The following is a 144,179-nucleotide window of genomic DNA, read 5'->3' on the forward strand; positions in this document are numbered from 1 at the left end:
AATAAATAATTATTAAGTAAAAAGGTTCGGCAGATTAAAAACAAACTGTGCAAGGCTATGTATTACCTACTTCTTCAGCAGTAGCTTTAGCTTTAGCAGTTGTAGCTCAACTTAGCTACCAAATAAGTAGCTTGATCTTTTTTTTTTTTTTTTGGTGTTGCATCCTCAACTGCTTCATACGTTGGTTTCACCTCCAGTGTGGATACCATAACCACTGACCTCAAATATAACAATATATAAAAAAGTGTTCACATTAAGCTAAGAATAACTTTACATTTAGAGTTTAAGTTTAACTTGTTGTTTTTGATTCTACGTACTAAGTCAGTTTACACTACTCGAGACTTATTGCTGCTAGCTCAAGGTTAGTTAAGCTCAGTTATAAAAATTTCTTGGCACAGACTATTTATCATATCAGTTTTACTTAAGCTAAACCAAATGATCAGTTTTATAAATTGGTAGCGAGAAAAAAGTCTTTATATGCATAAAACCCATCATAACTTAGTTGTTTGTTGGTAACATGATTTTGTTATATTCGTGTTTCTGTGTGTGTGTGTCATCACGAATGGCTTAATTGTTGCTAATTCATGTTGGCTCTGCTTCACATGGAAGTCATCACTGATATTGCACATTACAGTTTTCTTCTGCTTCCTTTATAGCCACATAATATGCTGAATAATGTAGGAGCCCATTTGCTTTTTAGAGCACAGAACATTACATATGAAGCTTTAAACTGAGTTAGCTCAGAGACTGCCTTTGCTTTAATCCACTCAAAACACTGCATGTTAAAGATTTACTGTACTATGACAAGAGCAGCTTTATAAAACAATCGGAGGTAAGTACAGCTTTTTATTGTTGCTTTGCAATAGTCTTCAGTAGAAAGACCGATAGTGATGGGTCACATTTTAATTTCAAAAATATAATGCACATAAAACATGCTGGGACCGTACAAAATAGTCAGAATGCCAGAGCTGTAAGCTGAGGTGGTAGAGTTGCTCTCAGCGGCAGGCTTCAGCACTGTGTGGTGCCCAAGGTGTGGTGACATGATGTGAGCTGACAGCTGGCACCATGGGTAATAGGTCTAAAACTCCCATCATGTACCCTGCTGAGGCCCCGTCCTGCCATTCTAACCCACCAGAAGTACGCACCTACTTGGCCATTACTTGTTTATTACTAAATCATAATTAAAAGCTACAGGAAGGTCAGAGTATGATATAGCTTTGAGGTTTGGGGTGTGTGAAATTTGCGTGTCTGAAATGACTCACTGTCTCAGAGATCTTAGACTTGGAGATATATTTTTATTTAATTGCTTTAAGAAATAAATTCAAAAATCTGAAAAATAAACAACCACAATGTAAACACGAACATTTCTTGCATCAATTTCTTTATTTTTTTTCCATCAAAAGAAATGCACAGATCAGCAAAGCTATTACATACAAATGGCCATACAATAGCAATTCATTTTTTTTCTGTTCTTGTTTGAAAGTCTTCAGTAAATTCTGTTGTGTCATTTATACACTGTGTATCTTGAACATTTGCAGTTACGCTGCATTCAGCAACAAAAGAAATCGTCCCAATGCTCTTCTTCCACGTTCAAATGAAAGTGTTCAGCCACAAACTACATATCTGGACAGCTACTTGTTACTGCTCCAGGAAAACTACTGTACTTACATACAATAAAGAAAAAAAACAAAAGTTTTGCATAGCTTCATTGTAATGTAGATACAGTACTGTAAGGCACTTCATGAAGAACTTTAGGCATTTTTTAAAAAAAAATCCTACACAATAAACCTTTTGTCACGTCATCCTACAGATTCCATCTCGATAGATAAATGTTACAACATCTGACGAAAAAAATCTTTTCTTAAATCACATTTTTGCGCACTATGTATATCTACTATACTCCACTGCTTCTTTTGGCATTAAGTCTCAAGTTCAACATTCATATATTGTGCATAATATGACTCACACATTGTCCCATAACCCCACACAACCCAATATTTCTCAAAAAGACCCCCAAAAAACAAAAATTGTGCAATGATTTGGGGTTATGTGGAGTAAAAGGCAACACGCTGTCAAAAACGAGTCCACCAAACCAAAAGAAAATGTCTGGGCAAGTTATAGGTCATTTCCTCATAGACGGGTGCTGTACTGACAGTTACAGGGTACATCATTTTCATTTGCCTCTCCTCACACCAGTCCAAACCAGTAGTGGGAGTGGGTGTCGTATTCCAGCAGTTGTAGGTGGGACTACATGCTCCAGCAGGCCATGTAGATAGAGGTAAGGAGGATGCATCTGCTCTATCCAAGCTGATCTTCGTACTGTTTGCGGAAGCAATCTCCAGCTGGGAAAAAGTCCCAGCAGCGCTCCTGATACATCTTCCACACGTAGGACTCCTGGACACAAGCCAACATCAGAGTTTAGCTCGAAATCTTTAACTGGTCTGAAATAAGGCTGAATGTTTTTAATTTAAATATCCAGAATTTAAACATTACATAATTACAGGTGTGTTAACGAGCTGTGTGAAAATATTCACACTGAAAAAAGATTCACCTCAAATATAATTACTTTTTGAGTAATTTAATTACATGTAAATTTTTCATGGAATTTTTTTTACGTAATCACAGAGTAAAATGTTAAATTTAATGGTCAAATGAAATTTACATTCAGTTAATACCAAGTATATTCATGTTTATGGTGCCCAAAAATACTTGGTTTTTTTGAGTGTATTAACAGGAAGATCATTGAAAAATCTTCGGTATTTAATGAGTATACTAGCTGTGTCCCAAAACCTACGCCGCATCCTTCTGAGGCTGCATTTGAAGGCCGATTACGTCACAGCAACGCTACGCAGGCTGCCCTAATTCGAAGGCTGCTCCAAATGCGGCCGACAAATGCGTCCTTCATTTCTCCGAATTTCAAGGATGGGTCGGGTGTATCCTTCGTGGCCCAACCTATCCCAGAATTCATAGCATGGCCCAGCCAATTCCAGTTTCCAACAATGGCGGCAGCTACTTAATTTTAATATTACTCTAATTACTTTTTCTGGGTCACAAAATAAACTTTTAACATATTTTCAGGCAAGAATGTAGCTGTGTAAACTTCAAATATCTGCTCAGTTTATTAAGACATCACATATTTGCAAAAGTGCCCCGACGTTTTCGGAGACGTCTGTTACCCACCAGATCGATAGCGAGCCGGTGAGAACAGCGGACTCCCAGCACATCGTTTTCAGACCCCGCGGTCTTTCACTACTCAGGTTAAACACGATATATGAGTCACTTAGATAACTTAAAAATGTTATTGTTCGGCTTTTTTCAGTGTTTTATTTGTTCCTGAGTAAATCGGTTCAGCTGAGATTACAGCTAAATAAACGTCAAACAGAAAACTGATTAAACAGAAGTGTGAGATGGTCGAGAATTTACTCTAGTGTCCTGTTATATATTAGCGAGTGAGGAGCAGAGGGCTGAGTTTATTAAACTCGGTCTTCGAAGGATGCGGCCTATGAATTGGGACATAGTTACTGTCTTATCTAAGTGAAGCAAAAGACTTAGCTAGTAGATGAGTACAGACTTGAAATGTTATTAAGCAGTATTAATTTTACCACTTTATCCACACAAATATTACCTAAAATTAAAATTTCATCTCTTTGTGCTTAGTACAACGACCTTAATTAATATTATGTAAACCACAGATTATTAAACAACACTTTAATTCCACCACAATATGGGTAGATATGAAAAAACTAATAAACCAAAATAGGTACCGACAGTAAGAGGAGGAATATTGGCTGGGTTTAGCTAATCAGGGTAAAATAGTATTCTACCTGTCCAGTGTGCTCTGTCTCATCCTTGTTGATGAGGTACATCAGGAAAAACCTTTACAAGAAAAACAAGAACAAAGAAAAAAATATTAAAGGGGAATCGCAGTCTTGTATCTAAGCCCATCACCACAGCTGAAGCACAGAGCGGGGACGTGAGAAGCTTTTCTGTGACACATTTGATTTCTGCAACACTAATCACGTAAATGTCAAACTCTCCGTCACTAGGTGTCACAATTCCCGACGCTAGTGTCTAAATAAAGTTACACCACCTCGTCTCTATCGCCGAATCACCTGTTGCTCCCCAAATCAAGCGTAAATGGCACCGAGCCGCTGTATCTCTATGGGCATCGCGGCATGCCAAATCATAATGAATACTGAATGAGAGCATGCTATCACAAACCTATTTTCCAATAAAGTTCATGGCATTAAATAGTAATGAAGCAACATAATGAGGTCGCTCTCATATCCTCCGGCCAGCTGACTGTGAGAGCAAATGGACTGAGACTTTCTATTGTTACTGGTATTATTCAGAAACACCGGCTAAGCGGTGCGTGCGAGGGAAACACAGACAGATGGAAAGGATACCTGAAGGGATCTAGTGTTCTGGATCAATGCTGCTACTAGTGACTTTGGTATTTATGCTGCGGTAACGTGCTAAAGCCATCAATCATGTGGTTAAATTACAGAAAAGCATTGACACGAATGGTAAAAGATTACTGCGATGATTACAAAACAAAAAAACCATTAAAAACACTGCTGATCAAAAAGGATACTCACAGATAGTTGGCCAAATTGTGCTCTTGTAAGGTGTGGGTCTCAAAGCCGTGGGGGGTTGTGTCGAAGTAATCGTTCCCGATCCCACAGATGAAACATTTGGTCTGAGGACAGAAAATGAAAATTAGAAGGCACGCTTCCTTCTTCTTTTTCTGTGCTTCATTGATGAACTACAGTAAACAAGAGTTTGCCTAAAGCAACACCAGATTGGACATATTTTACAATATTAAGGTCAAGTTACTCATCACACTCAGTCCCACTCAGCCTATGAACAACAGTGGCTCTGCAGGGACCTTTTAGTCTGAGAAAATAATCTCGACAGTGTCATTAAGGGTTATCTGCCCTCTCTTAGACCACAAGGTTATGCATCAACAAGTATGCTTCCAAAATTCAGCTTAATATTTATATTCCCACGTGCACGTTGATCTTCACTTGGCTGTCACAGTGACTGTTTAAATACTCAAGAGAGATGGGGAGCTCACAAAAATGTGTCACATCTCCAAAACTCAACACGTGATCAAAAAGGGGGGTTAGGGGGTACAATTTCCATAAAGTAGCCCAGACTAAGTAAAATATTAATGAAAAAAAAGAGACAAGTACACGAGACGAGACGCAAGAGTCCACTAATAAGGCCGTAATCTCTAGAAGATCTTCATTAAATCTATTCGTATATGAAAGGTGGACGTGAGCGCGATTATGCCGTCTAATGGTTAGGGAGGTGCTGTTATGAAGGGTCAAGCTGAGTGTTCAACTGTCTCACTGTTTGGAAGCAACTTTTCAAATATGGGGTCGGCCCATCATAAACTATACCCGGTTTCAGATGGTAAAGAGTGTAATCATTTGCAAAAATGAACATCATGTTGTTTTCAGCAGTCTGTGAAACAAACAGTTGCTCACCAAGAAAGTATTAACTGAGGTCATAGAACAAGAGAGCCGAGCGCTGTTACACCGTGGAGTCTCATCCAGTCTTCTTTTTTAACAGTCGCCCCCTGATGGCCCTTAAGCCAGATGGGGAGCAGCCAGGCTGCGGTGAGTTCCTCCCTAACTACTTTTTACAAGCTTGTAGCGAGACATGCATAAATATTTCTTCGAGTGATGGATATTACCTGTCGCTACATCGAATGAAGGTAAACTTTAGCGCTGCCCTTCTGTGATAAATATGAGTTCTCATGTTATTTGTCCTGGACTGTACAGAGCCACAAAACTGTGGAATGACGTGGTTTGTTTGTTTCGAGCTTGCATGCCCCTCAGGAAGCATCGATACAACTTCAGGCACTATGCTTCCTGATTCACCACTTCTGCTGCTGTTGATTGGCTGCACCAGCTGCTCTGTAACAGTAGCTTTGGCCCCGACGTTACCAGGCAACAGACAGTTCACCTCCTAAAGAGGTTTCTGAAGAACCATGTGACTGAAGATGTAAAGGGATGCTGGGGAACAGAGGACTTGGAGGACGACAATGTGTTGTACGGGTTTCCCTCCACTTTCCCATCCCCTGACCCTCGGACTCCAGATCCATAAAAAAGAGACCTTCAAAGAGGACAAAGAAGGTTTCTTCAAGTTTAGAAGGAGGAGGCAGGAGACGGAGAACCAGGAAAATGTGGAATTTGGACTCCAAACAAACAAAGCAGGAAGGCAACAATCAGCCAACAGAAGTGCAGCAGAAACAGAGACAAGAGCTAACAGCGGGGGATGAACAGGAGATCTGGAAGGACATCACGCTGACCCACCTTCAGAGGATTCTGGATGTTCCGTCTCTTGACGAGGTTTTAGACCATCATTACGTGAATCCACAGAACATCATCCACAACATGACCAAAGTCAACAAACACGGAGTGGCCACACTGGACGACTTCTACAATGGCTTCACTTCACAAACCTATAAGCTAAGTCCATCTTTTATATGCAGCCTATGATTTACACTCCTGCCACCTCTCACCTCCATGTCCTCTTTGACCTGCTCCTGTTGGTCTCTTAACTCTCCAAAGGCATCAATGATCAAACCTGCAACCATAAAGGAACTGCTGTGAGCATGACATACATACTGTAGCTAACTATATCCTAAGCATAAAGACTGTAATATTTAAATATATATATAAGTTGTGGGTTCATCTAATTATTGATAAATAAGGTTGGAATTGGGTTGTTTTTTTTAACATACCCTGGATGATGGCCAAGAGGATGACAATAACAAAGAAGAAGAACGTGATGTCAAACAGGATGCGGTAGAGCTCATAGGGGTCGCCAGCTGGGTCCTCGATCTCATCCCCTATCCCGCCTCCTGCTCTTACCCCAACATACATGTGGAATAGGTAGCACTGAGGGAACACAGATGGAGGTCTAATTGAAATCTGAGGCTGAGCATTAAGTCATGGGTTATTTTAAGCAGCGAGCCCAAATCTGTTCCTCAAAAAAGAAAGTGTAACTCCAGTTTACCGTCATCATGTCGTCGCACTTCATGTCCGGCTCATCCTCATCCTCACTCTTGTTGTAAAACTTCCTGAAGAAGTTGAAGGCCACCACAGTGTAGAGATAGACCACAACAGCTAGCAGGCCCACTGTCAGCACCAGCTACAGAGACACATGAAATCTGCATTTACAGACTCGCTCTTTTTTTTGTGCTATTTATGTATTTCCATTAAACGCACAATGGACGCAGCAGGGGCAGAGCTGCTGGCTTCCATTTGTTTTCTATAAAAAATTGCAACAAAATTAGATCGCCATTGGCAAGAGAGGAGTGAGTAGAGAGAAGGGGAAAAGTTCAAACGCGTGGAAAAGATGAGAACATTTAGTGCAATAAGAAAACTCAAATATGAGTTATTTATTTATAGTAAATACAAAAACGAGTCTATTATTTCACAAATAATAAAAAATGGATTCAGCTGCAGCTCAGCCGGTTGTAAACCTGAAAGGCAACAACGGCGTAAAGCGCATTTAGATTGACAGCGTGATTGATCAGCCCACAGACGGCTGAGTCTGGGAGATGTCGCTGATTCCTTGTGGCCTTGCCATTTTGGTGCATTTCCACCCTTGGAGACTGAGGTGACATTAAATTCTGACTTGTCCCTCTGGTCAGTTAACATGGGAATATTGGAAGAACTGGCAATCCAAAGTGGGATTTAAATTAAGCCATGTGAGCCATTTGAACTCAAATGTCAAAGGATACTGAGAACATTCCAATTATCTCACACGACACATACAGTATCTGCTAGATGACACATTTGTGATTCATGTCACCTGCATATTAGCCGCCAACAAGCGAGATACTTTTTCTCAGAACCTGATGAATGAAATTAGACCTAAATGCTCAATTAGATCAGTTAATTGACAAGACAAACTGCCTAATAAAAAGATAATATTTGTTAATATTTTGGCTTTAACCTATTATAAAACCAACCTAGGGTCTTTTAGTACTTAAAGTAGCTTTTTAAGGACATACATACATAATAATGTAATAACTGTGCTAACATTTAAAGCAAAATTAAAATTATTTCAACTGAAAACCATTTTAGGCATGCAGAAAAGCATAAATTAGCACATTTTGAATGGCATACCTCAAATGCCATCACTGCAAACTGTGATCAAAAATGTGTTTCACCACCAGCTCTGCAGTGACCCCTGCTGTTCGAAAGAAGAGCTGCATGTGTTTCCTCCTCACCTGTTTGCCGTTGTGCGTGACAGACGAAAGGATGGTGCGGAGGGTCTTGAAGCCCATGGCGATGTCCAGCAGATGGGCGGCAAAGAAGAAGTTGTTGTAGTGACCCAGGATGGACATGGTGGTGTACCAAACTAGATACAAGAATGACTGGTGGAGAAACAAAATGGATCAGAAGCCGTTCGCCCTGCTATAAAAATCATTCATCAACCTGTTCAGCTGTCAAATAATGTAAACCACCATCAATAAAACTACAAAACAAAGCAATTAATCATCCAAACTTATTTTTAAACTTACATTATCTGTAAACACAACTCCCATTTTCCAGACGTGGTACTTCGTATCGATTGAGCTCAACCTGGCAACAGAGAAAAGTTGATATGAAGGGCTCGTATTTTCTGTTTGACCTCTATTTTTACTCCAAGCAGCCCTGGGCTGTCTGCTTTTTATCAGCCCAATCTCTCACCATGACACCAGTGAAGCCTCCTTGGCAACAGTTTCCTCTGTAGGGTTGAAATCCAGGGCACTCTTGTCCAACCCCAGCAGCTCTGCTATCCTCTCTGCTCCGTAAAGGTCTCCATACTTTTTTATCACCTATAAACAGCAGCCACGCGGAAATATATAAGAGACACAGCAGCTGACGTTTAGTAAGTGTAACCAGATTTCATTTACAGCTTGTGTGCACAGCAGATTCAACTTAAATTACATGAGCTACTTACTTTGCGCTTGACAAATTTATCCCAGTAGTTGTTGGGAAAGGAGCTGATAAAAAAAGAGCAAAGAAAAACAAAAACAGAATTAAACCTCTGTTTGCACAAGATTATGATTCGTCATTTGATAAGAGGCTGACTCACGGAGTGTTGATGACCAGTCTGTCCCACTGTCCTTTAATGTCGTCATCAGACGGCTGCTCGGTGATGTAGAGGCCCGCAAACTCCAACTTCCTTGCTATCTCCTTCTCCCGCTTGAACACTACCAAAGGCACCTTGAACACAGGAGAAATCTGGCTGCATCAGTGGGACAGACGAACAGTGTGTGTGTGTGTGTGTGTGTGCACGTAAGTGCATGTGTTAACAACGAACAAGTGTACTGAAATATAAAATGTACATATACCCAAACCAGATGTATGTAGTTGTTTTATTTTTTCACCTAAAATGCTTAACAAATTCATTAGACCACCTTAAAAAAAACTGTGGATGTCACTGTACCTTCAGGTAGTAGTATCCCACTACACACAGGAAAGATATGATGGTGTGTAGTATTGCCAGACAGCGAAGTGTTGGTGCCATGTAACCTGTGCTCTCCTGCAAGACGAAATACTCAAGCGCTCCCTCGTCTTCCTCCTCCCCAACTCTGCCTCGACCGTTCCAGGGGTCTTCATCATCCGAGTAATCACCCGTCACCTGAAAAGTGACGACACCAAATTTGACACCCAGCTGGACCGTAAGGTGAGTATATAAGGTGGTAGTTTAGCTCCAAACTTACTTTGTAGAAGAGAAGAATAAAGTTGATAGCAAAGGCAACAAAAAGTGCCAAGAAGCGGAGATTGTAGAAATTTCTTGCCAGGTAGTTCTGTGAAAAGGTAATCGTGATCATCATCTTTGTTTTTATGTGTAACAAGTATTTGTGCTTAATTTAACAGTTGTGATCTCAAAACTGCAGTGAGGAAAACATCTGACCAGCATCTTAGTCTGGTAGACTTCCAAGCCAGCGAAGAAGCTCGCCATGAAAGCCTCCGGTGCCTCCTTCTTCAAGCCGAGCCTTTTCTTCGGGGCTTTCTTCTCCTCCACAGACAACTCTGGAGGAGCTTCGTCTCTAGTCTTGTCGTGGTCCTTCTTCTCACCATCTTCTGAACTGCAAGCATAAATTATACATTAGAGACAAAATAGCAAATTGTGTTCATAGACACGGATGTATACCTAATATGGAGAAACAAAATCTGGATACTAAGCAAAGGGACAAGCACAGGAGTAGGATAAAGGCATTTTTTAACTGTCATTTATGTAAAGCTAATCTAACACAATCGCCGAATAAACATATGCAAGTGGTAATGTAGGTAACAATGAACAAGTTACACTCACTCTCCCTTCTCTGTATCAGATCTGTAGTCTCCGTTCACAGCCCTCGTCTTTGCAGCCATCTAGAATCAGCAGATTACTTTACCATTCAGGTTCTACTAATAAGGGTTTGTTCTTCTTCTATTTTCTGAACAAAATCACTAACCTGTGCCTTCTTCTGCTTGACCGCACTGGCTATTGATGGGGCATCTCCCACCACCACCTCAGACACATCCCCCAAACCTGGCTCGGCCCCATGCTTGCCCTCCTTCTTCGGCTGTATGTTGAGTAGCTCAGCCATCAGATCCGCCTCTGCTGCTTCCCCTTGAGCCATCTGACCCATCTCCGCCAACGCTGACGCTTCGCTTGCCTCCATCTTTTCCGTTTCTAACACATCTCCGTGGATCCCGAACTGAGTGGGGTCAGGCATGTTTCCCAAAATATCTGTAACCTTCATGTTCTTAGCCCCTTCAACGAGGCCACCCCCAAACATAGTTGTCCACAAGATGTGGAAGAATCCCCAAATTAGGCTGTAAACAAAGTGAAAGAGGCCCGTGATGATCATCCAGAAGAAGGAGAAGAAGCCCCGCACCATCTCCTTCACGCTCATCTTCCTGAATTTCCTGAATTGCCGCCGCATGCTTTTAAGAGTAAGCAGCTGGCGGAAGTGACACAAGCTCTTCCTCATGGAGATGCATGCGATTGTAAATGCCGAGGAAGACTCCATCATTGCACTCTCCTCGTCTTCCTGTTCCTGGTTCTCCATCATGGTCTGGATGTCATCCTCTTCTTCCTCCGGGCGCTCAACGGGGTCTGGCTCTGAAATCTGAGAGGCCAGCTGCATCTCGAAGATCGTGTCCTCGCAGAAATTTACAAACAGCTCCATCTTCTCGCTCTCTCCGCCCTCGTTGACCACGTCAAAGATGAACTGCCGCTTCGACTCTTTCACCTGAGGCTTCTCCCACTGCGTGCGACTCGACTCGCTGATCTCGAAGTACACTCTCTCGATGCGCTTGGCTCCGCCCATGATCTCAATGCGACCCAAGTAAGGCTCGAAGTAGCTGAGGACGCTTTCGGCCAGGTCCAGGAAAGTTGAGAGGCGGGCATCGTGAGGCATGTGCTCTGAAAGATTGGTTAGCAACACGGCGACGTTAAAGCCGATGTCTTTTGCCGGTTCGTGAAACCTCTCAACAAACTGCTCGTAGTTGAACATGTCGTTCTCGTCAGCCTCAGCGCAGGAGAGAAGAAACTCAATCTCAGACTGAGAATACTGCTTCTGGTTCTCCATGGACTTCTGGAAATCCTTCTTTGAGATGACGCCTTTGCTCTCGGGGTCGTACTCCTTGAAGCTGTCCGAAGTGGTCAAGTCCTTCAACTTGAGGAACATGTCGAAAAATTTCAGGATCATCTCCACGTTACTGGAAGATTCCACCAAGGTGTCCACCATCTGTTTGCCGATAGTTCCATTCACAACATTACCTGTGAGACAATAAAGCGGTAAATTTTACCAGTAAACTCATTAAAAAAACACTTCCCCATGCAGATTAGGCAAATGTGCTCTGCTACACATTTGATTATATCAGGCAAATAAATCCGATTTATCAAAGTACCAGCATACAAAGCTTATATAATGTTATCAAAAACAAAAAAACCACCTTCAAGTAGCGAGAGCATCATGACGACCATGTCCTTCTGCAGGTCCAGCAGCTCCTTTAGTAATTCAATCTGACTGGAGTCCTGTTAGAAAAAAAGACAGAAAGGGGAAACGCGGTGAGTCATAGTACAATATGTCACACAGACCACTGATGGTCTAACTGTAAGGGTACAGCCAGGCTCTTTAATATCCCTGTGATGCAGAGAGAGTTGGAGAGATCAAGGCTTTAATATTGCAGGGACCTCAAATGGCCCCTGCTGTGGCTCAGAAGGTCCTTCTAGGTAACATCGATCCATCACGACCAGGGTTTATGTTATTTTGCTGTCTAGGAACAGATGTCGAGGTCAGGCTGACTCGTTTAAGGTCTCTATGGGCTTTGTATTCAATGTGCCATAAATCTGACGCGTACTTTGATGCACCTGTGCTCTTCTTCATCCTGGCTGCTGCTGTCAGACCCAGCCCCTTTGTGATGACCACGAGATAAGATTAGGTGGGTGGATTTCATCCCACTCCTGGCTTATTGGACATATCAATGATGGAGTCATATATCATGTAGCTGAGGTGAACAACATGTGTAATTGTGCTGGAGTTGCTTCTGATTATCAATGAGCCTGGAGAGACCTCTAGTGGCAATGAATAAAACACCAGGGGCTGTTCACATTTTCACATCTGTACAAGCCGTTATTTAAAATTTTTACTTAAGTAACGACTATTAACTATAGCTAAGCAGGCATGTATTAAAACAAGCAGGCCATGTTCTTTTAAAAATCTGTTACTAGACTTAAAGTAGTTGCACAAGCAGGTGGTTGACCTTATATGTACTCTAGTTTATTTACACTGCCATGCCTTTGGTTCCTATTATTTCTAGAGCTACACTTCTGTGCAAAAGTCTTGAGCTACGCTTCCTTTCATAATTTTTTTAGGGAAATGGGAAACAGGTACAGTAATTTCCTGAAACATGCATGAAAAACATTAAGCATTAACATTAAAAAAACATTGAAAATGGTTAGGTATAAGAACGCGACAGGAAATGAGTAAAAAAGAGAAATTTTCAAACAAACAAAAAAAATCCTCTCAGTTAAAGATAAAAAGGCCATTACACCATACATTTTGTTAAGTGGAGTCAATATAAGGCAAATCATTTATAATAGGATTAAATCTTAATCAGCAAAGTACCAGCTTTCCAATGTAAGGCGAAAGTAATGATGAGCAAAACACAAGTAAACAGTTTAGTCAACACAGAATGTAACAACTCAAGCAAGTGTTTTAGTTTTCACCAGCGGAGAAATACATAAAGGCACATCTGCGTCACTGCAGATAAAACACATACCTGAGATAACTTCATCTGCATATTGGCAAAAACATGCAAGAAGCCCACCACTGCATCCCACAGCCTGCTGTGAGCCAGACTCTGCTGATTCCCTATACACGGACCCTGGAGCACATAAAACAGGTGCAGAGACAAAAGGAGACGCTCACACGATGACAAACAGCCTTTCTCGTCACTAAAGCGCTGAAAGAACATTCAGATATTGTAATGAAGACTTTAAGCAGCTTTTACTGTGGAGAGTTGTGATTATGTACCTGTATATACTCTGTTAAAGAGTTGAACACCTGTTTGGCCACTGCTAGTGCTTTGGAGAAGTTCCTCTGACCGGCCTCATCAATGACATCCTTGCCAGAGTAGTACCAGTAGAAATCACTAATGGATTCCTAAAAGGGAAAGCACTTAAATTAATAGCATATCTACTTTATTGAAATTTAAAGCTCTGGATGTAACAATGTGATACCTGCAGTCTTAGCAGGTAGTCCACAGTACTAATGATTATATTGACTGTAGTTGTGTTCCCTGTCTGCGTCCTTAGGAAGTTTTGAAAATCTAAAACAGAAGATAAAAGAGATTAAACAACAATTTCCTGCAGATAGATACTATAGGAATTTATTTTTTAATCATTTCTATGCAGCTTGAGGCAGCATGGCTTTAATACTGGCGTATGGGAAAGCATCCACCTACCATTGTTATGTCCCTCGCAGAGAAGCTGCAGAAACCTAAAAAGATCCTTAGTGAATTCATCATTCTGCAGTACCTTGGAACCTGAGGACGGGAAATAAGATTAGCTGTCCTCCTCAGTGACAGGAAGGTCAAGCACCCATCATTTTAACGTCTGCACAGGCATCAGAGCTTGTTGCACATCCTCATAAAGCTGCTGTTTAGTTGTCAGACGGCATCAAATTATGTGCACTATATTGACGGTTCGGAACACACACGCATACGAGGTATAGTGCATCATCTCACAAGTCAAAATAAGGCTTATAGTAGGAACCAAACTGAGCCTTGTTGTTTAATACCAGCAAATCTTTGTTGTTTAGCACAAACAAAGCTTTGGGAGATTTATTGCTTAATACACGCTGGTTAGTATGATCAAAATTAAACAAAAAGAAAAAAGGAAAAAAAAGGAGGGGTGGGGTCCAAAAATAACAAGCATTAATTTTGCGTAAAAGAAGAAGTGGAAAGATCTGAGTCAGTTTGGGGCAGCTGACTGTAAACAATCTATCCAGATGTCAAAGGATGCATGCATGCGTTCCTTCAAGTCCAGATTAAAGAAGGTGGTTATATTGCATTCAGAATGAGGGAAGGGGAGGGAAGTGGGGGAGGACTGGTAGAGGATGAGTAGAGGGATGAGGGAGTTGAACTGGAGGCAATCAACATGTCAGCATTTCATAGAATGAGTAGAATCTAAACCGTGTATTTACCCCGCTCACTCACGTTGACTGCGACCGATGACATAAAAACATGATCAGAAGAAAACAAACAAACAAACAAACAAAACAGAAGCAGACATAAGCAAAGGAGAAGACATTTAGAGTCAATCAGAAGAAGTAGGAACAGGAGAGAGTGATAGGGCTATAGATATATCTTTACATACTCACACTGGATTGCGACACTGACATGCGGTAAGTCTCAAAAAGAGTCTGCTTATTGGGCAGGTGTTTAGTACTAGCAGTTACCATCACTTATGCCTGAGCTTATGAGGTGAAAATGAGCTGGGATATGTATGGTTAAAGCATATTTATATACTGTATGCAACCCATCGGTTTAAATAAAGACCTCTGATTATAAAAAGTGAGCTTTTATGCAAACTGAGTGTTCTTAAGTTGCAGACGAGGCTCAGACAGGACTTAGACATACAGTAGCACATGTTTGCCTGCATGATGATGTGACAACGTAACACAAAGGACCCACGTGATATGGAGATGTACAACAACAAACTAAAGAGCAGATTTTTTTTTCCAAGCTAACCTTGTGGCTGTAATTTTAAGAAAAACAGCAAAATGAGACTAAGTAGGACACGACACGTTACAATACCGGTTGTTTGCTAAGTGACATCGTCCACGATGGAGTGGGGAAGAAGATAAAGGTCAATCTGCTGCACACATAAAGCTGCAAATTTGTACATTTCTGCACATTGCCAGTTTGCAAATATGCTGTCTGTTGCTTTTCCTATTAAGGTGATTAAAAGTCTCCATGAAAAGGGGACGAGAAACAGTTGGAACACTAAAACTGTGTTTTAGTCACACTTACTTGATCCCTCTTCAGTTACCATACCCAGACCTTCAGCTTTGTTTTGCCTTTCAAAAGCGTTCAAGTCCAGAACGCTGCCAAAAGAGAAAGACGGTGACATTTAAGTAATCTGAATTTCTGGAAAATAAACCGATCAGGCATAACTTTATGACCACTTGTATAATATTGTTTGACAGCCCCGACCCATTGAGGCATGGACTCCTCTGGACCCCTGAAGTTGTGTTGTGGTATTGAACAACAAGTTGTTAGCAACAGATCCTTTAAGGCCTGTAAGGTGCAAGGTGGGACCTCTATGGATTGGACTTGTTTGTCCAGAACATCCCACAGATGCTGCATAGCAGTGAGGAGATCAGAGGTGAAGTCAACACTTCAAACTCGTTGTTGTTCCCCTCAAACTATTCCTGAACCATTTTTGCATTATTATCCTGTGAAAGAGGCCACAGCCTTCAAGGAATATCATTTCAATGAGTGTATATGGTCTGAAACAATGCTTAGGTAGGTGGTGCATGTCAAAGTAACATCCACATGGATGGCAGGACCTAAGGTTTCCCAGCAGAAATGATCCCAAAGGTTTGGCATCTTCACATAGTGCATCCTGATGTCAGGTGTTCCCCAGTTGATCACGCGCATGCATCCGGCCCATCCACGTGTCCTGGTCATAGGAGCAAGCCACCTTCTTCCATTGCCTCATGGTCCATTTCTGACACTCACATGTCCATTGTTGGCACTTTTCGCAGTGGGCATCCTGACTGGTCTGTAGCTATACCAAACCACAGGAAACAAACTGTGATGCTCTGTGTATTCTGACACCTTTATTTCAGAATTATCGTTAACTTTTCTGGCAATTTGATCTATAGTAGCACATCCTGACCACACAAGCCAGCCATAGCTTCCCACATGCATCAGTGACCCTTGGCCACCAATGACCCTGTTGCTAGTTCACCACTGTTCCCTTCTTGTATCACTTTTGATAGATACTGACCACTGCAGACTGGGAACACCCCACAAGGGCTGCAATTTTGGAGATTCTCAGTTGTCAAAGCATCACAGTTTGGCCTTTATCAAACTTGCACAAATCCTTACACTCGCCCATTTTTCCTGCTTCTAACACATCCTCTCAGGACAAAATGTTCACTCGCTCCCTAATATATCTCCCCCATTAACAGGTACCATGATAAAGAGAATCAGTGTTATTCACGTCACCTGTCAGTGGTCATAATGTTATAGCTGATTGATAACAATGTACCGCTGTGGGAAAGTAAAGCAGAATAGTCAAAATGGAAGTTAAAAAATGGCTAGTTCTGAGGCAGGAAAACTAGGTAACTGTTTGAACTGCAATTGCAATAAAAAATAAGTTTACTGTGTATTAATCACTCATCGCTCCAGTACCTGCATGACATCATGAGCCCGGACAAGCTTTTAAAGAAGCCAACATCTCTTTTTTCCTTGAGATAATCCAGCATTTTCTGCATGAAAGGAAAAGTACAGTTAAGATAAAAGATGAAGCTGTTAACTGCATAGACTAGACGTGAAGAGTACTGTGTTACCTGTTGAACCAGGATGTTCCCTCCATTGAGAATGGAGATGCCCAGCTTGAGCGTGACAGTTACCGTAGCACCCAGTCGACCTGATGATCATGGATGACAGTTGATCTAAATACATAGACTGCAGGAAGGCAGACAGGTCAGGCATTTGATTTCTTACCTTTGCTGGCGCTGATCATTTGAAGCACCATCTCTGCAGCCCCTCGGTCATGAAGTCTGGCCTGCTGATACAGCATCTTTTGCTTCTCCATTTCCTTTTCCTGTAGGACATTATGACATGCACCACCTCTGAATATGATTGAAAACAGAAAAAAAAAGGTGAATCTTGAACAACATTCCCTCAAAAACTTAGAGCACCTCAAATGTTTTCTCTTTTCCTTCCTCTTCTTCACCTTCAGCACAACTCTGGGAAGAAAAAAAAGACTATCAGAGCTGCATGTTTCTGCCGAGAAGCATACAAGAGCAATTTAATGAGATTCAATGAGATACCTTTGCCATCATATCTGCATAGGCAATATACAAGGGATCCTCTTCCAGAGAACTAACAAAGAAGGGAGATAAATATCTGTTTATTGAACCTTGTACCTTGTTTATTTCACATCTCTACTGTAAATCTGTACATAATAAGTGGCAGTGATCGCATTTATAGCCACTGCAGCAAATAAACCAGAGAAACACTGAAAAGCTGCTTCCGTTTTCTTCATAGTGTAAAATATGACGATGGTTTAGCTTATTGCTCTCTGTAATAGCTGAGAAGCATGCCAAAACAATTATGTAGCACAGATGGAGCAACTTGTGTTAGTGCCAGGTGGCCAGGTGTGTGAGAGTGAGCGTATATTTACCTGCATTCAGTCAGAGCGTTATGGCTGAAATGCAGAATGAGCTGGTGAAGAGGGTCTGGCTGCTTTCTCACCTCCTCCTCCTCCTCTTCCTCCACTTTAGGCTGTATTTTCTGGACACAGCCACATGAGTCAGGCTAACGTTTAACCCAACAAATGTGTATCACAACACTTTTTTACAAGTTCATGTCAAAGGGGACCTATTATGCTCATTCCCAGCATCACATGATTAGCATAACATCCTATTATCTCTGGATCTTGGTGGATCCCTTCAGTTCATCGTCTTGCTGCTCCTGACAAACTAAAGTTTTGAACAGCAGGTGGGTGAGAGAAGTCTAGAGAAGTCTTAGAAGAATTTAAGGCCTAAGCTTTTGGCTCACATGGATTACCTGCACATCTCCAGAGCTGATTATTTGAAACGTTGGCGACGTTTAATATGAGAAATCTCTATTGTAACGACATACATACATATGATGGAAAAACATAATAGGTCCAACTGTTAACTCCTATGGGAGAAAAAGACATGCACAAAACATGCATGCAAATGCAACAACCACACACGCGCTGGTACAAGCGCACACACACACACACGATTGATGGTGTTTAGCAGCGTTAAAGGTGAGTGGAGTTAAGCATGACTCTCCACAAGCCCAGTTTACCCTCGTATATAACCACTTCATGATTCTTTTACTTACTGGAACAATTGGTTTTTAATGTTTTTATAAATACGTGTGTCTGATTGGCTGAATCTTGACATTCTTCATCTATCGCACTGTAACTTCATCAGTAATATAAAGATACAGTAAGACATTGATACGAATATGCTAAGAAGAAAGTTTATAGTTCAAATCTTTATAAATTGAAAAAGTTTCTTTTTCAATAAACAAACACAGCCTAGTTTGTTCCAATATGCCGCATGTAATATATCGCATGTCGAACAGTAAGCTGCTGTCCTGATTGTGGAGCTTAATGGAAATGAAAATCCAGGAAAGAATCTGAACTTTCATCAACTTTAAATGGAAGTCAAAGCATCCTGACAGGATGCTTTCTTGCCTCTGCTTGGATGGGCCACAGTGATCAAACTACTTTGCTGGCTCTGACATCAGCAGTGATGTCATGCTTACCACAAATGGGCCTAGCTGTAAACCACTTTGCGGATGACTGAAGAGAGTGGTGTGAGCTACGCGCTGCTTCCCGCAGCACATGGGTGCCGACATAAGGGCACCGAAGGGACAGCACAAGTACTTACTGCAAGGTCCTGCACTAGTTTCTCTTCAAAAGAGTACTCTTCTGTTTCTATCCATATTCTCTGATAGGCCAGGAGGAAGAGGTTAATAGAGCGATGCCTAGGGAGGGGTAAGAATAGAGAAGCCTGGGTTAAAGATGAGCAGAGCAAAGGACGGTAGAAGTTGGAGAGAAGGATGGTAGAAGTCCCTTCAGGAGAGGTTAATATCAGTTAGTTTGGAGCACTGATCTAACAGGCCACCTGTGAGCAAATCTTTTTATTTTTATTAGTTGTTGTTTTTTTTTTCTTTTTGTTTATTTCTGGCCTAAATCTGCAGATAGTGTGTTCCCACATTACATTTTTTTCTTTATACACAGGCAGAGTAATCTGCATTTAAATAAATAAACAAATGTTGATCAAGTGCTCAAATGCCAGAAAACTGATCAACTGCTGCAGCATTACTGCAGGTCTGAAAAAATTAGAGGCCAGCTCATTTTTGATTAGCCTTGAGTCAGACGCCGTCACACAGCTACAAGTGTCGGACGTTAGTTTGTAGCTTCCACTCCGAATGACTTGAAGCCAGTTGCTTCTGCACCGAGTCTGTGAACACAGCAGCGTCTGGAGAGCCTTAACTAAGAGGTGTCGAAAGAGTAGCCTCATTTTTCTCATCTCAGTCAGCCAAGAAATGGCAAAAATTCAAACTACTTGAACCAATTCTTTACAATGTGGCTCGTTAAATTGTTGCACATACATGGACCAGTGGAAAAAGGAAAGCTAAAATGTGACAGAAATCATGCCTCTGGGGGGAGGGGAGAGCGAGGGTTAGCAGGCCACATAGTAACAACATTAGATCAGCGCTACGTTACCGTCAGCATTGAGAGCAGACTGTCACAGTCTGCGTTCTCGTGCATAATCTCCAGCCAAATGTGCCGGTAGGAATTCAGGAAGTAATTGTTATTTTTGTGCCTAAGGGGACGACGTACAATAGAATGTGACACTGAGGAGAGAATAGAGACTAAACAGAGAGACAATAGAGAAAAATGACATCTGAATGTGTCAAACTTTGGAAGAGCTGCCATCACACACTTCCCCCTAACCCAAATCTATTAATCTGAAGAAAAACAATCATTGCTCCCGCACTGCAAATACTAACTAGCAATTATTTGCTATGCTGCAGCATTTTTCACTGTCAATAACTCTAAATAAATGAGTCATGCTGTCAGGCAGGCGGGTGGCATCGTCTGAGAACATATTGAGGACGGCCACCCTGAGGTTGGGCCTCGTAATTGTTTTCCCCCTTACTGTAGCACCCTGCCCGACTTCCTGTGATTGAGTTACAGAGCAGCAGGGCGTGAAATTGCTTGTGTCCCTTTTTTAAAAATGTTTTTATTTACTCTTTGATAACAGCTATAGGCTAGACATTTGTCCTACAAACCGAGGGGAGGCTACGCATTAATGCAGGGTCAGAGAGAGCGAGTCAGACAGAAGAAGGGGAAAGTGTGATGGCAGAGTGCGTGGATGCCCTTTCTGCAGCATTCTCCTATCTGATAGCGCTACTACGGGAAGGTCTGTGCTACCCTCTGCTGGAGCGTCACCTGGTTTCATCATTACAAAGCTGCTTCAAATGTTCGGAGACCTGGAGACAACGATGGGAGGTGTAAACAATGTCGGTTTAATGTTATGGCGCAGTCATACCTCGGCAGATTGTAAAGCGGAGCCATTCGGAAGCAGGCGACAACGGCGCGCTTCCTCTGCTTGGACAGCAACTTCTGCCATACACATTTTTTGGATCTCAGTGGTTGTTCCACCTAATGAGGGGAGAGAAACTGAGGGGTAAGATTTTTCTATAACACACTCAAATGGCATTCTCTACCAAGCGAGCCAGAGGAAAAAACACACACACACACACCAGCTTAGAACTTTTGATCAGACACATAATTGGTTTCTCCTCAGCAGTGTATTCTGCTGACTCATCCTAAACCTGGCTGTTTGTAATGGAAAGGACACGCCACAGCAGAGTGGGAGTCAGAAATGGTAAAGTGGCCAGGTGCAATTTTACTCTCCAGGATTTGTCACCCATGTAAGATTTTTGGGGGGACAACAGAGGGAGAATAATCTCGGCACAAAGAACAAAAGCCATATCTAAAATATATTTCTGTTCCAAGCAGTGTATTTGAAATAAGTGCATATTTTTGTAAGCAGACAGTCGTGCACCTTTAATCCTGCAACTTTACCAACAGGCTATACACGACTAATACTTATAATACTTCTAATAAAATTATACACCTCATATTGTTTCCATATAAATGTTAGAGCCTGACCTGCTCCAAGTTAAAGACGGCAGCAGAGATCCTCTGGATACGATCCACCACCTTCTCGGGGTCTGAAAGCCCCTCAGTCCTCGTCACTATGTCCTTGTACAGGTTGAGCTGCCACCTCACGGCAGGGTCATCAGACTACGAGTATGTTTAAGAAGAGCAAGTCAGATGCAGAGGAATACACTAAAGCTAGCATCTACTCACAGATATGAACCTCATTTCGACCTGCTCACCTTTTCGCGAAGGTGCAGGTTCTGCTGAATGTGGTCTTTAACTTCATCATCTGTATCTTTCTGTTGTTCAACGAGGAAAAGAAAATCTTGGACAATGCCTCATATCAAAGCTCTTCAAATCTTTTCACAGTAATTGTTGCTTCTGCCGAGGAGGTTATGTTTTTGCATGCATGTGTTTCACTCGACAGCTCACCATGAGGTAGCGTGTCTTAGCCAGAGAGATGAGCTCCTGATCTCCCGGGGTGCACATGTTAAGACCGATAGGCAGCATCTTCTTCAGGGCGGCTACAATCAGTGAGGTTTGGATGGAGTAGAACTCACCTCGCCTCTTCTTGTGCTTCCTCTCCTGATCTTGTCCCCCAGACTGTGAATTCACAGTGTTAATCTCAGACAACACACACTAGAAAATAAAAGCTTTCAGCAGTTAATATATTTAGTCTTTAAAAGGTGGAGCACACTATTTTCTTTTTGCTGAGACTAATGCTACACCCAAAACAATTCCCTTCTACATTTACACTGATACCTTAACAGTATTTTGTGCCACAGTGGGAGCATTCACACTGTGCTTGAGCAAAAGCCAGAGGCGACTGAAGCGTTTATTTTTTCAGCCTTGGCAAAAATCTGTGACTGGACTAAATCACGGGTGCTACTGAAGCATTAAGAATGGAGTCTCACACCTCAGTTGAAAAGCAGGAATAGCAGGCTGCTTCTCTGAGCCAAACTGGAGATGCTGGCTCTGAGAAAACGCTAATCTCCATACTAACATAGATATATAGTCTGACACGCACACGCACGGTGTTATCACACATCGACAAAAATATAAATAGCTTCAAGTATGGGCTAAACACACCGGAGAATCACAATCCATCAACAGCAAACACACCACAAGACTTTCTACACACGGGCTGGGCTTCATTACTCTAGATGAGACACGTTTCACCCACACGGCAATGAGGAATGACCAAAGTGTCCACGTCAAACGAGGTGATGAATGGAGGCCACAAATAATTGGGTGACATAATGTATAACTGCACTGCAGACTATATAGCACAGGGGCTCAAGCTATTGGCTTTTCTGCTTGGCGACTAGAGCATGTAAGCCAATAAGCTGGCAGGTAAACAGCTCATGCACTGCATCACTCTACCTTTTCCTTAAAGGACTGTTTGAGACAGAGAGAGAGACAGAGAGGGAAAGACAGATAGAAGAAAAAGGACGAGAGGGCAATTAATGGAAGCGCACGGTCCTCGCGTGGACGTGCACTGCAATGAAAACCATTTGTTTGCCTTTAAACATCTAAAGCAGGCAGACAAGAAATAAAACGCGCTAACCCCTGTAATGCTTACAGGGCCTGAAAATATGAAGAAATATTTATTTAGTGAGGGATGAATGTTAGTTTCTCCAAGTTATTGCAACAAGCAAGTACATTCATACACATGTGCCTAACACGCATACACACAAGTCCATTTTAACATTCAGTTCTATTCAACTTCAATCAGTTTTTATTATATGGCACCAAATCACAACAACAGTCCCCCCAACAATCAGATCCTTGGCACGTGGCGAGGGTGGGGAGGAAAAACTCCCTTTTAACAGGAAGAAACCTCCAGAGGTTCAGGGAGGGGCGGCTGGTTTGGGTCAATATAGTCTTGTTATTCGCAACAAGGTTTTCTGCTGTACTCCTTCCACTTGTGACTTTGAACTGTGTGTTTGTGTATTTACACATGTTGTTCCACTGCATGTAACATGTTAACATATGAGCACATGTACACAAAAATTAATCTGTTAACACGGCTGATGTTAACATGTATCATCCTACTGATACTATTTAAGTCTGGTCTTTTTTACCTGCGTCTCTGAAACACAGACATAATATTTTTTCTTCCGCGTCGTGATTGGTGAACGCACCGATGATTAGTAACAGAGCGTTAATCGACTGAACTGTCAATTCAAGAACAAGTGGATAGAGTTTATTGAAACCTACCTTGGACATCTTTGTTTTATTATCTCCAGTCAAGAATGAAAGGTTGTTGATTTCATTCTGGACCACAAAGTTTTGTTCTTCTCTTTTGAAATTCTGGGTGAAAAAAAAAAGGTTATAAATATGTATTATTGGTCATAAAGATTCTCTGACCTTTCTTAGTATAATTCAATTCAATTTTATTTCTATAGCACTAAATCACAACAACAGTCAAGGTGTTTTAAACTGTAAGGTAAGGACCCTACAATAATAGTGATAAAAGCCCAAGAACTTGCTGCTTCTGATATTTTATTTTGAAAATTCTTTTCTTAATTATTTGTACCTGCTTGGTATTTTTTCTAATTTGTATTTAAGGTGAACTGGTGTTCATAATTTCTCTGAGGGGTCATCCCCATAGGGTTAAATAAAGTTCTATTCTATTCAATGAGACGACCTACTATGAGCAAGCACTTTGGCGACAGTGGGAAGAAAAAACTCCCTTTTAACAGGAAGAAACTTCCAACAGAACCAGCTCAGAGAGGAGCAGCCATCTGCTACAACCGGTTGGGGTGAGGGGTGGGAAACAGGACACATAACATGTAATAAATCAGAACATTTACATGTGACTTGCACCAAAGGATAAATATCTCTGCGACCATCCTGAAGAGGTCATTGGAGTCCGAATCTGGTTCTTTCAGCCACCTTGACCTGCAGTGGCACAGACAGATGATTACACTTTAAACCAACTTCAAAATGCATCTTTAAAATAACTCCATGAGTGAGTGCTCAGCGAGCTGACCTGTTGTTGTCCACATAACGAATGAGCATAGGGTAAAACGCGTACAGGTCCCTGCAGAGTACGGCAAACTCGTCCAGGATGAGCAGCTCGGCCTCCTGAGTGTCTCCTTTACAGTCGGCCTTGAGGAGCTCTTCCTCAGCCACCACTTTCACTGTCTTCTTCTTTAGTTTCTCCAGCGTGGGCAGGAAGTGGCTCTTCAGCAGGTCTGCACGGGCCTTGCTGATGATGGGCTGTACGTACACTGAACAGTGAGAGGCAGAAAAAATTTAATATTTTCTTTTTAATGTAAGCTTTGTAGATATAATGTTTACCACGATCAAATTCGAATTTAGCATGCAAACATTTGCATAGCTAAAAATGATGGTAAATATATTTCCCCGTTTTCTTAATCATTCCTCATGACTCAGTCATTTAGTGTTTAGTGGCAGCATTCACAGATCCACACCTGCAATTCTCTTCATCCACGAAGCCTCATCGATGCCCAGGTTGTTGTTGAGGATCTTGAGGATGTTGCCGAGAATCAGACTGAGGTGCTCCGAGGTGACTGTGGTACAGCAGATGCTTCCCCCGCTGGCCGGTTGGTTTTCAGGACCCCTTTCCCACCAGTAGGACAGATAGTTACACAGCATGGGCAGCACCACCTCAATCACATGGGGCATCTCTGTGTACCGCGCTCCAGACTCTGCCATGTCATTGATGTCCTTCATGAGGCGGTCCAGCCGTGGCATGCCAGGACACATCTCCTCCACTGAGTCTTGTATTCCTAGGGCTAAAACACAACAGGTGCTGATATTTGAAGATTTAATTCACACCAGCACATTTAGGATTTCTTCTTTCGAACATCAGTAATGAACACCCCATAATATCATCACTATCCATCTACTGGGCATCATTCATATCAATAAGATGCTTATTAGACAATAAGAGAAGATGACATAAAAAGAGACAAATAGGGGGTATTTGCAATTTTATAAAATCTTGTGTCGCATGATTGTGATAATTAAGGCGATTCATAAATCCTAATGTTTGAGAGCAAACAGAGGTCATGATGATAAATGCTTGAATTTAGAATCTCTTTTATTTTGAAATAATTACATATGACTCACTGGCTCGTTCTCTGGCGCTCTTCGTATTAAAAACTGAGCAGGGGTTGTACGGGTTGAGTTGCGGCTCTAGGAAGGCAACGGGCAAGGCGCCGGCCAGAGTTGCCAGACACTGACCGAGAGCTGGCAGCTGTCTGAGGGACACAAAGAGAGTTTAATTAAAGGTCAGCATGTTTCTTTATTGGAGCTTTCATCAGTGAATACAACATTTAACCTTATGATACCTTTCTACATAGATGTTTTTCCCAGTGCCCAGAGCATAGAGGCTGGTCAGGATTCGATAGCAGGACACTTGGACGTCATCCACTAGGAAAATAGAACGATTAGAAATCAGCTGGAGGAAGTAAAGTTGGCATCTGTGAATGAATTTGGATTATCTCACATCTACGTTTTGCATGTTCCTGTTCAGTTTCGTGTTCATTTCCCATGTCGTCGTTTTCATAGTTAGTTTAGCTTTTCCCAGTTTAGGTTCTAGTTTAGTCCCGCCCTTGTTTCACCTTGCTGTGTGTTTTCTATTTTTGGTTTTCAGCCTAATAAACAACTTGCTTTTCATTACTCTTCATTTCCTGTTCTCCCGAGTCTGCTTTTGGGTCCACACTGCAAACACACCGGCTGCCCGGCCGTGACAATACCAAGACATGCCAAGTTTTCAGCAATTAGATCTTTGGTGCAAAAAATATAATTTTATGTCTACAAAACTGTGTCTGTTTCTGCATTTTTTGTAGAGTCAGCTAAAAGAAATGTGAAGAAAATGTGTGTGGTAACAAAGTGCCTAAAGATTTGAAATTGGTAAACATTCCTGCAAATGGCCAGGTATAAAGACTGGAGTGATAATAGTGGAAAAATAGCATCCAAAGGAAAACTTTGAATAATCTTCAGAAAAACTGAAACTATCAAGACGACAAAAAATTCTAAGAACGTCCGACTCCTTAAAAGCAAAATATATAGAAATGTGAGGTGGCTTGAGACTTTTGCATAGTACTATATGTTACAAATACTCACTCAAAGGATATAAACTCCCCGGTTCACATGACTGAGCATGTCTCTGGAGCAGAATGAGTGAAATGTGACCTGGGGTACTAACCAGAGTCAGGTCACTCTCTGGGCAAATGTACTTAATTAGATAAAATTTAAAGTGAAGCTAAACTGATATGATATTCTAATGGACTGTGAAAAACCTCTACAAAGATAAAATCATGAATTACAATAAACTTAACACTGACATTTGACTATTTTTTCCTTCCTTTGCAACCTCTCAAACAACACGTTTGATCATTCCTTTGCTGTCAGGACTCACGGAGCAGGTCGACTCCAAAGTGGTGTTGAGTAATGTGTTCAAACAGAGCAGTTAGGATGGGAAGCAGAGCTGCGGTGGTGTAGTTGATATTCTGTGACACTCCTTTCATCTGCGAGCGGGAGTGGGTGAACTTCCCCAGCTTCAGGTTCTCGAACGTTTTCTCCAGATCCTCTGCGGCGTTCTCGAAGAACGTCCTCAGCCCCACCCTCACCTGCTCAGAGCCCGACTTCATCACTGTCCTGTTAGGGTGAACGAGAGCGTGATGAACAACTAAAACCGAATGAGGAGAAACACAAGGGCGGACAGATTGGCATGCAAAGGACGACATTGTTTACCCACAGTGGAGCGCGCTCACAAACGCAATTATTCCAATCTCAGACCACGTGAAGGCTTTAGTCATGAAATATGAGGTGTGAGTATCGACCCGACTGCCCTCACACTCAACATGAATGATTTATTTAATAAACTAAGGAGAATATTTAAGTCCAAGGTGAGTATGCCTGTTATAGACCTAAGAAAAACGGCACAGCACTCGGTGCATTAATATGATTAGTATGTCTGTTTTGAGCATTTCACAGTTTGTAACATTGGCAAATGAATTGCCTATTGTTAAGCTTTAACGTATCCCAGAAGGAAGGAGAAATGAAAGACAGAGTCTGTGGGCATCAGCTGTAGCTCTTCTGCACAAACAAGGCGCAATAATATGTTGCAAATTTAGCCTCATTATGTGTACGCTGCATTAGGAAACAGTGCACTGTCTCTAAAGAACACCGTGAGCCTTGGGCAACATGTGCTGCATGAAATTTGTGTTGCTTATTTAAATGGCAAAGGAGGCTCTTTGTTAATGCCAGTGCCTCCCATAAGACTCCCGAATTAAAACTGTTTAAAAGACAAATATGCGTCTCTCGAGGGCTCAGCAGAGGTTAGATTTGCTTTTCAGTGCCTCTCAAACCAATTATTGTTTAACCACAACTGAGATAACAGTTTGACATTTAAAATCTTCTGTTTTTCAGAGTTTAACAGGTAAATATTTACAATAAATATCACGATGAAACCTTCCTGTGTGAGAGATTTATGTATTTGTTTTTGTGTTTGCAAATTGGCTTTTTTGTATCCAGATGTGCTCTAATCTGAATACATTCCAGAATATGAATATTCAGTGAAGCTGGGTTCAAAAACGTTTGGGGGTTGTTGTTTTTTTTACATTTGGGAATCTACTTTTCCAGAAATAAAACATTCTAGCCAAGAGCCAGGAAAAAAAGAGAAAATATCTCTGTCTTTGGGAATAAAATGCTCTACATATCAGGCTTTTAATTAAAGCAGGGATAAGGTTTGGAGTATGAGGAGGAAAACATCATATCAAATCATAACTTTCCAGTTTCCTATTGGAAACATGTGCTTAACATACTCATTATTATTGTTTTATGTGTCTTGGAGTCAAAATTTTAAAAAAAACAACAACAACTAAATGTGTATTTTGGCATTTCCCATTAGTCTTAAAAGTGCAAGTTATGCTAACAAAGTGACTAGCAAATGAAAAAAACATAAACTTGTAAATGGCTAAACTGATCTCCTTTAATTTTTAAAGTTAGCACGAAAATTTGCACCAACCTGGTATCGAGTGTGTGTGCCAGGATATGCAGACAGCTGACCATGGTGGTGGAGTCACTCCCTACGAAACACCAAGAACACATAAGCCATCATCATGATGTGGATACACGCTCGTTTCTTTCTTTTCTTAGAATGATTCATTCATCTGTATTGAGCCTCTCAGATGAAGCGCTCGTGTGGTGAGACTAGCACACAACATTCAAGAAGCACCCTTAGCTGGATGTGCAGTCAAAGAAATTTCCATTTGATTCATATGACAGCAGTACAGACTCAAAACTATTGAATATTGTCTGATTTTGTTTCTATTAGCTTGTTAAAATGTATCCAGATTCACTTATAGGATAGTAACAAGTACGGCACAGGAGGCATTTATCTGATCACTGCACTAGAAGTAGCAAGACACTGGCTGTTGTCCCCAGAGGACAATTTATCAGATGACAGCTCAGTTTCCAGACTATATGCATTTATAAAATGAATACAATGTTTAACATAAAGAATATTTAAGAGGATAAAAATATAAATATAAATAAACATCAAAGACTTAGAATATGGATAATTACTTAAAGAGTTCCAACATAGAGAAATAAAGACTCGCTTTACTCCCACTCGAGAGCCAGCAGCCAATTAGATTTTCTTGTATTTCAGATCCCTGTGCCATGTCTGATGCATGGCGCCAGGCAGAGAGTCTGGCACCAGCAGCTGCTGAAACAGCTCCTCTTCTTGCATATGTTATGGAATTATAGTAACTTTGGGTCAGCACATAAACTAAGTTAGTGACATAGCTAAAAAAAAAAAAGATGCTAGGCAAAGTCAGGCTGGCTGCTTCTAATATTTATATTGAGCTAAAGTGGTGTCATATTTCATGTTTATCAGTAAAGCATTCAGGTTCTCATCCTACAGGAGCTTTGGACAAGAACTCTTCCCTTGAGGCCTGACTCTTTCTCTCAGATCTGTGTTTACATTTTTAAGCTGAAAATGTTCAAGGTGATGTTAACAAAGCTCATAGGGCAGCACACACACACATACACATACACCTGACCAGATACTAGTAGTCGGCTTACCAAAAAGTGAAATCCTATGTCTGACAAGAGCTGCCAGTTTACAAAAGAGGCTGGAGGCATGAGGAATTAAAGAAATAGCAATGAAATCAGAAAATCAGGGTTAGTAAACGAACAGAAAAGTAGTAATTCAAGTTAAGAGTTCAATTTAATATCAAGCAGAACATGGCAACAAGAAATAGTCATGCAACATGCTGCACTGTTGCATGTACATCAACTAAATGGGTACCTGGTGACCATTTCTTTCTCCTTGTTGGAGGCATAGCCGCTGCTGCTTAGATTCTTATTAGGGGAGGACAGGAAGTAGAGAGAGTGGTTCTTAAAGTACTGGTCAATGAGTGGGAGGAGCACCTGAAGGGCAACAAAGACGATGAGAAGCCAGGTCAGGTTAATCGCATCATGTTTGAATGTGTTCTCCACATGCAGTATTTGTGCCGCTTTCTTACTTTGGCAAAAAACTTGATTTCTTGCTCATGAGGTGACCTGTCTGTCTTGCCGCTGGCAGCCATGGCTTCTGGATTGAGAATATTTATTTAAAAAGAAGCTTATTTGATGTGATTATAGTCTGCTTTAGTCATATCTTGTGTACTATTATTATTAGTAGTAGTATTATTTTTGTCATACCTAAGTGGGTAATGAATTCCTGGGCTGAGTCAACACATTTCAGCAGCTTCTTGAGGAATTTGTAGGCAAACCTTTTCTCCATGGAGGAGGAATCCTGCTCCAAGTCCTTCAAACCTCTGCAACATAAGAAGATGTCTATAAATGAAATGTTGGTAAAACCTTGGTGATGGATTCCACAGCTAGTTAGAAATTCATTCAAATTTTCTGCAAAACCTTAACTCAACATCAGAGAGAGCTTCTGTTTGCATTGACCTTGTGATGCTATATCCATTGATTAGCAGGAAGCGAAAAAGGTCCTGAGCCTTCTCTCGATCGCGGGCCTTCTCCTTGGCCGTCAGCGTGTCGTAGGGCACCAACAGAGGATGTGTTCCCCCTCCTGAAACCACAAGCAGCTTATTGTTCAGACACGATTAGCCACGTCTCTCTCCGCTGAGCGTCTCCGTGAAGGCAGATGGCAAACCGGAGAGGAAGCACCACTCGGCTGAATCGAGTTAGTCAAGACCAGCGAGGCAGACACGTGCATATGCTCCCAAACACATTTAAACGCAACAACGCAGCACTTTAATTCCACCCACCCAACACACACACACACACACACATACTCTTCCTGTCTGCTTTTCATGCGTCTTTAAGCAGTACGCGTTTCTGATCAGCTTCATTAGCAAATCACCTCGACTTCCAAGGTCACTTTTCTTCTTCTTGGCCCAGATGTTATGGTAATTTTCAGCCACCACCTCCACCATCCCCTTGAAAAGAAGACAAAAAGAAGTGAGACGCACATCCCGCCCACATTACTCATTTGCATGCAGGAAGGATTGCTTTTGATCTCGCATTCAGATTGAGGCGTCCTTTGATACATGAAAAAGGGAAGAAGTGCAACAAATCAAACGCGGGGTCACTCACTTGCAGCTCTCTGGATAGAACCACGTTGCTTGTGTCTATTGGGCTCGGATTGAAGCCGTTAGCCTGAAAACAGATGTAAGTTTGCGGTGAGAATCTGAGCTTGATTGTGCTGTTATCTGTAAATCGAACGTTGGATAACAGAAGACTTAATAGCCTGTGTTCTGTGCATTTGGGCTTATTGAAGGAGGTGATTAGTAACATTAGTACTGTGCTGTTGGTGGTCCTGTAGGAAAACTAGAAAATGTAAAGTAAATAAAGCTAACATTGCTAAGATTATTTACAAGTAATGATTAGATAAAAAAAAGATCACGCTTCTGAAATGTAAATAAATTCTTGTTTAGAATTCATACAACGTAACAGTATGATTAACTCATTTTAACCTATAAACCAGCTGAAAAACAGCACTGTAGCACTACCAGGTAGACGTTCAGCATTCAAAGTTCTGTTAGGATCTCAGGGATTCTGCATTTGTGCCTTTAACCTGCTTAAATGTGTATGTGGGATATATTCATCCATTAATGATGAATTCATTCACGTTCATCTATGAAATCCTGGACTAAGAGGCCCAAAGGATGCCACGAAAATATCTCCAACACCGTTACAGCAACAGCACCGGCCTGAACCGTCCATATAAGATCGTGCTGTAGAATCCATGCTTTAAATTATTTATACCATCATCTGATCATATCATCATATAATCAGACAACATCTTTCCAATCTTCTATTATTTACATTTAGTTAGCTTGGGTAAATTGTAGCATCTCTTTCCTGTTAGGTGTCAGGAGTGGTACCTGGTCTTCTGCTGCTGTAACCCATCTTTTTTATGGTTCAATAAGTTCGGACATGCTCTTCTGCATACCATGTTGCTGTCGTTGTAACGAGTGGCTATTTGAGTCACTGCTGCCTGCCAACTAAAAGCAGTCTGACAATTTTCTCTAGCATCACAGAGGCCCAGATAACTGCTTCTCACTGGATACTTTGCCTTTTTAGGACCATTCTTTGTAAACCCTAGAGATGGTTCCTATCCCAGTAGATGCCAGTAAAATCCCAGTAGATCAGCAGTTTCTGAAATACTCGGACCAGACTGTCTAGCAAGTCACTTAAATCCCCTTTGAACTTCAGCAGGTCGTCATGACAATGTGTACAAGCCTAAATTCATTCAGGTGTCCGGCTAAAAAGTGGCTGTTGAGTGTTTTGACTGTAAGGAATCACATACATCTATACTACTTCTCTGACAATCATACTCAAGTCAAGCAAGATTTCCTCAACAGGAAAGCAAATTAGCAACTACAGCTGTGCTGGAGACGAGCAATTTTTCACCTTACAATCTTTGGAAACACTTCTCATCCCTGTATCGTACCTGTGAGGCCTGAGATATCTTTCTCATTTTCTCAGTCTCCCTCTGTTGAGACATGCTCTCTCCATCTTTGGTCCTATCAATACTCCACCCCATTGCCAGCATACTCTTCAGGGACTCTCTAATAGGCCATCTGTAAATATCCTTCTCCTAAAGCAGAGAGACAGAAATGGAGAACAAATAAAAAAACCTCATGAGCCTTAAAAGCCCTAATCTCTTTAAAGTTAATATTATTTACAAATATCACATTCTTCATACTGCACCTTCTCCGTCAGGCCTTTGTAGGTCCTCAGCTGAGGATGAGTCTTCGCCTTCTCATCAACACAGTCTCCATATTTCCACCCCAGCAGCACCTGAGGCGCAAGCAGAGAGTGACAGCAAACCTGATTTACTATTTGACAGACTGAGTACGAGATCAAGTACACATCATATTTTGCCGAGTCATGGTTGTTGCTGCTCTCAGCTTTCGTTAAAAACTTTAACGGATGCGACAACGCAAGCTAAGCAGTTGGCACAAGAGAGCGCATTAGCTCTCTACTATGGCTCTACCAAAGTTATTGTCAGCATGCCAGAGCAATCCCTCCACTCTAACAAAGAAGGAGACATCGCCAAGGGGGAAGCATTACTGTGAAAATATCATGATAACCATCCATCCTCTTTCTTCCACTTATCAGCTTAAGACAGCTGGGCTAGGCTCCACCTACCCCTTCCAGGGACCCTGATTGGATAAGCTGATATCATGATGTACAGTATTGACTTAATTTGGTAACTTTTATTCACTTTCATGTAACTGATTATCATCCTCTGCAGTTCCCTGCTCTTTTCTCACAACACCAGTGGCCTGCTCTAAAACTGCATCATTTAATAGCCATTTGACTCGGCGAAGGCTCTTACCTTCTCTGCAGACCATTTCTCATGGGTATGCTCGGCGTACTTGTTGGCAAAATGCTCAAGTTTCTCTGGAAGAGCGATGCTAGAAAAAAAAGCTGACAGTTAGTCTGCAAGTATGTGCAAAATGCATGTTAATGAAATTACGCAGAGTGTGTAGCTGCATTTTTTTGTGTGCAAGGGTTTCTAATTGGTGTCTGGCTTCAAAATGGCTTACTTAGCCGTATTGATTGGTTTGGGGTCAAAGTTGCCCTGAGCATCCACAGAAACAGGCTTTTCCACAGTGGTACTAATGGAGGCATCCACATAGTCTGGCGGCAAAGCTCCAGCTATGGCACTGAGACAAGGCATGGCCATCTTGAACAGCTCGGGGTCGTACTTCTGCATGAGGAAAGAAGGAAAGCAACATCACTGAATGTGAAATTGCATCTCCTCCTATAGAGCTCTGCAAATAGAAATGTTACTTAACAAATGCAAGTAATGTCTTCCACTGCTAATTTAAGCTGAACTTGAATAAAGTCGTATAGCCACTCCAGTCTTAAAGAAAGAGCAAGAGGCAAGCGGAAGAAACGTTAATGAAGAATTATTCTTAAAATGCTCGAGGCTTTGGATCAATGACGGCTGTCCAGATATTGATGTTTTCAGACCGGCCCTTTGCAAAGCCTTCTTTCGTGAGTGGGCATTTAGAGAGATGTGCTGAGTCCAGCCATCTGCATCACTAATAGACCTAAACCTATTTATACCCAAGTAGTGCCTCGAATACATACATGTTAATCAAGACTGCATGAATTATGGGATTTTTATTAAACGGTTTATCGTGTTTTTAGAGCGTTTGCTGTTTCTTTACACTCTTAGAAAATGCTCTTTAACAAGTAGGTGACAGCTGTTTGTCAAATACGTGTAAATAGAGGGACTTTCCCTCACCCTCTGAGACAAAGAGTCAAACACTCCCCAGAAGATCTTCTTGGTAAGCAGTAGTTCATCTTCAGAGGCTGTTCCAAAGCTGCCCCAGCCTGAAGGGAGGCAGTAGTACTTCCAGTTTTGCTCATAGTGGTTGGTTAGCAGCTAGAGGGCACAGGGAAAGACACACGTGCTTAGCGAGTTCAAAGACAGGTAATAAGCATGCACACTGCCACACATGGCACCGCACAGGGGAGTCGCTTCTTCCAAAATCAGCACAAATGAAACTTAGGAACACTGTTTCGTGGGCCAGTCACAATCTATTACATCTCCAAGGTTTCTTTCCTGTGGCCTGAGAGATGGAGTCGAGACGTAGAGCCAACAAGCCCGTAATCACAGTCCACTCCTTCACCCCCTTGTTTAGCTTTTTCCCCTCCTATAGCTCCCCACTTTGCGCACACCAGATGATTAACACTTCTTACAGGTGTGTTACAGCTGTGGCACCTTGGGAGGGTTTATGTGAGAGTGAAAGAGAGCGAGAGGGGTGAATGCAAACACCATTACATTGATTGGAGTTAGTGGAAATGAGCTGTTGGTAGCTCCCCACCAAGCTGAAAATCTAATAAATGTACGAGAGCAAAGCGTGACCATGCAGCGACCACATGGACCACACAAAAAGAGCATGTAGAAAAGAAAGGGAGAACTTAAAACAAAGGAGAAGACGGCGATTAAGAAGTAATTAATAATTAGGACGATGGGAGGCAGCGAAAACAAAAACACGAGGGCAGGGCGACAGAGGATCTGAAATAAAGGATGACGGAGGAATTTAAATGAATGAAAGAGCGAAGAAACTGTTGCCCACCCTTAGAGGCATCTTGCAGTAATCAGTCAACAAGGGCACATCAAAGACGAGGCGGCGCAGGAGCTGCTGCAGCATGGAGGGACGAAGGTGCCTGCGGGATAGGGCGGGAGAGAGATAAGAGCTCTGCTGCCCCCGGGCTGCCTTTAAACATCTTCAGACTTTGACCAATTTTGTGCGTCACACTGACTCAAAAAGATGGTTAAGATAAGTTGTTAGTCTTTACTACTTCTGGAAAAGTGGCTGGAGAGCTTTTTAACTCCACAGGCTGAGATCTGTTTTCTTACTTGCAAACAGACAGCAAGCACTCCTCTATCGCATCTCTCTGCGCCTTGGTCAGCGAACGGCCCTTGGATAGGCGGTAGATGGTGTGCAGGGTGGAGTCTATGAGGGTGGCGTAGTGCTCGGTGCCAGCGAAGAGAGGGGCGCAGCGGGTGAGGAGGGGCAGCATGGCTGAACCGATGTAGCGGTTCATAGCCAGGGCTGTCTCCGTGGTACACAGACCCTCCTGTAGGGGGAAAAGGTCACACAACATGTTAAAACTCAGATATAAAGTGAAACTATGATTAAAACTTTAAGTAGGCACTTGTGTTTGAAAGAAACAACATATGGATCTGTTCCAGCTATTTTTTTTAATCTATAAGCGTACTGTTGATTAATAAGAGAAAAGAGCAATGACATTAATCAAACAAATTTAAAGCAGAGCTTTGGCTTAATGAGCTGTTTCTTATTGCTATAAAAGAGAGCCCGATATTATCGATCCAGAAACTCCTTGAAGTTCGGTGGTTGGCTACTCATTACTTTTCTCCTACGCTGCTATCAGCTGCACCTACCGTGTCCAGAGAAGTAGCAGCCCTCAGGTCAGGGAGGAAGCCAACTTCAAGCAGGTGAAGTAGAAAGCTCTGGTCTTCCACACCATACACTCTGTCTAAAAACAGCACCATGGGGGCCTTGTGGTCCGGACAGAAGCTCGCCGACATGTCCGGCTCTGTCACTGACCCATCTAGGAGTTTGAAGCAGACATAACAAAGACGAGTTTTGTGATCCACGCAGGCGTGAAGCAGTGAAATACCCAGGGAACAGCAGGCACTTCATAATGGAAAGTCTTTTCTAATTAGGAGAGCCATGCGTATTCATTAGGCCGCACGCACGCAGCAGTTTTTCTGGACCCTTGACTCGTTGTCTTGGTTCTGGGCCTGCTGACAAAGCTTGTGTGGCAGTGCTCACAGCAGCAAATTTAAGAGGCGAGTCTTGCCATGCTTATGCAGATCAATCAATAGAGCAAGACAGCCCGCTATAGAAATGATCTGGCTTACTCAGAGCCACGGGAGCGTGCGGTAAAGCATCGCGCTGATTAAAAAGGCATGAGCAGTGAAATCGATAACTTTCCGCCTTGCACCGAACGTGCATAGTTTGGGAATCGCTGTGTGTGACATGCTGTAACATGCAAATAAAAACGAGGCGTTTGTTAAAACAAAGCACATTCTCACACGTCACGTTGTTAGCCAGTACCTTTGTTGGTAATGGGCATTTTGAGCGGTATGCTAATGATTCCCACGAGGTCCTCGGTAGGCACCAGAGAGCGCAGGATAGCACGAATGCGCAGAGCTTCGCCTTTCCCTTTGTTGATGAGCTTTAGGCGGGAAAAGCAACTGAATCAGAGGAAAATACAACAAAACAATTCCAAGAAAAACAACCCATGAGACTTTCTAAGAAACTTACATGCATCTCAGGGGCACAACGTCCTAACAGGTCGATGAGAGCAGAGTAGAACGACATGATGGCATTGCCCATGTGGACCACTTCCTCTTCATCGTCACCATCACCAGACCTAACAGTGGGAAAAGAGCAGAAACATTTTTAAGGGCATTGAAGCAAAGACACAAATCAACAGGGGCTGGTTAAAGCAGTTAATCTGAAGGCTAAGGCCTTGGCATTGATTTTATAAGATTTGCTTGATATTTATGGCTTACACATCAGAGCTAACTCCCTGGACGGAGCCTGGGAGGTCCAAAGCGGGCGTCTCAGAGATCTTAATAGCTTCCTTCATGGCAGCCAGGAGACCGTTCCCTCCCTCTCCTCTCAGAGCAGGTCCGAAACACTCCGGACGACGGATCAGCAGCTTCACCACAACGCTCGAGTTCTCCTCCACACTCTCGCCTGCAATACGAACATACGTGCATACGTGCAAGAATAGATATGCTCGCAGTTCAGCATGAGTAGACAACATCTGAGTAGACTTTGCCTTAAGCAAGTGACGGCAGTTCTTTTAAATCTCTGCTACTTTCTCTGTGCGTTTAAACTGAGGAGCGGCACAAGAATAAACAGAAAGAATAAGTGAGAGATGAAATCAGGGAGAAACCAATAAATGCAGACACACCGTTCACAAAGACAGCAAACCGCAAGAAGGACAGATAGCGCTCTCCCTCAATGGGGTTCCAGCCGATGTCTGGATAACCTTTAGCCAGAAGCATTGGACAACTCTGAAGACCACAGCCAGCCAAGTAGGTGACCACCTAAAGATACATTACACACATCATGTAGCTCAAATGATCTGTGCATTCCCTCCCCGTTGGTCTTAGCATAGGTATCTCTTCCTTAATATGCATGTATAGGTCCTTAAGTGCAACTGTCTTTCTGTCTGAATCAAGCAGGAAGAGTATACAGTGACTTAAACTCACCTTGTCCAGGTCAGGTTCTTCCAGTGCCAGAGCCAGCCCGTTATTGTCCATCACTGAGGAAGCAGCCACATCTAGAGGAGTGGAGCCCCTCATAGCTGGCGAAGCTGCAACACAATGCACCCACACAGGCTCAGATAGCTAGTGTCATTTTTGTTGTGTCTTACTGTACAGACAGCTACCCTGTGCCCATGTGTGCTTTTTAAAATAATGTGTAAACAGCAGGGGGTGCTATTTCCACTTTTTAAAATGTATCAGGAAGCTAACCTGCCTTAGTTTTAGGGTTCTTACCAGTTTGCACTGAATAATTCAGTCATATTAGGATATAGCATAGCACTGTACATTATTATATTACAGCTTGTTTAATCTCACAAGAGTTGTTTCATTTTTATATTTTTTTCCCCGTAGTACTAAATAACCTGCTGTAACCTATGAGCAATAAGTGAAGTTGTTCATGCGCACACACACACACACACACACACACACACACACACACTTTCTCTGGTTTGTGTAGTTGCAGGTTAAGTTCAGTGAGTTGTTAGTTTCTACAGCTCAGCTTTCACATATGCTCTGGCTGAAATTAAAGAGATCTTTGGCTCCTTTCAGAGATTTCGACAGCCACTCAGCTACTTTAAGCTGTTCCCTTATTCACAAGGGGGTCGTCACAGTGGTCAGGTCTGCATGTTTCTGATTGGCAGATTGTTTTCTTATATCCTTCCTGATGCAACCTGGAAGGGATGTGTGTCTTCTCCTGGTATTTGCCAAAAAGCGATTGCGGGAATTTAAACTGGTATAAATGACTTGATAAAGAATATAAATGAATGATATCAAGTTATTTTGAGCCAGAAAAAATATTCCTGTCACAAAGTAGAAGCTGCAATCGGTTTTTGGCTGCGTGACTGTTATCGATACAAATGTATCAATCTAAATGTCCTTTTCAAGAGATTTGCCCAAGAGGGCAGAAAAATGTAACAAATATGACATCACAGTTCTATAAATATACTTTAAGTGACCAAACAAGACAAGATTGATTATAATGTGGGTACCTTAATGTAGAGTCATAAAGTCATACTAACATAAGACTCACATATTAGATTAGATTATATTTTATATATGACCCCTTCATTAATCCGCTTCACTATAGTGTATTTACCAATATAAATAAAGTTAATCGATATTTAAAAAAACACAGAAATGTCAGAAATGACTTTTTGCCACAACACTGGGATCAAACCGGAGGATTTTTCACTTGTTACACGAATGTGTAAATCACTACACTCCTGTGCTAAACATGGCTGTACCCACCTAGGCCCACGCTGCTGTTCTCCAGTAGGTAACTGAGGTGGTCAAACATGGCCTTCTGATTCTGACGGCTGATCCGGCAGAAGTAGCACAGGAAGCGACAACAGCTGGCCACCATCTTGGGAAAGGCAATTTCCTGAAGGGTAGGATAAAACAGAGCCTAAGTGGCTCAAATATCTTCACTTGGATATTAATAAGAGTAAACTGCATCTTTTTAACTTAAAATGACTCTCAGGCAGCAGTCATGCTTTTATGAGTGGACTTGACTACTTTTATTCCTGGATACGGCTACAAAACTGTCCCTCGAAAAGCAGCTGATAATAAGTGTTGTTGGAGAAACTGTTGCTTCACTCTGGGGAACTGAGTTTACAGTAATGACTTCCTTCATGCGTGTTACTCTAAATTCCCCCCGCGTGTCTCGGTTTCTAATTGATGCGTAAAAGGCCTGACATCGTCACACGCTGCCAGCAAGCCAGCCCGATTCAGTCTGCCCTTTCTGCCCTTCTGCGTTGTCAGGACCACGTCCTCATTAATGCAAACCTGCTCTGCGACCATGCAAGACTGGATTAAAACACTGTTTCTGCTGAGATGGTGCTACAGACTCCATGTGGGTAAAGGCAGAAGATGTTAAACCTGGGACTTGTCTCCTCCGAGGACATTGACCATGACCTCCATGACAGTCTCATGCATGCCCAGTATTCTCATGAGGTTCGGGTGCTGGTAGAAGACCTTGTTGTTCATAATGTCACTAAAAAGCACATGGAAAGAAGCACACTTTGAATATTTAGGTGTTTGCTGAAAAAAAACAACAGTTTTTCTGTCTAAATCATCTAAATCAGTTGCACACGAGTCGAATGACCTACCCCAGTCCATCAATCATGAGCTTTTCCTCCTCCTTTCCCATTCGAACTGACAGCAGAGATCTGATCTGACCCAGGGAGGCCAAGAGGTTGATGGTGTCCTGGACCGAGGCAGCGCTGATGGTGTACGTCTTCCTCATGGCCCGGAGGAGCTCTCCAACGCTGTCGTACTGCCTCCTCAGCAGGCTGAACATTTTGCGAACAAGTTCAGGGTCCTGGATGTGACACTCCTGGGACCAGCTGACCATGGTCTGAGAGATAAGCTCTTTCAGATTGGCTGGAAATAAACATGAGGAAAGGCGACTCAGTTTCCTTTTATTAAACAAGCTGATTGCCTCGTATTAAACAGTAAAGCAGAGAAAGGCTTGCCGTGGCAGAAGTGCTCACTGTATCGTTTCGACATCCTTACTGTACATCACGGGCCTTGAAAGGAACATTGACTTTGACCTTCTTCCCATTAGCTGGGGTCACAACAAGAGGCACTTAACATACAGTAGGCACATATTAATGCACAAATTCCCTCCATTAACCTGCCTACCTGACAGCGTGCTTTCTTTTTCACAACTGACGCTTGAATATTGAATAAAAGAACTTGCTCCATGTGGCAAATAAGACCTTAAGAACAGAATGAAGAAAGAAAGAAGACAGCAACATCAAAGTCTTCACGTGGCTTTAAAAAACAACAACAAAAAACTGTATGCTTGTGTCACATGAGCTAATCTTTGAAAAATATTCATTCATTCCAAAGCCATGCTTTCAGTGGGGCAGAAAGATCCACTGTTATGTAAAGAAGAAAGAAGGAAACAGGATATGGTATTAATAGTTCTGCCTTTGCGGTTAAAAGGAAACATTTGTTTGGACAGCTCATATGTGGGTTACCCTTAAGGCTTCATTAAAACTGGATCAATAGAGTGTGTGGGTGAGGGCTTGTTTTTTTGTTTTTTTATGGTTATGAACACACAAAGGATGAGAAAAAACATCAATTAAACAATCCAGTAGTCAAAAATATGGAGTCATTAAAACACAGTTGATTTCCTTAACACTACTGCAATTAGGTGATTGCGTTTTTAAGACCACGTGTCTGTTTGGTTGATTGGTTCTCTTGGTTTTCAAAAGACTGTTTGACAGCAGACTGTCAGTCTGTGCAAGGGTGTGCGTCTGTGGGTTTTTGTGAGATGGGCGGGAAGCCAGCAGGATGGCACCAGTAACAGATCCTGTTGCCGAGAGCTGCGTGGGTGTCAGAGAAAGGGCAGATGCACATGCTCGAGATTAAGAAGCGACATTTTTTTTCCTCTCTCAGCAAGCACCTGACTCGCACTCTGTCACACTATCAAACACATTCACTCTTCAGTCACTGCCTGCTTTGCTGTTAAATATACTGCTCTCCCACTTTCTCCCTTACTACGCCACAGTAAAGAAAGCTGGACTATCCATAGTCACAGTGATGGAAACACACACACACAGATCTCCTCATGTCTGACCATTAAATGCTCCTACTGGATAAACTAAACCAAACAGCTTCTTTGCTTACTTTTACATTCTTATGAAACAATGGCTACAGTGGAGCCATCTGTATCTTCAGGGGCTCTAGGAGAGAAAGAGAGATGACGTGGTGAAGAGGAGTTACAGCCTGAATCGCAGCACCAAATTTAATAGGTGTCTTCTTCACTTGGTGTCCTACTACCTCCTTGGAGCCTACACCCACTTAAAAGGAAACACACCAACAAATAACAAATCGTAGACACTAAAGCACACTAAACCTTTTTTGTGCCACAGACCGGTTTATTTCTGACAATATTTTCATGGAGCGGCCTTTAAGGTGTCGCAGATAAATACAACAAAATAAAACCAGTACTGGCACCAAAAAAAAAAAGAAGATTTATTCATAACACACGGGCAAAGACACCGGAAAACCGAGTTAATGTTAAAAACCGATAATAAAATAACAATAAAAACAGATAAAAAGCCTGAAAACCATAAATTTCACACCCGAGCCTCAACTCTCGCGGCCCGGTACCAAACAACTCATGGACCGGTAACGGTCCAGGGTTTGGGGACCGCTGCACTAAAGCAAATATCTAGTTTTGAATGTTATCTACAATCCCAGACATATAATATACACAACAACATTAAAACAACTTACAGGTGAGGTGAATAAAATGTATTGTTTCTTTGCAATGCAACGCTCTGCTGAATGTTACTTTGAAAAGCATCAGTAAACTATAGATTGTTTTAAACACTCACACAAGCATCCATGGTCATTTTAATCCCCAACGGATATCACAAAATACCCCAAGAGGTCCCGTGGAAATGCAGCTGATCATCTGGAAGGTTATTGTGGCTCATCAGTGTATGATAAAAGGACAGAACAAAGCACGAGCCAGCTCAGTTTTGTATTAACTGCACGAAGACGGATGATAACAGGGATGAGGACAACAGTCAGTTGGTCCACTACTTTGGTCCACACTAAAATCATTCAGCAACGACGTACACTCTACTGAAATCTGTCATCAGTGGATCAAATCTTTTTTTGTTGTGCCATTTAAATATCCTAACATCTAGGGAAACCGTGCTTGGTATACCATTTAAGAGATCTATTATATTTGCATATGTGATTTGTCTGTGGCACTTTCATGATGAGTAAATAACCTTAAATCAGTAGTTTCGAGACATTTTGAATACAGGATGATTATTTGGGCAGGTTACAGTATGGTCACCATTAGAGAGGTAAAGTGGGGATGCTTTAGGGCTGGCCTAAGTTTGTCTTTAAGCACAAAATATCCGACTCTAAACAGAACTTTGCCCAGTTAAATAGGAACTTGTGGTCATTCACATTCACTGGTGGTCCCAGATCCCTGAGAGAGGCAATTAGACACATGTTGCAGTTGCACTCTTGTGGCACACCCGTTATTTGGACCTGCGACTGAAATGTTTGTGTTGCTATGTTTGTGCTCGATCTCATGCAGTCTGCACGTGTCTGTGAGTTTAATCAGGTTAAGCATTGAGTTTTATCGCTGACGATTTTTGATTTTTTTCCCTTTCGTTTCTCCGCTCTCATCTCCCAGAGCGGCTGACACAGGATGCTCTTCACTCTGAAGCCTCTCTGCTCCACCAGGCTGCATATTTCCATAATGAAATTGAAGGGAAATTGAAATGGAAATGACTGCTACCCAGTGAATCAGTCCACGTGGCAGCGGCAGACAAATAGAGGCAAGACTGAGGGCGCTAGAAGTGCAATACAGAAACATCTCCTGTTAATTCTGCCCTCTCTTTTGTGCCAGGAACACAAAGAGAGACACAGAGGTTGTACAGAAAGAGGTGAACAAGGCCACGAATGAGCAAAATGTAGCAGGGACTAAATGTACAAGGCGTGAGCTCAGCGCTTGTGCTTTTATGGGAAAACAACAACAACAAACCAAACCACTTCCATGTCTTGCTCAAGGACACCTTTTTTTCTTGTTGTTGGACAGCTTGACTATGAAGTAACACATCCTAAGAGTAAACTGCTTCCACTTGTGATTCAGTATGCTTCTGCAGTAATATTGCTCAAATTTGTTGTCCCCTGCTCACTAATTAACTTTTAATCAGCATCATCGTTAGCTATTAACCAGGTTCAGGTGTAACGATACAGTAGGCACTACAGCTCCATCATTCAAGCAGCGCAATGAAAGCAGTGATTTCCTCACAGGGTGCAGCTTGCTCCATCTTCGTGGGCTCCTCTGCTTTGTGCGCCTGGCCTTTGATCCTGTTCACCAGCATAAGGAGGCGACCTTTAATCGATGTATCCTGCTCGTCTTCGTCTTCCTCCATAGGGATCCCTGCATTACACAGAGAGGAAAAAACAACAACAATGTGCAGATGTGCAGGAACTCTATTGCTTCTCCTTATTTCTTAGCAATTTAAAGTTTCTTTGTTTTTTTTGCACGGGTGAGGCCACCATTAGATCGGCAGTACCACGGAAGGGAGGGCGATTCAATTATTTATCAAAACATCAAGATGTCAGAGAAATTGCGGAAGCAGCGAACGTTCAAATGTTCTGCCTTGACAGAAAGCACTGCAGAGAGAGAGGAAGAAACATCTCATGGAGTACAGGCACCATTTTGCTGATGGCGACGCAACGGCAGCTCACAGTGCCAAGAAATATGTGCACGTAAAGCATTTTTCATAAGGATGTTTGTTTTGTTTTATTATTCTTACATTATCAGCCATAATGCCAGTTTGTGCTGCCTCGGTAAAATAACTGTAATGAATTCTAAAAGCAATCAGGGAAATGTAACATTGCTGCATCATGTTACAAAATGATGATATATGTGTTGTAATAAACATAAACAGTTTAGCGTTGCGGTTCATAATGTTTTTTGCAAGAGCTGCATCTCACCACAGTGGAGCTGCAGCTGATTATGAAAATCATAGAGTTCCTCCTGGATGTCTGCAGGGCATGGGCAGTCCTCTCCCATACTGAAGTTCAGCAGCATGTTGATCTAAAATGTGGGAAAATGTTCAAATCAGATGCATAGAGATACAACAAAATGCATTTACAAATTACTGTAGTACATTGTGCAGGACTGGAGACTATCCCAGCTTTGTTATAATGTTGTTTTTATTGCAGGAATCACAGAGAAAGAACGCAGCCCGAGTGGCTAATTCTCTCTCTGCGCTAACAGGCCGAAGGACACCATGACAAGCCATTAAACGAGCTGTGCAGTACTGAATTCTGTCTGCAGCCGTGACCTTAAAGAAATGCTCTATGTATGTGCGCTCTTGTGCAGATGAGTGTGCCCTCCTGGGGAAGCAATGCCATCAAACCAAGACCAAGAGGAATGAATTTGCCTTGAAGCTTTGCTCGCACACTCTCACATACAGACAAAGAAGAGAGCTTTATGGAACATTAGGACCCAGAAGCAGTTCTGGTTCTCTCTGGGCTAAAGGAGGCAGAAAGAACTGAACCAAAATCTACATTAATCTCAAATTAGTCACGTATTTAGACAACAACAGTACTGACCAATCAGTTGAAGCCATGAGCCTGCAGGTTTTCCGTATACTGAGTTATTACAGAGTCACGTATTCTTTTTTTATTCTTTCTCTAAATGATGCACAATTACTGGCATTTACCCTCTGCAGCTATTTTGCACACTTGCGTCACACGAGCGTCACTACGATCACTCGGGAGATATGCGCACTGTCAGAAATCCATTAACAGAGGTACACAACTGCCGGGGTAAAGCTGTCACGAGGGAGCCCCAGCACAGATGAAAAGTGGTGCTGTGGTGGAGAAGCGCAATACATCACCTCTTTTTTAATGCTTTACGTAAAAATGGAATAATCTGGTGAGTGTCGGGTTTTAAAATGAGGTAAACAGAGTCTCAACTGAACAAAACTAATACGACACAAATGAAGGCAAAATGCAGAAATGTGAAAAATTAAACACACCCTTATTGTTTCCTTTGGGATTAGGAGGGTTAGTGGCAGCTAGGTGCTGTTAATCAAACACACTCAACTCATTGATCATCAGTAGGCAGATGTTTACTAGTCTGGAGATTTCAGGTGTGTGTTAACACAATGCCTTAGACCAGCAATGGTCTTAGAGAAGCAACTGTTGCTGCCCATGAGGCTTTTTCCAAACAGTTTGAAGTCAATCACTCTACAGTGAGGAAGATTATTCAGTAGTAGCAAACACTCAATCTTTTCAGGAGATCCAAGAAAATTCAGCCCAATTTCAGATGTGCAATGCTCACAGAAGGCCTTGTGGTAAATGTTCAATTTCACGACACTATCAATACAAAAAGACTGAACAAGTAAGGCTTGTTTGGAAGAGCTGCCAGAAGAAAGCCTTTTCTCTCTACAAAGAACAAATCAGGAGACTACTTTTATGATTTCTATGCACTGTGTATCATTGAGATGTTTGGCCATATTGCACAGTGCCAGACGAAACACAGCATATCAGCACATAACAGCTCTTACCACTTGTCAAGCACGGCAGTGGAGGGAGATGATTTGGCTTTTGTTTTGCAGCTACAGAAATTGTGTAGCTAGAAAAAGTCTATGAACTCTGTACTGAAGTATTTGAAAGTCAAATGTGAGGCCGTCTGTCCAACAGCTAAACCTTGTCCAAATTTATGTCGTACGGCAGGATAACAATCCCAAACACAGCAGTAAATCTACAACAGAATGGCTGCAAAAGATAATAATCTAAACTGGAACAGGCCAGTAAATGTCCGGACCTCAACCCGATCGAAATGCTACCCAGAAACAAGTGCCCACAAACCTCAATGAACTGAAGCAACACTGTAAAGAAGAGTGGGCCGAAAATCACCAACAACAATGTGAGATACACGTTAAAGTCAGTGACTCCCAAAGCTTAGGCCGAGGCCCCCTGGTGGGCTGCACTAATAACAGATATTGAGTTTGAAATCACTCAAAAGTAAGCACAGTTACATATTTATATAAAAAGGAAATAAAAAAAGGTAATGGGAGGTGGTTAGTTTTAATATTACTCATTACCCCAACCTAACTTTACTGCTCTTGTATTGAAGTTTGTGTCCCACTGGCAGGTGGGTCACTCATTAGCCTTAACAATTTATATGTGTTGTTTATGTTTTTTAATACATTTTTTTTTTCAAAACACGTCACTTTCTCCTGTATTTTGATTAAGGTGAAGATTTAAGTTTGGGTGAGCCCCATGAGATTTTTACATGGGTCACAAACTGATTTATAACTTATCTATATATAATATATAATAAATAATATAACGTAACATAAAATGCATGTAGTTTAATGTTGCTTTCTTAATGTGGTGAAACATTCATAAATGCAAAGCAAAATAACTCCGTAAGCATTTTGCTTCCTACTTTGGGATCCGATGGCTTAGACCCGGCGTGCTTCTTCTCACCTGTTCTTGAGGCGGTGATCTGAACTCTTTGGTCTTCTTTGCTGTAACAGCAGCAGACATATTGAGGGCCAGCATCAGCTCATTGTAGCGGAACTTCTGGTTGTACTGCAGCTTGGACACGAAGCTGTCAGAAAAGGACACAATGGCCTCGATACGGTGCTTCAGTTCGCAGTCACAGAAATAGTGAAGCAGCTCGCACATCTGGAGAGGAGGCACACAAACAGGTACTCTTCCATCACTATTGTGACAAAGCAGGTGTTAGTTATCAAGAATGACACAAACATATCGAAACGCCTTATGGCTTCACATTATCCCACTTGTTAAAGAGAGATATTTACTCGTGAGATCATTTGTTCGATACGAGACGGAGCTATTTCATGTTTGGCTGATCTCTGAATGGGCCTATTACATTAGAGCAGTTACGGAGCATTTGAGAGGACAGCTGTGTGGTTAGTTCGTAGCTTTGGATTGTCACTTTAAGATTACAACGTGCATTGATTTCACATGTTTTGGTCATTTTTATTTGTCTCTTGTGTATACAATTGTGTGTGTTTTCTCAATCACCTGTCGTTTAACCGGCTCTGGCAGCCTCTTCTCCAGCAGTCCTTCCATTGGCTGTTGAGCCTCTTTGATTGCCTCCTCTTCTCCAGCTTCCACCGCCTTTTCCTCTGCCCCTGTTAGTCCCTCTTTGTCTGTTGCCCCCGTGGCTCCCTCCTCTCTTGCCTCTTTGAAGACGTTCGGGTCAATGAGCAGTAAAATCTTACGAACGTCCTCGCTTCCTAAAACACCCATCGTCAGCAAGGTGCTAATGAGCTTTAGGATTGGAACAAACTGGTGCTCCACGCATCCTCCGACAGGATCTCGGATGTGGTGCCCTCCGCTTTGAACAGCCTCTGTCAACATCAAAATCGCTTTCTCCTTCAGTGCATCCAGTGGGATTTGGGGACTGTACAGATGCTCCCGTTTGGTGCTGATGAAGCACGGTGGGGTAAAGTTGAGGCGAGGTTTCAGGGAGGTGCTAAGCCCCACCCCGGGCGGAAGGTGCTTTTTAGAAGCATCAGAAAAGAGACGAATGGAGCGTGTCTCGGCCGTGACAGGAATGACGAACTCATCTTTCATCATGAGTCGCGCCTCTTTGGCTGTCTCCAGGTGGATGCTAATCAGAACATTGTAGAAGCCCTCGCGTAACATGCCAGACAGGTACTGATTGTCGATTGTGTATAAGAGCTGTGATTGGTCCAGGTGGCTGCAAAGGGCGTGGGCCACACGAGTGTTTCCCAGAGCACAGAGGGCACAGTACAGTTTCAAGGTGTGATAGTGGAACTTCTTCATGTCCTCCTGCTCCGAGAGCTCCATGACGTCAATGCACCTTTCATTAAAGAGAGCAAGAATTAGCAGGATTCATGATGGTTCATAACACGAATCTTGTGATCTAGTCTACTTAGTGGTCAGGGAGAAACTTTAAAAACAACTCATATTATTCTATCTTGTGGATTTTTTAAGCCAGTAAGTTGCTTTTTACGTCTGACGGCATCCAATGTGAAATTCTCAAGCAGCAGCCTCTAGAGCTAAAAAGTAAAGCCAGTTCAGTGCAGTTGGACCTGAAATGGTCATTAAAGATGTCTCCATAAGTCAGTCACTCTCAATAAAACCCAGTCTTAAAATGCCCAACTTTACCATGGAAGGTTTACAACCTGGTAAAAGAAAATACTACTCCTCGCCTCCTATCAATGTGAAAATCCAAGGTGACTTACATCTTTAGTTATCACATCACAAGATTTTCAGAAAACTTGACCTTCAAGGTGACTGAGATTCAAATTTGCCTGACATTTCTAATAGATACCGTTATGGTATCAATTTGAAAACCCTACATCGCCTCATTCTCGAGTTATTGTGTTCACAAACTTGGCTGCCCACTTGCCCGGCTGGGTGAGGCTTTCACAGCTGAGGGTTAGAATGATTTTCTGCAGCTAATTTACCCCCCTTCACACTAACTGTGAGGAGCATGGCTGCTTTCACTCACAGGTGGCTGCCTGAGAGCCGCTAGGTTTCACGTTAGCTAATCTGAGTCACTCAACCATTTTTGTGATGTTGGTGCTTTTTCTGTCTGACAGAAAATATGGATAACTGTGTGGTGAAATTACTGTAATTTATTAGTTATGTTATTGGTGGTTTGTTGCTTACCATTAACTAAGAATCATGTGTTTATGCGATGTAGGTTACTAGCCAAGTTTGCTAGTCGTAACTAATAGAAATGCACTCTAAACTCACTTCTTGCTCTTAAATTTAAAAAGTTCAGTGGCCAGAATCTTAATAGTTATACGTCAGAATGTAAGGTGATAATAACTTGAAACTCCCTGTGCCTTAATCCTTCTGGCTGCTTAATACACTTGTCACAAACAGTTAAAACATTAGCATGATGATTTAGCGAAGCCCGCGGTGACAACTTCAAACCTGTTTTGTCTGTCTAACAGCTTAAAGCCCGGGACATTTTAATACACAGTGACATAAAACTGAGGAAAGCAGCAAATCCTGAGTGACTGTTGAGATTTAAAAAAAAAATACTGTGTTACCAAAAAATAAAATATAACTAAATCACTTTATTGCAATGTGCGCTTACAGGAAGCTTGTCTTTATCAAGAGTTAAATGGGAATATGAATACCACTGTCATTACTTAAGGCTAAAAATAAAGCTAGATGAAACAGGAAATTGGCTTTAAGAAAATGGAAATGGAGCAAAACAGTTAGCCTTGTTCTGATCACAAAAGAAAAAAGCATTTAGCAGATCAGTATTTAGTACATCTTTTGTTTAAGGATAAAGAACACAAGTTGTGTTTCAACAGGCAGTTGCATGCTGTCTCTGGTCCTCCGTAAAAAAGGGTCAGTGTTTGAAACTTCCTGTATAGATTCAACATTTAAGATACTGTGTGAACTGACTAGTGTGCTTTAAAAAGTAACGAATGCAGCTTATAAGCGAACTAAGCCTTGTTCCACACCTGTTCTCTTCAGGTATGTGCACTGCCAACATCTGCAGGGGCTCCACGCACTGAACCACCCAGCCATGCCTCTCATTAACCCTGGCCGTTTCCACTTTGAGGAAACTGTTGGGCATGCGGCTCCACAGCACGGCATTTATGGTCTGGACATCCAGTCGGGGCGGACACTGTGGAACCGGGTTCTTATGCTCACTCTTGAAGATGGCTGATGACAGAGGCATGGCGTTCTGGAGAGCACACAGAGACAGCAGATGGGAATCCTGTCTGAGCACAGCATTCGTTTCTGTGGTATTGCAGACACACAAGCAAGCCTGTTGTAATGGAAAAGTCAAATTAGGAGCCACGCACCTTTATTTTAGTCAGTTCAAACTGAAAGAGGCTGGGGCTGGTGGGTCGCACAAACACAGCAGGGAAAAGCTTGGTGTTTGGTTCCACCTGGAGCAGAGAAAAGTGAAAAGAAAGCGAACAAAAGGTCCAAACAGGAAGTAAATATCAAAAGCTTGAGAAGGAGCTTGAAAGCGTGACTTAAGGAAAGCAGCTTAATGATGCATCATGAAAACTCTGCTACTTAGTGCAGTTTAGTTTGCCTGTGTGTGTGTGTGTGTGTGTGTGTGTGTGTGTGTGTGTGTGTGTGTGTGTGTGTGTGTATGTGTGTGTGTGAGTGTGAGTGAGTACACATGAACATTTAAGAGTGTCGGCGATGAGTCAGCACTGGGTGAAGTCTTAAAGAATTTCAGTGAGGAAGAACGTAAGAAGATTACACCCTCTGAAAGGTTATTTGAGATTTACTTTTGAGAGGACGTCTGAACAACAAGTCCGCAATTCAACAAGATGCACAGTCACTTCTCGCACGATCTGATATCGTCGTGTTGGTGTTGTTCCCAGATCATCATACTAAATGTTGTTCCAGGATCAACATTGCAAGTGACCAATCAGAATGTTGTGACGTCATACTTTTGCGACTTCGGGAAAAACTGCCGTAAAACAAAAAACTGTACTTAAGCTGCGAGAAACCGCCTCTGTCCGCCGATCAACGGACCCTGACCCTAATCCTAACCCTTTAATAAACGGTAAGCAGAATTGATATTGTCCTTGCAACATTGGAATTTCATAAATGCATGAATGGCTTGGCGCGCAAAAGAATAACGTCACAACATTCTGATTGGTCACTTGCAATGTTGAACCTGGAACAACATTTTCATGATGATCTGGGAACAACACCAACACGACGATATCAGATCATCCGTCACTTCTCTGTTCAGTAAATATGCAAAGGCTTAAATTAAGTTACTGTCAAGGTCATCAGATTAAATTGCAGATGGACTGTGCAGGGATGTATGCATGCCCAATATATAGTAGTCAATAGTGAAGAATAAGGATATTAATGCATGCATGCATCTGCTTCGCAAAAGACTTGATATCCTTTATAATTCATTTTACAAGCTGTTACCAAAAATGATCCACTACTAAAGCCATAAAACTATACAAACTGACATGTCTGTGAAGGTTCTCAGTCATTCAGGTCGTCGTAGTCTAAGGAGCTTGGAAAGAAAAGCGTCTGGACTTCTTTAAGTTGCTTGAAGACGTTTCACCTCTCATCTGAGAAGCTTCTTCAGTTCGCTCAGGTCGCTTAGACCTCTACATTGGAGAGACCAAACAGCCACTTCATAAACGCATGGCACAGCATAGAAGAGCCACCTCAACGGGACAAGGGTCAGCTATCCATCTGCATCTAAAGGGCAAAGGTCACTCTTTCGAGGACACCAATGTTCACATTTTGGACAGAGAAGACAGATGGTTTGAAAGAGGGGTAAAGGAAGCCATCTATGTCCACTGTGAACAAACATCTTTGAACAGAGGCGGTGGCTTACGACACCAACTGTCTGCCATCTACAATCCAGTTTTGAGATTTCTTCCCAGACGCCTGAACGCCCACTCACATCCTGGACCATCTGACCTCAGGAAAATAACATGATAGAGTGGGGCTAGGTTTCACAGCGGGTTCACCTTGCCAATTGTGACCCACACCGATTTTCACACCTTGGCTCGTGTGATTAGGTAGAGGATCAACAGGGGGTCCATGTCTCTCTTGGGGGCTTAAATCTGGGACTCTCCACTATTTGGCCCTAGAACTGAAGAAGCTTCTCAGATGAGAGGTGAAACGTCTTCAAGCAACTTAAAGAAGTCCAGACCCTTTTCTTTCCAAGCTCCTTAGTGTACAAACTGACCTGATTTATTAAATTTAACTGCTATTCCCCTCATGGTCCTCTCCTTGAGCATCCAGCTCTGACCACTTTCATATTTATGATTTTGCTATCATCATCAAATATTAACTTTTGTCACCATGACACTGTCAAGGACCATCAGTGATGATGAGAACTACGATAAACAGAGACCAAACAGTAGCATTCGTGGAAGAACTCAGTCTGCAAGCCCCAAGAAGGTACATTAGGCTGGAAGTATTTCCAGGGCACAATGGTGATGTGCAGGTATTCAGGTGATTCAAAGAGTGATTCAAAAGTAGAAGTGATGGGAATTGTTTATGGCTGCACTTGCAGACCTTGAAATTGATGTCCAAATTCACAGTTTTGTTTCCAAGGAGCCAGATGTTCTTTTAAAGTTTTCAATTGGTTTTGCGTCACAGTTCTCTGGGTTTTTTAAAGTTAACACTTCACTCCAACCTATGAATCATTCAAGCATAAAAAACACATAACTCAAGGGACGAACAAGTGTTGTGTCTTCACATAACAGCTAGAAAAGAACGAATATTAAATTGTATCTTTGACATTTTTTTTTACTAGCAGCCTTTTACAAAAGCATATAATTTTTTCCTTGAATCTACAAAAAAACATCTATAAAATGTACAAAAAAACAACACAGTCTGACAGGCATAAGATTGCCTTTTTTATTCTTAAGGAAGGGAAACGAGGAGAAAAGGCTGCGGTATGCCACATTACACAAGAACTAGAATGTAAATCAGCGAGAACAGGTCTTATGGAAAGAATGTTTTTCTCCAAATCTTCGTCAATGTGTAGTGAGGAGGTAAGAAGAGAGGTACAACAGTGTCTACAGCCATCTGTAAAACACAGAAGAAGCTCTGTCATGATTTGGAGCTGCATGTCAGTCAGTGGTGTTGTGGATCTTGTCAAAACTGATGAAACTGTGAGAAGTGCTGTCAGATTTTGATCCAGCATGAAATAGCATCTGGAAAGCATCTGATTGGCAATGGTTTCATTTTTCAGCATCGCAATGATGCCAAACACACTGCCAAAGCATCAAAAGCATACCTGGATAGAAAAACACACAATGGAATGCTGTCGGTCACTGACTGGCCTCCCCGAACCTTAACAATTTTGAAACAGAGTGGGATCATATTGGGAGTAAAAAGAAGCTATGGTAGAGCAGGTCAGGTCGGTTGATCCATGACTCCTGCTAAATGCACTAAGTTGCCCCCAATGCACGTGAATAGGCATAGAAAGCGTAGATAAAAGCTCTGAATGTTTGATTGGGGATACTCCATCCATCCACTTCCGCTTATCCTTTTTCAGGGTCACAGGGGTGCTGGAGCCTATCCCAGCTGTCTTAGTGCGAGAGGCAGGGTACACCCTGGACAGGTCGCCAGTCTGTCGCCAGGCTAACACATAGACAACCATTCACACTCACATTCACTTCCACATCTATACCTATAGAGAATTTTGAGTTTCCAATCAACCTAACCCCACTAACTGTAGTACAGTGGCACGGTGGTTAGCACTGTTGCCTCACTTCAAAAAGGTCCTGAGTTCAAGTCCACCATCAGGCCAGGGTTCGCATGTTCTCCCCGTGTTTGCGTGGGTTCTCTCCGGGTACTCCGGCTTCCTCCCACAGTCCAAAGACAATATAAGTTTCCATTTACCAAAGGGAAGTCAACATCTAAAAGTCATCGAATGTCCTAAAGAAGCCTGGAGGACTATTCCTGAAGACTACTTAAAGAAATGTGTTGGAAAACAAAGGCAGTTGTGTCAAATATTGACTTTCAAGCTCATTAGAATTGTACAAACTCTGTTTTTGCACCATATTTTGTATTTTCATTCCATCTTTCTCCTTATTTCCATTTTCCTAGGAAAATATAAAAAAAACACTGATGAGCAGGTTCAAGACTTTTGCACAGTGTTGTAAATTTACTTTTTATTAGTTCGGTAGCATAATTTTTTTTGGTTGCACCCCATCAAACTAGATACTTTTAATTATAGAAAAACATAGCAATAGTTATATTCTTGCTTGCACAGCCTGTGTGTGGTATACCTGGTAGGAGGTAGAGATCTCTTTGCCATTGACGGTGAATGTCAACAGGCCAGTGGCCAAATCTATTAGACAGCCGATCTCCAGATCCACATTGCTGCGACCGGAGGTGTGGGAAGTGCTGGTGACATCACCACCCCACACCATGTAGCAGTTACTCCTCTTCACGCTGTCAGTAATAAGCATATATAAAAATCTTTACAAGGTTAGTAATTAAAAATAATCGTCAGCATTTATTACATATAAACACAGAGGGCGTCACCTCTCGTGGACTCGCCCACGTTCGTCGCCCAGGGTTACAGTCACTGTTCGATTCTTGCTGAGGTTGAAGTTGTTGCTATAGTAATGGTAGTCAGGAGTAACCCATCCAACCCACACACAGGCAGGGTCCTGACCTGCGAAGACCCTCACTGAATGGTAGTACTGTAACAAAACAGAGAAGAGAGACTTAGCCAAAAATGAAACACATTTAGTTTGAGCAGCTGCAAACGGACGTTTCTTCTGTACCGTAGTGATGCTGCTGTAGTCCACTCGTCTACTTTCATCGCTGTGCCTCACAGATCTCAGTGGATATCTATCAGAAACCACATTCAAAAAGTCATGAGCGAGCAGATAACATGTCTGATTCAAGGTTTTCTTGCAAAAGAGCTTAAAGTCACAGTTTTGGGAAGTTCAGCACCTGTGTTTAACTTTAAGGGTTTCTTCCTCATGAACACCGTTCATGTCCACCACAGGGCTGATCTTGAAGAAGGAGTGGAACTCCACAGGCATGCTCAGACGACAAAACACCATGTCGGCGTTACTGTTCTGTGTCCCAAATGTCTTGTGGGTGACTTTGAGACAAGGAGGGCTGTCGATGGTGCCGTCGATCCTGGTTACCTGCAAACAAAGGATGACAAGCTTTGCGTTCATCGTCTAGGCCAATTCAATCGTTTTTAAAAATTTCACAGTTTCTTCTTTCTTACCGCAATGTGGTTGTGGTCTTTCGGCACGTTGACAAAAGTAGGCAGACGCTTGCTGAACCACATCGTGACCTCTCGATTCATGTTGACGGCAAATGGCTCGAATCCCTCCTGCAAGCCGCACATGGTGTAGTACTTAAAGGTGCTAGCATCCTTCCCGAGATTCATACGACCCACCTGCGACAGACCGAGGCTACACACTGGAATAAACCCTGCAGGACAGACAAAGGACATAAAGACAAAGGGGGGGAGCAAAGAAGGAGGAGAGAATGAAGTCTTTAAAAATACACAGCAGGAGGGATGGAACATCAATGCAGCTTTTGCAAAAGGCAATTTACAAGTGGCACTTCAAATACGGCTGATCTCCACACAGGGAGCCGCTCATTTTTAACTTATATCACCACCATGATTGTTCTAGGATAAAGCCCTCTGCTCTACATGTGAAGGCTTTAAAAGATGAGCGCAGGATGGCAAGGACATGTGCTCAACAACTCCTCACAGCCACATTCATACACGCTCTTTCTCACCATCCTCAGTTTCAAAGTCCGTGAAGCAGAGCTCAGAGCCCTTGGTGGTGATCAGGATCTCCCCGTTCAGCGTGAAGATCATGGACTTGTCCTCCATGTTGATCATGCAGCCCACCACATCCCCAGCATGCCAACAGCGCCCAAACAGCCGGCTGCCCATGTTCAGGCAGTGGCCCTGCGCACAGTACAGACACAAGGAATACCATATGGTATACACACAATGTGAGCAACTACTTTAAATTAGCTTAACACCAAATAATTAAATAGGATTTTAAATACGAAAGAATAAAGGGCGAAAGTCATTTTTCGAGTAATCTACATGAACTTCACCGATGGTAATACGCTGTCAGGATTAACTGAGTCTTGGTTGACAGCTTACCCTGTATCCATCAAAGACAAACGCAAGCTCATCTGTGCCAAGCTCCACATCTGGCTTACACCCAGGTCTGGCCCAGCCCACTCTCATGTCTCCACCGGTAACTGCCTCAAATTCGAAGTACCACTTCCCAGTCTTCACTGCGTACGTTCTTTCTACCCTAAAGAAGCGGATCTTATCAATGCTGAGGCGCTCCGAGACTTGTCCTGCTGGGTGAAAGGAGAATAATAAGAAGCAATGGAAATATTAATTGCAAAAACCCAGTGGCTGTAGGTAAAAGCAGCAATTTCACATGGCTATTCTCTTTGACTCCAAACTGAAAGGGGATGGAAGGCAAAGTCCCATATCAGGATATCATTTTTTATCCTTATTCTTTGTAAGGAGCATTTTATTATGCACTGTATAATTTGAACTTCTGGGCATTTTGATTAGCACACTTTCATGGGTGAAACTCACCGCCTTCCTGGTCCGAGGGCTCGATGTTGTACCCGTAGCCAATCAGAGTGCGGATAGCTTCCCGCAAGCTGTCCCTGTTTGACTTCTTGGTGCGTTCATCCAGCAGAGCATAAGGAACCAGGCGAGGGTTACGCTTACTTTTAAGATCCTGGACGGAGGAGAAGCAGCAAGAGAAATTTTAAAGTTTTCAGGTTCAGGTTTGTTTGATGAGCCTGTAGCTGAAGCTCAACAGCTGGTTATGTGTCCAATATTACTACTTTATTAGCTACCAATAATACAGGGGCACACGCTAAAATATGTCATGTTGGCAAATCCACAAGTGAACTATAGACTAGTCTAGAACTGAGACGATAACAGACAAAGCTGAAATAGAACAAAATCAGCCTTTTGGTTTACACAATTCCCTGACAAGTAAAAGATCCCTGGTTTGATCCCGGGAGGAGACACAAATCCCAGTGGGGTTTTGTCAGGAAAAGGATCCGGCATAAAAAAGCTTTGCCAAATCAAACATGCGGAGCTACCCACTGTGGCAACCCCTTGTGAATAAGGGAGCAGGCAAAAGTAGCGTATTCTTCCACATATTAAGAAAACGGATTTTTCTTTCGTTGCAGTATTTGTATTTAATCCGAACATTTTTTCCCAGCACATTGTATAGACGTGCACCAGATGTCCAGGAACATTACGTACTTTCCGGCTGAGTAATTTGCACAGACCTCTGGACAATGTAAAGCTGCTGCTCTTAGATTACAGGGATGCACTCATAAGCACTTTACAGCAACAATGTCTTCTTTTGAATGTACCTGTTCTCTGAGAAGCTATTTTTTAATCTCTTCAATCAAATTTGAACATTAAAGGCTGTGTTTTCGTAGATGTGTTTACAGTGATCTAAGGTTGTTATTCGTCTTTCAAACCTCAGCGCTGTTCACATGTCTGGCGAAGTTGCCGATTCTTTGGTGGATTTGAGCATACCTGCTGAATCCCGTATGTCCATCCCTGTTTGATCCGGTCCTTGGCCCACACATTGTGAGCGTTCTCTGCCAGTTTGTCCACCAGCAGCTCCTGCCCCGGAGTCAGTTTGATATCGGACAGGTCCAGAGGGGACGGCTTATAACCATTGGACATCATGTAGCTACAGGAAAAAACAATGAAAAAGGAATTTTTCCCCCAGTTATGGATACAGTTAAACCACAGGGACTAGTTTAGTTACGTTTACAGCCTGATGGGAATCTCTATGGCAGTAAACACAATAAATATCCTTTATTTCTTATACTGCTGGACATTTTTGGATGATCTGTGATTGGGTTACCAAACATTTTGATTCCTTTTATTTCTCTTACTGTCTTACTATAGAGCGGCCGAGTCATTACTGTCCAATTGTGTGATGTACAATGAATATCAAGTGTAGTGTGTGTGCTTGTATCGTTGCTACAATCATACCCACTTACTTCTTAGGGAGTTTTATCTTTTTGAGAGAGTCCTCAGCATTTGGATTCATGTGAACTATACGACAGCCTAACGCCAGCAGGGTCCTGCAGGGGAAAAAAATAACCACAGTGACCAATAAACTGATTTGACAGTATATGCAAAGAACCAGAGAGGCTGCTGAACGTGTTCAAACAGAGCACGATGGGTTAAATTACACGTCCTAATCTGTTACACAAGAAAGGCCGAGCTATACCCACGGGAGCGAAACAGGCGCCAAGTGAATCTGACAAATTTCCTTCACACCTTGTGATCGGACGGAGCGACAGTAAAAGTGAGTTTGATGTCTTTCAGGAATTCGTCCCTGTCACCCAAATGTGTCTTCCAAAACAGCAGATCAAGATTAATGACGGCATGCATTTATGTTTTCCATTAGAAGAGCATTTATGTCAATCACCTGCGATGGGCCTTTATAACCCAATTCCTTTCCACCTTAACCCTACCCCTCCATTTTGCACATTTCTGTGTAAGTGTAGAAAGCCTGGTCTCTCTAAAGAAGAGAGGACTACTGGTAGTCTAGAGCAACAGATGCCCCATTTATTCATCACATGAGGCATGACAGTCTCAACACAGGCAGGTGATCCCACACTTGGAGCCAGCATTGTGGAAACCTCTGTCAAGAATGGGAATGCCCACAGCCTTGAAGCTGGTGTGTGTTTTTCCAATAGAGAAAGAATAGCTAAGAAGTCCTAACAGTGCTAACATTGTCAGCAATTAAAGTACAGCACGTCATCGCTGCAGCCTTACTATGAAATCAGTGCACTACCTGATATTCCTCATAAATAGTTTAATCCAATAAAAAAAGAAAAAAGAAAATGTATTGTCTGTGAATAATATGTCAGCTATTGTTTTGTAGGCTATTTTTTATTATTGTGTTCAATAACAGAGGTATTGTCCATGAAGACAACAACAATCCATCATGTTCGGCCTACTTCAGAGTCTCCGTTGACATCTGCAGATTGTAGTTTTTTTCCGTTTCCGGCAGCTTGGAGAAATCCACCAGGCACGGATGCTGCCGCTTATTATCATCCCTTATCTGTGAGGAAAACAGTCAGAGAAAAAACACACATATCAAACATCTCCTGACGTTCTCATCATTGCTGATCAGCACCTCTGCATTCATGTACATCAAGTCCTACTAGATCTATGCATATGAAATACACAGCCTCATAACTCATTGTCACTGTGAACTAACAAGGGGGACGGGCATGTGGTTTAAGTACTGGGTGCTACTAGTTGCAGTGATTAGACTACTCTAGTGAACATGTTATGAGAGAGGGACAAGAGAGCATGTTTTCTTGGCAGAGCCAGAGAGCTGTATGGCAGGAATACCGAGTGAGAGGCGTAATGCGTCTCTCTCGAGGCTGCGCTTTAAGCCAAATAATCCCTTTGGCAATGCTGCTCAGAGGAGGTGGCATGGCAATGGTGGATGTTTACCAAGAAAACATGCAGGGCTGTGTACAGATATGCAGCTGTTTCCGTGGGTCCAATGAATAGCAGCCAGCTCTTTTGTGAATAGTACAAGAACTATGGGAAATCTCCTCTTTCATATTTACATGCAACCAGCGCTAAATAGCAAAAACAGGTTTATTTTATCTGCTATGTGACCTCTACCACATGTATAACTATGTATAACTGACTCCAACTCACTTGGCTATCGCTCCACATGTAAAAAAAAACATAAAACCTTGACAATAAAACTAGTTTATTATTATTATTTACCAAATCTCAGACTTGTCTTTGTCCTAAATCAAAGATTTGTCGAGGAGGAGGACAGAGTGAAAGCCTACAAGCTAGCGCAGGATTCTCATGTTGTATTATAGACATAAGAGCTGCATCTTGTTGCTGTTTTTTTTTTTTGTTTTTCCTTCCTTTAAGAGCAAAACAGGTCACTTTGGCATTATCCTGTGGTAACTGTACAACAAACCAGAAAGCCATCAGCTAGAATTTGGAGTTAAATGGATGAAACTATAACCAACTTAAATTTGGACATGCCTTCTTTTTGACCACTTGTGCAACTGTGACTTACAACAGACCCGAGCAGAGAGTAAACAATACAAACACAGCAGGAGAACTTGAAGTGGGATGGAGCTGAATTTAAATCGGGTACAGTTTTTGTCTTTTGTTGCAGGAGCCTGCTGATTGCACTGCGTACACTGTAATTACAAGCATGCATTTCCAGCTGACTGTATTAGGAAATACACTAATTTGTTCTTTTAGGGAGTTTAGATGAGAATTTGATATCACTACAGGTGAAGCCAGGAGACTTCAGCTTAAAAAACCCTCAAGCATAAGCTCTCCGACGATAAAAGAGCTCAAAAGCTAAGTCAGATATACTTTTGAACTTGCCCCACAGATCCAGACTAGGTGTTTCCCACTGCTTCTGGTCTTTATGCATGATCGGGCTTGATGCCAGTTAATAATAGAAAACATTGGCTGTTAATCTGGCAATTTTTTGGACATAGCCAGCAGAGGCAAGAATAACACAGACTAACCAGCCTCATCTCAATTTCACATTAATCTTCCAATCTAAGTATAGCATGCAATCATATTCTCAGATTACTATCAGTAGCAGGAGAAAAGATACAACCTCTGCTCCGAATATATAGACAGGCCTTTTGATTGGTTTCTGACTCATAGTGGGTTATGTCGTGTGTTTTGATTGACCCTCTGAACATTTAAAGAATTAGAAACTCCATCAGTTTTTCTTTGAAAAGGAGAAAAACAAAAAACAAAATGCAAATTTCAGTCTGGGTTTATTCCGGTGATGAAATTGCCAAGACATCCTGTTCTGCCCTTTGGGTGAAACAACAATTTGTAATTCATGACTGATACTAGAACACAGACACAATGACTCTGCTACCTACAAACAAACTGGATGTGAATGAAGGATGTAAATGAGTGGCGTGGAAAAGCGCTGAACGTGAACAATGACAGTGTTCTTTTTCCACTTACCCTCTTTTTGGTGTGAACCGCAAATTATAAAAGAGAAAGCAAGATGACATACAAGCCTCTGTGATGGTAAGTTCTCACACTCATCGAGAAAAAATTGTAACTGTCGTGCTTATTTCTCCACAAACATGGAAAAAGGCATGGAGTATGCTTTTTATCTTTTGATCCGAGCGATGAACTTGTAAGACAACAACATAAGCAACTAAATAACAATCTCATTAACAATCCAACCCTTACCTTGCCATAAGACCAGCCAAGCTCAATCTTATTCATGCCCCAGAGCTCATGGATATTCTCAGCCAGCTTGTCCCGAACCTTCTCCAAATGAGGCGGCATGACAATCTGAAGGAACAGGTAAGCAAATGAGCATTTTCCAAAAAGTTGTCCAAACTATAGAATGCAAAAAAATCAGTAGTTGAAACAAAGTAATGCAATTCTTTTGGAAAAATTAAACAAATACACAAGATGCATCAAATTCAAGATGAGCATTTTTTCAGTTGATTTGCATTCTTTATGTTCTTACATGTCACACTGCATCAGAGCCTTTGTGAAAAAGGGGGCGTTTTTCTCATGATCACCATCCTGCACGCCTCCTGTGAGCTTACCTGGCTGGTTTCCACAGGTGTGGGGATGAAGGAGGCCTGCGACATGAACTGGGTGGTGCCCAGCAGATCTCGAACTCCGTCCACATCTCTCTTATACTCTTTCACCGGCTCCACCTTCATCTTCTCTTTTGGCAGCAGAGCCTCATAACACGGTGCGTAGCTTGATGGAGGCAGGAACTTAAAGTCACCGTGCCGTCCACCCAACAGGAAACGAACCCTAACAAGAGAAAAGTTGCTCACGTGACTCTGCTTATTGCAATGTTTTACGTGCACGCTCAAAATAAAAGAAGCAACTAGTAAAAAGAAAACCAATCCTCTACTTTTCTTCTTAACCCTCTTCAACTTTTTCTACTCAAACAGGGACACATTTAGTTCTGTGAATGAAAAAACATTTCTTAGACCTTCGCTGTGAAAACCGTCTCTCGAGGCTGCTCAAAATAGCAGTTCGAGTAGTAGCAGTGACGCAACCAAGCTCATTCTCACTGCGGCCCTCAATTATTAAGCACTGAGGATGTGTGGCTGTCATGTTCTGGCACGTTTAAGTCCATGGAGACGTTCACCCTGTTCACTGGGCCAATTCCAAGCTTCCACACGCTCACGCTCTGCTGTGACTGGTCAATACAATGTTAGCTGCACAATCCCCCGACCAATGAAAGGGGTAGATCAGACCTTGACAACACTTCAACTACTAAAAAGGACGAGTCCGTTCCAAACAGCCTGTTTTATGAAATTGTAGACAATTTGGCTTCTTTCACTCTGTTTGTTATGATGCAGAGCCTGGAGGGTCTTTCCATGTTTAACCTCTTTGTTATTACGAGAGGTGAGGTTGGCATCAGGACTGATCCCCTGTCTGGTTTGTTCTTTTCACACCTGTACCAGGTGTGCTGGGCTGATGTATAACTTGCGATCCTAAGTCTCTCCGCTCTTTTCAGTCACCAATCTCATGCACTATTGAATCATGTGTCTCTCTGGAATTTCTTGAACTCCAGAGTTGTGAAAACCTTTCAGCCACATGTGCCCGCTTCAGCTTGGAACCTCAGAAACCTGTAAAGGAGACGACTCACCTGCTCACCTGCCTGCCCACTCTCCACCGATCCATCCTACTGTGGAAACTCGCCTGCTGCTCTAAAGCACCCCCCACTCAAATAAGACCATTTCCAGTTTCCACAATCCAGTCCACAAATCACGACCTCCGGTTGAGCCATCGCTAACTCTGTTCCTCCTCCTCCCCAGACCTCACATGCGCACGCTCAGTCCCACAGCTTCCACCACATTAGATATGCTTATTCGCCAACTTCAAAATAAACACTTGATACACACAAACTCCCATCTGAGCACGTTTTCTGAGTCCGTGCCAATCCTCAGTATGGCTCAGTGTTTCTGAGTGTAGAATGCATTGACTGAAGATGAAATGCTTGTAAAATAAGAAACATATTTCATGATCTAAAAGCTTATTTAGGCTTCCAATCAGCAGCAAAGATCAACAAAAAACCCATGAAGCTGACCAGTGCATCATCAGTTGTCTAATAAGTTATCTTTGTTCTTTGGTCAACACTGTTTTAAACGTGTTACATAAATACATTTGACCTAACAGGAACAACCAATCCTCCACTTGCTCCAATTTAGCACCAGGTGAAAAGTAACAGCAAGGTGTCACAAAAAGCACTCCAGTTGTCTTTTGCAAGGCTGTAATCAGTGTTTAGACACAGACTTGCGGTGTACAGTAAATCCCTTAAAAAGGAAATTTAATATTTCAAGCAATTCTCATACAGCATGTTGGCACATGAGCGTGTGTGTGAGGGCTAATAAACTCCTTATCTAACTTCTGTTAACCAGCGTAACAACTGGGTCAGTAACACACATTGTTCAATTAATCTTTTCTGCACGTCAGATAATACAGACAGTGTGAGAACAATGAGGCTATTAAAAGTGACATAATTTGTGGAAAAGAATGCATGAAAATGATTTGAAAGACGGGGAAATCAAGCGGAGCGTTATGCCTTTTTCTTTCCTTTCCTTAGCTACACAGATGAACCACATTTTTTTAAAATGAATGATGACTGAACTCTGATATTTTTTATATTTTTTAAAAACAAATTCATTTCCTAATATTTAACATGACCGAACATTGTGGCAGGTGTCTCAGAGGAAAAGTGGCAAAAGGCTACTGTGCTCTTTAAAGTCGGAGTCGATCATGGAATTGTGGGAAAACTGCTGGAGCTTGAAATTCCATTTTCAAGTCACATCAATCACACTATCAGTGGTCACCATGGAAACAGAATTTTTTTCCTGTTTTTTAAGCCGCGTCTAATCTAAAAGCCTCGAAGACAAAATGAAAGTCAGAATATGGAGATAGAATTTTTAGAATATATAAATATGACATGAGTTTTGTTTTTTTTTTGTTTCATCCAGGAATTGCAGCGTGCCTGTTAACGCCCAACAAATCATATGAACAAAAAAAATAAACACTCACTTGACACCTGCGGAGAAACTGACGACAGGGAAGAAGAGTCCGTCTGTGTTGAAATTTTCAAACATGCCCTGGACGGGCTGTCCGTTGATCCTGAAGGATATGCTGGGGGCTCCGAGGTCCAGGCAGCAGCTCACCACGTCCTCTGAGGTCAGAATGTGCTGGTTCATGGACGCAACCGCCCGCGGGATACGACCTGATCGGGACACGCGTGCAAACTGCTATGTGAAATACAACCTAGTGAGTTGTGCTGGCACAAATCACACCTCTATCTCCCTCTCTCACACACACACATACTGTCGGATACACACATTTGCACACAGCGACACACACTCTGGGCAAGGAGATCGTCCCTGCAGGGCACTGGTTCTGTCTAGACACAACGTGGCTGTAGCCCAGGGTTACCGCTCATCTTTTAATGCATTAGTTACTCCAGACACTGGCTTATCCCACCCACCTGACCAGAGGTGGAGTCCATCAAAGCCGTACGAGTAGAGATCATCACCAACTCCATTACCACCCCAGCCCTCTCCTCCTCCCGGGTAGGGTGCATAGCCTTTTGTGTTCGCCCAGCCGACTCTGAGGTGGGAGGGCTCGCTGGTCACAAAGTGGTCCACCTGGTCGATCATGAGTTCATAGTACCACTTCTTGTACTGAGCCGAGCCTTCACTCACGCCCAGGAAGATGTTCGGTCTCATGCTGGCAAAGAAGTGCAATGTGACATCACCACCAGAGAGTTACATTTTTAATTACAATATTGTACTTTTCACTTTAAAAAAGCTAATTGTAACATTCCATACAAAGTCATTTTATTTTTAAGATAAAGAAGAGATAAAAAATATATAATGATTTCACACAGGTCCACTTTAATTCTGTCATTGCACAGTGATCCTCCCAAGATTAATAAATGGAAAGTAGCTAACTTTAGACTAAATAACTGCGCTGAGTTATCAGCCAAGCAAGGAGAAAGATGCAAGATAAATAAATGGCTCTCTAACCTCTGGACATCATTGACCAGCTGGGTTTGCAACAGCAGATCTCTCTTGGGCAGCAAGTGATCGCAGATGAGGTTCTGATTGGTTCGCACAGCTACGCCGTTACACACACACAGTGAACAGAGCACATCTAGTATCTAAAAAAGAAAGTGAAGGAGGTAGGGATAATAAGCAACACCATCTAATGGAAGACCATGACAGCACTTAACACTCACTAATAACTAATAACACGTTTACTTCATTTTCCCTATTAAACCCCAGATGTGCATCTGCACCTTTCTGAAAATGACTAATTATATTTCACCGTCCAGGATGCTGCTAGAGGGACAGTCCCTTTATATGCAACCACTGCATAATTACTCTGCGATTGTTACTGGGTACAAAAACATGTTAAATAATACCCTTTTGATGTTAGCTTAACAAAGCTGTAGAACTAAACGGGCCAGGATGCTCAGCCGAGGGTGACAGCATAGAACACCTACGCTTTAGCATTGACCTTTTTCTCCTGCTTCCATTGCAAAACAGTACAGTCGGGCTGATTTACGACCCAGGCCGGCTCCTGATCTTATTTCACTGTTAAACAGATTGTTTCGTGTTAGGGTCACACTGCTACGAAAAGCTCCAGGAGACTTCTTAACAAGAAGAATCCCACTCATCTGTACAGTATGTGGATCTAATAGCCAGCAGATTGTCAGCTTAGCATGGAGACTGTGGCAAAGAATGTTGCTCTTTCCAAGTTAGGTACACAAGCATCTATGAAGTTCACATGTCGTGTGCTTCAACTGTACATATTAAACACCAAGTTCAAACATAATTTGCAGTTTTTATTTGAATGCTTTGTTCTAGTGCATTTCTTAGCCAGGAGTAATTTGTTGTGCAGCCAGTGAAGACTTCACAAAGTCATAAGACAACTTCAATTGGTTGCATGTTACTGTGACATATTCACTGTACAGATACATAAACAAACAAAGAAAACATCACATTATTCCTTTATGAATATACATTTCTGCTTTTATTGGGATTTAAATTGTTTTTCTGGTATTACTTTGTAAATAAATGGAATTTCAATGTATTTTATTTAAAATGTTACTATAATTATACTTGCCAACAGCTACTTACAAAAGGTAAATACACAAATAAATGGGGTAACAAGTCAGGTTTCTGAACAAAGCAATAATTATACTGTAAGTAATTTTAATCAGTCTAAATGTCATGGTCCCCGCACCTCGCCGGCTGACAACAGTCAGGCGCTATGTGTGTTGTTTATTCTCTTCTCTCGCACCTGCTCTCTCTTTCTCTCTCGTCCTCTCCCTCTCTCTCTTTTCCCTGCCGAGGCGGAGCTCAGTATGGGCTCCCGCCTCTGGCCCACGCACCTGGGGATGATCAGCACACCTGCCGCTGATTACCAGAATTAGAGTCCTACTTAAGATGGCGAGTCTGCTCTACTCGTCGCTGGATCGTTGAGCCATCAGCGTCAGTCGCCCTGCACTCTGCAAAGTTTTGCTCGTGAGTACGTCTGAACCAGGAGACTAACTGTTTCTCTGTCTGTATATAGATTCCCCCCGGACCCGTTTCCCGGTGCACTGTGATTGAACGTGAGCAAGAGTGGTTGAGGAAGGAAGAGGAGCTGTGTGGGTTTGCGAGAGCTGTATGGAAATCTCCCCTCCCTGGACTCCTGCCCCTTTCACTCCCGGACCCTGGAACCCCGGCCCCTTTTCCCCAGACACCGTTGTATATATTTCACTGTGGAGAAAACTGTAAATAAATTCACTTGTGGTTTGAAGGAACTTGTGGTCTGCGCCTGAGTCCGCTCCGCTAATCGTGACACTAAACCACGGGTAGGCAACTCCAGGCCTCAAGTGCCGGTGTCCTGCAGGTTTTAGATCTCACCCTGGGTCAACACACCTGAATCAAATGATTAGTTTATTACCAGGCCTCTGGAGAACATCAAGACACGTTGAGGAGGTAATTTAGCCATTTAAATCAGCTGTGTTGGATGAAGGACACATCTAAAACATGCAGGACACCGACACTCGAGGCCAGGAGTTCCCCCACCCCTGGTCTAAACCATATTTTATTATAAAGAAAATGAGACACAAATTCCATTGTAAGTAATTTTAAGTATCGTGTAATTTCTTGGTAATTTTGTGGAAAAACAAACAATATTTCCCCATCTTACATTATAAATGTGCTGTACATTTTGGTGGGTGGGCCATATTATGGAGCGGTTTAACCTGGCCTAATGTCCCAGGTGTACTACGGGAAAGTAAACAGTCCCTTTATGTGTGAACAGTGACTGTGAAAGGGAAGAAAATAGTTAGACTTGGCTCCATCATCATGAAGGTCACATAGACCTGCAAATTTTAAAGGTATCTTTTCTTGTAAGTTGTTAAGGGAGAACAGTCTTTATCATACTAACGTTGGTTAAATAAAAGGACAGTTGAATAACACAAAATACATCATGTATATCAACATAATGAATATTAAATAGAGATTTAAAAAGGTAAATATGTAAAAAGGTAACACTAATCCACTCCATAATACAGCCCAAGCCCTCAAAAGTATAATGTATTTATGATGCAAGATGTGCAAATATTATTTGATTTTCTGCAAAACTGTCATGAGATTGCACACTACAGTACCTAAAATCACTTACACATTAACTAAATTTACTTATAGTAGAATTATTTCTTTGCTTCCAGTAAAAACCTGACTTGTTACTTCCCTATTCTAGTGAGCCTACCTTTAAGTATTTGCAGGTAAACATAACTACACTGTAGTTTCAAATAAAATACACATTAAAATTCAATTTCATTGCAGTCACGGGCCGTAATATAAAGTGTTATAAAGTGTCCTTTGTATTGCATAGTTATTTTTCAACATGTGCACAACTCAGATGTGTATTTCACCGTGTAGCAACAACACTTACATAGCAGCGCTCCTTACTGCTTACCTTGTGGTTGCGTCCATGCTTGTACAGCAGCGATATGATGGATTTAATGTGTCCTTTCTGGATGATATTGAGCGCCTCGGGGCTCTCGATTAAAATGCAGTGCAGAACTTCCAGAATCCCTGCACAGCCGCAAAATTCATCAGTTACTTAACACTCGCAAAAGACACACCAAAGGACATTTGTCAAAGATGCATTCTGTCCACACAGAGCAACAGAAAGCCCTGCTGGTACGCTCCTTACTGCACATTTAAAAAGTAAAAGCAGCTATTCCCATGATTTCAGCCAACAGTGTCACCTTTCAAAAAAAGACTCCTGTACCTGTTAAAGAATTTTAATAGTTTTGCGATGTTGCACAAAAGCTCTCTCACAGTGCAGCTTCACTGCAGGCTCATGTGTATCTGTCAGAATGCTAATGAGTGTACCTGAAGAAGACTCCAGTCTCTCCAGCTTGCTCACCAGCCAGTCCAAGTTGTTGGAGAACTGTGTGCAGTTGTTGCGGTTCCCTCGGATTAACGCAGCTGCAGGACACGAGGAAAGTGTGCACGAGTCAGCGCATTGCTTAATGTGACGTCTTACACAACAGAAAAACAATGTCATGCAAAGGTGAACACTTTGAATTCCTGCCCAAAGCCGGTTAAGGAAGACATTGTGCTTTGACACTCTTAAACATATTAGTTTTAGAAGATGCCTTAGAGAGAAGGTGGGACCAGACATAAACATATGAGGACAAACACACCCACATGTATGTCCTAGCACGAAAAAAACAGGGTCATCCGATGCAGGGAGACAAAGAAGAAAGGAGGGAGGGATCCCAAATCCACTTAGCGCTGCGCTCAACCAGGTGTGTGAAGAAGGGGGAAGGGGAACAGAGAAAGAGAGATGTGACTAGAACACTAATATGAGTCAGCAGGTGAAATCAGTGTAAATAAGAGCGTGAAGGACATCCTTGGAGGGCAGGGAGGGCTTCGGTGTGGCAAGATGAAAGATAAACTCTACATACGGGCTATCTCAGCTTAAGAATGAAACTCATTTCAACCATGACAGGACGAAAATCGTGCCTGCTCACAATTTTCTGCTCGTAAATGGATCTTTTTATGTGAAAGCTGATGAAATAACAGTCGAGACAAACACTGTACTCATCAGATGGAAGATGGCAGGATATACAGAGAGAGAGGAGGGAAGCAAAAAAATGCTTTTTCCTGCCAGGTCATTTTACTGAGATACGTGCTATATATATGACAGAGCATATGGATGCAGTGCAAGAGGTTATAGTGAATTTGAAAAGGAGGGGTGATGACACTGGGCAGTAGGAACACAGAGAGCAAAACAAAAAGGAGAACTGAGAGGACAGAGATGAAAATTGACATTAGGCAGCTAAAAAGAAATGAGGTCAGTGGGAGATACCCAAACGCTCTGTGTGTGTGTGTGTGTGTGTGTGTGTGTGTGTGTGTGTGTGTGTGTGTGTGTGTGTGTGTGTGTGTGTGTGTGTGTGTGTGTGTGTCTGAGATGACTGATGTTGTTGGGTTGATGCCCTGGCACTGGGCCGCATGCCACCGAGCTTTTTCTGCAACAATGTGTTTGTTTGTTTGTTTTGTTTTTGGAGTATTAGAAAAGTGTATTTATGGTTCATGTGTCTTCAATTCAATTCAGTTCAGTTCAATTCAGTTTTTGTTATACAGCATCAATTCACAGCAACAGTCACAAAAAGGTGCTTTATACTGTGATGCAAAGAGCCTAAAATTATGTGGAGAAAACCACTGTGATCAACCACTTGGAGACAGTGGGAAGGAAGAACTCACTTTTAAAGAGGAAGAAACCTCTGACAGAATCAGGCTCAGTTAAGGCCAGCTATCTGCCGCATCCTGTGTGTCAGTGTGCAAATGTGAATCTGCCTAAATTCAATCTGCCGTCTGAAGAATCTGTGTATGGCTGCTAAATTAGCGGATCAGCACAGATCGTCATCACCGGTGAATCACCGCACTCTCGGCTACTTTATCTTCAAACTTTCATATTTAAGATTAATTGCAGTTGGCAGTGAGTCTGTGTGTACGTCTGTCTGTCTGTCTGTGTGTGTATTTGTGTGTGTGCAGTTAAGACCAGCATCTCACCCAGCAGCTCATACAGCAGGTTGAGAATGTCTTTCCAGGCCACTCCGGCCTCCGAGCCCGCGCACTCCCCGAAATGTGCGGCGCTGTTATAGACGTTCAGTCGGTCAATACAGTTGGACACCAGAGTCAGCATGCCCTAAAAAAAGAGGCAGTGACACGTGACATGACCCAGCACATGTCACTGGTATAAGAGCTTCCTTTGATGAAACCTGCCCCCAGTTTTCAGTTAGTGCAATGCAGCTTGTACTGGTTTATTCTACAGACACAGACTTGAAATACCTGAGATCTGATATGCTGAATAGAGGGTGTCACAGTTATTGTGACAAGCTGACCTTCTGCATTAAAATTAAGAAATGTGCTCCTTTAGTCCCCCATAGAAAGGTACATAAGATTAAACAATCCTTAAAATATATGTAATTTGCAAAAATCTATACTGTATGTGTTGATAATCTTCAGATATATTACAATCAAGTCTCTTATTTTATGGTCTCTCCACGACATTTTGACACAATTATGCTGTTGTATCCCGTAAGATTTAACCTGCTTTTCAATGGGTGACATCATAGGGTCCCTCAGCGAGGCAGTTGACACTTTATAATTGATGAAAGCAATTTAGAGCCTAGAAGCTTAGCAGAAAGCTTCAGTGCGCTCATGCCAGCCTCAGGAAAACTGCTGACACCTTCATATGAAGTGCCTCCAAATACAGGATGGCATTGAAACAAACCACACAGAATCAATTGGTTACGCTTTTTCACCTACTTCTGCAAGTTTGCCACTACTCCTAGTTTAATCACACGTGCACTCATTCACTAAAAGTCCACGTTGAAAGGTTTTTGGTGCTCTGCCTGACTGCCTCGCGAGCTGTTTTTACTAAACCTTCCTTGATGGCTGAACTCACTTCCTGTTTGAAGAGGTTCTGTCTGTTTTTGAGCGAGCGCAGCTTGATCTGCCTTTCTTCGTGCTCCAGCTCGGCATCGGGGAGCTGGAAATAAGTGATGAGGTCATTAAGGGTTTGGAGCACCTCCTCCACGGGCAGAGCGACCAGTGCCCTGTTCTTAACACCCAGACAATCCAGGTCTCTGGGAGAAGTAGACAGAAAGGAAAAAACTCAATCAGACATTTAACACTACTTGCCATTTCTCAAATTCTCTCATTCATTCGAGGAAACAAACCATTGCTAAAGATACGACGACTGGGAAGCTGAACAGACTTGAGGAGAGGCAGTGATGACTAACACTATGTTTAACCCAACGGTTCATTCATGCTGAAATGCTGATTTCCGCTGGCCGGCTAAAAATAGCTCTTGTCTGATGCGTGGGAGCGGTGTGTGTGTGTGTGTGTGTGTGTGTGTGTGTGTGTGTGTGTGTGTGTGTGTGTGTGTGTGTGTGTGTGATGGTAGGGGCTGACAGATTCAGGCACGTTCCTGCCCCTAAGTCTGACCCAGGGGACAACAGGCCCTCTGATAACAAATACAGGTAATGGAAGCATCCACGTATTTGCTTCATAGCTCACCACACATAGCAGTGATGCCACTGCATGTCTATTTGGAAACATGTGGCCCCACTCAGCCAAAACCCACAGGCCCCTCTGTACTTTGAAAATCTGGGGGGAAGTTACATCACGAGTTATATCACACCTATGAGTCTGTGGGCTTCAAAAATATCTGTTTTCCTTTTTTTTCTTAGCCTTCAGATATAATTTGCCGATGTTGGAATGTCTTTATCATCAGGCGTAATTACGCTAAACCATCATCAACGTGGGTGCTTATGAAACTTGTCCCAGTGACAGGACATTTTGCAGATTACCCTAATAAAGTGGCGAAAGACAAATGTGGGCTGTAATTTGGTTTAATTGGCTAATTTGTGCAATCACGTCTCTGTGTGCTGAAGTGAGCAATGGCAGTGTTTTGTCAACGTGTAGCGTACCTGATGAATCGCTTAAAGAGAAGCGTGGTGTTGCGGATGATGCGCGCGGCGCGGGACTCCTCGTGCTGACAGCGCTGGAGGGTCAATCCATCATCCATGTGACCTTCAGAATGCAGGCATGCCTTGAGAGGGTGAGAAAGGGCGAGAAACATAAAGAAATGAGTAAAGAAATGATGGAGCATGCGCTGAGCCACAGTGTCTGGAACACAGGTGCTGACACTACAGGCTACCTGGCTGTGTTTACATGCCGCACGCACACCTCTATCGCTTCTGCAACAGTAGCCAGGAGACGAGGTTTATATTTAGCAGAGGCAGAGATATGAGATGCAAACTAACAGAGGATCATCTTAACTCAATCAACTCATTACTCTTGAAATAATTATCCGCTCGAAGGAGTGCGATTTATTCATTAACGCTCCTTGTTTTTTGCATGTGTCTTGCTAAAGACAGAGCGGTGTGCGCTCGCGTCTGTCGCCACTCACTCTTCTCTTGAGGGGACCCAGACGAGCAGATTTGACATCGGGCGCCTGGTAGGAGAGCCAGAGACCCGTGGCCACGTGCATGATGAAGCAGATCGAGTCCCCGTATTTAATCTCGGCCACTCCCATTCCCTCGATGTCGCGCTTGGGGCTCTGCTCCAGCTTCTCCTGCACAGAGGGGAAGGAAAAGAGACCCAGATTTGTTCTTAATCAAACCACGACCAAATATTAGCCGCATCTACAACTTAAAGCTCTCCGCCCATCACAAGCAAGAAGGTATTTGTTTTGCTTTTAGGATTAGACGTAACTAATGTGAGCCTAGTCAGCTGCTTAACATATTCTGCAAGACATGCTTCAGATCCACATTGGAAGGGGGTCAGTAATTGGTTCAGAATCACTATTCATTCCAAGAAACTCTATTAAACGGAGTACAGTTAAATGGTCGCTTCAGTTAGAGTCGGCAAGTTCAGCTAAATTAACCTCAATGGTGCAGTTTTCGCTCGTCCAATAATTCTTGCAATTTTCATTGTCCTTGAAAAAGCTGTGATTTTCCAGCCCAAGGATATTTGGCAGTTCATTCGTAAAAGGTTAATAGGTGATCCTTCATAAAGCCTTCTTGCTGGTGTTTAAATGGGAAAGCGTGTGGCTGATCATGTATGACGCAGATCACCTTGAGGAACAGCAGGAAGTCAAGTGCATACAGTTTTCTGTGTGCATGTGTCCTTACCTTAGAGGCTCTGAAGCAGAAGGCCGTTGCGACGGTGTCAGACCTCTCCCGATCCTGCAGCACCAGCCCCCTGTCCTCCGTTAGAGCCAGGTAGTGACCGGTGGTCAGGTGCCGTAGCCGGAAGGGCTGACCCCAGCGGATGTGGCTCCCGCTCCAGCTGTCAACGCCACAACCGCACATTAATATTAAGCATACACAAAAATGTTCAGTTCACAAACCCAGGGAGATCTGCTAATTAGCTGATCTAAAAAGAACGCTGCCAGCTGTTAATTATCTAGTAGATATGAATTGAATCAGTTGGAAACAGATGAAAACATTTTTGTAATTATGCACTTTTTTTTTCTTTTTAGGAAACAGGAAAGTCTAAACAAAACAGCATCAAAAACATGGTAGAAATCAAAGGGAAATGGCAGCAAAGACAGAGAGAAAGAGAAAGAGAGGGGATAAGGCAGAGGCCAAAGTGCAGCAGTGAGGAAAGGAGAACAGATAAAATGGAAACAATGAACAAAAGACAGAAGAGAAAGGTGGAAAGGACAGGGATGAATTAAACAAAAACAAAGGAGAGAGTGACAGGAAGAAAGGCAACAGATAAAAGATCACATGAAACACAAAACCACCTGATTCGGAGTGGCTCCAGCCTCCACAAGGACCTCGCCTTGGCACCAGCTTTACCCGTCTCATAGTTGACTATCCTGAGGATGAGAGAGAAGCATGAGTGTGTGCGTGGTCGGTAGATGCTTTAACTGTCTAGCTGCCATGGACACTCTCAAGGTCATTCATCCTGGCCCTCTTTCCTCTCATTTGTCACACTGATATTCACAGACAAGATGTTTGACTTTGGCACATAAGCCCGCACGGTGCACACAGGCTGTTTTTACTCTGCCCACTGTGGTGTCACATCCTTCAAACAGAGACGAGTCCTGATAACTCGCAGCTACGCCGTCTCTCGGTGATATGGGTGACTAGGTCCCAAGATAAAAGAAATCACTCATCGCCCCCTTGGTGACAGTTTGGAGTGCGTTTGATCTGCCCCAGAAAAATGTAAGACCTCTAAAAAGCACGCTCCTTCTGTGAAATTTAAAGGAGTAAAAGCCAAAGCTAGAAATTAACATCTAATCCTGCCCCCATATTTGCCACGCTCCGGTCTAAAAATAGAAACTGTGTGCACATCGTGTGTATCCAAGAGAAAGACGCACACATCTTTTGGCACCTGGCTGAATGTGTACGGGCCTGTGTAGTGCCCGCTGTTTTGACCCACTTCAGGCCCAGTGTGCCATTATTCAGCGGTCTGCCTTATGTGAGTTGGCACCAAGCAGCTATACTGTAGGTAAAAATAACACAGCAGCCATTTTGGCTCCCGTGGGGAGGGGGGCGGGGGTTACACTGGTCACAGAGCGTGGTGGAAGCAGAGGGCTCGCAGCTCCATTAGCTTCTCATGTCCTGTGTAACTACTTTAGCTTTGCCCCTGCGATGCTGTGTTACGCACCTCTGCTGCTCTTCACTCTGGTCTGATCCCGGGATGGTAACAACCTCGTCGTGTCCGTGGAACAGCCGCATCACGTGACCACCTAACAGGTAGCCTATTGGAGAAGGACAAAGAAAAGACTTGGCATCTCAGAGATGAAATCAGGAAAAATAGACAATCCAGATCACAGAGGTTTAAGTGTTTAACTGTCATATTTAAATGTTTTACCTATTTTTAAATACAATTAGAAACATTCAACTCTTTGCAAATTTAGCCACTGTCACCTGGATTTGACTGAATATGTGGTATCAGCAGATACTAGACCAGATGACCAGTATCAGTCAAATTATATGGGCTGCAAAATTCATCACAACACTGTCTTTAAGTATATTTGTCTCTCTTTTTTACCTGAAGGTACATCAAACGATTATGTAAAGTCTCTACCTTCTTCTATGTTGCTACCAGAGCAGATGGGATGGACGTTCCACAGAGTCTGCATGAAGGAAGCATCCACCTGGATGTTGCCACTGGAGATGGATAAGTGCTGCAGGAAAGAGCACATCCAACTTTCACTTTTGTGTACAACTACAGAAATATGCAAGTGACAGCACCATGGCTGAGCTGTCAGAGACCTCCACTGTGATCTTATGAGCAATCAGCAATGTATCTACATCTTTACGAGCCACATGTTTGATTTGGCAAAGACTTCACATTAGATGCCCTACCTGACGTGACCTCCCCCATTTATGTGAGCTTGGGATCGACACTAGGAGTGCACTGGCTTGTGACCCTGCAGCTGGGTTTGAAATGCATGACTGTATTGATTGAACTTGAAAAGGATGATGAGTTGTCAGTTGGAGCTTGAAAGTCTATTACCACTGATGCAGAAGAAGACTCCAATTTATCGATGAGTGCTCAGGGATACACAAACAGATTATAATGCAGAGAATATGTGTGTGTGTGTGTGTGTGTGGTTTCCACAGTGTTTGTGCATCCAAAAAACAAATTTTGTGGCAGCTGTGTCCTGATCATCCTCCTTCCCCAGAGTCTCCTGCAGCCCCCTCGGTGCTTGTGTGTCTCCACATACCACAGTGTGTGTGACAGCTGGGACAGACTACCAGATTGGCATTGCTGACTGTAAGGCGATAGTGGTCATCTGTCCGTGCCCCCAACCGCCGTGGGGCGGTAAGCACCGCCTGGCTGCTGTCACAAACTTCACGGATCATGGAGAACATGTTTCCCAGGGTTAGCGTACGAGTCCGTGTGCTCAGTGGGCAAAGTTAGTCTAAAAGTGAAAGTTACCCGCTGCTGAAAAAGTCAGAATCCTAGCTGCAGAGGAGAGGAATGTTTGGGCGTGACCAGAATGATTACGTAGGAGCTTGATTTGAAAAGGCACTGGAAGCAAAGAAATCATAATCCCCCCCAGAGATCAGACGTGATGCAGTGCAGATCAAATTTTGCTTAATGTAATTGTATGCATTTTTGCAGTCATCCGGAGGGGGAAAAAGTTGTTGCTTTTAATGTTAAGCCTCCAGCTGGAGAGAGGTCACGGAGAGAGCTGCAGCATGTGGTAACAGGATTGCTATAATCTGAAATTTTGCCACATCAGGGGAGTAGAGTTGATGCGCTCCTACCAAGACCTCTATGTTATGATCACTCAAATGCACGCACGCACACACACACACACACCGGCAAACACTAGACTTACGAGGTATCGCTCTGAGGACACGCTGACGAGGATGAGGTCATCGCCGATGCGTACTTTCTCTCCCTCTGATCTCTGCTTGGAGGCTGGATGGATTGTCCACCAGCAAGCCTCACCTGCAACAGTAAGCGCACGCATACACAAACACACGTTTCTTCTATATTTTTAATCAAACACCACTGCCCAAATACCCCCTGTAATTACTAATAATGTCACAGCGGGCTGAAAATGAGGACACACGGGTGGATCGCAGCAAGATTTTCAAGTGAAATTGAGGCGACTGCTCATCTAGCGTACCGCATGATGCGATTAACAAGTGCAAACAGAAGTGGGTCCAGGTATCAGCCTGCCACACATGAGGGTGTTAAATATTCTGCACAGATGTAATCATAGCTGACAACAAGAAGCACAAAGTAAGTGTACACTGCTTCACTGCGATTGGGGGGGGTATTAACCGAGATTCTGAAAAGACATACAGTGAAATTCACTCGCGAACAAACGAAGAGCGGTAAGAAAGATAAAGAGGGGACTTTCAGACAGCGAAGAGGAGGTTAGATAGATTTAAAGAAGCAGACGGAGGCGGAACAAAGACGGAGAGAGACAGGCGTAGCGACAATGACAAAGGGAATGGAGGAAGATAAAAGGAAACTGCACCGGAGCTTTTATTTACCTGTTGAATCCTCCTGCAGGCCGACATCAAAGGAAAGCTTATCTGTCTGTGACCTTGATGTCTTCAAACAGGCCAGGTACTGTGGTCAACACACACATCAAACCACAAAAGACAGAGCTGTCACACGCTTCCTGTGTTGACCCGGGTCATTTTTGATATACCGTATAAATCAGCTACCGTTATAATCTGTCGTGATTTGTTTAGCGGGGATTGTTTGAGATCTCTCACCATAGAGCTGAAGGAATGCCGCAGGAGGATGGCGTGTCCGTACAGCAGAGTCTTGTGTCCGCCACTCTGCGCTGCCTATAGAGACGATTCACAAACACAGAAACACATGTACACAAGCGCGTAGTTACATGTCAGCTCAGTGTTCTGTCAGAACAACCCCAGTGGTCTCCCTCCAACCGCTTCAATCCAACCTCTGACACTGAATGTTGACCTCATTGACGACTAGGATGACCTCAAGCTGGGGGCACGCATCTCCTGGGGAGGGTTTGCCACCCAATCTCTCCAATGAACACATGCAATCTGCTCCTGTATCCGTGAGTGAGCAGGATACGGGCTCATCTTTCCAGCACTCCAGCTACAGGAATGTGGGAGGATGCACACTGTAAACTACTGTCAGTCTCTGGATGCAATGTCGGTATTAGCAGACAGTGACTCCATCGCCTTGGGGATTGGGTTAAGATGCAGGACGGGGAACAATTAATATATCTACTGGGAGAAATGCAAAAGGGGGTGTTTTTTTTCTCTTTGGCAATCAACTCCCATGTTACTCACCTTCCTTATGAGCCTCTAGGAAGCATTAAGGTAAGAAATAGTGTTATTATTCAGAAAAGAGCTACTGTTCTCCTGAGCCTGAATGCTTTAGTTGGCACAAACTTAGGGCCACACACAACTGTTACTTATTTAAAGGAATAAAGAAAAAGCTGACAATCTTTTTTTGTGTGTGTTTTACAGTGAAGCCACTGGTGTGACATCAAGAAATATTTCCTACAAGCCAAGCAGGATACTAACTATACAGTTTGTATCCAGCAAAGCTGAGTTTATTCTATGCAATTTTACAAAATTGTAGTTACATAATATCCGAGCACTATGTGAATCATGGCTCGTTTCACAAAATCATAGTGTCGTTCTTCATCTTCTTTTGCTGTGTTTCTATTTCTCTCTCTATCCCCCTCAGTTGGCTACTGGGACAATAGCTGGCCTGTGATTTGATGCAGTTGTGTTCTGCAGACTGCAGTACTGGCTTTCAGGCTTCTTCTGTGCTGCTGGTAACTGCTCTAAGCTGGCTGAGGGGCTCAGTCTAATGCAGTGAGGCACGCAGCACTGCAATCACCACAACAGATAAACCCCAAACTCACGTTCCTGTCCCTATGACGGGCTGTACATGACCAGCAAGAAAAGTTATTTTCTAAATGTAGAGACACATTGCAGCAAAAACGTAATATAATTTAAGCATGTGCAAAGAGCAAAACTGTTATAACCCCTGGATAAATGAACCATATGGGAGAAAACTTTTGAATGATGCTATGTCCAACTATAGACCACAAGCCGCCGTATCCAGTGCCAGAAATAATTATTTGATCCACTGCTGAAACTGCAATTTTGTTCACTTACATAGAAATGAAAAGTCTCAGATTTTCATGGTAGAGAGCAATCCAGAAAAAATACAATACTCAAAAGTTATAAATCAGTTTGCATGTCATTTAATATTTGATCTCTTACAATCCAGCCTGCCTCCAACAGACTAGGTGTATGTCCATGTTGCACATAGATTACAATCAATTAATCAATCAATTACAGATATTCTGTTACCTTCACACCAAGTTTCTTAGATATTCTAAGAAGCTTGGACAGCTGTTGGTTTGGTTATTCAGAAATAGAAGAAATATAAAATAACCATCAATCGCCCTGAGTCTGGAACTCCATGCAAGATCTTGCCTCATGGGATGAGGATAATCATGAAAATGTGGTGTATTAGCCCTGCATGGGAGGAGCTTGTTATTGATCTGAAGGCAAGTGGGACCATTGGTAACACACTATAATGGATTGAAATCTGGCAGCACCTGCAACATCCCCCACTCAAGAAGGCACACGCACAGGCTTGTCTCAAGTTATGAATTAGGAACCATTTAAGAATCTAAATGATTCAGAAAAGATTGGGAGAAAGTAATGAAGTCAGATGAAACCAAAACAATGCTCTTTGGTTCTTTTTCTGCTAAGGTACAGGATGACTTCACATTGACAGCCAGTGGATGGGAAGATGTAGCATAATATATCAGATGAGAACCTCCTTCCTTCAGCCAGAACAGTTAATATGGGTTTTTCAGCATGACAGTGACCCAAAACACATCACCAAGGTAACAAAGGAGTAGCTAAAGAAGAAGACCATTAAGGTTATGGAGTAGCCTAGCCAGTCTCCAGACCTCAGTCCTACAGAAAATCTGTGGTGGAAGCTGAAGCAGTAAGTTTGCAAGTGGCAGCCAAGAAACCTAAAGGATTTAGAGAGTTTCTATAAAAAGGACTGGACCAAAATTCCTCCTGAGATGTGTGCAAACACAGTGACCAACTAGAAGAAACATCTTACCAAAGATTTCTCCAGCAAGTAATAAGTCATATTTTGCTTGGAGACAAATTACTTATTCCACTGAATGACATGCAAATCATTCTTTAATTCATAACTTTATTAAATGTGTTTTTTTTCTGGAATTCTGGTTAATGTAATGTTTCTCAACATTTAAATGAAACTACTAGAAAAATTGAGATAAATTATGGATTTCTTTGGAAGTGAGCAAACTTACAAATTCAGCTGAGGATCAAATAATTATTTCCCCCACTGCATTCATTTCAGTGGGTGACATTTTTACAGGTGCGTGAGCCTGCAGCAGGTATTCCCTATGTGCAATAGCAGAGTTTCTAGGAATAAATTAAGTCATTAAAGAAAGTGACCAGTCTTACCACTCGCCCATTCTGACCAGCAACCCTCCAATATGGGTTAGGATACTTTATATGAGTAAAGACAAATTTGCACATAGTAATAATTAGTGGATACTGAGCTAAATGCGGCCTGGCATTTACACTAGTTGCTGTGTGTTGTCTTTGCAGGTACCTTATTGTGCCCTTTGTGTCTCTGTGCCTTCTGGCTAAAACCGCTTGAACTGCCTGAACTCAACAACCATTTGCTCCAGCCACTGTCTATTGATGAGCCCATCTGTTCAAAGACATATTGATTTCAGAGCCTCAGCCGAGACATATTCAACCTCCATTTCCCCTTTAATGGCGCTTCCTCCAGTGACATTTCGGCGCAGGCAAGAATGATGAATAGGTAGACAATATTGAAAACAGATAAACGTGAGAGGAGAGAACGCACTCGAGTGACACGGTTCAAATTGCCAATCCAAGACGTTTAAAAAGTCTCTGGAGTATTTGCTACACGGGTACGTAAAGTGAGACGGGTTACAATATAAATGTCTGCAATAAGTAAATCCAGTCCAGGCAATGTTTATTTATTTATTCCTTTTTTAACTAATTGTAAAGTAGGAACCAAACTCAGCAGCTTAACTGACCTAAGTAACATTTCCTGTCATGGCCTCCTCATCTTTTCTGTTTTATCAGTTTTGAACATTTGTTTTAGATGCTTGTTTAATGCATCGCAATGTAACGTAATGTAGTTTTGTGATATCTCGAGCAGCATATCGCAGTGGGGAGCACGGCGGCACGGTGGTTAGCACTGTTGCCTCACAGCAAGAAGGTCCTGAGTTCAGTTTCTGTGTGGAGTTTGCACGTTCTCCCCGTGTTTGTGTGGGTACTCTGGCTTTTTGAAGTTATTACCTTTCTCTTTTATTTTTTTTCCTCTGGCTTTTAAATAAAGCCCACTTCCTGTTTTCCTCTGTTTGGTCTGAATTTGTGTGAACTGAACTGAAGTATTTCAATGTTACAGCTGAGCAGATAAAAAGCAGGTGCAAAGTGACGCCTGCAGAGCCCCTTTCTCATTGAGTGCTTCAGTTGTGTTTTAAACAAGCTAAGGAGCAGAGGCCAGTAGTACGAAGCAGGATTTGGGCTTATAGGGTTTTCAGTATTACAAAGGCAGTTCACTTCTTAGCAGACTGCATCACCATGGCAACTTATACTGCAGACCTAACCTGATACTGAGTAGGGTATCCTTGAGATTAGCGGTCAGCATGTGTGAAATCACCACCTACTGACCAATCAGTTCTCTGGAAAATGGTGTCACTACTATTCCAGGATTATCTGCAAGATATGCCCGGAAGGGTGAAGATAGTAAGAGCATCTCAATTCGTTTAATCGAGTCTGAAGTCATTGTCTCTCCTTGATGAGCATCGGTAAGACATTTAGATTGGTCTTCAGTGAGTAGCTGACCTTATACCAAATTTTTCCAAAGCACTTCACTCAACAATCTTCCTCACACACACACACACACACACACACACACTGCTGCTTTGTCTGCAGTAGCTGTGTTGCTTGCTGCTTGCTCTGCCAGTAGATCTGTCCATGTGTGTGATTGGCAAGATGCTGCCAACGCAACCCTGTTCATGCGAACGCACTCACAGCTCGATTGGGAAACCCTGCGTTGACTTATTGAGTTGATTACCACCTTCGTGTGACTGCTTAGCCTGACTGCCAGTGTCAGGGTAAGTGAAGCCAGATAACGGAAAAATATTCAGAGTATGTTGAACTTGATTCACAGCACAGAACCCAGGACAAGATGTGTGTTTATGTTTGCCAGCTAGATACAAATGAGACTTGAGCAGCTAAATTTGGTTGTTTAAAATCTATGGCTCAAACTGTCATCTGGCTGATAGTGAGTCAGTGTGGCTGACAAAACGAATTTGATTGGCTATGTGGAAACAAGTTTGCCTTCTACAGAGATGAGGGACGAACAGAAGGCCAAACAAATTAGCGATAAGGAGACGATGTCTTGATGCCAGACTGAAATGTAAATTGGTGCATAATTCCTTTCCCAAAAGGAGAAGAGAGACAGGCAAGCTAACTCCAGTGTTATTTTCAGCTTTTTAAAAGGTGCTGATGCAAGAAGGATGGTCAACCATGTTCATTTGAGCTTTAATCTAGCGTTTAATATTTTGGAGCTCCCCTTTTCTCCGCCGCGGCTCACAATTTCCTGCTAACACTGCCCACAGCAGCAGTGGAACCAATGGTCTTGACTCGTGTCATTCTGCTGCACAGACAAAATCCACTCCTGACATCTCCATTTATCTCTGAAGTAAAGCCATTAAATATGTGCCTTAACAACTAAAGATTTATGGAAATTCTCACCATCCTTAACCACGTGGTATTAAAGGTTGAACAGACCAAATCATGCCGAGATCTTATGAGACTAAATCAATCGTGATCGCTTTCAGTCTCCTTCCAGAAATGTTCGTATCAGATCAGCTGTTTGCATCATCTTATAGCATCTCTCACAGCATACAGCTGCTATGATTAGAAGAAGATGCTGTGACAAATGAGAGCTTATCCTATGCGGGGGGTGGCACAAAACAAATGATGCTGCACTGAGCATTCATCTGAATCCCCCGAAGACAAGACAAATGTTAATCTGACGCTAATCCAACATTGGAGACGCTCTAGTTCTCCAGCAAAAATCAAGTTATATAACAAGTCATTCTTTACGGAAAACCTTATTGGGAAGTCTATATGAAACCCAATCAGGTACTTTGTACCGATCGGGCTTCAATCAGACGGAAATACTTGATTGAAGAAACCAGTTGTACCGTCGTTTCAAAGAAAATTACTTTGGTGTGTAATAAACTATGATTTCTAAAGACAAATGTCACAGGTGACGTGTCGTAAAAGTCAAACCAGAGATCAATGAGGGCAGAAAAGAAGAGCACATGATGCACTGCAGTGTGCAAAGGGATGAGAGGGGAATGGCATGAGCAGTGAACATACCCACTGATCCGGGCTGCGTGTCTATCATGTGAAAGATGGATTATACACAGAAAATAGAAGATAAAGATGGTAGAATTATATATCAGAAATGTAAAAGAGCAGGAAACACACTTGCAGCACAGGAAACGAATGAGTGCAGATTACTGAAAAATTTGAAATGTGTTCAGTTCTCCCTACTATACGATCCTCTTTACTTTCACTATGTGGGTACAGTAGTGCACACAAGTCTTTAGCAATCCTTCATTTCTTTATGTTTTGCTAGGTAAACAGGAACAAGGTGCTCTGATTTATTGAAATGTGCAAACATTCAAGAAATACAGAATATATATGGCAAAAATAGAGTTTGTACAACTCTATTTCTAAACTTGAAAGTCAATATTTAATATGACCACCTTCTTCTCTCTCTGTCATTCCTTTAAGTAGTCTTCAGGAATTGTTCAGGCTTCTTGAACGACATTCAAAGCTCTTTTTTGGATGTTGGCTGCCTTTTTGTTTTGTTTTCTGTCAACATGATCCCACACTGCCACGGTAATGTTGAGGTCCCGGCTCTGGGGAAGCCAATCCATGACTGAGAGTGTTACACTGTCTGTTTTTCTATCCAGTTATGCTTTTCCTGCATTGGCAGTCTGTTTGGGATCGCTGTCATGGTAAAAAATGAAGCCATTGCCAATCAGATGTTTTCAACATGGTACTGCACAGTGGATCAAAATCTGATACTCCTTTGCTGCATTCATAATTCTATCAATTTTGACCACACCACCAGCTGAAATGCAGCCTCGTATCATGCCAGAGCCTCCGCCATGTTGGTCGTATACACTCTGTGCTGCTCCTAGCCTCCTCTTCCGTACGTAATGAAGAAAATTTGCATCACAAGTTTAAAATATAGATTCATCACTGATTCGCTGTTCATCGCTGTTCTGTCCAATATAACTTAAGCCTTTTCCCCCAATCCGCCCTAATGGCTACTTGACAGCCGGGATTTCGCAAACAGAAATAAAAATTACCAAAAAATCTCGCTTGGAAGCAAAATATACAGAAATGAGGAGCAGCTCAAGACTTTTGTATGACGCTGTAAATACAATCCAAATCTACTGTCGACTGATGTTTTGCATGTAGGCTTTTAATTGCAATTGTACAAAAGAAAATCACATTGTTTTCTTAAGTGTTAATCAAATGGGCAAAGGTAAACATAACGCATGAAACCTGCAGTAATTTCCCAACATTCAATGGATACATCCTCATCAGTATCCATGGGTGCCCAGACCTCGTTGCAGCCAGGGTCCCCAGGCTACTGAAAGGGCCTATTTTGCCCATTAACCTCCTAACAGTTAAGAAAATTCAACTTAGCTGACTGCATTTATTACAGCCGCCTCCTCTGGATATCAGAGCACAGTGGGACATACATTAAATGACTCGGGGATGGTTTATGAAGAATCAAAGTGGTTCTTATCTCTGTGCGAGCTTTCGTGTCTATCGTCACTCACCCCTTCGCTGTTCTGTCCGCTCTTAGCCAGCATCTCCTGCAGGGCTCGCACTGACAGGGACTGTTCCAGCACAAAGGTGCAGATGCAAAGGTCTGGGGGAACATACTGTAACCAAATACAAAAGCATCTCTGGTTAAAAACAGTCACAGATGAAATATCTCATTTTTCTAGGCAACATTTTTTGAACATTTTTAGCATTTTTTGAAAAAATAGACATTATATTTATATTTTATTAGTAAATAAAAATGCAAAATCAAAAACTGGTTCTGTACAGGACAATGCTATGGAAATATACTCTTTACTGGTCGGTAGCATTTTAGAAAGGCTCAATTATGGGGGAAAAATCAATAATTCCAATTTGTGGATATGTTCTTGCATGCATTTTTTTAAAAATATCAAACTATTAATTCATGTTTAGTAAATGACAATAAAGAAAAAAGGGCAAACTAAGTACTCTTTAGTACAGTGTGTTCTCCACCTCGCTCCAAAAGATCCCATCTACAGTGACTCAGCCTTCACCAAAGCGCTATTAATGAAAAGATCACCACTGCAGTTATTCTGCTGTCCATCAACACTGATTCTGATTTAGTGCTTCAGGAATTTGCTCCATAAGCAAAACATCTTCATACAGCCCGGAAAAAAATGAAAACAGCTCCCTGAATCTACAGGGATACTCTGATTAGATGCCCACTCATAAAATCTCTGCTGACTGCTGCATTTTTACCCCCACTTGAACCGAGTTCATCTTAATTGAGTGGGCGATATTCATTAAAAGGTACTTTAAATTCAGATTAAGCGCTCTCGGGTCAGTCTGCGCTCAGATAAGCCAGGTCTCGGAAAGAGCACCATTAAAAAAATAGGGAAGATGCCAAATCGCTGAACCAGGGCAGTACTGGAAAAGACAGGCGATTCAGAGAAAGGACACGGAAAGCGCCGATGGAGATATTGCAGGGCATAACCACAAGATAAATGACACCAACCCAAAACACCCTCTCTGCCCTCCTTCCCGAGTATCTCAACTGGTCCCAAAGTGGTTCATTCACACAGGTAAATCTAACCTCATTTAAAAACTTCCCACAACCCAGTTTTATGCTAAAGTACTTGGAAGGCGAATTGAATCTTAACAATGGCCACTACTGTGTTGAATAGAAAGGCTCCAGGCAAGTCAGGGGGAAAAACTTAAGTGAAAACAGCCGTGACTTTTTATAGAAACACGAGCCAGCGTGTTGGAGTTCAAAAATAGTTTTTACAGATACACTTCCACTGACACGCTTGCTTAATTTAGACATCACTGATTTGCTACTTGTCGAGAGATGGTGAGAATTTAGTTTAATTCGAAGAGTCTTAAAAACTCACTTGCTTTCCAGAAGGAAAGAGAACAACACACACAAATGCACCGAAAGAACCAGATTGAGAAAGTGCATAGCTCAATACTTGATGACATGCTCATTAAAGGTAAAGGGGATATAGTTTATATCTCTATCTTAACTAAAGGCGCAGATGACTTCTTGCGTGTAAAAGGAGTGGTTTGTGTTGATGAGCCCACAGTGAACTGGCAGCTAACTCACAAACTGCAGTTTCCATCAGCCTTTACAGTAGTTTATATGAGCTTTATAGACAACTTTTCAATGACTGGTCTGCAACAAAATCTCTTGTGAAATCACAAGTCATGAGTTCTGGGTCTGTCTGAGCTTCTTTCTGCACACGAAACTCGCAAAACAGTGTCTTAATCACAAGATTTTGACTTCCTGTTTAAATACAAGCTAAGACGAATGTCTCTTGGTTAGTTTCACATAACTGATAGATGTCAATAGTACTGACTAATAAATTATGTGAAAATGTAAATAAAAAATACACTTATATTTCCCTTTTTTCATTTCATTTTTCATGTACTAACAACATTACTCTTCTAAGGAAAACGATGCACTGCACTCTAACCTTGAACATCGCAGATGAAATCATTTGAAAAACACATCAACAGTAGCCAAACCCCACATCCTCATATATAAATATCAAGAACTTCAAAACAAACAGAAAGAATTACAAAGCGTTGGATGGTTAATGTTGACAGATCTGAGTCCACCTTTCAACATCGTGTGAAAAAGAGTTTTCAAATGTTCAGGAAGCTTATTCCATTCCCTGGCAGCTTTAAAAGAAAAGGCAGATTTAGAGAAGTCTCTCATTCTGTGTGCAGTGTAAAGTTATGACACGAAGTTTGGGCTGGTGAAATGTCTTTCCTATCTGTTGAGAAGCCGTCCAGCCCTCCTCAAACCTCTCTAGGTGACAACACATGGACCTTTCCCCTCGTCTGGACTAAAACAGGAGGTGGGGAGGGACAGCCTTGAGAAACAGGGCAAATAAAAATCAAAGTGACCTGGAGGGGATGGCGACTACAAAGCCCCGTCAAGGAGACAGTTTTAAGGCAGCTTGGCTGACCAGTCGTGTGATGAGAGAGCGAGTGTTTTGTGATCGTGGGCGAGGATCGATCGCGTCTTTATTTCTGTCTCCAGACAGAAAGGTCAAACAGGGTTAAAGCTGATTGTCCTGAGGATGTGGCTTCATCCGCTTCCATTGTTCTTTAGTTTAATTGGGGGCGGCGCTAAAGCTTTTGGCTGGTAACGAAAAGGAATTTAGAAAAATGAGCTGGTTCCAAACAACAAAGACAAGCATCAAAGCTATAACGGTATGCAGGCACAACTCCATAATATTGAATCTCTGACAAGTGAAAGCAGCTGGTTGTATATCACACCAACGGCTTCTCACGAGCTGATTGATGTTGCCACTTACAATGTGCACACTTTAAATCAGCCTCATTTTGGTTCTGTGCCCCATTACTAGACTAGTTCAGCGAGGAAACGAGGCTTCCTATTCAGTCATCCACCTCTAAATGGACATCTTGGGGTTTTTTCACAGCTATGTCGCTGATCCCAAAGGTGGGGTGATGCCTTTTCATAAAAAAACTGCAGGAAATGAAGACAAAGTGCCTGATACGGAGAACATCCATCACACCTGTCAGGTATAATTACCATCCAAAATAGAGTAAAGGCCTAACCTTCCCCTTGAAACACAGATATACTCTTTGTGTGAGCTATGATAGTAAATGTCAGTATTTTGCCAAGTAAAAAACAACTTTTTCCCTGAAAAGCAGTTCTGCGTTTCTTACATGTTCACCCATGCCTCACATGCACATCATGTCTTGAGTGAAATTAGTCAATATTAATGGATTATTATTAAGAGACAATCAATCCAGATGAAGCCTAAGGCCCGTCAACTGTAGCTACAGGGAAACATCAATGCCAGATTAGCAGCAAAGCATCGGCAGCCATGATAAGGTGAGAAAGAATACACATCCCTCCAGCCGATCAATCTTTAGAAATAATCGCTTAACAGGGGGATCACTTAAAATTAAAAAAATGAAGAGAATGTGTGCTATATTGTGGATTAATTATACAAAAAGGCATTATGATGGCACCCCCACTGACTGCAAAGCAAAAGAAATTGCATTTAACTCATTAAAACTTTACACTTATTCAAACAAACTGCAAACAGGCTGCTCTGCTGCAATAAAGCAGCGGGCAATTACAGCTAACAACAGCGCAGCTTATGAAACAATCCATCAATCACGTCCAGGGGCGTAATTTCAGGGAATTATCATCTGACGGTGGGACCTGCGGAGATGCGACGCCGTCCCTGATCCCTTGAAAGGAAAGCTCATCAAGGAGACTGCGGTGGATGTGAGCTGCTGTGCTGCTTTTTTTTTCTGTGCGTGTCCGCTTGGCTTCTCTGATTGTTTGCTCAACCCAAACACGAGCGTACTAAGTGGATGTTTGGTTTCCATGGAGTTTTTTTTACAGATGAACGCTCCCTTTCATCCGGTACACGCTTCTGAAAACTGCTTCATATGACATTGGTCCATTTTTTATTTGCGTCTTAACCCACACAAGTGTGTGAACATAAAGATATAGAAACATCTCACACTGATGACGTGTATTGTTGTGCTGCCAGTTCAAATCTGAGAGAATAAAACTGTGCAACAGTAGAGCCAGTGTTGCCTACCTTTGCCTCAGATGTGGGCTCCAGGTAACACAGTCGATTGCCGAGCCCCTCGGCAGCCAAGCAGAACTTGCGATTCTCCTTCTGGATGCAAGCCACACACTGGAGCACCACTTCGTCATCCTGTCAAAACAAAACAGACTTCAGTTTGTGTCCACGCATGCAAGCATAGACGCTGTGAGTGTGTGTGCATGTGTGTGTCATCCTGGGAGAAACCCAGTTCATCCACACACATGCCCATCCTTGTGCATTGATCGGAGGAAACTCTTAAACCACCATGGTCTGAAAAGTGCTCCTTCTTCTCCCCTGAACCTCGACACCAACCACAGTTTAGTTCATACAGCGGTTAATCAGAATAAGAGGAGCAAACTAGAAGTGCAAGCAAAAGCGAGCCTAACCTTAAACCTTTGAAGCTTTGCTTAAGTTACAGTGATGATCATCTTTTGACAATTAACCAATATTCAAAGGTTTATAATCACCTACTCAGATTTGCAGCTGTACAGAAGGTAGAGCAGGTTATTTAGTAATGAGAAGGTTGGTGGTTCGATCCCTGGCTGCTTCAGTCTACGTGCCAAAGTATCCTTGGGAAAGATACTCAACCCCAGGTTGTGCTCAACGGAGTGTGAACGCACTTAGATGTAGAAAAAAGTGCTTGTATGGGTGAATGAGCCATTAATGAGCGCTCGAGTAGACAAAAGCTATATAAGGACCAGTCCATTTATTGTTGTTTGAAAGGCCACACAGTGGTTACTGTTGCAGAACTAATGTTGTGCTCTTTCTTTGCATAACTTGTGCACTGCCATAGGAATGAATGTTCTGTCATTATGGCTTCCCTAATTTTTAACATCACAAGATCTTCCAGCTGCCCAACGTGGGGATTTACAAAAATGTTTATTATTTTTTGTTTTCCTCATATAAAAATGGAAGGAATTAAATGTCCTTGCATCTAGAATGAATGTCAGGTGAATTATTACAATTTCTGTTAAAAGATAAGTAAAATATGTTACATTAAAATATAAAATTGGACATTCTTTGACTTTTTTTCCACTCCCCTGAAATACATCACTATTTGACTCCCTCTGCCTGGCTAATAAGGGGGGTCTTCTTTACTAAATCTGGTAAATGTGGTGATCAAATTATCCATGGCTGATCCCTTTGAGTCAACACAATCTTCTTTAGGCTATTTACGCTGTTTATATGGTGAAAATGAGGTTAAGGCTATTTGCTGGAGCATTACACCCTATAAACGCAATTAATGGCTGAAACAAGTGAATGCATTATAAAAGCGAGGTAGTGCATCACTTTGATGTTGCATTAGTAAATATGTTTAAAATTGTGTGCAGATACTGTATATTTAAACAGTGTGTGTGTGTGTGTGTGTGGGGGGGGGGTAAGGAATCATTAGTTAATGTGAGTGATTAACAACACGTGTGCTTATTGTACATTATACATATATTATATTGTTACATATGGGAATTTTTGGACCGTTGCTAGACGTGATGATGACGTCATAATATGTCATGCAAAATAAAAGTTTTGTGGATAAAAATTAGATAAAATTAAAAGACTACAATGCTATTGTAAGGTGCTGTAGATACATAAAGGCTACAAATGGCTCATTTTAGCTCGTCCGTAGGGGGTTGCCAGGCAACATATTATAATCAATCACCCATAATGAAAGTTTTATGGTTAAAAATTAGATTAAATTGCTGTAAAATTATATAAATGCTTTTATAAGGTGTCATTTTAGCTGATTGGTTGGTGGTTGCTAGGCATCATGATGACATCATAATATCTGGCATAGATGAAAACCTTCAGGGAACAAAGATGTAGCTGTATGACTGTGCAGGAGAAATTCACAAGCAAACAAGAGATTTTATAGTATTTATATGTCCATATTAATAGTAGGATGAAAATAAAGCCATAATAAATAAGACTCATTTCATAATTTAGATTAATGGCCTCTACAAAAGTTGGCTCACTGTTTTTGTGTGTAACCGTTGTTTATGCGACCAAAGGCAGATGCAGATGATGACGACAGATGTCACCAAAAACATAAATTCTTTGGGAGCACAAGAGCCGAAAAACAAACATCAAATGCCGCTGCTGTGTAAATGGGCTGATGGTGTTTATAGTGTTGGCCCTGTAAACGCTGAATTGGGCATAGTTACTCTTCACGACAGCAGAGCAAGCAGAAATTTGCTGATATTGGCTGCTGTGGGATGGGGAGGGCTGGAAGCTGCTGCACAATTGCCAGCTGCATTATTTAATGTGAGAAGGATTGTGCTGAGAGCAGAGTGCAGCAGTAGTAGTAGTAGTAACAGTAAAGCACTCCATTACAGTGCAGCACAATGCACAGCAGCGAGAGATAAAGAGGACTAGCATCTGCACATCACCGGGTGCAAGTCCGTGTTTGTGTGCGTAGAAAGCACTGCATGGAAATCAATATGGCCCCTTTACAACGCACGCGTGACACATTCATTTTCGAGTTGCTCGTGTGTGCTTCTGTCAGTGTAGATATTTTCCTTTTAGCGAAAAAAAGAAAAAGCGATGTGTGTGTGCATTTGTGTTTGTGGGTGTGTCCTTAATGATATTACCACTATTATGTGTAATCTGATTGCTACCAACAGCAGCAAAGCTCATGTGGTTTGCGGATGTCTTCCTCCCCTTCCAAATAGCCTTGTAGCTTCAAATTAAATTAGGTTAAGGTTAAATGTGGGTATGAAATTTAACAGTTGGGAATGACAATTAACATCATTAATAACATTATTGATGGCACTATCATTATCAATGGAAGCACTATACTGGAATTTAACTGGAAGCAAGGTGTGAAAACCTGCTTTAGCACTTCTAGCACAATGCTAGCATGCAGCATTAATTACGATGAGTTGGATACCAATAAAAATGAAAACTTCAATATTGTCTTTTTATTTATTTAGATGAGCATAGTATGGAGCTAGGAAGAGACAAGTTCGGACATTTCTGGCTTAATGAAATGGACTAAAACACCGGTCAGGCATAACATTACATGTACTGACAGGCGAAGTGATTAGCTCTTCATCATGGCACCTGTTAGTGAGTGAGATATATTAGGGAGCAAGTGAACATTTTGTCCTTGAAGTTGATGTGTTAGAAGCAGGAAAAATGGGCAAGTGTATGGATTTGAGTGAGTTTGACAAGGACCAAATTGTGACGACTTGACGACTGGGTCAGAGCACCTCCAAAACTGCAGCTCCTGGTTGTTCCCAGTTTGCAGTGGTCAGTATCTATCATAAGTCGTTCAAGGAAGGAATAGTGATTAAGCATTGATAGGGTGGACTGGTCTGAAGAATCGCATGCTTGGCCGGGTGCATCGCTCATCTGGGGAACACCTGGCACCAGGATGCATTGTGGGAAGAAGGGAAGCCAGCAGAGGGAGTGTGATGCTTTGGGCAAACCTTGGATCCTGCCATCTATGTGGATCTTACTTTGCAGGTGGCCATAATGTTATGCCTGATTAGTTTATATATATGTATGACTTTTTTTAGTCTTGCTGACCACTCAGTGTGTAAGGGTGCGTGAGGGTGCAGCACAACAAATCTATTTAACCACCTTGAGCACAGAAATCCAGAAGTTTGTGCAACAGCTTATGTGATCTATAAAAACCCCCCACAGCAAATAAACTAAGCGGTTGCACTTGAGCTTGACATCTGTGGAGAACTACTTTAGAAACAGCTTCTGACACTTTTTTTCCCCTCACAAATTTTATAGAGCTTTCATCCGCGTGTCATACTCTAGCTTTTCAAAACAGATGGGACTTTCTCATTGAGTTCACAGGAAACTGATGAAGCTGCTGATGAAGGCCGGTGGCTCAAACCGCTTGAGTATAGTTATGTCACTGCATGCTGTCTGTCACAGTACACAGACAGTGTACTGCTTGCACAGTGGGGAGATTACATATTTAAGCTAAAGCTGACTGTAGGAACTAACAAATCTTGGCGGGGTTGTTCGATACTGGGGAGAATTATAATCCAGGTTATGTTGGTGAATGATCAATACCACAATGAACATGGGATTGTTATGGGAAACACTTTGCATAATGCTAACCATCTCAGATCGATATTAAAATGTGTTCGACTCAGATACAGACTGAAATTAATAGCCCTTATCGCAAAGCGGCTCTGACCTGGGTTAGAACATGCAATCAGTCTCCTTGTTAAGGGACCAAGAGCAGGGCTGATTTGAGCCACATAAGGATAGTATCGATCCAGGCATTTAATCAGAGAAGGCAACTCTCACGTCTCTGCTTCAGTCTAGCCCACAGCTGCCCCTTTTCCCTTGTCTCACCCCTGCACTGAAGTAATGTGGGGTATCTGGCAGTATCTCTCCCCTTCTCTCTCTCTCTCTCTCACCCTGTGTCACAAACCCCTTGTTTTTTATTCTTCTCCTCTTGCCTCTGACTTCTACACAGGAGGGGACAGAGGGCACTCACGGCTATCAATCATTCATAAAGAGAAGCACTAAGTGATGTCAGTCAGGTTGTAAGAATGGAAGATGCTCTTCTTACTCTTAAACTCTTAAAATATTTGAACCTGGTTGTCTATATGCAAAAGTCTCTCTATTGCATCGCTACAGGAAAGGTTTAAAAGGATGACATGAGAGTTCATTATGGGTTAATTACAGCTATATTGTTAGACATTCAACACTGGCACAATGAAATTGGTTTAAATATATAATAGATGATGGTGTACTTAAAGTTGAAGGATACTGGGATACAGCCCTCGAGACAAACACAAAGATATCCACATATCTTTCTCAAAGCTTCCCAAACATTGTGATATAAATTTTCCTTTGAAGCAGACTACTAAAACCAAGAAAAGAATTAATTTCCCTACCCCAGCGAGCTAAGCAGTCATCGTGGCATCATTTATCAGAAGAGGTCATGATTTAAGCAAAGTGATTTTGACACCAATATTTTTCCATCCTGAAACCAATGCACCCAGCAAGAAGGCAGGACTTCAGCTATTTATTGTGTTAAAGAAAACATAAATTATTAAACTGTTTTAAAACAAATATGAGGAGAGCGAGCTGAGCCTCCAAGGGCACCTTGGGATTGAATTTGACTCAACCCTAATACTCCCTCGCTCACGCCGCCTCATTCGTATTCCTTCGTGCTGTGCAAACACATGCGTTTGTCATCTCCACTGTGTATATCTGTGCGGTGCTACAACAATAGCACAAAGATCTACCTTGTTCCGGAGAAATCGTGTGAGTAATGCTATAGCATATCAATGAGCAGACGCTGATAATGGCTTTTTTTTCCCTCCCTCTTTTGAGCCAATCACACCCGTCTTATACTCAGGATAATCAGAATATTGGTGTTTGCATGGAGACAGGCAGGCATAGTCATGTTACTGTAAGCCAATCACGGGTTTGAAGGCTATATGAAATCAGACTACAGTGTTAGTGACATGCACCACACTATTTCTCTAACAACAGGGCTCCTAAATAAATGATTATTGATGATGGCTAGGAGTGATTACTGAGCTCAAAAGAAAGGTAATGCGTCCTTATGGCCTGTAGGGAAAAAATGAGTCCTGGCATTATAAATGTGCAGTTATGTGAAGAGCATCTCTTGTTCTCTCATCCGGTCTTCTGCCTTCAAACAACAAATCTGTGAAGTCCAGGGTTTATGCGAGGTGTAACTTTATGTTATTTGGAAGGCTCTCTCCTAGGTACTGGAATAAGTAGCAATCTGAATCTAAAGACTCTCAAGAGGAGCGTATAAGCCTTTGGTTTGAAGAAATGCCTTAGGTACTTCAGCAGGTATTGCAGTACAGTGCATGCCTCAACTCACCAAAAGAGCCTCTCACCGCCTTATCATACACCACACGCGGCTGCAGTGCTTTGGCAATGCACTCACTCATACATCCTGAAGGTGCTACATGAGCTACTATAAAGCTGAAGTCGCAATAACAAGCTGGAGCAAGCGAGCAAAAAGCTCCCGGTGCTGTTTAGCGGGCGGCACTGTGAGCCTGGGTGCAACGGCAACTGAATTGCTCCAGTATTTCATGCTTTGCTCCCATGAGCCTTGTATTACTACTGCTTGCATTATGCTTATGACATCATCATTCCTCCTCTTATTGAATATGTACTGAATGTATTTTACCTCAATTCCAAAGTCTACATGCTTCTGCGCAAGTAAGACGCACAGGTACAACACAAAACCTGCACAAAAAGCAGCATCATCACTACTGTGTCTCTTGTTTAAAACCACAACTTTTATTTCTATGATTCCTTGATGTGAGACTGGGTCAGATTCCTTCCTATTAACTGCATTATTTTCAGAGTTATAAGCTAAATAAGCTAAAACGTGAAGCTAAATGCAAAAACTGCATTGACCTAAATTACCAACATAGTCAAAAAGTGCACTAATGCAGGAGTGTGTAAATATTCATATGGCTTCATAAAAGCAAAATCAATTACACCTCCTATAAAGAAGAAATTGCCTTTGCTAAGTATATCCCATCAAAGTAAAGACTTGTGGTGATAAAAAAAATAAATAAATCCAGACTCCACTCCTGCAGCTGCAGCAGATTTTCACTTTCTATCTCGTTCCTTGAGGTTAGATTTGTTCTGTCTTCTTCAGCTTGATATGCCAAAAAATCTAGTGAATCAACAGCAAATGGATCTGAGGGTGGCACCAAGCGGCCCCCCTGGGAGGAAGCTTGAAGAGTGGAGCACTACAGGTGAGAGGAGAGAGGCAGATCCTGGCTCCTGGAGCATTCATCTACAAACGCACCACCACACCAAACAGCAGTCTGTGCTTGCCTCCACTTGCCTTTTTGTCCCCATGTTATCATTCTATATTACACTGTGTAGTAATTCTCCATCATTACCAGAGGCCTGCTGCCAGTCAACACTGCACAGAAGCTGGCTCATACGCTGAGACTTTGTTCTGGACAGATTGATACAGCTGGTCAGGCACTGCAGAACTAAATGCAGCTGGGCAGCGGTTGTACCCCCTACAAGCACACTCTCCTGCCTTGGATTCTTGTATTACACCCAGACAAACACAGTGCAGGTAGAAAAAGTCCTGGTGTTTCCCAGCCTATTTGTAGGCAGTAAAAAGAGAGGGAATGACTGCAGTATATATGTGAGAGAGGCAATATATAGCAGTGAATCATCAGAAAATAAAGCTTTGAAGCTGGTACTGATTGTGTAATTTATGTAAAACTCATCAACAATAATCATATCTGAACTATCTACATGGACAGCTGCATCCAATCAGAATCCAAACATGTAGTTCTTACATACATTATTATAAATTGGATATATATGCAGCACAAAAGTAAATAAATAACTGCATTCGTATGCATATTTTTTGCAGTTATGCTACAGCTTACAATAATACAATGAGAACACACTGAGTGTATCTGCATGACTATAACTGCAAGACTTGTACCATCCTTTCCTGTAATGGACCCCCAGTATCAGAGGAAGCACTGTGGGCCAAAAATGTTTGTTCCAGAACAGTCTGGTGGAGATTAAAGCTCTCTGCTGTCGGAGTGATTCACAGACTTGCAGCTTAGTGCTCTCTCGCACTGTGGTGTGACACCAGTCGAAATGGAAAGAGAAAGAGAGAAACACTTTGGACAAGAGGAGTGAAGCTTTGTTCTCATGACTCAGTGTTACTCTGTAAATGGGAGTGTTAATGCTCATCTTGAGGCAAACTGCTGAACATGCTGCCCCGAGTGCACAGACCGAATGAGAGAGTGAGAGATAGACAGAAGGCAAACAGAGCTACATAGAGTATAAAGTCCTCTCGTCCACACATCATTAAAATCCCAGAAATCAGGGTGACGCCATAAATTGATCTTGACATCCGCTAAGATTTTAGCCTCCTTTTAAGGCTGTGCTGAGGATAACAGCCTTACAGCATGTTCTTGAACTGTGTCACTGACCAGATCCTGGAACAATCGGCATGCAGCTGCATCCTGGACACATTCTGCAACATGAGATCAGTTAAGCTCTCAGTGACACAAACTTGTGCCTTACCACTGCAACCAGCACATTTGGGTGACCAGTTTCACATTAGTGACTGCCAGCAGTCTTCAGCAACAACTCGCCAACCAGTTGCCAAATAAATATTTTTCCCTACCAACTGTTTGATACCAGGTGGGCACCCACCAGTCTCTAAGCCTCCATGAATGGGGCTTTGGCAATCGATTTCATAGTGACTGCCAACAACCTACAGCAACCCCTTGCAACCAGCCTGGGAGTGGACATTTTTCCAGTGTGACTGGTTGTTGCCAGATAGTCCCCGACAAGTCTCCAAGTCAAGTCGATTATATACATAGCCTTTCATTAAGTGATAGAGGCTCACATCAGTGAATTCATCTGACATTCCAAGAGTAAAAAACTGAGAAAATACCATCAAAGGGAAGATAATCTAATATCCGGTGGTTCAATGGGCCCATTGATTTTTGATCGTCTTTGGTTGTTTGTGTATGTGTGTCATCTGGCACATATGGCCACCTCGGATTCAGTCTTGGACTCTCTAATTACTGTGGGCGATCTAATTACCCAATCACCATACACTCGCACTATACAGCTGTGAACAGTAGCCACCATATGGACCATGGCAATTCATCTTGAAGATTAGACAGGTATGGCTATCACTGTGAACCAAACAGCACGAGGTAAAAAATGGCATCTCCTGCTTGTGTTAGCTCTATGTAAGTGTGTATATCATGATATAGGTACTGTGTAGAAAACTCAGTTGAAAATGCAGAACGCTATAGTTCACCTGAGGATAAAGTTTATATAAGAGATAAGCCCTGTAGGCAGAACCAACCTTACTCAGGTCTGAAGATATTAAGACTGTCTACATGCCTCTGTAGCAAAGGAGTGAAGCAAGGAGGCTATAAAATGTTTGACTGCACCTTGCTGCACTACTTTGCCTCTCTGGCGGTGGCTTAATCTGAAAAGCTAAGTAAGCACTTTCGCTCCTTCCTTTCTTGCCTTCCTTTAGGTCTATGCAGGCTATTTTATGAAAAAAATACCTTGCAATGTTTCTACATGCTTGGCATTGAAGCATTACAGTGACTACGGAAAAAGATTGGGGTGTTATTGCATTTTTCCCCTGGCTACATGATGACACTGGGGAGCCTCGGGGGCAAGATGTGACAGCACCGTAGCTCGGGCTTGCACCAGAAATCAAAAGGAACAAACTCTTTTCCACTCCCTCTGCTTCCTCTCTGCAAAGCAGCCTCACTTAACAAGGGAATTGAGACTCTTTGTGGCAGAGCACACGGTAAAGGAAAATAGGCTGCTTCTACCCTTCGACAAGCAATGTGTTTTATTTTTAGGGGAAGAACCTTCTTGGAGGTCCGAAGGGAGAGCAGTACTAACAGGTGCATCTATAACCTTTCTATGTGCAGCAAGTCAAGCATGATTTTTGACTCACTTTTTCAACTTGTGACACTAAAGAAAGTCCCAAGTGGTGTGGCATGGATGGAAATTATGCTTTGCTTTCAGGTCAAGAAGGGGAGGTGCTGGATATGTGGCCTACAATATAAAAGAGAGCAGTGATTGCAGTTAATTTTGCAATTTCATAACCTGTTTCAGCTCCACATAAACAAAAATAATTCGACATTTGAGGACCTGCCAATATTTTGACAGCAGCAGACTAGCTCAGAGTTGTCTTGGACACACAAATGGACAAACACATAAAAAGCAAAGTTGAACTGTAAGTGCTAATCAAGAGACCTTTAAGCAAATTCAATTTTAATTTTTGCTCCAACAATCAAGTCCTGCTTAAAATCTGTGTTTGTGAGTTGCTTTGATTTAATTTGTGTACTCTCAGAACAGTTGCTGAATGGTTGCTAGCTGTTGCCCTACATGACTTGTCTCCAAACACTCACTCTCCAAGCTATAGTGAAAAATGCAACGCAAATGCAAAAGGACAACATTGGCCTTCAAAGTCAAAGTTGTGTCTTACCGATGCAACCATTACATTTTAAACCGCACACCTTTTCTCTGTGAACCTCTCCATTTCAGGCTGGCATTGTACTTTTTAGGGTTTCACTACCACTCGGTGAGTGTTTGCAAGCATGTTGGTGTCCTTAATAATGACGCCTGACCTGTTAAAGTCCATCAACGAACTTATATTGGAAATTAGCGTTAGCAATATACACACAAACACATGTGAGCCTGCATTAAACAATGCTTTTGTAACTGTCAGGATTTTGTCTGTATTTGCACCTTACAAATACAGTCACTTAGACATGACAATCAACACTGGTGACTGTAGCTCAGGAGGTAGAGCAGCTCATCTACTGATTGGAAGGTTGGTCGTTTGATCCTTGCCCCCCCCCCCAGTCTACATGCCAAATAACCTTGGGTAAGATATTAACCCATAAAGTTTGCACACTTATGCATCCATTAGCGTGTGAATGTTAGTTAGAAAGCACTTAAAATCACAGAAGAAAGTGCTGGTGCTTTCAGTACTCTGGGAGAGTAGAAAAGCGTCATGTCTATGGTAAATATTATGCTACAACATCAGCTAGCTAGCTTAGCTTAGCATAAACTGGAAAAAGAGATTAGCCATAGCTAGTCTAAAGCCATATACTATATAGACAGTCACAAAGAGACTTCTGGTTATATAGAAGTCTATGTAAGTGTCCCTCAGCTCTCTCGCTCTCTGACTTCGCTAAACACTTTCCTGATGACTTTATGGGCCCAATTGAAAAGCAATGCTTGTAGCGTTCTAGCTTCAAACCACATTAGTCTAGCTTCAAACCACATAATTAGTCAGAAAGGAGGATAAACAAGGCGTATTCTCATATGCTAACACCTTTGTTGACAATCACAAACTGTTAATCACTTGAATGCCACGTCAAACTACTTCACAGTCTGATCCACCCCTTTACACTTTCAAAACAACAAGGTGGCAGTGAGAAAAATACACAACTTTAGGTTTCATAATGGGAATTTCCTAATCACTGATGTCATGGTGACTATGTCCAGCTTTATGTGCAAAGTAACCTCTACTTGTGTTGCTATTTCAAGGCAAGTAGCAGTTACTTCCAATGACTGGCTTCCTATGCAAGCCAACCATTGCCTCACAAATAGTGTGAGTTTTTCTATAATCAAAGATATGACGTGTATATTTCTTTAGTTCAGATGTGCAGGACAACTGTGTGCCTGACATTTAAACAAAACAAATTTTCTATTTCTCATATTGTTAATAAATTCAAACAAATGCAGTCAAATTTCAGACTTCGAGAGACAGATCTTCTGACCTGTTCTGCATAATCCTGGAGAGACTGACAGTATTCCACTTGTCTCCTACACTGTATATGCTCTAACAGTGATCACAGTGTCAGCTTCTCCAGGATAAAAATATCCATTGTCCTTTAAGGATGATGAAAATTCTTCAGAGCGCTCATCTCCATGCATGTGAGCATAGCCATAATGTGCCCCTGGCACAGGAGAGAGTTAAGATTAAACTACAGCTGAGGCATCACTGTGTCAAACTCGATTTGTTCAAGGACTTGTGATGCTGACCAGGTGAAGGGTTTGGGTGTCAAAAGCACCGCTGTGATTCAAAGTAGAGGAGCGTACAAGTGTAGAGAAAAGCATCCTGAGGTAAAGAGACTTGAATTAGTAGCAGTTACCAAATTTGGAGTCATGTCACCTCAGTGCATGTCATGAAAATGCAGGTGTTGGTGCAGAAAACAGCATCTAATTCCAACGTTCAGTGGCAGCCTCTTGTAGAGTAACTATTACTGCATAAAAAAAAATCAGCCCATAGCACTCTGACTTGTCATACATTTAAGGAAGAGCTTCTTAAGAGCGTATTAAGGGAAAGTTGTAGTGTCAGCTCCTCAGTTATACTGCCACAGTAACACTTCTTTGAGCTGGGAGTGAGTGTTACTGAGGGCTGAGCAATGCTGCAGATATTCAGCAGGGCAGAAGGATACAAAAGCTCCAGCATCTCTATGCGTTTCTCACCTGCAGGCTTAGACACAGACCTAGCTATAAAGGTTGCCTCTTTACTGAAGCACTGCAGAGTCCCAGCAGAAAGTAGAGCACACAAAAAAGCTACAGTATAATGCAGTGAATGCACTTGAAAACTAAAAATATAACATGGCACTGGTAAGTTGGATATGTGTCAGCAAGCATGTGTGTTGCTGTGATTGTCTTTGCTGGAGAGCATGAATCTCCTGCCTCGCTTGCTGCTGGGGCAGAATAGTACTTTATTTTTTTATAACACACATTGTTGACTCTGCAGCAAAAAGACCCAATAAAAAGAGTGATGCCTCCTTGTCTGTGTTGGCGTGGTGTGACGCGGGGGTTGTTAAAGAGGTATGAATCTTTTATGAGTAACGCTACCGCTGTCAATATCAGTTGAAAGGGCCGAAACTTTGGCACCCGCCTGGAGGTGGGATTTTCTCAGCATAGCAATTGTTGCTGCACCTGGATGCACCTATGCGATCCCGCAAATTACCCAATTACACTCCCTCGGTCGACTCAGTCAAGATTCTTCACTGACATGCTCAGGTGACATGGCTGGAAGTGTATTACCCAAAAGCATAACGACCTGGCGTTACAGTTTGGATAACTGTCAAGGTTCGCTTTAAAAAAATCTGGAAAAAGGATCTTAACTTTGTTCTGCGATGTGAGCCTCAACAGCAGCAGATTGCAGCAGTAAACACTCCTCTAAATGGTTTATTAAAGGCACGGTGGGGAGACAGAACATTGGACATAATTGCGCTAGATCCCAGACCTGCTTTATGTAGGAGGGGAATGATTCACAAGCACAAGTAGTAAGAGTTTTAATGATTTTTTATTCATGGTAAAATGTTAGAAACACTGACCCTGTTTCTGTGGTAACAGGCCTATCAGCTGCACAGGTAGGAATTAGAGCAGAGTGATATGACCAAAAATATTTATCACGATATACATTTGAAAATTTGCGATAACGATATAACTGATGATATAATTGACACTAGACAAAATACTTTACAACTCCACAACTTTATTAGTGCAAAAAACACCATCAATGTATTTTCACTTAAACAAGCAGCTGTTTTTTATGTGCATTAAAGTTATATAAAAACTGTAACAGTGCAAATTCCTTGCTGACAGTTTAACCAAAAGGCATTTCCAGTGAAAACTGGCCGACATATCCTCAGCAAAACCATGTATAATATCCACAAAACTTAAAAAGAGGTTATACACACACAATACGGTAATATTATGTTGAAGCACAGTACGTATCACTCCGCGAGGCTTCTGCCTACGATAGCCCTCCGACAATCCATCAAGCGGTGTGGCTTCATAGCTTAGCAAAGTTGTACTAAAACATTTGACAGATTTTCGAGCGCGGTGTACCACATGAAATAGTTTCGAGGTCAGTAAACACAACCAGAATTCATACATAAGGCACACGGGATTATAAGGGACACTGTTGATTTTCAGAAAAATCAAAGGATTGATTTTAAGTGTGCCATATTTTCCAAACAACATGGTAATAACGACGGCCCGCTAGCATGCTCTACCAAAAATAGTGCTTTGTTGTGTATCTGAAAGCTAAACCAGTTCCACACCACTGAAGTTGCAGCAGTTTTACAAACCAATTCTGGTTCATCCGCTTCATTTAACGATCCACTTTCGCTCTTCTCATTCTGCGTCGCTGCCATGTGCGTATGTAAACATAGGCACTGCGCATGCGCTGCTTTTATATATATATCGCGATATTTCATTTTCCTATCGTTGCCCAAAATTACACCGGTATTACCGTGAACGGTATGATATGGCCCAGCCCTAGTAGGAATATCTTAAAAACATCTTAGCTTCGCAGCAGACTGTGTCACCTGACAAATGTACCATTTCTTTTTTTTACTGAATTCACAGACACAGCAGTAAAGGCCATCAGTACATCTGTTTTCATTTTAATTTTTTCTCCATCTGATGCACCTGATGTATAAATCTTCAGTGAATACTGCACCGTGTTCATGGCTACAGATTCAGACGAACATCTGTCTTGTTTGGCAAACACTTTAAATGAGCCAAATGTTTTCTCACTGGGCGGATTTGGTGTTATTCCTGCAGCTAATTAAAACTGGGAAGGTGATTTTTTTTCAATACATTTTGAGCAAAAAGGCAGCAAACTCTTTGCAGAATGATAGAACTCATGCAGCACACGTTACTGTAAAACAACTAAAATTATGAAGTGAATGAGAAACTAAATGACCACTACAAGCAGTGCTTTTTAAACTTGTATTTCCTTTCTTGCCGAGATTTAAATGAGAAAGTAGCTTCCGGTATCAAGCCTTTTAAATATTTAGCTAAACACTAGATTTAGCTTAACAGGAAGACTAAAGGAAGAAGGAAACAGCCTTGCCAAAGATTAACCTGTAATTCTCCAAAAGTTGAATCTGTTCATCTGGACGTAGCGTTTTGTGGGAGAAACGTTTCGTCACTCATCCAAGTGACTTCTTCAGTCTCAGCTGACTGCAGGTTTCCCCAAACCTTATAAACAGTGCATTTGCATAATGACTGAAACCAGCCCACTGAAGGAACAATGGGCTGTGAGGTCAGTTCCTTAATCATAATTATGCAAATTCCCATGACCATTGATCAACAATCACTGACCAAAACCCACTGATCAAAGAACACTGATCAATGGCCATGAGTACCATTCACAGAGAGTTGGGGAATGGCTGCAATCACAGCATTGTAAGATGGCGAAAGATGTACCCTTAGGCCCCTCCTCGATTCAGAGATGGTCTTTCCTTTTCACGTAAATGGCCTCCTTGACTCCGCGCTCAAACCAGCGTTCCTCCCTCTCCAGGATGTGTACATCCTCATCGTTGAAAGAGTGTCCACTGGCCTGTAGGTGTAAATAAACTGCAGAGTCCTGGTCTGATGAGGTTGCTCTTCTGTGTTGTGCCATCCGCTTCGCTAGAGGTTGTTTGGTTTCCCCGATGTATAAATCCTGGCAATCCTCCTGGCACTTAACAGCGTACACAATGTTACTCTGTTTGTGTCGGGGGACCCGATCCTTGGGGTGGACCAGTTTTTGGCGCAGCGTATTTTGGGGTTTAAAAGCCACAGAGACCCGGTGTTTAGAAAAAATGCGTCTCAACTGTTCCGATACTCCTGACACATATGGGATCACTACAGGTTTTCGCCTGGGCGGCGGTTGTCCTTCTCTCCTGGATCGGCTGGAACTTTCTTTAGGTGCCTTCCCAGCTTTGACATAAGTCCAGCTGGGATAGCCACATTTACTCAGGGCCTTCTTGATGTGCTGTTCTTCTGCCTCCCTGGCCGCTGTGTCAGTGGGGATGGTGTTCGCTCTGTGTTGTAGCGTCCTGATGACACCCAGTTTGTGCTCCAGTGGATGATGAGAGTCAAACCTTAGATACTGATCCGTATGCGTAGGTTTACGGTACACGTCAGCTTTTAGATGTCCCCTATTACTGATGGAAATCTCACAGTCTAAGAAGGCTAACCTGCCACTTTTCATATCCTCCCTGGTGAATTTGATGTGTTGGTCCACCGAGTTAATGTGATCCGTGAAGTGTAGTACGTCCTGAGATTTGATTTTCACCCAGGTGTCATCCACATATCTGAACCAATGGCTTGGTGGTGTTCCAGGGTAGGATAGCAACGCCCTCTTTTCCACTTCTTCCATGTACAAATTGGCCACGATGGGTGAAACTGGGGAGCCCATGGCACACCCATGTTTCTGCCTGTAGAACTGACCCTTGTATGTGAAACCTGTAACTATAATTTAGCTAAAATTTAAGCATGGGAATGACTGTATATAATTGTGTATAAAAAATGGTAATTACCACTGTTTTTCAGACTGCTGTTCTGAAGCCTAGAGTTCAGGATTTTAGTCACTGTAGTGTTTTTGAAATTTCAAAAGTATTTGGATGAGGCAGTAAACAGTAAACCTCTCTAAGGTATTGCGCTAGCTACCTAACTTGGCTAGCAAGTTGCATGCCAGATTAAATGTCACAATAAATGCGATGCTACTTTGGCTAGTGAGCGATTAGCTTGTAAGCATGTACTTAACACAAAAACTGAACTGCCACCTTAGCTGTGTCCCAACTGGATGCCACCCCTGAATTGGGACACAGCTAATGACTGTAGAAAACATGGACCATGCGACAGCTCCCCAAAAATGAAGCCAAAACGTCTCTATCGCCCCCTGGTGTCTGGCTGCAGAATAGGTCATAAACCCCGCCTCCTCCATGTTAGCGGATGGGACTGGGGTCAGGTTAAAATTAAAAAATCTCCTCAGATAATTTTTTTCCAAAGATGCTTTCTTTCATTATCAGCAGTTCTCATCACGCTGATTTATGTTCAAGGGGTCTCCTTTCTCATAAGTTTGATTCTAATTATACCATAATGCTTTTAAAGTGGGGTGCAACGTTTTTTAGAGTCATTGGTCTTAACTCACACTGTATTAACCGAATTTCAAGCGGCCAACTTACACAGTTACAGCCATGTGAAAAAGAAAGCTTTCACAGGGTTCTCTGAAAAGCTAAGTGCACTGTTAATGCTTCCATGGGAATAAGGAGAGTAAGCAGCAGCCAGGTGCTGCTAATCAAATGACCTTAATTAACTGATCATAAACAAGTGTAAGCACCTCTATAAAAGCAGGAGTTCCAGCAGTTTCTGGAGTTGGTTGTTGGTTTTGAGCATTAAGGTGTGTTAACAGAATGCCGCTATTTTCCCAGGAGTAGACGTCCTAGCAAATTCACCCCAAGGTCAGACTGTGCAAAACTTTTTTGCAGAGAAACTGTAAAAACAGCCCAATTGCTACATCTCAGGCTCTTAAAGGCCTCAGCATATTAAATGCTAAAGCTCCCGACAGTACAACTAGAAAAAGACTGAACATGTATGGCTTGTTTGTAAGTGTTGCTAGAAGAAAGCCTCCTCTTTCTAAAAAGAACATGACAGCACAGGTTAGGTTTGCAAAAATGCATCTGAACAAATCACAAGACTTCCAGAACAATATCTTTTGGACAGACAAGACCAAAGTAGAGATGTTTGGCCATAGCACCACATTTAATGAAAACCAAACACAGCATATTAGCACATATCAACTATCAGCATGGTGATGGAGGGGTAATGAGTTGGGCTTGTTTTACAACCAGAGGATCTGGGCACCTTGCAGTCACTGATTCAACATAAACTCTGCTGTTTACCAAAGTATTCTAGAGTCAAGGCCATCTGTCCAACAGCTAAAGCTTGGCCCAAAGGGGGCTGTGCAAGTGGACAACGATCCCAAGAACCAGCAAATCTGAATCAAACAGAATGACTGCAACGAGTGGGCCAAATCCTCCACGGTGACATGAGAGACTGAAAATGTCATACAGAAAATGATTATTTCAAGTTACTGCTGTTAAAGGTGGTTCTACAAACTACTGAATCACAGGGTGCACTTAGTTTTTCACAGGACTCTATATACAAAGTCATCCACTGTATAGTTTTTATGACATTAGCTGTAAGAGAGCAAAACAGATTTTTGATATTAGGGTGTAAATATCTCTATTTGTGCTGCTAATTTGGCCATTTTCACGTTGCTTATGGAGATTGACCTTGTTTGGTGCAAGCCTCAGGTAACTCTTAAATTAACTGCAGTTTCTGCTACACATAAACAAAATTGTGACCACCAAAGTCACCAGTGGGGCTTTATAGATTTCAGTTTTTCTGCTATATACTGCTCTGAGACAAAACAGTTCAGAAAAAAAGTACTTAAGAGGAAAAGCCAAGAACTGCCTCACAAGCAGAAATCTGTATCACAGATTTTCTACAATCAATGACTAATAGATAGCTACAGCTTTTTAGAGTAAAGCATATTCTGCAACACAGAATATGCTTGAGTGTGCGAGCCAACATTAACTGCCAAGAAGCAGCGGCAAAGAGAAGCCCAGAGAGAGATGGGAGACGGCCCTGGTAATGATGGAGGAGGCAACAGCAACCAACAGGCTAACAGTGGCTGGAGGAGGTGGAACCTATGAGGCTTATGCTTCCTTTGACTTATGGTGTTTAAGGCTTTTGCTGCTTAACTCCAGTCAATTGTTGGGCCGTGACTCAAATGCATCTATGCTGTTTGTAAAGTTAAGAAGGAAAATCATTTTGTTTCTGGATAAAGTGAACTGTGTTGGGAAAACGCAGTTCAGGGGAATAAAGTGTACGTTAGTGTGGATTTAAATGGAAATTTGTTTGTTTTACACAAATATGGCTTAAACAAGCATGTGAAAAGAAAGTGATAAAAACCCTACAGTGAATTTTATTATGTATGCTAGTTCCAATAAGAAAATCAAGAGATAAAACAGATCACTTTTCACATCCTTTCATAATTTAATTATAAAAAAAAATCTTCAAGCATATTGAATTTCATCCTTTTTCCCTCTGATGTTTTCCAGCAGTCACAATACAGATTCTACACTGCCTTATTAAACATTCAATATCGGAAACGCCAGATCAATCAGGCCTGCTTACCGCACGCCACTGACATTGCTGAGGAAATTTCTTCATTTGGTGGCACAATCAATAGCTCATTACAGCAGCTTTACACTGTGTTGTCTCTGGGCAGGCCCTCTGGCTTAATTCCCTCAACATCACAGGCCTATCTGATCTGTCCATCTTCATCACGCAACACAGAGAAACAGCCTCCTGCTGAACAACAATTACACTCTTAACCTCACACCAACTTATCGCTCTGCAAGTTGAGTTTTTTATGAGAGGGAGTGTGACGGAGGCTATATGTTTGTCTGCGGCTCGGGAAGGTGTGCGTATTTGAGCAGTGATATGCATATAATGCATATGCAATGCAGAAATAAGAATTAAGTACGCAAACGTGGAAAGGCAAGCTTTCACACAAAACATCAGTTCTCTGCTTCCAACAGCTGTCAAAAACACAAACCTCAAACACCAGTAAGGCAATACGATGGGGAGCAACAAACGAAGACATTTTTTCAAAATCGCTTCCTTACAAAGCTTTTTCCCCGCGCTCAAAATCTGCACCATTATACTCGAAATGCCTTTCGCTCACTAACAAAAGTGAGCTATTACTTTTTTAATTCAACCGTGAAATGACAGAAGCACTCATCATAATAGCATTAAAGCTCGCCTCCTTAGTGTCACACAGAATGCGGTGATGTGCTGAACCGAACTTCCCGTCCGTGGAATAATTTCATGGTCATCTCTAATAATTATACAAAGACCAAGTGAGTGACAGTGCAAGCCTGCCATACTTGTGGCACTCAAACCCTGCACAAACAAGTACCCCAGTATGGATATATGAATGATGAATGGTTGGCAGGAACCTACTCTCAGCTATAAGGAAAGATGGTGTCGTGCACTTTTGAAAGTTTCTGACTGCAGAACAAGGGCACCTTTGGTTGCCTCTGGATCAGCGTGAGGCTCCTTCACCCTCGCACTCTCGCTACTATCTCAAATTGCAGATGACATCCTCCAGGAAAGACATGCAGCCCGGCTCACGTGATAATAACGTGCACAGCTGCAGTTGTTCACTACTATGCGATTAGAGGGAAATGAAAGTTCAGCCGCGGGGAGAGGAGCTGAAGAAGAACACGGAGGAGAAAAGAGCAACAGCAGCAAAGGAGCAGAAAGGAGACGCACAGGAGGAGCGACCTCTGGCACCGAGGCCGCCGGTGCACGGCACACTCGAAATTAGTGTTTTACTGAGATTACAGACTCCTTTCTTTTTTCTCTCTCTGGTGCTGCTTGTTTAAGCTCATTGCTTTGCTTCTTCTGTGCTGCTGCGCTGGCAGTCATCGCCTGGATGCAAAGTGAGGCCAGTGCCTTCACATAAACAAGCCGAGCGCTGCCACAGCGCATTAGTCACAGCTCAGGTCTGGCCTTTTCAAAGTCGCTACTCCTACTCAAACTGCTAATAGATCCCCAGAATTTGATATTAGCCTAGCAGGGATACTTCCATCAGCGAAGCTGTGCACCTGCCCTTGTGTGCGGCTAACAAGCCTTCTTCTCAGGGTGGTTTTCGAGAATTAAAGCGAGAAGAGCGGCGAGCATCAGGACCGAAAGTTTCTTAAGACCCCCCCTGCTTTATTCCCCCTCTTCTTTCTGCTCTAATGACACAACACACACAGAGCAGGCAAGCAATTCATTTAAAAAACTACCCTTATATAATGAGCAGCCTGAGCAATGTGACCATAAGCTGATATTTTTTCACTATAGGGCCTATTACAAAGCCACTGCTGATGGAGCCGGTGCATTTGAGGACATTTGCAAACAGAGCGAACACAATGCCTGTGGAATATGCAGAACTTATTAAAGTCTCTGCACAGCCCCTCGCACCCTTAGACATTAAACAGCAGTTTGTGGGGGAAGCTTTTGTCTGAGTCTCCTGGCTCACAATCAGCACCGTTCCTCTTCCTGTAACATCAAATTACCCGTGGCTGAGATATCCCTGCTCTTTCCCTCTCTTCCTTTTATTTCCTCCCACTGTGTTGGGTTTATAGGCAGCAGTCCGGCAGGGGTAATTTCTGCTACCACTCCAGGGAAATTACTTTGTGTTGTTAGAGAAAAGGCAGTTTGCGAACTGCTTTATCAAGCTCCCCGTCTCAAATAACAGTCAACATTTCAACGCAAGGAAGAAATACAGCCTCAGCATATCTGCGCTTATACTAAGTGACATCGGTGCAAAGGCAAGAATAGTCACCGTGGGTGTGTGTGTGTGTGTGATGTTTTAGATAGGCATATGTGCATCCAACTGTGCATTTGTTTCTGCAGGACTGCTTTCATTGCCCGTACATCCTCGCGCGCGTATCTGTTCTGCTCCTCTACACCGAGCGGTTCAGCTGTGCCTTACTTGGACTGATGAATAATTTCTGCACTGTGCTCTGCTGTGGCACGTCTGGTGCAGCCTGACTGCACCACACAGCTACAGCTCCGCATTTGCATTCCAAACGCACACAAAAGCGCACACTCACACTTTTACACTCATGAGCACCAAGCATGCGCCCGCCGTCCCGACACCGTCCATTCTGCCAGACGCTTCCCTGTGTGGACGGATGCAACAAGCTGCTAAAAAAACAAACAAAAACAAAAAAAAACAGCAACAGCAGTTTTCTATTGGTCAGTGTCATCTTGCTTCTGCTTCCAGAGTTTACAAAAATTGCTCAGTGACGCGCCAATAAACTGGACAAAGAGCCAAGCAAGGAAAAAATCCACCAATTCCAAAACTCTCACCTGAGGTTGACTTTAAAAATCTTAACTCTGGATTTGTGGCATTTAAATTCAAGGCCGGAAAAGAGAAGAAACGGTGCTGAAATGTCAGGTCTATTTTGAAGTGGCAGACATGCTGATGTGGTGACCTCTATGTGCTGTGGCTAAAAGGTTGGGGGGCTGCAGGGCAAATGAGCAAATGCCCCTTCCTTTTCTGAGTGAAAAGGAAGGGGCATTCTTGCATTGTGGTTTCCTGTCTTGCTCATGCCTCTAAAGTCACGTTTTAAAGCTGGACAGTCTCTAATTATCTGACGCTGCTGTTGACACCGTCAGTAAAATATCTCATCACTAATTAAAATGTAATTTAAAACGCCTCTGTTCAAGACTTTAAAAAAGGCTGTAATCTGCATAACACAGCAACAACGTCGCCACTGTGTGTGCCTCCAAGTACAGCAGGTTGTGCATCTGTAAGCAGCTTAATAAAGGGAAACCACAAGCAGCAGTGCCAGTGGTGTGTGCAACCGAACACCTCCTACTGTCTCTGGGTCTATCTGGAAGACCTCCAGGTGCTGCGCTCCTTCATCTATCCAAGACTAGCGTGTAATTTTTCGGGTATGATATGCCTCTCGGTGCGTTTTTTCGTGGATGAGCGCGTTGTGTCAACATCTATCATTGTCAGCAGTAGAAAGCGTTCCTCTCAGTCCAAACACAGCTAGATATTTACGAGCTTAAACACCCATCCTCAGCTAGAGAAATCCATTTCCACTTATTGGCAAATATTTCCACTGTAGTGCGGAGCTAGAGCCAAGGAGAGAAAATAGTCTTCAGCCCGTTTAATCCTAATCATACACTATTTAATGAGCATACAGTACTGTCTGTTTATGTTAGCTTTGTCTCCGACAAGTAAGACAGCGTTGGTAATCTAGCTTGGCTGCAGTGAGACTGTGATTATTGCAAAGATTCTCCTTCTTAGTTCATTTGCATAGACCTTTGCTGCTGCACAGGAACCCTGGGGCGACTGTCTGGACAGGCAGTGTACGCTGCCAGGCTACCACGTTAGTGCATTATACAGCACACTGGTTCAGAGGTCCATTTTTTTCTTTTCAAAAACAATTCAATTGACGCTGACAGAACAATGAAGCCTCTGGATTCAGTGAGCCATTTTAAGTTGGATCGCAGAGCTCGACCTGCCAAATTGTTACCACATAATGATAACAGGTAAGTTTGTCAGCAGAAGAGGGGGGAAAATACCGCTGTGAACTTCTTAACGGCAGAGATTGTACGAAACACAATAGCTGTCAGAGAACGATGCGCAAAACAATAGGGCACTGTCAACGCCTGTGAGATGTGCAAAGAAGGGAGAGGGTTATCGAAAGCTACATGACAAAATAACATCTGTCAGTAAAGCAAAGTGGCAGCCAATCGACAGGAATAATCTCTCACACACACATACACACACACAGAGCTACACATATTCCCACAGCCATCAGAGCAGCGCTTACAAGTAATGTACTTACAGTTCTGAGGAACTGGATCTCATCCTCTCCTTCTCCACCTTCAGCCATGGCTGCAAAGGAGCCTCTTCAGACTCCGCTGGCTCCCTTCTCCTGTCGAAATTAGCATATAGCTAATCCACGGCCATACAGCGGGAGACTACCGCAGCATGTGTCACTCAAAAGCCCCTGTGCTCACGCCCCTGTGCTCGCCGCCCGGAGGAGGAGTGTGTGTCAGCATCGGTGGGCTGGAGCAACTGGGGACGGGTGCGTGGCGGGGAAACGGGGAGAAGCCGAGTCCTGTAGCGAAAGATGCTGGAGAGGGGGGGTATGTGTCTTCGACGTCACCGTCAGACCTTATTAGCACAAGCGGGAATATTCAAAAAATCGAGTCACGCGCTTTCTATCTAAAGCTATTTTCTTTCCCGACACGCATGCTAACGCGTGGGGTATAGCGCGTTTCCCCCCCACCACGGCGCACGCAAGAAATTAACGCGAGCTGCCATTTCCAGATCAGCACCATGGTCAGCACCCCACTACCCGCACAGGCTTTCAGTGTGGAGGGTCCTGCACTCACCCTGCAGAGGACGGGATTTTTATTCATTTATTTATTTATTTATTTATCGTTTTCTATTTTTTTTTTAGTTTACCGATCATTTCTAAATCTTTGAGGAAGCGTGGATATGGCTTTTGTATAGAGAATATGTCACTGCTACCGCTGAAGTGCAAACATCTTCCAAAATCAGCCCAAATCTAGAACAACGTTCCCTCATTTGCTATGATGTCGTAAGAGAGCTTTTTTTATTATTATTATTTATTTTTATAAAAAAAATAAAGGGGGGGGGGGGGGGGTTCTTGCACAACTACTACCTCACTTGTAAATTATTTATCAGATATTTGATTAACTCAATTACATATTAATGAACGCAAAGTAAGACTTGTCGCTTATAATGTGTGACAGCGGTCGTTTTGGTGACCCAAAGGTTGGTCATAAGCATAATGAAGCGCGCTCATCTCCATAACTACAGCGAATAAACACGCAGGCGCCCCAACATGATGAGATGCTGCCCTCTAGCGTCAGTGCGCCAAACTGCTAAGACCAGCTCTACATGGCGTCCTTTCACCATTCATTGCACCATATCTACTTAGTTACTTTATTCCTCATCTTATTCTTCCTGTGATGTTTTAAAAAGTATATCCGAAGGACTAAGTAATATTTCAAAGTTATGCAGAAGTATTTGTATGAGCATTAATGTAATCAATCACGACCATATTAACGCCAATTTATGTTTTTAAGGATAAACCTTAAACTCGTTGGGTAGAAATCGTTGTAGAAACAGCCCTTCTGCAGCTCTCTAGTTTTCCAACAATGCAAATCTAACTCGCAACAAATGCAAATGTCCAAATGCGCCTGTATCTCCGAAACCTCACTAACCACAACAACCCATTTAGACGATACAGGAAATGTGAGAGAGCACATCACTTTATCCAGAAGAAGGATGGCAAGCTTGCAAAACGGTAGTTAGTGGACATAGGTCCGACTCTAACCATGTTCGACCTAGGCTGTGACACTTGTTCTAATTATGTGTTTATTATCAGAATCTTGCTTAGAGCTTGTTTTGGAGCTTGGATAGAAACTTTACAAACTGGCTTTCCACAGCCATGCATGGACTTCCGTGGTCATTTATTTGCCTAGGTCCCAGACTATTTACTCTGAAAACACTTGTCTTGCTCTATCCCAGTTGTAATAGGTTAAAGCAGGCATCCTGGACAAGCCGCTTAGAATTCAATTTAATATACATTTTGAATATTCTATCTAATTTTCTACACATAGTTTTGTCATATATATAAAATTTCATTACATTTTTTTCACAGTTGGCCACCAGGTGTCACTGTTTTGTAAACATTAGTTAGGTCATTCAAAGGCCAATTGCGACGCTTTCGCATTCGCTTATTTTTCTTCAAGGTTATCCTAGAAAACAGTAGTATTTGCTGCCAAAGTTGCCATCGCTGAAGCACAGCCACACTTCATTTAGTCCCTGTCCGAAGTACACAGCGAACCCATCACATGGCCTACCTGCAAGCCGCAGCTGCACTGACTCAAAATGTGGGCTGTGGATAAACACTAAGGCACCAATCACAGAGCAGAGAGCCAGCGGCGGCTCTCCCTATTGGACTAAACGGAAGTCAATCAGGACTGTCGAGCCCAGAGAAGCAGCGGTGAGCACTCGGCACTGGCTGGCTGCACCGCAGAAGATGTGAAGAAATATTTGCCATGCCACTAAAACGGGTAAGTAACTAACTATCTTTTAGCAACTGCTTCAACCTTCAGCAGGTGCTGGTAATTGTAGCGCACTTTCAGCTTCTGGTTAACGATAATTAAACGTCACCGAAGCTCTTGAAGAAGATTCGCTTTTTTTAAAAAAAAAAAAAAATGTAATTCAAGATAATTAAAATTCTAATTTAACTAAATGTTCGCTGGTTTTCACCTGTAAGTGGGCAGCTGTAACCCGAAAGCCTTCAGGGTAGTGTAGTTATGCTGCCATCTTAACACTCGTGTTTCCTGCAAGGTGACAGTAACCCATCGGATTATGTTATCATATAAACTGCTGAGACATGAGGCGAAATGCGGAGGGCAAGCGTGTGGAAGCCGAGTGAAAGCTTGTTTTGCTTGTAAACATCTTTGCTGGCCGCCTGCTAGGGGCTCGGCGTGTGTCGTCACCTTGTGTGACACTGGCAAGGCTTTTTTTTCTTTCTTTCTTTTTTTAAATGCGGCAGCTTGTGAAATGTTGATGAACTGCGGTTTGAAAATGTTTCATCCACTTACACAACAATGGACAGGAGGATGGAGGTGGGGTTGGGGTTAGGAGCTTTCTTCTTAAATGCATGATTGCTGGATTGTGTCCAGCTTTTAATGTGACATTGAAATATGGAAGCTTCCTGTTTGTGAAAGGACTGTTGTGATGTAGCATACCCTAGCAGTGCACTGTCTTGGATTAAAGGCTTTCATTTAGTTAATTCTTCATCCTAAAGAAGAAAACAAAAAGTCTGGTATGTGGCGGTAATGCATGTCTTTAGCAGGACAGGTATGTTACTTGAACATAAACTGTCTATCCAAAGGCAGATTTATCACTCTGTGCTACTTTCTTTCTGACAGAATCTGGACAGACCAAATGATGAATAGCCAGAGATCCTCCTCTGCAGTCCGAGCTGAGTCCATCCGCATACTCACAGTGCTTGAGTGATTAATATGGCACCCATCATGGAGGGCACCCACACTGTATTGCTTCTGTATGCACCCATCCGTGAGCTAAGCAACATCAGCCTTTATTTCCCCAAGAGGCGGGCCCCAAGTTTCGAGTACAAGAGCCGCGCCCCTCGTTCAGACAAGGCTGGTAATGACCGTGACCGGGGAAAGGAGGATCTTGCAGTGTCCAAACAAAGAGGCCAGTCTTCTGACTTTCCAGGCGAACTGCTCACCTCCCAGCAGGCAACAAAGAAAGCAGTTGCAGAGCTCTGCTGGCTGGTGGCGGAGCACCACCAGTTGCTGGCGCAGTTGTTATCACTGTGTAGGGATTGCAGGAACAAAGTCAGGATGGGTAACCAGGATGGGAAGCTCCAGGAGTACATGGAGGGTCAAGACGTTCATCTGGGCGGTCAGGTTCTCAGCAGCAGCATCTACTCCCTCAATCAGTCTCCAGAGCAGAAGCGAGGTGTGCCTAAAAGTAAAAAGATGAAGAAGTTAGGGGGGAAGAAGCTTGACAGCGCGGAGAATTTCCTGCACAGTAAGATAAAAAAGAAAACTCAAGGTGGAGAGCCGTGTCTTGAGCCTCCAACTGAGAAAAGTTTGGCTGTATGTGCGGATTTGGAAGTGGAGCGGATGCCAGGTACCAAGGCTTCTGGCCATGTGTCTGAGAGCCCAGTCGTCGGCTCTTGTGTCTGTCCTGTCAGTAACCCCATCCTGCCAATGGAGGAACCCTTCCAGATCACCCGTGAGGGCTGGGACTTCATGGAGGACAATCGTACATTTGACCCCGACATAGATTTTTGTTTCTCAGAGTGTGATGGCGAACTGGGTTACCAGTCATCTTCTTGCAGCCTAATGGAGGGTCTGACCCGGCGAGAAAGTGGAAGTAACCTTAGGCCGCTTAAAAGATTCGATTCTCCAGTTGACATGGTAGTTGAGGATGCATCAGCAATCAAGTCAGCTCAACAGCTTTATAGTGAAATCAACCAGAGGAATGCTGGAGTCAGGGTTGTTGCCAGAGTGCAGGATGTAGAAGGGAGGGTGCAACATGTTAGTCACACAAGTCCAGACAGGGCTGTGCCACACCCTGAATCTAGCAAAGGCCAACAAGACTATAAAGAGTGGAGAGGGCCGAACAGGGTCAGAGGGGAAAAGTCATGTAACAAACTGTCTGAGGGGCTACGACTGCCCCTGTACAACACCACTGAGCCCTTGCCCAAATCCCACAAAAATAGCCCCTCTTCCCCTTCCCTCGCTGGGGTGTTCAGCACATCTTTCCCAGCCTCCAACAGCCTCCAGAGCATGTCCCCAGTCCTGTCCCCTCTGTCTTCCAAACAGGAAAGCCCGCAACTCAATCACCGCATTGTACTCCTTTCAGATAAGGACACTGACCCTGATCAAGACAGCTCCAGTAACACAGATGAACCCAAAATCTTCTCTGAGATCATAGACAAAAATGGCAATAAACGGACCGTCACTCGGCTGGATCTGAACCTCAGCAGGCCGCCAAGCAACTGCAAATGGAACTCCTCCAGCAATTCCACAACAACAGGTGAGCTGTCAGAAATCAAGCATTTAACACAGCGATTCATGCTCAAACACCCTGCCTTGATGCAAATGCTTTTACTCTCTCAGTAGTTTAAAACCATTTTTTGTTAGAAGATGCCCTTCGACTGGCACTGCAGACGCTAGATTTCAAAGAGCAGAACAACAAAAAGACACCTTGAAAGGGATTCTTTGTGTATCTGTGGGTGTCACATACGGTGCCTGAGATGTATGCCGAGTTAATCTGCAACATTGTAACTGACAAACATCTTCCACACACAGAGATGTATTTTGCTGTTGTAATTCTAATAAACTAGTCAGGCCAGGCTCTCTTAGTCCTCTTAGTTTGTGACTGCTGGGTTCTGCTTTGGGATTTGATGTGTGGCCACAAATTAAAAACTCCCCAACAGAGTTGCACAAGGGGCAAGCTGGGCCCGAGAATAGTTTCACTAATGATCTATTTTAACTCTCTCAGCACTGCGGGGAAGATTAGTAAGAGTCTCCTGGATCAAAGGCATAAAGTTGACACAGAGTTCAACCTGAGCAGAGTTCTCATGAGTGTAGTAGTAACTCAAGCATTGCCAATTTGGATCAGGGATTCAGCAGGCAGGAAGAAAACAGAATGGATTAGAATTTCCTTATTTGTACATCTCATTTCCTCCTGTAATAATCTGTCTTCTTGTATGAGATTCTGACAATGACGGAAATAATGGGATTGAAAACCCACGGCGTTCCCTGTGTAATCTTTGCAAAGCCATACATGGAATAAGCTGAGTTCAATGATGTCAGTGTGACTTTTCCTCACTGATGACGATTTTCCTCTCTCTCTTCTCCCAGCCTGTGTTTAGCTCTGTGGTCATGCTATTCTGTCACCGTTTACCCTCAGTGTGGGTTTCAGCTTTACCTGCTTTTACTGGAACCACCCCAGACTGCACGATCCAAGTTTATGCTGCTTTCAGTGAGGCTGTCTTATTAAATTTAGTATCTCTGTAACATGGTTAAAGATCCCATTCAAAATCCTCACTCTAATCTCCAAAAGCAAACAGATGGCCTTCCATTGATTATTTAATGCACTCGTGGACTGCAGGCAATATTTAGCTATTTTTATGTCTGTCTATGCAGCTACTTTCCCCACACTTCAGCGACAGTGCTGAATATTTTTTTAAGGAACTTGGGGTCTTTGAGTTACATCACACACAGGCCGACACGCACTTGTCAACAATGCTCATCTCGGTGGCTGATGGGAGAAAAGAGATGAGCTGGAGCCAAACTAAGGGGCAGATAGAGAAATAAATAGTCCAGAATAGCTCATGTGGAAGTGATCAGGATCAACACCCAGTGAAAGGAAGTTGTTTTATGTGCTTCCCTACATAGCCACAATATAAAATGTATGAAATTTGACTGCCGTTATTTTTCTTTTTCTCCTGATCGGTTTTTATATTTCAAGCAGGTTTCCAAAGAAATATTAAAACCAAGACCTTGCATCATACTGTCCACATGCTCCACAAGTCCCAAAGCAAAGGCTTTAATTTTAAATGAATTCCCTCTGCTGTTTACTCGATTGCCCTTTTGATAACTGAATACACTTTAGATGTTAACGCAGATAAATGAACATCACAGGGAACAGCCAAAAGGAGCTAAGTGGGTCAGTGTGGAGCCTGGACCTTCATGGTTTGCAAATGTCGAACTAATTATGATCTGGGCTCTTTAATCTGGCCTCTCTTATTGATGCTTTTGTGCTTATTAATGAGTGTGATCATGCGGCCGGTAATTTTAAAGTGACACATTCTATTGTTTACTTTATGTGCTAATGTTCATGCCCTGCAGTTTGGCTAATGTAATGCCTAATGCATTTACTAAGGTGCAAATTTGCTTTTCTCTGTGTTATCTTGGTGTTGACGTACACCTCTCAGTATTTTAAAAAGTACAATCAGCCCTGAAACAATTTTGAAGATTCAGAAGAAAGTAATCTTTGGCTAGCTTAGCTGCAAACCTTGTCTGTCTGTGATTGGTTGCTGAGGTGGTTTGTAGAGCTTCTGCACTGCATCTGGGCAGAAATGATGAATGGTGAGCTGAGCTTGGACAGTGATTTAAGTCTGCATAGAGCTGAGTGTAACTGCACCTCCAGTCACATCTCAAATATTTATGTGATCCATTTCTTGTTATGGGAGTATTGCTAATACATGATTATTTTTGAAGAAGCAGCTTTCAGGCTGCTTGGGGATTAATCTCTCTTAGACTTTCTCTGTACCCCACTCCCATCTTCAGTTCCCTTCCTCAATTCCTGTGACATATGGCAGCCAATACCATAATCAGATTACCCAGTACGTTTTAGCAAGGTCATATGAAACTGATGGCTGTCATTCAACTCGGCATGCATGACCATGCAGCATTGTTCCATCCAATGAGGACAAGGGCCAGCTGTATTCAGATAATGAAGTCTTCCTTGCACAGTTACTTCAAGCTGCATACCACATACAGGGAATCTGGGCACAAAGTTCTGTCTTATAAATTATAACTTGTCTGCTTTAATAAATGACTAGCCCACGCTAACAAACATTAGCTATGCTCAATCTAAATGCTTCTTGTTGCTTTTTACCATGTGAAGCTCTAAATGTCTTCCTCCTCAGTGTTTCTACTATTTTAAAACCAAGACTCGCTGGTGGGAGTTAACCAAATTCCCCATCTCCCAATTAGTGGCTTGCCAGGCACAATGGAAAAACACCCAGCTTCAGCAGAGCAATTACTGCATTTCAGTTGTGCAGTGCATGTCTCTGAGCATTGTGTCATGCTACATTTCTGCTTCAGCTCTAAGGCAGGACACTGCAGTAGTCCTCCCAGAGTTTTTAGCTTGTGGCCGTCTTTATGGTCTCTAACGCTGCCCAACCAATCAATCAGACATCCTGATGGCCATGTCCCGCCAATAGCCCGTGTAGAGGGGAGAAAAATGACCGCGATGGGCAGAAAAGAGACTGGGTGATTTAAGAATCGTGAATTTTTCATGATTTATATAAAAGCCAATGATTCTCCTTCTTGGCTGAAAGTGATTGATGGGGGTGGAGGCTGCCAGATGTACTCACCATGCCATATGGCCCAGTTCTTTTTACTATGAATGATAAGGTTATAGACTTTAGTGGATAAAATAGGGCACACTGACCAAATCTGTTTTGAGCCTTAAATCAGAATGTGAATTTGAGCTGTTGTGGGCAGATGGAGTATCTGACTGATCTAATGTCGTTCATTTAAGGCTTTTTAAAATGTGATTTTTAGGGCTTTTTTGTCTGTTCTGGAGTGCTCAATGCAGCTTTCACAGTACTATCTCTTACCACCGGATGAACAGTTGACGGAGTGACTGGCAGATAAATCCATCAACCCTGACAACAGCATCCACCTGTCAGGTTCGGACATAAGATTGTCTCTGAGCCACACCAAGCACACACTTATTGCTAAAATCAGAATGCTTACATAACCACAGAAACGTCTTGTCTAGCATTTGCTCACTTGCACAATATGATTTTCATCTTCAAATTGCTGCTCTCAGCAGGTCGGTCGTCCACACCTTTGTGCTTTTTCTTCAGAAAACTCTGATGGTGTCAATTCAAGTCTTTGCATTCAGACTTTTTGCTGTGTGTATATTTGGTGCACTTATGTTGTCTTACGCTTGGGATTATCCAGTTTAGTGCATTATTTATGTCAAATTTCATGTGAGCCAGCAGACACAACACACACACACTCCCATCTGCAGCCTGTGTTCACTCAGTTATGGACACTGATTCAGTCTTGGCTTTTAGAGCAGCGGGGAAGGAGATTAAATGTAATAAGTGGGCAGTTTTCCTCAGGGATGGTAAACTGTGTGCATGCATGCTAGCAGTATATCAACTCCCCAATTATTAAATGCTGCGCCTTCATTACCTAATGCATCTAAGAGTCCTGCATCAGTATTTGTGTGTAGTTTTTCTTTGCAGTGTCTGTGCGTTTATTCATATTGTATTTATGGCATACATCAGTGGCATTGGAGCTCCACTGTAGTGTGTCTGCTGGCAGGGAGACAGATGTGTTCTTTCCTCTTCCTGTACAGATGGTAGCAGTGTCGGCCACCTTTACAAATATTGAAATCAAACACTTGTTGGCTGTCAACCAGGTGAAGAATAACAGTAAACATGGAAGTGTTCAATGTTGTTTCATGGTTAAAAAAAAAAAATATTTTTGGAAACGTGGAGGAATGTAGCAAAAAAAAAAAGTGATGATGTTTGTGTGTGTTGCAGGTGGATAGCATTCTGTCCGTTAAACCCTTGTCTATGAAGCAGTAATTATGGGGAGAGCTGGTTTTCATCAGTAGTTTCTTTCCTTGGCTCAGACTGGACTTAAGTCTGCATTTGGAAGCATCCCAGCCCACAGTCAGCAGTTCCCACTGCGGGACCATGCAGTGCAGCATTATCATAATGAAAAGTTATTAATCTAATCCTACTCAACCCCCCCCACTGCTCTCAGTCCAGTTGGTGGGACTGCAGGCATCGCTGCTGTCTCATAATGAATGATTGTGTGTCAGCCCTTTCATATTTCAACGAGGCCTCCCATTTAGTTTTTATGTGTGGTCTCTAATAACTAAGTTTTAAAACTTTGGGGGTCTTTTCCAGGGGACTTCCAAGTTCTTGGAAATGAGTGCTGTATGTTCTCTTCAAGGTTACTTATCACATACACGAGATAGGGGATGTATTGCTTCCTGCTGGATAGGAATTGACATATATTTCTCACTGCAGACCTCATAATTCTGCCCATGCAGGTCAAGGTGTTGTCTTACAGCTGAAGGAAATTGAGGTCACCAAGATCTATACCCTCCCCCTCTCTGTGTTCTCTCCTTCTCTCTTTTATTCTGGTCCTGCCTTGTGTGTATATATATTTTTCCTCTCTTTTAGTTTGCTTGATCAACTCCCTTGAGGTAGTGAATTCATGCATCAAGGCATGATATATCATGTTTCTGTGCACTTGGTAAGAACATGACACTGGGGTTTTGTTTTGTTTTTTTTATTCTGTGTTGGCACTCTCTGCACCAGCTTGGTTCCTATAGTCAGTACTGAGGTCTGCAGGCTGCTGCTGATTCTGTGTGTGCAGTGTGCCTCTGAGCAGCAAATATTGTCAGCTGGTTTGAAATGCACACAACACTGCACAGAGATGCTGAGTTCCTGCCTGCATTTTAAAATATATTTTGTCGATCTGTTTCTCCATGATCTCATTGTACTGCACAGTCAGCAGAGGGCAGTCTTCCCCAGGTCTTTTATTCTCGCTCCATCAGGTCCTTAGGATGACTGAACACACCAGTTTTACACTAATCACACCTACCCACAACTGACTCCACTGCTGCAGTACAGTAGGAATGCTGACTGATCTAATGTTGTGTCTGCTGCAGGGAATATGCTGTGAATGCAGATTAATATTAGTCAGTATAGGCTACTCGATTTCTCTAGCCTTTCTCGTAATTGGATCAGTGTAGTTTTCTGGTGGTGTTGTTGGTGGAGACTGGGCTAAGTGTTGATTTAAAATAGCTGTGTACCCTCCAGCCTGCACTTTAGAGGGTCTCACTTGTTGTCTCTTTGATGCTAAGAGATTTCGATGCCTGCTTCCTACCTCTCGTCACTGCTGTTTCCCTGAAGGTTACACAGGAAAACAGTCGGTGCTTCTTATTTACCCATCACACATGCGACTGCGCTTGTTTTTCCAATTAATTTGCGGCACGATGTCTTACACAGCTGCAACCATTAACAAAGCCCTGTGGCCGCATGCTTCTTTGTGTCTTCATAGAAGAGTCCCTCTTGCGTCAGGATGATATTTGGACGCTGGATGGCGATGACTCTCAAGAGACCCCTTCACGTGTTCCACGGCCTGATCACCTGGATTTCCTACGCATCACACCTCCCGAGGATGACATTATTGGGGATACTCCATATTATCCCAAGCTGGAATGCACGGTGAGATTTTTTTTTTTTTTTTTTTTTTTTATAAGCATTTGCACATATTTGACTATCACGCATAAACTGGCAACTGTGTATATGTTATCCAATATGTGCCAGTATTGGTATTGGTGTAATATTTCAGTACAGATGATATCGATATTGTCATCTAACATCCGGATCATGAATCCCTACAAATGGGAAATGGATCCAAATTTGTATTAGAACATTTCTTTATTCATTTCTTACAGAACCTAACAAAGAAAAAGATGCTTGAAGTCATTTAGAAATAGTTCCATTGCACAGTTTGTCCCGCAGAGCTGCTCCATCATCTAAAATACTCCCAGCATTATGTTTGCAGCACATGCATGCAGATGCAGATGGTGTTGCAGAGTGTAGCAGTGCTTTCACAAACCAGTTTTGCAAACACATTGCTGTAAAGTTAAACAAATTCCTTTTTTTGTAAAATGCAGCCAAATATCCGTATGAGGTGATGCTGGGCTTTTTGGCTGCTGTTGGTGTATTGTGCCATTTATCAATGTCAGTGGCTGAAAAGTTGAAAATTGTTTATTTATGTTTTATTATGAAAAAACATCTCTAATGAGCCTATCATTTTCAGGCTTCAGTAGAGCTCTAATATACTTGGCAACTTCAAAAAAATCCAGTTTCACACTTGACTGTTTCCACACCCAGAACAATGTTCCCCAGCAGTTACCCCCCCAACCCACCGGGGACTCATGGGGATTTGTGTCTACTCTGGCATCTAACCATCTGATCATGAATCCTTAGAAATGGGTCATGAATCCTAATCTGTAGACTACAGTTCTAAACCAAAGCTAAGTGGGAATCCTTCCACTTGAAACTCTCACATTCAGAGGAATGAATGTGACTTTCAATTTCAGCCTTGGTATGCTCTTATATGTTCATGCTTTTTAAGGTAATTGGTGATATTTTCCCATTAAAGAGAAATGGCAACACAAATTATTTTCCTGAGCATGTGATTTATATAATCCTGTTGAATAGAATGCGTCTGAACATTATATGTAAAACCTCTGGAGTACTTGAAGTGCTCCAGATCAGAGACATTCCTGTGGGAGATTATCTGGGTGCGGTTTTAGGTGGGTAGTGTATCAGGTCAAGACATGCATTGTTTACTAATACACCATAACAGATCTGGCTGTGAGCATAATCAGATGGCATACCAGTGTAAGGGCACGTTGCATATAATTAGGTCCTGTGTGTTGTTTTGAGAGTGACAGCATTATGTGTGGCGTGGCATTGTTGTTTGTTTTATGGTATTAGAAAAACGCACCTCAGCTGTGCATAGTGTCTTTTAGTGTGTGTACAGGTGAAAACACAAAGGCAGGGAGGCAGGGACCCCACCCAGTTATGTGAATGGGGAAAAGTATTTTTATCTGTAGCATTTACATGATATTCGGCCTGTAACCACATATCAGATCGCATCACATTGTCTGTCATTGGGGCTCTTTCTAGCACAACCAACCCGAGCAGCCTACTGTGGGGTGAAATGCCACTACTCTTACATAAAATAATGCCTCAACCACAGAAGTCATCACTGTTTGTGCTTTTCATGGCACAGTGCTCTACAATTTACAACGTTACTTTGTCTACAAACAGTTTCTTGCACATATAGATAAACAAGAGAGAGAAAGTCCAGTAGTCTGAAGGAATGCAGGAAGGGTGACCTGTGGTTGCTAAGGAAACAGCAATTTGAACTTTCTACCCCACCACCTGCTGACCTTTATCCAAACCCTATAGAGCATTTCAGACCAGTTTTATGCTAACCAACATAGATAGTTCAAAGCCCAGAAAGTTATTTATATGTCCTGTTTTCATCTTTTTCTACCTTATCACATATTATTAATGGAATGCTAGCATTGCCTTGCAGCTAGCACCTTAGTTTTTAAAAACCTCTTTAGAAACAGTGTTAACAAAGCTAATATTCCAGTTTGGATCTAAATTGTCAGCACTCAGTACACACAGTGTGGTCATGCTCACACTTAAGGTAGGTGAATAAAATCGCATTGCTTTCTTGTCGAATTCAGTCCCGTTCATAAGCTGCTAATCATGTTAGCATATTAGCATACTGGAGCTGGAAGTGGTCATGCTGACTAATCACATCTTTAGCACTTTGCTGCTGTAGTTCACTGCTTAATAGTGTAATCCTAGCTGGACCTCTGCTTCTCTGTACCTGACCACACAGTGACTGTGTTTTCTGCCTTATCTCACAAGCCATAAGGAAGTGAGCATGGGTAATCAGACACCTGTAGAGCAAGGCACTCCTCCCAGTAAGGGAGGGGCCTGAAGGAAGGCATTCCCAGACTGGGTAGAGCAGTGAAGTCTGACAGCGTTTTCTCACACGGCAGCACGCACAAGTTTTTTTTTGTGTGTGTGAACTGGGACAGATCCACGGAAAAGAAGACAGCCTCAGCTTGGAAACGTATTTCAAGTCACAGGTTTGGGATTGTACACCAGAGACTTATGTCCTGTGGCTTTATGGGAAAATACCTCCCGACTCGCTGAACACTAGGAAATGCTATTGTGAAAGGCAGGTGAACAGTTTTCTCCTGCTGTCCCAGGGAGATTACAGCGGGACATGCTTCCAGCCACTGAACAGATTGACTTCACTTGCAGCGTCATGGGAATCTCACTCGCAAGGGGGAGACTTGGCTGTACCTCTGAAAACAAAGGCGGTAGAAGTCTTTATGTGAAAATAATAAAGTCTACCACATGGAACCTGTGAGTGTGTCACTAAACAGGATTACAGGATAGTTTTTGTTATTGGCACCCTCCAGGAGAAGGTAAGAGGAGCTGTGGAGTTTTGTCCACACAAAGCCCTTTTGTTCCCAGCCAACGGCAGAGGTGGAATAGGAGCAGCTTGGCTAACTAGAGGTGGGGTGACAAACTTTTTCTGTGTGACATTTTAAATGGACAGTTTGCTGGAGCATCTACTTGTGTTGGTTTGCATCTGCTCTTAGTTGGAGTAACAAAAATGGACAGCGCAAGTAGTGACTTATTTGAACAGGGCAAACAGCCCAGTCTCCGAGGTGTCTTGAGCAATTTCTTCACACGGGATCGCTCAACCTCTTCGGATGTGGAGTGTGCCGTGCTGGTCTCATTTAAAGAGCTTCCAGATGGAGAGACGTATGACGCTGATGACAGTCAATCTGTTAACACTGAGAACAAACTCCAAGGGAGGGAGGATTCGGCTCAGGGTGATGTGACTGCTACCGGTCGTACAGTGCAAAAGGTCGAATCGTCAATCAGCGACTCTGGCGAACAGGTTAAAGTAGCAGCTGAAGCCCCGCTTGACCCAGATTTGGTCCAGGTCACTAGGGTGGAAACGCATAGTGACAATGAAAATGAGGACGAGGAAGCGACCCACGAGGCCAAGAAGTCTGCTCTATCAGAGGACGACGGTAAAAAAGTAGACCAAGAGGACCGAGATGCCAGTGAAGCAGCGCTACAAGTGCCCATGTTTAGAACACACAAACTTACAGAGAGATCCCGCGTAGAGGCTATGTTATATTCCAGCAGGTTTGCTGGCAGAAGTATCTCTAAGACTGTTCAGCTTTCTTCAATTTCCAAACGGAGAACTGGCCACGCTCCCAAGGAAAGTACTCCCACAGTGTCTGAGAGTGCAGAACCATTGGTTGCTGGAGATGTGGGAACAGGTGAGAGTGAGGAGTATGATGGAATAGATTGCTCTGAACCAGTTCCCTCAATTATCTCTGGGAATCAGTCTGTGGAAACTGCAGACAGTGATGCTAATGTGACTTCTCCTACAAAACAGACGGACGGTACACAAAAGGAAGAACCAGCTGAGCAAACGGATGAACTTCGTTCTAGCCAGATATCTTCCTCTGTTCCCTCCAGCCCTGAGACTCATAAAGCCTCAGACCCAACGTCATCTCCAGAGGAGCAGTCAGACACTGGCTTTAAGAAACCCTTGTCACCGTCTTCTCCATCTAAAAAGACTAAAAGTGACAGCCAGGCAGTTTCTGGTCCAGATGCTAAGCTCACAAAAACTCCTAAGACCAGCACATTATCGGCTTCGTCCACCTCATCTCCATCCAGGGGTGCAGAAATCTCTTCACCCCCGTCCTTTCAGATGCCTGCTCTATTCAGTGGTTTGCGGGTGCTGAAGAAAGGAGGAGTAGGGGAAGATAGGGAGGTTGTGTCAGAGATCAAGCAGAGGGAGAAGGATTCTGAGCTGGCTCTGCTTAACCTCAAGAAGTCTGTGAACAAAGCCAAGCTCTTCCCCGAACAGAAGACAGGCTCTCCTATGAAGAAACACACTGAACCTAAATCTATTACAGAAACTAAAAGCACCGTAGTGGGACAACTCAGTCATCTGCTTAAGCTGGACAACGATGACCCAAAAAACTCAGTTAATGGGCAGGAGGGAGATTCTTCAGGAAGCAAAAAAGAGTCTGCAGAAGGAGAAGTTGTTTCAGGAGCGAAAACTCCAGAGACTCCGGCTTCCACTCCTGAGCGAAAGACGACCTCAGACATGGCCTACGAAACCTTCAAAAACCTCCTCGGGCCCAAGACCACCAAAAAGGAGAAGACAGAAGCTGTAGATCTGGAGGCAGTGAAAAAGAAATTAAAAAACGATAAGGAAAATCTGAGGTCGATATTTGAGAGAACCACCAAATCTCCTAGCAAGGAGGTTAAAAGTCCCAAAGAAGCCATTGTATGTAATCACTGCACCATATATAATGTTGAATTAGTCTTATTGAATTAGTCTAATTAGTCATTTTATAAAGACATGGAATAAAGTTTTAAGACTTTATTCCATGTCTTTATAATAAATACATAGCTTAAAGTTTTTTTTGTTTGTTTGTTTTCTTTCCATAGACAGAAGTCACGTCTCCTACAGACAGTGAGGACCGGACTCCAGGGCGTCTTCAGGCTGTGTGGCCACCACCCAAACCCAAGGATGAAGAAGAGAAGGTGGGGCTCAAGTACACCGAGGCAGGTAAGAACCACAAGCTTGTAGGCTTAGGCGGTGCTGCCTGTATTTACACCTAAGAGCAGGAATGCTGACTAAGAGTCACACCAGCCAAGCTTACACCAACAGGCCTCACGTTGATTAGCCTTGTAAATGAAAGCTACTAGCCACAGAATCTGTGAGTTAATGTTCAACTTTTAAAACCCAGAAACAAATACAGCAGCCCTGTCATCTAACCCTCGAATGATCACACTTTACGTGTCTGAGATAAAAGCAATAGTGTCGGTGTGTAAGACCTTTAATTCTATCTAAGAGCACTATGAGGCTGTGTCTGCACCTTAATGATGCCGTTTTTGTTATTACCACAGGGCACCATGTGTGGCTCAAAGTGGGGTGAAAAACAAAGATTGGCCTGGCAACTTGCCATGTTTAGCCTGATGTGTTCTTTAAAAGGTGCAATGACACACACATAAGTTAAAGGCGCACAAAGGTGATTAAATTACAGCCTAAAGTTAAATCACAGCAGCAGTGCAACAGATGTTGGGTGTTCCCCGTGGTGTAGCTTCATCCCAGAAAATAGATTCAGACTAGCTAAAATGGATTATTCCAGTGCAGTGATCTGGGTCCCGTGTTCCAGCTTTGCTTTTGTCAAATACAGTAGTGTGTGTGGAATTTAAGAAGCAGAGCAAAGTCCAGGCTATAAGCCATGTAGACCATATAAACCGTGCATGCAATCAGATATCTTTAAAGTATTTGTTAATTTACGGATTACAGACGCTGGATGTGAAGTCTTTATGTCGCTGATGAGAGCCACAAATCTTTTTCTTTCTTTTTCTTGCAGTAAAATTGGGACATAATGCATACTACAAGTGCTTTGTGGGACTTTTTCCACTGCTTAATGCACCTTAGAAGTAGGTGAAGTTACAGACCTGTACTCCTTAAATTAGCATTCATAAAACTCCATAAATGGCATTTAGTGTTTCAATGAAGAATAGCTTGTTGGTTTGTTAGTCACTACAACTAACTGTTCACAAAATGGACAGACGTGGATTTAAACTAAGACTTGACTCATCAGCGGAAGCGTTCAACAGTACAGTTATAGCTGTAGTTAATAAACAAATGCAGCACTATGTGTGTGTGTCTGTAACAGTGAGATCAAGTAGCTCTGAGTTGAAAGTTAACATTAATAATGTATTTGGATTCTGCTGTAATCTGAAAATAAACATGTGGCCATATATATGTCAGTGAGAAGAGATCAGGTGAAAGAATTGATTTATTGACGGACATGGTTGGAGTGATAAATTCTTTGGCGATTAGACTCTGGAGATGCATAACGAACCAACAATGGTAGGAAGTAGGAGAGGACGTCCCAGATGTCAGGGATGTCAGCCCACTTTAATCTTAAGTGGACCAGAGCAGTGAAACACAGTTTTTCTGTCACTGTACAGAAGTTCAGCTACACCTTTAATCCCTTGATATAAAAAAGAAGCACAGTTTCAACTGTTTTCTTTTCTGTCCTTTTAATTATTTATATGTTAGTTAATTATGTTGGTGTGGTATAAATGGCCATGAGGGAGTTCGGAAATTCGGAAAATATGGGTAAAAGTGCAAAGTTTTTGTCCTCCTTTATGTTTTTCAAAGCAGTCCACCAGGCTGGATTAGACTGTTTGTCAGGACAAAATGGCCCTTAGGTTTTAAAGCCCTGCTAGGACGCAGGTGGTAGCAGACAAGAAGCAGGTGGAGACCCAGGATTTAAAACTGGTCAGCATTAGATGGGCAGGAGGCGAATCACACAAATGAATGTCTGAAAAGGCAGCGTGACAGATGAGTTCTTAGATTTAAGGCACGTGGAACAGAGACTGATTAGCTCATTGAAGGCGGGTAGGAAAATTGATCCGGCCGGAGGGATGATGACAGAACAGAGTGTGACAGTGTGGGAAAGTGGAAGTGATGTAAAGAATAAACTAGCATCACAAGCGCCCCAGAATACAGGCGGTCGGATGAATGAACACAAATCTTCCTTAATGAACTTGCACATAAGCTACATTATTATAACATTATGAATGTCAAGCAAGTTTTGTGTTAGTTTTTTTTATTCTGTCAGGGAAACCAGATCAGCATATTTTATCTAAATGTTTTCTATTGGTGTTTGTTTAGCCGGCAGCATGGTATGTGAAACTGGTTGGTTGAGTTGTTTAGTGAAAGTGATCCGCCCTTCTCTAGTATTTTTATCATTAAAGGCTGCTGTAAAAGTTGTTGAACTGGCTCTGTTTCACAGATAAACTTGATGTTGAAATATTCATGTGTTGAATCACTTCATAATTCAACACCCTTTTTCTATAAATAAATGGAAAACAGTGAGCAGTGATAACTGAATCTTGTAAAAGTAAAGTATTAAAGACATCACCAATTTGGTGATATTGACGTGGCACACAGCTTAATTTCTGGACATCTATGGTTTGATTTCTTTGCTTGTGTGGATTGGACAGGTTGTTACCGACATCTATTGAGAATTTCATGTCAAGAGCACTATTAGTGGTTTAATTGGTGACACATTCATTACTTATTTCCCCCTGCTGTATATGCAGAATATGCTGTGTTAATGTGCCTTTGTCCTGCATTCTTCCAGAGCACCAGGCTGCCCTCTTGCAGCTGAAGAGAGAATGCAAGGAAGAGCTGGAAAAGATGCATGTAAGTTTTCTCATGACTGCTGTAAACCAGAGACGGGGGGAAATGAGCAAAAGGGTCAAAAAAGAAAAACTAAACTAATACTGATACAGACAACAGAGACAATGTGGTCTTACATCTGAGTCATGACAGGCATGTTATAGCACCTGAGTTAGGGAATTAAATTTCAGTGTGAATCGAGCTTAAGCTGTACATTTGTGCAAGATATAAATGAAGGACAAGTTCAGCTGTGGGAATTTGGGTTCTCATAGCAGATGACAGTTATGACCACAAGATGGCACTAAGTAAGCATGAAATACTCAGCTGGAGTAGCTTCAGTATGCAAACTAAAAGGCTGGAACCTTTGAGCTATTCAGGTTAAAGTGATGAACTAACATCAAGCCTGTCAAACTTTGATGGACAAATGTGCATGAAGCGCTATGATATATGAAATGTAATTGGAATTTTACAATCCTGACATTATGCAGAGAAAAGAGATCTTAGATGGTGGGAAAAATGAAGGCAATTATAAATGAACAAACCAATTTAAAAGCGCTTGCTATAATAGAAGTCTTGAGGCAAACTTGGATTACTTAATGTGTACCATTACAACTTCCAGCTGTTCAGTCCTTTCACACACATAAGCACACGCAGACACACAGATGGCTCCCATCAAATGTCCCCTTAAAAATTTTAGTTAGTTTATCATTTTTCAAAAACGGTGATTTGGAAGTATTTGAAATATGTTTAATCTGCCTATTTAAACAAATTTGCTCTTAGAAAAATGAAAGAGACAGACTAAAGTTCTGGCTGTGTTATAGAATTTGTACCACTGATAATAATTTGCTCTCTGGGCCACTCCCACGAAAAAGTCTGACCTCAGAATCGTTTTTTTTTTTTTTTTTTCCTAAATTTCTGCTGAAAGCCATTAATTTTGTCTTAATCTTTCGAATCCACTGCTGACACAGAGAAACATGTACCGCAGTCGAACCACAACAAAGGCTGGGCTAATTCTATTTCTAAACTGACATGAGTTAATAAGGAACATGTGTAAGATTTATTGCAAAACAGTTTATCTTTAAAATCAGTGCTTTGCTTTGTTTGGTTCTCCTTGTTTGAAATGTCAAATAAAAATTGGACTTTGGGGATTTTACTGTAAGAATCGGGTACTAACCTGAGGGAAACTTTTAATTGGAATAAAGCTGAAACAAAGATGAAGAGATCTAATACCTTCTTTAAATAAAGAATCGTGTACTTGGAAGAATAAGTAGGCACTCTAGTCCAAATTCATCTCAGGGAAAACGCCGTCTGCCGCCTGATACAGTTCTGTTGGGTGGTGGGAAATGACTGAAGTTGCTGATACTCTGGATTTGTTCTCATGGCAATTTTCTTCTTACAGTCAGAGTTTGAGGTTAAGATGTTCCAGCTGCGTGGTGAGCACGCGGTGTCCATATCACACCTGGAGGAAGTCATTGCCAGTTTGGAAGGAGACAAGCCGTACAACGCAGGACGGGAACGCCATGAGGTCCGCCATGTTGCTGTGTTCACCGGAGATGACCCCATAGCCAAGACCTGCCGCACTGTGGGTATCCAGACAGACCGGGAGACGTTCATCAAGAGCGCCGAGGGTGATGGAGGCGGGCTGGCTCAAAGCCCCAGTCAGAACCTACCGAAAAAACTCAACTTGGACTCGATCGGACTTAATCTAAAGGCTGAAATGGACCAAGGGCCTTCTGCACCGCCACCACCTCCTCCTCCTCCTCCTCCTCTACCAGGTTTCTCAGGGCCACCAGTACCCCCTCCTCCTCCTCCTTTGCCGGGCAACACTGGAGCCCCGCCGCCACCCCCTCCACCACCACCTCCTCCCCCTGGAGGTGGCCCACCACCCCCACCTCCTCCACCACCTCCCCCTCCTGGCTTACCTGGCAGTGGCCCACCTCCTCCTCCCCCTCCTCCAGGAATGGGCCCCCCACCTCCTCCACCTATGGGGGGATTCGGTCTCGGCCAGAAAGCAGATATGGCCCCACGGAAACCTGCCGTCGAGCCTGCGTGTCCCATGAAGCCTCTGTACTGGACCCGGATCCAGATACAGGACAACAAGTATGTATAACACAGGATTCAATCCACTGGGGCTCCATTGGACTTCAGTTTACAGCTTAGCTTTTTTTTTTTTTTATAGAGCTGCAAACTCGTAACAAGTGAAAGTGAAGCAAAAAAAATGCCAAACTAGGTTTGATGTCATTGAAAATCTGTGGTGCACTTACAGGGTTTGTACACCACACCACACTACAGAATTTAATTATATACTCCCTCTTAAAATGTCCCACAGTATGTGTCATGGTCCCAAAAACATCTATAACTATAGATTTAGCCATTATTTTGCAAACTGCAGGGGGTGTTTTTTTTTGTTTTTTGTTGTTGTTGTTGTTGTTGTTTTTAAACTTTACGCTAATACTTCAAAATCAAACTTCAATAAGATGATTTTAAAGATGTAAATGCTTTTGCTGTTTCCTTTGTTACTGATGTAAACATGCTACTTTTAAGGACTGCATGGGTTAGATACACAACTATCCAGCAGTCAAAGGAGTGGCCCTGTCATCCCAGTGCAAATGAAGTTGTAGGCATTATTGGCTCTGGGCTAATGGGGTCTCAGTCTAAGGCTTGAATGCTCCTATTCAAAGAGATTTCAGAGATATGGTTGCTGCACCGCACTCCCTCATCTAAAGGCCCTATTGAGATGCTCTGTAATAGTAAGTGGATTATCCAGACCATTTACTGTGGCTGTGGTTGTTGCCTTTGAGTGCCAGCCTTTCAGCTTTATGGCCTTGTATTTCCATGGCTGGATTAGTGGGGAGAAGCTGAGCTGCGGTTCGTGTTCTCTCGCCGGTTGTGGCCAGCGCTCGAGGACTAAGTGTCTACACTGCAGCAGTTTCGTGTCAGCTATAAATTTAACTATAAAGGGCCAAGTTAAGGGGCATTAAATGGGTCAGATGTTTAACTGTAGCTGGATCAGCTGTGTGATCTGTGTTAATGGTGTGAAGGTCTGAGTTATGAGGTTGGGGGGGCTGTAAGGGGGGATGCAGTGTGAGGTTTGAAATGGTGCCCAGTGTCTGTATGTAACCTGAGATGTGGAGTACAGTGGGCAGCGTGTACGACAGGGGGAGAATTTAAAGGTGGATCTGAATTCACTTATAGCCGTAGTCCAATTAGAAAGTTGTCTTGTGGATTTTTTTTTCTTTTTGCCAGGAGGGGGAGTCGGGTCTGAGTTTCTTTAGTAAGCTACTTTCCTGCATCAGAGCCATCAGATGTTTGTTGGACTCGAGGTAGGAGAGAAAAAAATCCAAGGATTTGTTTGTTTGTTTTTAAGGCGGTATCATTACAAAGCCTCTTGGCTGCCCTAGATAAAAATGCTCACCCATGCAAATGCATACTTTGGAGATGCAACTGAACTTGCTTGACCCTAATCTAGTCACTGTTGAAAGGCAGTTGATTGCTCTGGTATTTAAGCCACGATAAGCCTCCAAGCACTTGCACCCGGTGCGGTTACATCCAGGCTCTCCTAAGGTGGCCTGCCGGCTGTAATATCGTTCAATGGTGACCTGCAAGAAGAACTGTGACGTGTGAGGAGATAATAGGAAAATTATGAATCCTGTCATTCCGAATTCTTTGTTTAGAATACATTTCGGGTGGGAGGAGCCTGCTGATTGTGGCGTTAATGTCATTTTGATGACCAGACGTGATGTGGGTGGGGTGGGGGGAAGCAGAGACAGATGGGTTGAGTTGAACTAAACAGAGAAGTAGATGTGTTTTTAACAGCAAACTGCTGAACACCCTCTTGACTCTTAGACACCTCTCGTTCTCGCTTTGCGCCTCCGTTTGTTTCTTTTTCCACGTTACTCGGCAACTTCTGCAACACAGCATTGCTCCCCGTAATTTTGTCCTTTGCCTGGAAATGGTGGTTTATTACAGAGACAAGCTTGTCTTTAAACTTTTATTTCTATCACCCGGGTTATAAACGGCGCTCTTAAAAGTCAAGATTGCGACCGTGGCTGCCAGGTTTTTGTCCAAACAGCAAAATGGACAACATCAAATGAGCTTCCAAACATGGAAAACACTCAATTTTGTGTGGTTCAAGTAGCCTCCATGTTGCTAGCCGTTCTATGAGCCGCCGTGACTGTGATCGAATGTTTTACACCCTATAACCTCAGTTTTTCATGGTCTGTTTATATTTAAAAAATTTATGATCTGCATTTTTTTTTTTTTTTTTTTTTTTTTTAGCAACAACACTTTATGGTGTTCTCTGGAGGAGCCAAACATCGTCAACGCCAAAGAGTTTGAGGACCTTTTTTCCAAGGCCACACTGCAACCGAAGAAGAAGCCGCTGTCGGACACGTATGAGAAGAAAGCCAAAACTAAGAAGGTAGCATCATTTGGCTCCACTCACTCCCCGGCTTGGGTTGTATTGACTTTGGGCGCTGTGTTGAAAGCTTAATTCATCACTTTATTCTTTTGCACATGGTTATCTTGCACGTTTTTGCCAGCTGAGGGCAGGCTTTTTTTTTTTCATCTAGCTTTGTTTAACAGAGGCTTTCTGTCTGCCGTCATCTTCACTCGTAAATCCAAGGAAGAAATAACAAAAGGTGAAACAAAAGGAGGAAAAAAAAATTGATTGCGAGCCTCATCAAGCCCTCCTCCAGATTGTTGTCTGTAGTTGCCAGGTCCTACACTGGGCCAACACTGGCTATCAAGTTCACTCCCTTATGTGTGTGTTGGTGTGTGCTTTTCTCCCCCCCATGATCGAGTTCTGCAGTGTGGCGTAACCAGGGCTTCAGGATTATGCCGTTTCCCTTTTGTGCAAGGTTAATTTTTCAAATCAAGAACAAAAAATCAACACAGATGTGCTTTCTGCCCGATTGATCCGCCATTCCCTCTACCCCACCAAAGACTCCTCGATGCCGTCGTGTTAAATCCTGCAACTCTGCACCTCTCTCTCTCGCAGCCAGCGCTGTGTCAGCGTCCCGGCCGCCTCGCGGTCCCCGCCAAGGCGTCCGAGCAGTTAAAAATCAGCCGCTGCCCCAGACTTTAACCTCTAAATCCATACGCGTCCCCTTTTCTGATCAATTTGTTAAGGCTCCACTCGGCTCCAGAGGGCCAGAATGTGTGTATGTGTGTGTCCATCCCAAGATCTCCCGATTCAGTCGGGTCACTCAGACTGTCCAACATTTGATCCAACACAGAGAGCCAAGTCCAGACACAGATCTGGCCAACTGTCTCCTGTCTGGGCTTACATCACTCTAAAGGAGGTTTGACCCCCATTAATAACAACATGTTGAAGCAAATTCATAACAATCAAAAAATCTCATGTCCAACATAACACTTGTCCCCTCCCCCCCGTATTTGAAAGAAGGACCTTTGTGCTACGCCGGCTGGATTTGTTATCTGTGTTTAGACATTTTGTTCTCAGTACTGTGGTTTTATTTTATTTTATTTTATGCAGTTTTTTTCTTGGGTTAAAGAGGAAAGGGGGGAATTGTTTCCGGCTGCCTTGACGTTCAGCTCACTGGAAAGGTCATCGGAATAATAGAAACTTGTTTACTTAATCATTTCCTATCCCTGAAAGTTTATACTCTGAGTGACTGGAGGAGAAATAATTTGTGAGGGAGATCATCTAAATAATAACCAGCAGATGATGGTTTCCAAGAAGTTCAGCTGGTTAAAGTACAGGAAAGAAAGGAAAGCGAGCCACATCTTTTTGGGAAGCTGGGGAGTAAGGAAAAAAAGTATAACAGAAGATTAGCTGCTTCTGAGCGGAAGAAGGAAAGAAAATGGATAAGGATATCGTAGATGGTACAAAAGAGAACGCTATAGGCCCCCCAGCAACTGCAGAGTATAAAAGTACACGTTGTTTACTTGTTGTCTGACAGAGTCCTGCAGCACTGAAGCAGAGGCAGGCTCACAACCTCCAGGATATTTGGATGACATTGTAGCATTAGTCATGTTACATTAAGTGATACATGTAATTCACAGGCAAGTATTTTTGGCTCATGAGTTGCATCTGCTTAGGCTTCTGTGAGAGGATGTCACACTGTTTAAATTCCTTCAGGGTGCAAAGGAATAGGGCTTCCACAATTTTCACTGCGTCATCTTTCCACGTAGGTTTGTGAGCACACCGTCATAGTCCTGGTTGCAAGCTGTTTCATTTTATCAGTTAGTCTGAAGCTTAATAAATGTGTTTTTTAGATGGCAGGAAGTAGCTAAATTATCAACAAATGTTAGAGACTATAGTGATGCGTTTGAATCACAGAACAGAAATAAAGTATTCAAATAACTTGCTAAGAAAAGTAGAATTCATATGGAAAGCTAAGCTACTGCTTTACCTGCTGTGCAAAAGTCTTGAGCCATTCAGTTCTGGGAAAAATTGGGAAATGCAGCAATTATTGGACTGTGGAAACATACATGGAAATACAATTTATACTTTAAAGTCAATATTTGTGGTGTGACCACCTTTATTCTTTAACACATCCTGAACTCTTTCAGCTTTCTTATCATTTCTGTAAGTAGTCTGTAGGAGTAGTTCTCCAGGCTTCTTGAAGGACATTCAGGGCTCTTCTTTGGATGTTGGCTGCCTTTTGTTCCGTTCTGTCAACATGATCCCACCCTGCTTCAGTAACGTTGACATCCACTGGCTAAAATTCAGCCCCAAATCATGACAGAGCCTCAACAGTCTTTTACAGATGGCTTTAGATACTCACTGTTGTAACGCTGTCTTGATCTCCTCAGTACGTATCGACAGTGATTTCAACCAAAATTTTCAAATATGGATTCATCACTCCATTAAACCCTGTGGTCAGTGCTTTTGAGTCAAGCACTTCTTCTTTTGTCCTCCACTTGTCCAATTTTTTTCTTCACACTGCACACCAATCGGAATCACTGTTGGTGCATAAATACTATTTTATGGCTCTCAAACTGTGTTTTCATTGGCATTTTTTTTTTTTTATTCCCTAAAGTGCAAGCGAAAAGTGCCTGAAGATTCAATTTAAAGTTCTTTCTTTTCCAAATAGTCTGTGATGTGCAGACAGAACATTGGTTTTTATGCTTGAAGGATTCATAAGTCAGTGTTGAGTGGCTTCACAGCTAGGAATGTGTATCGTTTAGGTTTTATCCGATACCGGTGCCAAACCGGTACTTTTGAAACGGTGCCGGTGCTTAAACGGTGCTCGAACCGGTGCTTAAAGAATGGAGAACACAAACTTTGTCCAAAAACCTCCTATGTTTTTATTTTTAGCAGTCTCTTTTTTTCTGCAAAATGATAACCAAGTTAGCCTTTTCTGTTGATACAACATGAAGGGAGTATCTGCCATTAAACAAGAAGACAGCCGCATGTAACTACGACGGTGTTTGCTAGTTCACCTTACATGCATTAATGTAATAATGTGGTTAGCGTACTCAACGTTAATTACACACGAACAACATGAAGCTACTCACGCAGAGGAGAACGGCTGCTGCCGCCATCATCATCCCTCATCATTTCTGCTACACTGACAGGGCTAGGGGCCAGGACTCTACTCTTCGGGTTCTTGGGGGATGTTGCTAACTCCATGTCCGATAACAGGCACCACACCCGCAGTAGATGTGCACGGTGTGAGGTCTCGCAGCAAGCTATCAAATACGGTGCATTTCTCGGCTTTTAACAAAATGCTATACGTCGCCAGGTGTTTCATCAGATTTGAGGTGTTACCTCCTTTGACAGTATCACAGTATCAGCTTAAAGCACTTGTTTCAGGCTGCTGAGTTTGCATCTTTTGCTGTGAAGTACAGCCAGACTTTTGACCGCTTCACCTTGGGCATTTTTAATCTGTAGCTCTGCTCTAAAAGAACGTACGTACCTGGGCCCGCCTACTATCCTTGGAAAGGTAAAATGATTGGCTAGAATCCAAAGTGTATGACATCTCAGGAAAAAAAACACTGAAATGTGCGCTGCTTTTCGGTCTGGTTACTACCGTTTATGTCAGAACCGGTGCCATAATGGCACCGGACACCGGTACCCATCCCTATTCACAGCTGGACAGTCAGTGTCCGAAGAAACGTTTTGAAAGGCCTTGAAGAAGCCAGGACAAAATATTCTTCAAGGCTTCTTTCAAAAATACAACAGTGTCTGGCTCCTTAGACGTAAAATATAAAGAGTATTTCACTGTACTGTATTTCCTATAACTGACCTGTTCTTTCTTCATCTACTTGTTTCAACTTGTAATAGTTGTTTCTTAATAAAATAAGTAAAATAAACATAGACTTCTGTAGAAGAGATCAAGAAACTTCATGCGCAGTGGGACATGCTTCCTTTTTTTTGATTGTCTGTTTTCCTGTAAGCTTCTGGCAGCGCTGCACCTTCACCTCCCTCTAAGTTGTAGGAGGTTTGTTAATAAATCTGTCTTGTTCTGTAGTTTTCGCAAAAATCATTCTCCCCATGTGGTTCTTTAAACACACTCGGAAGCTTTTTTAAATGTCTGCCCAGAACAGAGATTTAAGCACGACTGTTGAAAAGACTCTTTTATTCTGGAGGTTCTGATTGGACAGGGATGTAGGTGATAGCTTCTCAGTTTGGCGTGACGTCTTCCTCTGCGCAATACTGGCTGACACACATGTGGACTACCTGCCTCCCATCTGTCAGCACACTCGTTTTCAGTCTAACGATGCCAGCGAATCTGGTTACGTATCTGTATTAAGGAGTCTGTTTGTCTCTATTTGTGTGTTTCTGCGTGTGCCCGCTTGCTTGAACACACCTGTGTGGTGACGGCATGTCCTCATGCACTTGCTCAGAAAGTGTTGCCAGAACATGCTAACACCACAGCCCCGGGGGCTGTGGACGGCGAGAGGAGATGAGTGGGTGGGAAAGGAATGTGTGTGTACATTATGCATATGAGCCACTTCCCCGTTTTCCAGCAACTGCACACGCCAAAAGTTGAAACACGGGGGATGCAGGCGATGCCTACATGAGTGAGTTAATCTTTATCATGTGTGCCATAGAAAAATCAAAGCTCTTGTTTACTCTGGAGCTCGTCTCTCTGCGCCGATTAGCATATCAAAGCTGAGGAGACGACATAGACGAGAGCTCTCTCACCGGGGAAGACCGGACCGGGGGTATAATTGCACGCATGTGGCTTCACCCCGATGGCTGGTGGAGGCGATAAAGTATGGGCACCTATGTGAGCGGGGGAGAAGGCGATGGGCACGTCGGTGCATTTTTGAGGATCGAGGAGGGGAGGGAGGGATGACGATGAGGGAATAATTCCGGTTAAATATGCCGGTTTGTGCGTGTGCAAATATGCACATTAGTAAACACAAAAACTGAGGTCTCTTTTATGCACATAAATCAGAGCTCTATCAAGTTTATACATGGCAAGTCTCCTTTAACAAACAGCAGCTTTACGGGTTTATGGGAATAACTTATGAGCAATCATACTACGTTTATTAAAGACATATTTGAAGTCGTGGCTATGACGTGGGAGAGTGGGCGTAAGATTAACATTTCTGGGCGAGACTGGGGTTGCTGAGTGTATCACAATTGGTTATTGATGGGAAGTCTCGAACCAGTTGTTATTGTAACATTTGCCTGGGTGATTTCAGACGGATAGTCAGAGAGACATCACTGCAGAGCAGGCCGCTCGCTCAGACGTGGCTGTGTAAACTATCCGTTCGGCTCTGATTCCGCATCACCCAGGCCGCATCGCCTAACACCGGCCACCTGCTTCAGCTCAAGGCTCTGACATCCCAGTGTCTCCTTCCATGATTTGTTTATTTTCTTAGGGGGAAAAAAAAGCGAGCAGTCTTTCTTTCTTTTGACTCGTCTCCGTTACTCGAGCGTCCTCAGCCGTGTCGGGTCAGTTCTCTTGTTCTCCACCGGAGGGAGCCATTAGCTATTGGTGTCTACCTGTCTCAGCATCAGCATCTCCCGGCTCTCTCCACCTACCCCGAGCTGTTTGCGTGTCTCAAGGCAAGCATCCAGCATCACTTGTCTTTTCTCATTAACTTAACTGTTTAGGCTAATTGGCGACTTCTGCAAAGGTTCCTGCGCGCTTTTAGTGCGGCCCATCCAGAGTGGTTAATTAGAGGTGTTGGGAAAGCCTGGTACTCAGCCGTTTCATAGTCCCCAGTGTAGGAGATCCCTAGTGATCCAGGTAATAGAGCTGGAAGCAGCATGGCACCCACTAACGCCCTGTAATGCAATACCAACTTCTAAGGCTTCTGCTCTCCAGCTCCCACTGGACAGCCCAGTACCCAACAACACCATAATAGCTAATGAAGAAGCCTGACACATTAACTTTTAGAGCGGGGCTTTACCTTGCCAAAACTTTCTCTGGTTTTACGGCTAATTCAGTTATAAGTAATTGTGACCATGTGTAGGCACAAATAAAAATCCTGTGAATTTATAGTTTGTTATAAAAGCACTGCTTCTCTTTGCCGTGCTCTTCAAGACTGTCCTTTTATGGTGCCACTTTTTGCCTTTGTACTTTCACTGCGACTTGATATTTTTTGATTATATCTCGCACGTGTTCTCTGGTAAACTTTGGAGGAGGTGCTTTTCCTAACGTTCGCTTCCTCATTAATGTAACTTGACAAAGAGGGTCCCGGCTATGTGTGTGCGTGTGCCACATTTCCCGGTAGTTTGCGTCACAATGATGGGTTATCACAATTAGTGCTGATTAGTTCGGTCATTTGGGTCAATCCCGGGTGATTCGCCGACTGCTCGGACTAACTGGGGCTTCGGGCGCTCTGTTTCGCTGGTCATCCGTCATCTGCCACGGAGGGGAACTGGTGAATTTAACCCACCCTCTCGCTGCTCGAATGAACTTTTTATTCACTGTCTGTTCCTCAGGTTATTTGATGTCACATTTTGAATAATGAGGGACTATTTGCGTAAAGAGTAAATGTCCTGTTAACCTAAAAAATTGCATTTTTCTGTAACCCGTATTTCATATTTGAATCCCCCCCCCCCAACTCTCTCGATACTTTATAATGTAAATTATTTTGTGGTTTGTTTGTTTTTTTCTTTCTCTCTAGATTATCAAGCTGCTGGACGGGAAGCGTTCCCAGGCAGTTGGCATCCTGATATCAAGCCTGCATCTGGAGATGAAGGACATTCAGCAAGGTGAAAAAATCTTTTCCAGCGTCAGCCTGTTGATCGCGTCTAGAAGCTTGCAAACCCTACACTGTTTTCCTGCCTTTCACAGAATAAACTCATATTCCGATTCAGCTGCGATAAACTAAATTTACTCTCCTCTTCACCATTAAAGTGAGCAGGACTCCTGAGGAGATGCAGATGGAGTTATTTTTAGAGATGAGATAGTGAACTCTGCAGCAGAGGATAATTTCCAGTGTCTTGACAGCTACTAATTTGTAACTCCAGACACTTTTTTTTTTTTTTTTTCTGGATTAATTTGTGTTTCAAGTGGAAAGTGGATGATTTTTCCAGTTACCACTGTGGGAAAGAAAATGCCTCGATTTGTCAAAATGTGAGACGGCAACGTCGGGATGAAAGCAGCCTTTCGCTTTTTCTGACGGGCCTCCTGCGCTGGTTAAAATCAAATTGCCATCTCCTTCATTTTAAGAGCTGAATAGATTGATTGCATTCTTGGCTGTTCTGTGGAAAATGCACGCATACATGTGCGTGTCCAAAGTCCCTGCATGGGTGAGTAAACGCATAGTATGTGTGTTGGGGACGTCATAGGTGGGCCAGGAATTAGTCCGGCCCTGGGACTGTGGCGGAGAATGCCTGCCGCCTGCTTGTCTGAGCATGCGGCCAGCAGATCTGTTTATTGTAGCCAGTGACGGTTTCCACAAGCCTAATGGGACTGACACCCCACTAATGATCTAAGCATGTACAAAACCACGTTCCACAGTTAGCAGACACTGCGCTACCACATAAAACCAACTCAAAACACAAGCCAGAAAAGCGGATACACCAGGACAACCATCCTGTTTCGATTTCTTTATTTCGCCCCCCTTTCAGTTCAGTTTCTCTTCTGTTCCAGTGTCAGTTTGGTAAAAAAGGCCTGCTCACACCCAGCGTGAGGCTGCTTCCTTGTGCTTTAATGGGAGGTGTATGCGAAATGGACAATTTGAATCTGACAATGAAGGACAGCACCTTAATAAGCACTTCTGAGGGCTCTAGTCCTTTGCTTCGCCTGCTTGCCTCCCCTTTGTTGCCAAATTAAAAGGACATGGTACATGTAATGTAATTACAGCTACTAGGGAGGGAGAGAGTGGGAAGCAGGGAACTAGAGAAGGCAGCACTCGGGTTAAGAGCGAAGGGGGGGTCAACTGCACCCGTGGAAGTGACTGGGCGACCTCAAGGGCCACCATGGTTCAAGGGCAAAGGGAGGCTCTCCCCCACACACACACCACACCACACACACACACGCGCACACACATACACGAGTGAAAAGTGGAAGGAGAGGGTGTGAAGCCGTTGGCAGGCACGCTTTGATCTGTCGGTGTGGAGAGATATCCGGCTCCCCTCGGATCAGAGTGCTCCTGTGCACACTGAAGTAGGCCCCCCTTTGGTGGGTGATTGACGGCTGCGTGGCTGAGGGACTGAATAATCCACTCTAATAAGATGTAGGAAATGGACCTCCAGCGTTTTCTCTGATCCAGACGTCGGGACCACATTGACAGCTCCTCTACAAGAGAACAGCTGGGAACCAGAACGCAAATTGTTACCTTGTTAGGTGGAAGTAATCGTTGGCCAAAATTGTTAACATTACCTGTGCAAGTTTAATACATAAGACATTCAACTGATTTAAAAAAAAGAAATCTGTTCTAAAGACATTTTTGCAGATGGTTTTTTGGGTTGTTTTTTTATGTGTTTTGATAATCAGAAGTGCCATTTAGTTCAGTTGGTTTCAGTATAATTAAGACAAGGACCTAGCACCAGATTCTCCTGCACTGAGCAGCTCACACCAAAATAATCAGGATGAATAAGCAGCCCTGTACTCCAGCAGAAACACATGTATACTTGATTTTATGATGTTCAGTTTTCTTCTTTTGGGTCAAATAAGTGTCTTACATTTTGTAAATACATCAGCAGGTTTAGCTGATGCGGTATGTTGTGTAGTTTATGATGGCAAATGTTTGCAAATTTCAGCTTGAATTTGCGACATAAATTGCTAATATTAGTTTGCGACTGAGTGACGCGTCTCCTCTGTGGCCACGGCGGCCGTCACAAAGACAAGTTGTCCTGCTGAGTAGCGCATTTCAGAGGAGCAGGTCGTGTACAGACCTTCTCGGCTGACAGCGACCAGACAACCATGAGCGGATCCAAAAGCAGTGTTGACCGTACCCACTTCTACTTGCATCACTAAGCTATAAACCTACGACACAATCTTTCTCTTTCTGTGATAGTTTCATTTTGCCTTCTGTTTACAGACTCGAACGTGCAAAAATCTTTTAAACGATTGCCTGTTGCATTCACCTCCTATCTGCTCCGGCATCCTGTTTTTCCTTAGTCCACCATCTACTGCCCACCTCAAGCTCATTAGTTGGCTGTTGGTGGTTCTAGCTGTGAGCTCTGAGGTTAAGCAGTTTCAGGCTTTCCTTTCTTTGCCGTGCCGAGGGGCTTCGTCCCCCAGTTCGCTTGTCCACGACAAGAGGGGGAAAGAGGACCTTCGGTGTACGCTCAGCATCTGCGGTCTCAGACTCAAGTGTGCTCAGCCTGGCCACACTCCCAGCTTTACTACCTCAAGCTAATATTGTAAATTAGGTGAATAATTCAGTTAAATGGCAACTGAATTATGCACTTCACTTGTTGGTGTAGCGCACCAGTAGCACCCTGTATTTTCTTTTTTTTTTTTTTAAATGTCATTCTTTGTTTTACTGGTTTGGGAAATCTTTTTCTGTAAAATATGAATATAGGCTCTCTTCTCTAAAGCTGCCACAAATGTAATGTTCCATTATTCAGTCTGTAAATAAATTAAAGGGCTGTTGTGGGTTTGTTCTTTATAACACCGACTGCTTCTGTTATCTTTTCCAGCTGTTCTCAATGTGGACAATTCTGTGGTGGATTTGGAGACAATTGAGGCTTTATATGAAAACGTAAGTAGCGTGTGTGTGACATTTAAATGTTTTAAAAAAGGGAATGAAAAGGCTCTAAAGTTTTCACAAGTTTAAAATAAAACTAGGTAACACCTACAGCGGGGGAAATTATCATTCGACTCCCTGCTGAATTTGTACGTTTTCTCAAATTTTTTTTCTGTTAGCTTCATTTTTAATACAGAATATCAATCAGTTCAGCAGCCGATCAAATAATTATTTCCCCAACTGTACATGGTGTTAACGAAGCAAATAAGGTTTCTATACAGATGCATCTTAAAATCTTCTCTAACAAAAAGTTGAATTGCCTATATTTCAACACAATATTTACAGTATTGAGCCACATCTTTGTATTGACCTTTGCATTGTGTCTCTCCATAGAGGGCCACCAGTGACGAGATGGAAAAGATAACGAGACATTATGAGACATCCAAAGAAGACGAAGTGAAACTGCTGGACAAACCTGAACAGTAAGATTTTGTTTTTAATCAGGTCTCACAAATTTGATTATGTGTGAAAGGATATAGATGTATAGAGAGAGATATAGAGATGGAGGGTGTCGTCATTCGTTTCGACACATAGTGTGCATTGTTACATAGCCTTTGCGTACGT

At 42.7% G+C, this 144,179-nt stretch overlaps 2 protein-coding genes across 2 annotated transcripts in view; one reads left to right on the forward strand and one right to left on the reverse strand.

The window, feature by feature from the left end:
• Window positions 1-1,371: 1,371 nt before the first annotated feature.
• LOC116322306 (ryanodine receptor 3-like) lies at window positions 1,372-71,001 on the reverse strand. Its single transcript, XM_039603504.1, has 91 exons — window positions 70,848-71,001; window positions 69,950-70,085; window positions 68,264-68,359; window positions 67,842-67,960; window positions 64,892-65,025; window positions 64,351-64,592; window positions 63,897-64,089; window positions 61,424-61,640; window positions 61,056-61,160; window positions 58,799-58,902; window positions 57,830-57,913; window positions 57,354-57,513; window positions 56,385-56,532; window positions 55,932-56,134; window positions 55,553-55,727; window positions 55,029-55,237; window positions 54,743-54,942; window positions 54,571-54,637; window positions 54,326-54,486; window positions 54,067-54,232; window positions 50,131-50,217; window positions 49,783-50,009; window positions 47,351-48,155; window positions 46,787-46,987; window positions 44,276-44,378; window positions 43,584-43,715; window positions 39,901-40,174; window positions 39,671-39,785; window positions 39,041-39,173; window positions 37,739-37,842; window positions 37,438-37,573; window positions 37,031-37,217; window positions 36,780-36,888; window positions 36,570-36,690; window positions 35,891-36,060; window positions 35,345-35,565; window positions 35,061-35,151; window positions 34,223-34,363; window positions 33,516-33,679; window positions 33,305-33,383; window positions 32,674-32,763; window positions 32,414-32,560; window positions 31,054-31,116; window positions 30,821-30,896; window positions 30,403-30,526; window positions 30,151-30,266; window positions 29,973-30,040; window positions 29,756-29,877; window positions 29,530-29,579; window positions 28,469-28,529; window positions 26,858-27,096; window positions 25,785-25,866; window positions 25,564-25,694; window positions 24,903-25,226; window positions 24,458-24,698; window positions 24,279-24,366; window positions 23,683-23,775; window positions 21,895-22,065; window positions 21,702-21,761; window positions 21,472-21,606; window positions 20,846-20,958; window positions 19,175-19,271; window positions 17,929-18,062; window positions 17,576-17,627; window positions 17,444-17,491; window positions 17,247-17,346; window positions 17,090-17,169; window positions 16,932-17,008; window positions 15,543-15,616; window positions 14,714-14,731; window positions 13,974-14,054; window positions 13,750-13,838; window positions 13,544-13,672; window positions 13,290-13,394; window positions 11,961-12,042; window positions 10,472-11,784; window positions 10,330-10,388; window positions 9,928-10,102; window positions 9,734-9,820; window positions 9,457-9,651; window positions 9,103-9,233; window positions 8,968-9,010; window positions 8,715-8,842; window positions 8,546-8,606; window positions 8,252-8,398; window positions 7,030-7,164; window positions 6,755-6,911; window positions 6,533-6,597; window positions 4,599-4,699; window positions 3,825-3,876; window positions 1,372-2,394 (listed from the first exon to the last, which is right to left on the reverse strand). Exons 2-91 carry the CDS (start codon window positions 70,080-70,082, stop codon window positions 2,299-2,301), a joined length of 13,221 nt encoding a protein of 4,406 aa, XP_039459438.1. The 5' UTR covers window positions 70,083-70,085; window positions 70,848-71,001; the 3' UTR covers window positions 1,372-2,298.
• A 42,306-nt stretch (window positions 71,002-113,307) lies between these two features.
• LOC116322305 (formin-1-like) overlaps window positions 113,308-144,179 on the forward strand; it is a 50,684-nt gene continuing 19,812 nt past the window's right edge. The window contains exons 1-10 of the mRNA XM_039603313.1: window positions 113,308-113,390; window positions 114,258-115,899; window positions 121,692-121,858; window positions 126,722-126,842; window positions 129,445-129,506; window positions 130,882-131,582; window positions 133,761-133,902; window positions 140,541-140,628; window positions 143,509-143,570; window positions 143,949-144,037. Of these exons, the coding sequence (XP_039459247.1) occupies window positions 114,351-115,899; window positions 121,692-121,858; window positions 126,722-126,842; window positions 129,445-129,506; window positions 130,882-131,582; window positions 133,761-133,902; window positions 140,541-140,628; window positions 143,509-143,570; window positions 143,949-144,037 (2,981 nt within the window). The 5' untranslated portion in view covers window positions 113,308-113,390; window positions 114,258-114,350. The remainder of the gene's footprint in view (window positions 113,391-114,257; window positions 115,900-121,691; window positions 121,859-126,721; window positions 126,843-129,444; window positions 129,507-130,881; window positions 131,583-133,760; window positions 133,903-140,540; window positions 140,629-143,508; window positions 143,571-143,948; window positions 144,038-144,179) is intronic.

The sequence above is a fragment of the Oreochromis aureus genome, linkage group 19 (assembly GCF_013358895.1).
Source record: "Oreochromis aureus strain Israel breed Guangdong linkage group 19, ZZ_aureus, whole genome shotgun sequence".
NCBI classification, from domain to species: domain Eukaryota; kingdom Metazoa; phylum Chordata; class Actinopteri; order Cichliformes; family Cichlidae; genus Oreochromis; species Oreochromis aureus.

Bases quoted from the DNA above. Each gene is read 5' to 3' on its own strand.
- LOC116322306 (XM_039603504.1), bottom strand. From the start codon at position 70,082: ATGCTGACTCTGGTGTCCAACTGTATTGACCGACTGAACGTCTATAAC. The intron at 37,218-37,437 runs GTGTGTCTGCAT...TTCGTATTGCAG, and splicing joins GTTTGCTGTCTTTGTGAACG to GCGAGAGTGTGGAGGAGAAC. The intron at 17,492-17,575 runs GTATCTCATTGA...TTTTCTTCCCAG, and splicing joins ATGCAGATATGATGGCAAAG to AGTTGTGCTGAAGGTGAAGA.